Here is a 130,000-nt window from a genome sequence, read left to right on the forward strand (position 1 = left end):
GGCCTGTGGGACTATGTTTTGGAGTATTTTCATTTTGGAGGTTGTTATTTGCTGGCACTTTGCTTTTTTTCTCATTTTTTTTTCCTTTTTGATCTCATTTTTCTTGTGCAGCACAATAATTGTGGAAATATGTACAGAAGAATTGCACGTGTGTAACATCTATCAGATTTATTGATAGATAATCAATAATTATCTATCAATAGGTGGGGGAAACAGAAAAAAAATTGAAATGCAAGACTTTGCGAGGATGAATGTCGAAAACTATCTAAATTTATGTTTTGAAAAGAAAAAGCTTTAATAAAAGAAAAGAAAAGAAATAGTAAGGAAGCCAGCAATATCAGATCTTTGCATTCCCTGGAATTTTAGTGACTACTACAATAGAATTCCTTGAAATGAGAGTGTTCTCTCTCCTGGTTTCACCTAAATCTCATCTCATTCCCAATTATTTAATTAAATTAAATTAATATTTATTAAGTACTTACTGTATATAAGGCACAGTACTAAGTGTTGGGGATACTAAATTAAATTAATATTTATTAAGTACTTATTGTATGTCAGGCACAGTGCTAAGTGCAGGGGATGCAAATAAGAAAAAATTCCTGCCCTCGGCTTACAATTTAAAGAGGGAATACAACAAGTAACTAGAAACTGAATGAAGGAAGGTAGGACAGGAAGTAAATCTTTCCCACTCTATTCCTTTTATCCCAGAAATTTTTATCTGACCCTGGGTATATGTAAAATAGGCACACAAATCAAAGATTTACTGATAATAAATTATAATTTTGCAACGCCCGCCATTCAGTTATGTTGACCTCCCATGGGGTAATGATCCACAGTTTAGGAAGCTTTGCATTACTGGAGTCCAAACTAAGCAGGGATACTGATTTAAAAATGGAGGGAGAGCCTTCTATAAAGAAAACCTTTGGGGGAATTTGATACTCCATCTTCAGAGGGGAGAGGCAACTGAGGGAGTTGAAAGGTGTTGAATATCAAAAACTGATACTGAAAGTGATTTCAGATGATCAGTCAGCTTATTCCAGGAGTGACTAAATTTATTTATTTTTTGGGATGGTCTAATCTGAAAAATATCTGTATGATTTTGCTTAGATAAATGGGCTTATAGTTGTTATGGAGGATGTCTAACTCTCTATGACCCCATTTGGGATTTTCTTTTTTTCTTTCTTCTTCATAGATTTTTTAAAATATAATTTATTAATTTTATAAATATTATTTTTACCTTCGGAATACAATTCTTCCTTTGCAACAACAACAACAATAAAATTCGGTTCTGCACATATATATTGTACCTAGGATATACTATAAGATATTTAATATGTATGGGAATGCCTGCCATCTAGGGGAGGGGGTGGAGGGAAGGAGGGGAAAAATTCGGAACAGAAGAGATAATGTTGTAAAAAAAAAAAATTACCTATGCATATGTACTGTCAAAAAAATGTTATAATTATAAAAATTAATTTAAAAAAATTAAAAATTTATAATTATAATTTTTTTTGACAGTACATATGCATGGGTAATTTTTTTCTTACAACACTATCCCTTGTATTCACTTTTCCAAATTTTCCCCTCTCTCCCTCTACTCCCTCCCCTAGATGACAGGCAATCCCATATATATTAAATGTGTCACAGTATATCCTAGATACAATATATGTGTGTAAAACCGAATTTCTTGTTGCACAGGGAGAATTGGATTCAGAAGGTATAAGTAACCTGGGTAGAAAGACAATAGTGCAACATTTTACACTCCTTTCATTTGGGATTTTCTTGACAAAGATATTGCAGTGGTTTGCTGTTTTCTTTTCCAGCTCATTTTACAGATCAGGAGACTGAGGCAAACAAGGTGAAGTGACTTGCCTAGGGTCACACAACTAGTGAGTGTCTGAGTCTGGATTTAAACTGTCACATAAATCCTGAATTCAGGCTTGGTGCTCTATCTACTTTTCCTGTAAATAGGTTTATTTATTCTTTATCATTTGTGATGAGGCTTTTGCATAAGTAGATAGTCTGGATAGTGTAAACTATCCTCCCCTTTAAGAATAACCAGAACATCAAATTTGTTTGTTTGTTTCATTTGTTCTGATTTTTCTTTCACAACATATATGGAAATATAGTTAAAACGGTATATATCTAACCTATATCAGACTGATTGCTATTTGGGGGAGATAGGAGGTAAGGAAAAAAAAAAGAAAAAATTTGAAACTTGAAATCTTACAAAAATGAGTGTTGAAAATTATCTGTACAAGTAATTGAAAAAATAAAATACTATTAAGAAAAAAAGAAGAACCAGAGAAGGAGCCTTCCTTCTGAACTCAAAGTTGTACCCTTAGATCAAAGATATTGAAGAAGCAGATAGACAGAAGAGCATGAATAAGAGAATATTCCATAAGACGTATTTCCCCCATGGATTCAGTGACCTATACTGATGAGTTCATGAATCCATGGAAGCATTAACACATTTAGAATTTTGGGAAGGATAAACTTCAAGTTCAGCAGCTCTCCAATCACGTTTCTCATTTTACAGATGGAGAAACTGAGGATCAAAAAAATTAACTGAGTTTCTTTTTTTTTTTTTTCCCCTGAGGCTAGGGTTAAGTGACTTGCCCAGGGTCACACAGGTAGGAAGTGATTTGAACTCGGGTCTTCCTGAATTCAAGGCTGGTGCTCTATCCACTGAGCCACCTAGCTGCCCCCCAGTGAGTTTCTCAAAGTCAGAGAAAGAATAAAGGAGCAGAGTTGGGTCCTAATCCTCAGATGCCAAATCTAAGAGAAAGACAGACAAGACAAAAATGAAGTATCTAGATATTTTTCCTATTTGAAATTATTCATATTTCTGTTCCCCAAAAGGTGGTGGCCAATCATGTTCTTTCTCCAGCAGGGGCTAGAATTTGACATTTTATAAGGCAATTCACAGAGGATCACTGAAGAACAAAAGCTATGGGAGTATCCATTGGCCATGGGACATAGAGCACCTTAGCCACCCCGTGACTTGCACATGCTCCTGAATGGAATCCTAGTGACCAATGGAAGTAAAGATGTTATCTAAGCTATTTCATCAACTGAACAAGGAAAAAGAAAAAGGAAGATGGGGAAATTGGGCGGGCAGATTGACTGATGGAAGAAGAGAAAAGGAAACTCTGGATCCTCCCCAAACAGTCCAGATCTACACAGACCTAAAAATGGAATTTGGGACCCAGATTAAGACCTCCCCTTGCACAGGAGAATACTGCCTATATTCCATTTCCAAGCTTTCTTTCCATCTCAGCCTAGAAATGATTTTTTCCCTATCACCTTAATATATTTCCCTGCCATTTGCAGTGCTATTTGCCAAATATATTACAACACTGAGTTACTCATCTCCGATTCCCTGAGAGCCTCTCTGAGAAATGGCTGCTCAGGAAAAGTTTGTACTCAACATGGAACAGAAGTGAAATGAACCCATTACTGACATGCAGGGAGGGGATGGGGAAGGGAGGGGATCTGGACTCTGTCATAATGGGGTTGAGATATGGAAGTTCAAAGAGGAGAGAGAGAGAGAGAGAGAGAGAGAGAGAGAGAGAGAGAGAGAGAGAGAGAGAGAGAGAGAGAGAAAGTGATTGAGAGAAGAGAGAGAGAGAAAGAAAGAGAGAGAGTTCCCTGTATCATGTCTTTGAAGCTTATTTTTTATCTAAAAGGCACTGATTGCTTCAATCAGGAACTATTTTATTGAGCAGCTAGCTAGCATAGGCAAGCAGGTACATAAAAATTCCCTACCCCCTAAATGGTCATAATCTAGGCTGGGGTTCCCAATCTTGTATGTATTCTGGGCCCCTTTGACAGTCTGGTGGTCTACCTTTATCTTCTAAGAATATGGTTTTGAGTGCATAAAGTAAGACACCTAAGAATCCAAAGGAAAACAATGATTTTGAAACCATTTCACAATAAAAAAGGTAAAGAAGCACTAATCTAGAAGAAGAGGGAAAAAAAGGCATACATAGCTGTAAGGAGATATAATATGACCTGTGCTCTGAAAGAGGCACACAGCAGGAGTGTGCTTTGGATACCTCAAAGGAAACAAAGGTCATCTCCAGCTATGGAGCCCAGGGAGAGATCTGCCAGGGAGATGAGGTGGCGAGAGGGACACCTTGAAGAACAAGCAGGATTTTCAAGCAGGCAAGGCCAGGAGCCATTTTTGTGCCCATCCCTTTGTGTACGCTACTTCTGGTGCCCAAAATGCCCTCCCTTATCATCTCTGGCTTATGTTACTCTTGGTTCCCTTCAAAGATACAATTCTAAAATAAAATAAAAATTAAAAAAGACTCAATTCTAGCATCACTTCTTCTCAAGTCTTTCCCAATATGCCCCTATTTACCCAATCTCTTCCCCATCAATCTGAAATTAATTTGCATTTATTTTATGTATATTTTTGATCTGTTTATTTTGTTCATATTGTCACCTCCTATTCAGTAGTATGTAAGCTCCATAAAGAACTTTTTTTTTCATTTATATCCCAACACCTAGCATAATACCTGAAATTAATTGACTGAGTTGAGCTAAATTGAGTTAAATAAACATAAGACTACAAACAAAACCACAGAGGAATCCGTATAGAATATGTCCAGGGAACAGTGGACATTGGGGGGCAGAGTGAAAAGGAGTTGGGATAGGGTAGAGGAGAGAACAGGAAAGGGAAGGTGGGGCCAGATCAGATAAAGCGAGAAGTAGGTACCATCCCCAAGTTCCTGCTCCATGCAAAGCCCAGCTTAGTCCTGTGGGTCTCTCCCCCAAGGAGCTCATGACTACGCTGGGAAGAAAAGACTAGCACAGAGGAAATCTTCAGAGAAGACAACAGGACATGTCAAGGTCATGACTGTCCTATGTTCTAAATCAAAAGAAAGGGGGAGATGTTAGGATTACTAGGTGAGAATTCAGGTTGTCTGGACAATGACAAGGTGAGAACTCAAGTTGACTTGATAGTTCTCTGGAGGAGCAAGCTCATTGGTTGAAGTGGTTCTTCCCAGAAGCCCTTGCATTATCCCACGCCCATTCTCTGGGAGGATAAAAGAGGCAACATTGGGCCTGGACAAGCAGTCTGGACTGGGGAAGGACAAGAGCTGGAGGAGATTCAGAGCCAGGATTCAGAAAGAAGAAGAGGCTGGCTGGAAGCTCCAGAAGCCTCCCAAGAAACCTGCTCATAGAGGAAAAGATTATACAGAAAAGAAACCTCCTCCCAAAGAAGGATCACAACTGAGAGACAATCAGAACTTTAAATCAACTGAGAGACGATCAGAACATTACATTGTATGACCAAAACGAAGGATGCTTAATATAGGGGCTTGCAGAAGTCAGGATAAATGAGCCCATTGGATACCAGAGGAATCAAGAAAGGCATCATAGTGAGCAGGCTGGTTTCAGAAAAGCTTGGAAAGATTTAGAAGAACTAAAACTAAGTGAAATGAACAGAACCAAGAGAACACTGTACATAGTAACAAGATTGTGTGATGATCAATCATGAGGGAGTTAGCTCTTTTCAACAATGAGGTGATTCAGGCCACCATCTGGAGAGAGAACTATGGAGACTATGAGATCAAAGCATAGTACATTCACATTTGTACTCATTTTTTCCCCTTTTGAGCTAATTTTTCTTGTGCAGCATGATGAATATGGAAATAGGTTTAGAAGAATTGCACATGTTTAACCTATATTGGATTGCCTGCTATCTTGGGGAGGGGAGAAAGGGGAAAGGGAGAAGGATTTGGAATACAAGTTTTTGCAAAGCTGAATGAAATCTATCTTTATATGTATTATTTGGAAAAATAAAATAATATTAAGAAAAAAAAGAAAGAAAGGCATCTTTGAAAGAGCTTTAACCAGGATTCTGGAAATACAAGCAAGATTTGAATTAGTAGAGAAGTCCAGTTCCAGCAATATATATTCCTGAGGGCAATGAGATCTGGAGGATCTTTTTTAAAACTAGTAAGCATTTAAGTGGGCATATGGATAGTAAGAATATAGGGTCTGAAGTCAGGAAAACTTGTATTCACATTACTAGATGTATGATCCTGTTTGCCTCAGTTTCCCCATCTGTAAAATGAAATGGAAAGGAAAATGACAAACTACTCCAGTATCTTTGCCAGGAAAATCCCACATGGGCTCATGAAGAGTCAAATACAACTGAATGTCATCAGGAAGCGTTTAAGTGCCTATTAAAATGCAAGGCACGGTCAGTCAATGAATGAGCATTTATTAAGTGCCTATTATGTGTCGGGAATTCTGCTGGGAACAAAGAATGAAACCATTCTAGTTCTAAAGATGCTTTCATTTAAATAGTAGAAATAATAAGCATGAACCTACATATGTATGGAAAAAATAGCAAAAGAATAAATACAAATAAATGCATGCTACTCCTCCTGGTAATAGTGTTGCTAATAAGTTCCAACCCATTGTCGCCTACCATGTGTATTTCCATTGCCCTTTGTACCATCTGCTGTTTAGATGCTCCCATGATCCACAGTATTCCCTGACTCACCATCATAAGATGCCACTGGGAAAATCCTAGAGTACAAAGAAATGGACCTTTGTAACAGGAACCTGCTTGTAGAAATCCAAAATGTAATGTAACTTTTCCAATAGGATCCAACTCCCTCCACAGGATTCCAAGATTCCAGGCTTAAGTCATTGGCCACCCAGAGTATCAGTCTCAAATTTGTGAACTAATTAACTATAATTTAATGGACTTTCCACCCCCATGCTTGTCATAAACTGGACAATACACATTCTTCATCAACTTGGTCTCTTTTTAAATGAAATGCTTCATACAGCCCTTTTTTTCTTTTAATTTGACTTATATGTAATGTTTCTTCCCATCGCCTTCATCTCCACACTGTTCAGTCATTTTTCAGTTCTTTCTAATGCATTGTGACCCCATTTAGGGGTTTCTTGGCAAAGATACTGGAGTGATTTGCCATTTCCTTCACCATTTCATTTTACAGATGAGGAAACCGAGGCAAATAGGGTGAAATGACTTGACCAGGATCCTCATGTGTACTTACATATGTTTGTATGTTTAGCTCCTCCCCAATCACTGTAGGCTACTTTTTTTAGAGTGACCACAAAGCTCACAGCATCTGGCATACAGTAGGCACTTAATACAGGCTTATTCTGGTCTCTCCCCAAAAAGGGAGAAGGGAGGGACCACAAAGATAAAAATAAACAACAATTTATATGTATATGGCTTTAGATTCTTTGGATGCTATCAACCCCATTATCATTTACATAGCTGCAATCAAGATAGGCATTGTGGTTCTGATTCCACTTTCCTTACCTGGCTAGATTTTTCACATTTTTTTTGCATTTTATTTACTTGTCCTTTTTAATTTTGTAATATTTCATATTCCCATGCCAGCAGCTAATGTAGTCCTTCCCCATTTGTTGGATACCTAGCTTGTTTCCAATTTTGCTTCCTTTTTTAGGTTTGTTTGCATTACAAATAATGCTATTAATAGACTATGGCTAAGCAAATTGCGGCCCATCAATGCAATGAACTGCCACTGAGCCACAAGAAACAATGAATATGAAAAATAAGACTTGTATGAACTGATGCAGAGTGAAGCAAGCAGGACCAGGAGAACAATACCCATGATAATTACTACGAAGTCAATGAAAGCTAAGTAATGATAGTGAGCAAGTGTGAGAAAAACAAGAGAAACTGCCCTAAATTCCTTTCTTTTCAGAAGTGAAACACTCAAGCTCGATTCCTCCATTGATTAATTTTATCGAACTTGTTTTTTCTCCTCTGTCTTTTTTATTCTTTGCTTTAGAAATGGCTCTCTGGTTAGAGAGGGGAGAGGGACATAATTGAAAATGAAGGTGATACTAAACTGGGCATATTCTTTGACCCAGTGAATTCTCTTTGAGGTCTATGCACCAAAGTGATCAAAGGAAGAGGAAAAGGATATATATTTATAAAAATATTTATAGCCGGTCATTTTCTAGGGGCAAAGGACTTGGAAACCTAATTGAGTGTCCATGAGCATTGTTGTTGTGCCATTTCAGTCACATCTGACTCTTTGTGATCCCATTGGGGTTTTCTTGGCAAAGATACTGCAGTAATTTGCCATGTCCCTCTCTAGCTCATGTTACAGATGAGGAAACTGAGGCAAAAGTGTCACATTAGAACTAAAATCTTCTTGACTCCATACCTATGCTAATTAGCTTCCCCTTGAACAAGTTATGGTATATGAATATAATGGAATATTTGTATTCCATTATGGAATACATAATGGAATATTTGTATTCCATTATGGAATACATAATGGAATATTTGTATTCCATTATGGAATACATAATGGAATATTTGTATTCCATTATATAGAATAATTGTGCTGTAAGCTAGGTAGCACAGTGGATAGAGTTCTTTTTTTTTTTTTTTTTTTTTTTTTGGAGGCTGGGGTTAAGTGACTTGCCCAGGGTCACACAGCTAGGAAGTGTTAAGTGTCTGAGACCAGATTTGAACTCGGGTCCTCCTGACTTCAAGGCTGGTGCTCTATCCACTGCGCCACCTAGCTGCCCCTTAGAGTTCTTTATGAGTAGGAATTCAGCCTATAGATACTTACTAGCTGTGTGACCTTGGGTAAGGTTCCCTCAGTTTTTTTCCTCTGGAAAAGGAGCTAGAAAAGGAAATGGTAAACCATTCCAGTGTCTCTGGCAAGAAAACCCTAAATGTGATCATCAAGAGGTCAGATACAATGAAAAATATCTGAACAACAAAATGATGAAAATCAAAGCTTTGGAGAAACCAAGAAAGACATGTATATGAACAGATGGAATGAAGTGAACAGAATCAGGAGAACAATTTCTTCAATATTCATAACAATACTGAAAGGAAAAACAATTTTGAAAAACTTAAACAATCTGACCAATTTAATGACCAACCATGATCCTGGAAGGGCTGGTGATCAAAAACATTACCCACCTCCAGACAAAGGGGATGGATTCTTGATCAAGAATGAAACATACATTTTTGGAAAAGGTCAATATGTTTTACTTGATTATGCACATTGTTATGAAAGTTTTGTTTTGTTTTGTTTTAATTGGAGATGGGTAGAAGGGAAAGAAAACTAATAAAAACAAAAGATTCAAACTTATTTAGTTAGTTTTCATTTCTTTTATTAACAATAATTCTCAGCCCCAAACTGTTTTCTTCATGCATATATATGTACTTATATATTCATACTTTTTTTATTTTTAAAGCTTTTTATTTTCAAAACATATGCATGGATAATTTTTCAACATTGACCTTTGCATAGCCTTGTGTTTCATTTTTACCCTTCTTTCTCTCCATCCTTTCCCATAGATGGCAAGCAATCCAATGTGTGTTATACATGTTAAATCCAAAATGTGTAAACATATTTATACAATTTTCTTGCTGCACAAGAAAAATCAGATCAAAAAGGAAAATAAATGAGTAAGAAAACAAAATGCAAGTAAACAACAACAACAAGAGTAAGAATGTTATGTTGTGATCCACATTCAGTTCCCACAGTCCTCTCTCTGGCTGAAGATGGCTGTCTTCATTACAAGACCATTAGAACTGGCCTCAACCATCTCATTGTTAAAAAGAGGCATGTTCATTAGAATTGATCATCACATAATCTTGTTGTTACCATGTATAATGATCTCCTGGTTCTGCTCATTTCACTCAGCATCATTTCATGTAAGTCTCTTCAGGATTCTCTAAAATCATCCTCCTGATCATTTCTTATAGAATAATATTATATACCATAACTTATTCAGCCATTTTCCAACTGATGGGTATTTACTTAGTGTCCACAAACTTAATTAAAAAATAATAGTGTTGCTAGGAACATATGTATGTTTATGTGTTTTATATATATATATATATATATATATATATATATATATATATATATATATATATATATATATATATTCCCTCCCCCCAGGCAATTGAGGTTAAGTGACTTGCCCAGGGTCATCCAGCCAGGAAGTGTTAAGTGTCTGAGGCTGGATTTGAACTCAGGTGTTCTTGACTTCAGGGCCCTGCTCTATTCACCAGGTCACCTAGCTGCCCCTGTGAATATTATATTTAAATGTATTGCATATATCTATATTCACACATATATAGAGGGGGTCTTTTTCTCTGCCTTTGGGTATATGTCTCATAGGAGAATACTTGGTAATCAAGGAGGTCCTTGGTAATAATAGTTTTGTTTTATGACACTCATTGTATGTCTCTATGCTGCTTTTCAAAGAAATTGTACTGTTTCATATAATAGCTAGCCTGTTTCTCCACAGCTCTGCCATCATTGCTTTTATCATTTATTATTGTTGTTATTAGATTTTATTTATATATTAAAAGTTATTATCATAACATTTATCAAATTGCCATTCCCACTTGTATAGATATTCCATATGGTATTGAGGTTGTGGAATGGAAATGTAGTTTTTCCTTAATTGATCATTTAATCAATAAGCATGTATTAAGTATCTACTGTGAGCCAGGTACTGTGCTAGGTGTTAGGCACACAAAAACAAAAATGAAATAATCTTTAGCCTAAAGAAACATATTTTATTGGAAAAGATAACATATACACATGGAAATTTAGAAAATGAATAAAATGTACTTTGGAGTAAAGGCACTGGCACTGGAGGGGACTAGGAAATAATTAATGATGAGCCTCAGTCACCATAAGAACGCTAGATAATATGTTCCATTTTACCTCTTCTTATTCTATTCCTTTCAATTTCATCTCCCCCCCCCCCCCAGGCTGGGGTTAAGTGACTTGCCCAGGGTCACACAGCTAGGAAGTTTAAGTATCTGAGGCTAGATTTGAACTCAGGTCCTCCTGATTTCAGGGCTGGTGCTTTATCTGATGCACCACCTAGCTGCCCTCAATTTCATCTTTAAATGCTCTTAAGATGACCTTGCTTTACTGGGTCTCTCAACAAGGTCTCTTCAGGCTGGTTTTTCCTACTATACTTTAACCTATTTTACAAGATGGCACTGCTCACAATCCTCAGTAATTATAACCCATAATATTAGAATGGGGAAGATATATACTGAAAATTTTATACTATAAAGGGGAGTTACAGAAGAACAAAAGATTGCCAGGAAAGATATTATGGGAAGTTGGAGAAAGGAAAGATAATTTCTTTTTGGCCAGGAAACTAAGAGGTGCTTAATAAATCCTGATTTATTATAAATATAGTTTATTTATTTTATATATATAATAAATATATAAAAATTTAGCTGGAAGAATTATGGAAAGCTGAGATGGATTCATCCATAAGGGAATAACTTCAAGGAATAGAAAGTGAAGGCAATTCATTTAAAAAGGGGCAATGGCATGATCCAAGGTATGGAAACAGGAGTGATAAAGTAGAGAATGGAAGAATCATAGAATACTGGGGCAGTTAGGTGATGCAGTGGACAGGGATCTAGGCCTGGGAACAAGAAGACCATTCTTCCAGATTTCAAATCGGCTTCAGTCACTTATTATTTGTGTGACTCTGGGTAAGTCATTTCATCCTGTTTACCTGTTTCTGCAACAGTAAAATGAGCTGGAGGAGGAAATGGCAAACCACTCCAGTATTTGTGCCAAGAAAACCCCAAATGGGATCATGGAGAGTCAGACATGACTCAACAACTGAATAATAATAATAAAAAAAAAAATAGTGCTAAAAAGTACTTTAGAAGCAATCTAGTCCAATCCCCTATTTCACAGGTGAAGAAATTGAAACTCAGAAATTCACTGGCTTGCCCAGTCACACAGCTAGCAAACTGTCTCCACAGATGGGCTAACCTGGATGGAATCAAACCCAAGGGTGAGTTAGATGTCTCCCCAAGCACGTGAAGACTTCTCTGGTCATAACGGGTAGATGGCAACAATTTGTTCCAGTGGCCATGAAAGTGGCTGAGGCCTCTGTCGGTAGACTCAGATGCCAAAGTGGCCATCACCAATTGACCTGACTTTCTGACTTTGAACTAGAAAGCTAATGACTGTGCAATTCTGCCCCACTGAAATCCAATTCATCTATTAGTCAAGACATCACCTTGATCATGGTCCTGTTCCAAAAAATGAAGGATAAAGAGCAATGTCTCACAAGTGTCTGAGGCTGGATTTGAACCCAGGGCTCCAGCTGCCATGGTGATTTTCTTCATACATAGAACTATGTTACTCCCATGCTCAATGAGCTCCAGTGGCTCCCTATTATCCTGAGGATCAAGAACAAATTCCTTTGTTTGACCTTTAAAGCTCTTCATAACTTTTCTTATATTTTACTCCCCTCCACACATTTGAGGGCCCATCAACACTGGCTTATTCCTAATTCCTCTTATTGAACCTACACTGGCTCTCCCCTGGGACAGGAAAGCCTTCTCTCATCGCCACTTCCGCCTCTAGGTTTGTCTGACTTTTTTTCAGGCCTCGTCTCTACTTCAACATTCCCCTGTCTCTCATCAGAGCCTGTCTTCCTCTCTGAGATCACTCCCCATCTGCACATACCTTTATCTGCTCCCCTTTAATGCAAAGTCCTAGTCAAGAAGGCTGTTTTCACCTTTTCCTTTTTCTTTTTAAATTCCCATCCTTTAGTCCAGTGTTTGGCACAAGGCAAGGGTCTTGGCAGTTTTCAGGAATTTAAAGGTCAGCTCATACACTTGACACTTACTAGTTGTGTGATCCTGGGCAAATTGATTGCCTGGAAAAAAAGAAAAAAAGATTCAGAGGAGTCGAGTTCAAATCCTGCTTTTCTCTTTCTTCCTCAGTTTCCACTCTTTTTTTTTTCCCCTGAGGCTGGGGTTAAGTGACTTGCCCAGGGTCACACAGCTAGGAAGTGCTGAGTTTCCACTCTTATAAAGCTGTGAGGATGAAATGAAAGCATATCTAAAGAATGATTCCTTATCCGTATGTTCAACCCTTAAATTTTACAGATGAAGAGACTGAGGTCCAGGGAGAGCTGGAAATAAGGACAATTTCTTAACCTTCAGTCTAAGTCTTTGCACTTAATCCACATCCTTAGGGAGGACTTCATCCTCCACAAACAAGAAAGAGTTTCGAGGCAAAAGCTACAAACCCAAATATGGTCAAAGGCAAAGCAAGAAAATGATTATTATTTTCATTACTTTAGTATGGATGTTAAGCACACCCTGTGGTGCTATGTAGTACTTGGCAAGCACTGAGCTTCTCCCGGCTTTCTCCTCTCCGATCGGCTGACATTTGTAGTGACTGGAGGTCACGGATGAGACAGGAGGACCTAGATTCAAATCCAGCCTGAGACCATCAGTTTGGGCCCTAGTGGGCAAGTCACGGAAAAGCTCTCTCATTCTCTTCTGCTGGAAAATGGAGATAAGGGCAGCCCCTCCGTCCCAGGGCTATGGGACCATCTGATGAGCTGGTAATGGTCAAGTGCTCTGAAAAACCTAAATGCTACATAACTGCACGCTGTCATTCCTATTGTAGCTAGTATTATAATCCAGCTCCAGATTACAACAGTCGGGAAGAAAGTGAGAAAGAGGAGGGTTTTGTAAGGGGGAGAGGAGCCAGTAATGGGGAGGGGGTGAAGAGGAGGAGGGGGAAATGAGGAGAAGAGGAGGAGGGGGAGATGAAGAGGGAGGAGGAGGGGGAGATGAAGAGAAGAGGAGAAGGGGGGGATGAGGAGGAGAAGAGGAGGAGGGGGAGATGAAGAGAAGAGGAGGAGGGAGAGATGATGAGGAGAAGAGGAGGAGGGGGAGATGAAGAGGGAGGAGGAGGGCGAGATGAAGAGAAGAGGAGGAGGGGGAGATGAGGAGGAGAAGAGGAGGAGGGGAGCTGAAGAGGGAGGAGGGGGAGATGAGGAGGAGGGGGGGAGAGGAGGAGGGGGGAGAGGAGGAGGAGGGAGAGATGAAGAGGAGGAAGAAGAAAAGGTGAGGAGGAAGGAGAGAGGAGGTGGGAAGTGGAGAAGGAGGTGAGGAGGAGGAGGAGGAGGAGGAGGAGGAATAGGTAAGGAGGAGGTGGAGAGAGAGTGTTAGGTGAGGAGGGGGTGGAAAGGAGGCAGAAGAGGAGGAGGAGGAGGAGGGAGGCGGCGGCGGTCAGGAGCGGCGCAGCGGCGGCGGCGGCACCGGTAGCTGCTGACATCACCTCTGTCTCCTTGTTTTCGAGGACACTAGGCAGGCATGAGTCAATTGCGCTCCTTCCCCCTCCCCTCGCGCCCGCTCCCGCCCCCGCCCCCGGCGCGCGGCCAGACTACAAGTCCCAGCAGGCGCGAGCCGGCCGGCGCAGGCGCAGCGCGGCCCGAGTTTGAGTGGCAAGTTGTTTGTTAGACTGTAACACCAGCTGCTTTCTGCACTCGGGAGCTGCGCTGCTCCTCTGCCCCTGCGCTCCTCCCGCGGCGGCTCCGAGCCTCGCTCGCTCTTTCTCTCCGCCGCCCGCGGCCGGGGCAGCCCGCGAACTCCGGGGCGCTGTCTGCCCCTCTCCCCCCAGCCCTCGGGCCTCTCCCCCCGCGCCCCCGGCCCGGAGCCGCGCCGAACCCCTCCCCTCCAGTCAGCCCGGCCGCCGGTGCCCCGCGGGGGGGAGGGGGAGGGGCCGGGGGGGCCGCCGGGAGTGAGCCCCCCGTCATCCCTCCGGATGCGCTGACTCCCAATGAGAAGAGGAGAGGATGGAGCTGCACATCCTAGAGCACCGGCTGCGAGTGGCCAGCATAGCCAAGGAGAGCGTGCCTCTGTTTACCTACGGGCTCATCAAACTTGCCTTCCTGTCCTCCAAGACGAGGTGAGTGCGGGGCCGGCCCCGGCCCGGCCCCGATCGCGGGGAGACAAAGAGGCTGCCTCCGAGCCGGCTTCCCTGGGCTAATTCCCTTGCAGGAGCGGGGAGGGGGAGGAGGGAGGAGGGGAGGGGTGGGGGGAGCGGAGAGGGCTGGGAAAACAACTTGGTGCCTGTGGATCCCCCTCCTCCCCCCTCCCGGCCGGGCTCTGCCCCCCGCCTTTCTCCGAGCCTCCCGGGGGAGAGCCGGGGGTGTTTTCGACCAACCCCGCGGGCTGCCCCTCGGCCGGGTCTTTCCACTCTCTGTCTGTCTCACCACCCCCTCCCCTCCTCTCCCCCTCCCCACCTCCCTCTCCCCCCCTGGAAATCTGGAGGACCGGGGAGGAGGGAGGGGGAGGAGGAGGAGGAGGAGGAGGAGGAGGCTGCAGTCGCGAATGAATGAATGAATGAATGAAAAACAGGTGTGGGGAATGTGGAGGAAAAACAGTGAAAGTAAAAAAAGAGAAAGGCGGAGGGAGAAGGGAAGATTCGGTTCGTTCCGGGGACAACAAAGAGCTGGGGGCCCGGGGGGGGGGGCGGCGGAGGGAGGACCCTGCCCAGGGCAGTTATGGGGGGGGGGAGGAACCATAAAATCCCGACTGTGCTTACGTCAAGGTGCCCGGTAGAAATTCTGGAGCCTGGGGGGCGGGGGGGAATCTCCCTGCAGCCCTCTGCTTTTTTGGGGGGGGTCTTTAAAAGCTCATTTTTAATCCTGGTGACTGTGCTTGGGGGAACAGTTTCCGAATCCGTGCAGAGGGGGGCAGTTCCATCTACGGTGTTTCGGGCGGAATGTTGTTTTTCGGGGGGGGGGGGCGATGCTGCAAAGACCTCCGCCCCTCCCCCCCAGAAGGAGCCCTCTCCGCGGCCTTTCGAACTTGAGTGGCCGCGGTGCCCCGCGGCCGGGTGGGAGCTGGGCCCGGGTGTCAGGCCGGCCGAGCGAGTGTGTCAGTGCGCGAGCCCGTGGGAGCGAGTGTGAGGTTCCGGCTGCAACTTAAGTGTTTTGTTTTTCCCGATGCCGGTGACTTCACTTTCCCTGGGCTACCCTCTCCCACCCTGCCTTAATAGGGGGGGGCAAGTGGGAGTTACTGCGGCCGGTGTTTCAAAAAAGAAAATAAGCGGCGGGTCAAGGTTAAAATAAAAATCACCATTTCTGCTGGGGGGGGGGGTCGGGAGGGTCATCGGACGGGACTGTCTAGCTGCTCCACTTCCGTGGAAACCTCGCTGAATTTGTGCCCCCAGAACCACCCCCCACGGTGTTTGCCTAGGTCCTGTCTATTGAGTATCTCGTGGACTTTCTTAGCCCGGGCTTGTAAGGTGGAAATCTCCACGTGAATTTGGCCTCCACTTTCACAGTAACGAGGCCGGAGGAGCCCGCCTCTATTTTTCGTTATTTAAAAAAACGTAAATTATTAAACAAGTCTTCCATTAAACAGCCCACATTCCCTCCCCCCCAACTGAAGATGGGGGTTTGTCGTGGGGTGGGGAGGGTCTCAGGGAGGCAGGACTGAGGTGACTCCTCCCCCCAGTAAAGGCTCTTCACACCTTTCTGCGGTGGGAATACCCAGCATCCCTTTGCGCCTCGGGATTCCCTAGGAAAGGTATGGGGGGGCCAGTAATACTCGGTCCCCTGGTAATGGAGTCCTGTAAAGGTCATCTCTGGCCTCTTTACAGAGGAAAACGACTTCTCCAAAGTCCCAGGGGGGATAGAAGGCAGGTTTGAACCCACATCCTCCATTTCCCCCATTTGTTTCCTTGGGCAAACCATTTAATCTTGTCAGGCCTCAGTCTCCTCCTCGCTAAGGTCAGGGGGTGAGCGATGGCCCGCCAGGTCCTTTCCTGCCCTAGCGCTGTGGTCTTCAGAGACACCTTTTAGATTAAAAAAAATTTGGTCTTGGCGATGGAAGGGCTCTAGGCTCTGCAGAAAAGTCAGCCATTCCCAAGACTTGTGGAAGGGAGAGAATGGATTCCCTGAGGAAGCTTTCTTCCGGGATGCTTAAGAGAGGCTTGGTGCGGTCAGACCCGGCTGCCCCGGGGGTGGTTCCCCCGGCCCAGATCAAGATGGAGCACCAAGCCGGCCGCCATGTTGGCTCTGCCATGCTCATAATCCAGGGATGACTGGTGCCTTGAGGTTTGCCAAGCTCCGGGAGCTGTTCTGTCCATTTTATGGGTGAGAAAATGGGGCCTCTTGAGGTTTAATGACCTGTGGGTACAGGCCACTCTTCTTGTGGCTGAATTGGAATCTAAGTCCTCAGGCTATGTATATGGCTTCTCACTTTAAACTTTAATGATACTGAATTCTCCTGAAATGTAGCTCCTCGCTCTGGTGAAAAGGAGGAAGGGACAGAGAGGGGTAGTTTAGAATTTGTCCTTTGATTCTCTCCAGGTCTGGCCACGTTTACTCTAGGGTTAAGGCAGGATTCTCACCCAGGACCAAAGGCAGCCTTTTTTCCCTTCTGAGTGAATGGTCGCCTCATGGAGCGCGCTTGCTCCTGGCCTTGCCCCTTGTAACCCCTGTGACCCCTTGGACTGACCTCTGGGAGGACTCCTTGGGTTGGATGAATGGATTGCTAGATGGATGGAGGAGTGGAGGGAAATTAAGCCCTTACTGAACTCCATGCTTAACAAAAACCCCACTAGTGTCTGCCCTCAAGGAGTTTACATTTGAATGGGAGATACCTCAGGATAATGGAGGGAGTGGTGTTTGCTTTGGGAGGGACTTTTTGTTTGGAAAGTTCATTCTTCTTGGAGCCTGGGGCTTGGGTCGGCCCATCTTCCCAGTATAGATTTGGCTTTGCCTCTGGACCTGGGGGAGGGGGAGGGGGGGACTTGGTTACCTTAAGGGCTGTTGGGGGGGAAGGGTGGTGCTGTGTCCCTGCCTGCCCCTCTCCTTAAGCTTGGAACTGGGGACTGCACGGGTTAGTCCAGATTCCTTAGCCCAGCGTTCAAGGCCTTGGACCATCTGGATCCAGGTCCCCTCACCAGATTTACCACATGTGCCTTCTGTAGGGACCAGGTTCCCTCCTCATCCTTTAGGTGCCGTTCAGATTGTAGAACATGGCTTCCGGTCTGGGTCCCACCGTGGACTCCTTGAGTGACCTTCACATTCTTGGCTTCCTCATTCTGTGGGATTCCTGACTCCTGACATCCCTCCAGCCCTTTCAGCCCCCCAGAAATCTACGAATAACATTGGATTATTTTGCTTTTGCCCTCCCCCCACAAAAGTTTTATTATTTCTCTTTTTACACGAGGAGCTTCCCCTCATCCCTTCAAAAACTGCCCAAAATAACACACCCGGAGGCCTCCATTGTCGCTTTAAGAGAGTTAGATGGCTTTTATCCTTTTTCTCCTGGGTCATGGCCTCCATGATGGTCCCCTGGCCCAGGGAGACAATCGCAGCCCACCCCCTGAAGATTTCCCACCTCCTTTCTTTGCTAGAGTTTGTCAGCCTGAAGCACCAACTGCCTTTCTTGTCATCCTGGGGATCCTGCCCTTTGTGGGGCAGTTGATTTCCCAGAATGCCTCACTTCATCTGCTTGGTGAATTCTGTTCAAGATCCACCTTCCCTGGTACCTAAGAACCTTTGCTGGGCTTCAGAGAACCTGGATTCCAATCCTAGTTCTGCTGCTTGATCTCTGTGTGATCTTGGGCAAATGCCTCCGTTTCCTTATTCGCAACTTGGAGGAATTGGACTAGATGGTCTCTGGAGGTCCTTTAATATACATAATACCAGATCTGTGCTCCTTCAGTCAAGGGAAATCACCTCACCCTTCTGTGCCTCAGTTTCCCCATCTGTAAAATGAAAAGATTGGTCCTTCCAGATCAGAGAAGCTCACTGCAGTTTCTCCATCTGTAAAATTGGACTCGAGCTGGGGTAACCTTCCTGGAAGCTGTGGCCAACCCCTTCCCCATGGCCTGGATCCCTGGTCAGCAGCAGCCACCCCTGCTCTCATTTTTGTGGCCTGCCCCTCAAGGCAAGGCCGCCCAAGCCTCTCTGTGCTGCTTTCCTAAATGGATCCCTCAGGTGCCTCTGGGAGAGCAGGTGGGGAGGGGTCAAGAGGGCCCACAGGTTCCCCCTCATTAGACCACCAGAAGCAGCCTGGGTGGGGTGGAGAGATTTCTTAGCCACAAGAGCCTGAGACATTGAGATTCCTCAGGGTTGGAGGCTGAGTAAACACCACACTTTCCTGTACCCAGCTCCTGCACCCTGGGAACACCCCAAACTCCTTGTCTGGAACTCTCCTGAGCTCTGGGTTCAAATCACCCCTATTTCTTTTTTTGCATTCTCTGGGCCTAAGCCCGGTGTCTGACACAGTTGGTGCTTCATAAATGCTTGCTGATGGACCGTCCCCCCAGCCACACTAACTGCCCAGCAGGCTCCTCACCCCACCTCCTAGTTCCTAGGCTAATGGGTCACTATCTCTGTGTGAGAGCCGATTCTTAAAGGAGTGTAAATATGTATGGAGATGTAGATAGGGAAGTGTGTTTGGATCTAATCGGTTTCCTGGGTAATCCCAGGTATTGAGCAAGGCCCAGATCTCCCTTGGGGCCGCACTCAGAAAAGGTTAGAGGCCCTCTGCCTACCTGGGCTCCTCCCTCTCCCCACCTGCCCAGGCCAATCAAGAGCGGGCTCCTCCCCACTGTCGCCATCTTGTTTCATGACTTGGGGGATGACTCCCCACCTGGGGCATCCTTAGGATCAGGGATGGTCCTCAGTGCTCCCCTTTTCCAGCCACAGAGAGGACCCTCCATATGCTAATTGGGGGAACCAAGCACCTTGAAGGGGGTGGAGGCAGAGAACCCCATTGAGGAGGGGGTGGTGCTGGTAGTTCAGGGGCCCCTCTTTGGGGAAGGCCCCAGTCAGTCAGGATCTCCCCCCTGAGTCCCCTGAATGCCCTCCTCAGGCCCACCTTGGGGCTCTTCGCTCCAGATTACCCACCGCTGCCCATTGAAGAATTCCTGGCTCTCTAATTAGGGGTCGGTCCAGGCTCCAGGGGGAGCATGGGGAGCTGAGCCTCAGTTTCCCTCTCTGTATAGAGAGAGGCTGAGATCGGGCAGATCTCTGAGGGCCCTTCTGGCTTTGGGGGGCCGCATTTTTCAGACCCTACCTTCCCTCAGTGACAGCTGATTGTCCTGGGAATGGCAGGAAGGAGAGGCTGGGGCTGTGAACTTCAGGGTTCCTGGGACTCAAGGGGAAGAGTGTGTGGGGGGGGGAATTCCCAGGAAATTTCCCAGGATCCTCCAACCTTTATCTGTTTGTTTATGCAAGCCTGGGTCTATAAAATGGGGAGGGGATTTATTAAGTTTCTACTGGCTGCCAGACACCATTAACTGGTTTTTACAAATAATATCTTATTTGATTCTCGCTTAAACCAGCAAGGTAAGTTGGGGTTGCTATTTTTATTTTTTTTAATGGAGTTGTTCTCATTTGACAGAAGGGGAAACTGAGGCACACGGGGTTAAGTGGCTTACTCAGGGTCACACAGCTGGGATTTGAACTCAGATCTTCCTAATTTTGATCCCTTGTTGTGTGTACCGTGGCACTGACTCTGGGAGTTGAGGGTGTGTGTGTGTGTGTGTGTGTGTGTGTGTGTGTGTGTGTGTGTGTGTGTGTACACGTATAAAACCTCATTGGAGTCTCACCCCATAAGGGAATTATCCTTGCCGATCTGTGTTGGGGAGGGGGTAATTTAAACCAGCTTGGGGCTGCATTTATTTTTTTTTGTTGCTGCCTCTGAGAGGAGAAAGGGAGTTCCTTTCCTTCTCTGACCTCCCATCCCTAGCATTTATCAAATGGGGAAACTGAGGCTGGGGAGGTCTCCCAGCCAGAAAGTATCCAAGATGGGTTTCTCTTGAGCCCCTTTTCTTTACCACACTGGGCTACCTCTGTAAAGAGGGAGAGGGCTCTGGAGCTTGCAGGAAGCCCCCAGGATGGATTATCCCTGGAGACTCAAGACCCAGGAGTTGTATGATTGCACCAGAATGGCTCTGAAGGCCCCGGGCCCAGCAACCAGGCCCTGGAGTCATGTGATTACACCAGAATGGCTCTGAAGGCCCTGGGTCCAGCGACTTGGGGATGCTGCGTCCCAGCTACGGACATCCTTCTTCTGTCTTCTGGTGTATAAGACTGACCCCCTCGTCCAGATGTGATTAAGATACCTCAAGGTAGTGAGGTCCCCAGCGCTGGAAGAATAAAAAGATGGAAATGGGAAAAAATGAAATAGATTCTCTATGTGAGATTTCTGATTGAAAGGGGATTTTAGAGATCTTCCACCTGGAGAATATTCAGCCCATGAGACGATAGCTGAAAATCTGTTCCTTTTCCCCGGAGAGAGCCCTCAAGACCTGGAAGCACACAGAGACCTCAGAATAAGTCGCTGTCCAGATTAGACACATATGAGGTCATACATTCTGACCCGGAAGGAGCCTTTTCAGGAGGGCAGCCCTCCCTTCTTATTGGGGAGACCAAGACCCATTACCAGGGGTAGCCTTTTGCTCTGATTGGGTTTTCTAAGGTTCTCTGACTCAGATCCTTGACATCCATTTGAAAATGACAATGGGGGGGTCATCTGTATTCCTCGGGCAATCAAGCCTCATTTTAAAACCTAAATTTTTACCCCTGTATCCATCCCCCAAAAGCTAGCACCCACCCCTGTAACAACTTGTCCAGAGCTTTATATTATACGCTCCCACAGTTTCATCCTTTGTTGTTGGAAACAATATTTCTTGGATACCTTTTGGTTCTGGTGGCTTTTCCTTTCCGAATACGATGCTCTTCCCTCCTGTCTACCACACTTCCATTGTTCCAGAGATTTGTAAAAAGCAATTCTAGACCAAGGAACCCAAGTCTGACACCCATAACCCCTCGCCTCTGCAAGGAAGGGAGGAGGAAAGCCTTCCTATCCCCTCTTAAGGAGCCAAACTATGGCGTGTCTCTTTGGTCTCGATCTGAAGCATTTCTAAAATGGTCTCTCTAATGACTGAGGCTTCTTTGCCAGGATGATCTCGCTCCTCCTTTGTTCTGAACAGTCTCCCTGCCCCAGCTTGGACGGAGGACCCTGGATAAGGCTGCAGTATGCTGAATGCCTCTGTTTATGATATGAGTATTCATATTCCCATTAATGCCTTGATTTCTCAGTGCCTGTAGGGAATCCCAAATCACTGAGTCTCCAGAGAAGTGGGTTCTGATGAGCTGAGTCCCTGCTATAGAAGGTCGATAATTGGGCTGCTCCCCGATCCAGAAGCTTTCTTTGGAGCCCCCGGAGAAATAGGTTCTGATGAGCTCAGAGTTCCCACTGTAGATCCTCAATAATCAGGTTGCTCCCCAATCCAGAAGCTTTCCTTGAATATTTTAAAGAATTGTGCCTTTACAGACAAAAGAAAAATTCCCTTAAATTGTATCTGTCTATAATTTAATCTCAAAATAGATTTCTCTTTTCTCTGCTTTGCCATAATAAAAACCCTGGTTTTGGAGCTGGAATGAGCCTTGGGCCATTTTAATTCCAAATCTCCCCTATGGTTTTTGTCCATTAAACACAATTTATCCTTTCTTTCTTCCTTCCTTCATTCCTTCCTTTCTTTCTTTCTTTCTTTCTTTCTTTCTTTCTTTCTTTCTCTCTCTCTCTTTCTTTCTTTTTCTTTTTCTTTCTTTCTCTTTCCCTCCCTCCCTCCCTCCCTCCCTTCCTTCCTTCCTTCCTGTTTATATTGAGCATACAATCATAAGACCCTTAGAGCTTAAAAGGTCTTCAGAAACTAATTGGTTCTAATAGCCCATTTTATAAATAGGCAGACTAAGCCCAAGAGGTAATGATTTGTTCAAGGTGACTCATGTCGGATTGCACCCTATTTTTCTGAATCTTTCATATGTCCATCAATGGGTGGGCTGCCTTCAGGACCAGACTGCGGCCTCGACAGTGACTGCCCTGAAATCCAGCTTCCAAGCCCCGACGTCAGCAGAGTTCCAGGCTTTTGTCATATGGACTGTTTGCTTTTCCTTGTTGTAAAAGGAGGGAGGGAAGGGCACGTTTGGAACTAAAAGTGATGGAAAAACAAGATACCAATAAAAGCGTTTTCTAAGAAGGAATTGTGTGTGAGGTAAAAGTCAGTCCATCCAAAGCACTGGACTTTGGGACGGCTGTTTTTCCTTTTACTTCCTGCTGCTCACTTTGGACACAGAGTTCCAGCTGGGTGACTTGTTGGTTCTTCTGCAGGGGCTTGGCCCGGGGCATTCCGCAGGATGCCAGCCCTGGGGGAATGGGGAAGTCCCCGCCCCAAGCTGGAAGGTGCTGGGACCCGCCCCAGGGTGCTCACCTGTTTGGCCAGAAAGGTTCACAAAGCACTTCTCAGGATCCCCCTGGAAGATCTGAAAGGTGGGGATTGTTGTCCCCATTTTGCAGATGGGAAAACAGAGGCTTAGGAAGGGGAGGATGGCTTTGGGCCTCTCGGCCCCTGGGTCCAGCATCCTTGACCCTGCTCGCCAGGACAAGCTGGGCCACAGTGGGAGGTAGCTTAACCTCCAGCCTGGGCAGGCAGGACATCCAGACTCTCCCCTTCCTTAGGGTCTCCGCCACTGACCTGGATCCCCCTTCTCTGGGTGCTTCCATCCTTTCCCTTCCCAGTAGTGAGGAGTCATTTTCCAGGGGCTGAGTACCCCCCAAGTTCAGAAGTCACTTGATGTCATCGCTGATAGTAAAATGGGGGGCTAACTGGTACCTTGTCTGTGCTAGCAGGTCAGGGGATGGGGGAAGGGGAACAGTGGGCTCCAAAGGTGACACTTGATTATCCAGGGAGGACTTCCTGGAGGAAATGAGGGGCCTTCGAGGGAAGGGCAGGAGCTGGGAGAAGGAAGAAGGGAAGGAGCTCCCAGGACCTTGGACCTTGGGGCCCCAGGCTTTCTCCTCCGCCTGCCGGCGCCTGTCCACCCCACCTGGACCTTGGAGGGGAAGCCCCTTGGGGCAAGGTCTGGCACGCACCCCCGGGGGAAGGCAAAGAGGCAGGTTCTCCTGGGTCAGAAGCCTTCAGGGTCTCCCCAGGTTAGATTTTTGTATTTTATAACTGGGCAAGAGCTTCTCTCCTCGTCTCTTACCCAACCTTAATCAACGACTAGGCGTTGCCTCTGTCAGACTGAGAGCTATTAAAGACCTGAGCTTAAAAAGACCAAGGTCCCCACGGCCACCTTTACTCTCCTGATCTTCGCCCGGCCTCGGTGGACAGAGTGAGGTCGCTGACCTTGCCCAGCCCTTGCTCCCTTGCCTGTCGGGCCATCAGCTCCCGATATCACAGCTCTCTTAGAACAAAGGACAAACAGCCATGTAATTAGCACCTGCTACTGGTGTTCAGTCATTTTTCAGGCCTGTCGGACTTGTTTGAGGCTTTCTCCTTTCTCCAGATCATTTTACAGATGAGGATACCGAGGCAGACAGGATAAGTGACCTGCTCAGGGTCCCTCTTAGCAAGAATTCTGGAAGATGAGCCGGGCTCAGCACCCAATCCTCAGGCCCCCAGTTCCTAGTAGAGTACCCAATGGGCATTTAATGACGGCTGGAGCCGTCTCTGTCTCCATGTCTGGTCTAAGGAGCTTCACTGGGGAGAAAGGCAGAGCATCGAGAAGCTTAATGGGGTCCAGAAGGCGGTTCCACTGTCCCAGTCCCCAGTATTCTAGGACGAACATGTTGTGCTTCCCTCCCGAGTCTGGAAAAAAGCATTCTGCTGCCCCTGCCCTCCAAGGTCCGATACGTGATCCGCCTGTGGAGGGGTCAGCCAGGAACATGGACATGTCCGAGGGAGGCTCATTGCTGTGGAGAAGGCCCGGAAGGACTTGGAGCGGAGAAGGCCTGGCTGAGACACAAGGATTTGAAGGGTGAACCTGTGAAACTAGGATTGGATTTGCTCTTCTCGGCCTTCAAGGATGGAACTCGGTACGGAGAGGCAGATTTTGAATCCAAATAGAGGGAAAAATTCATCCAGGAGAGCTGCCCCAAGGGGAAAGGGGGCTTTTTTCCCTGGGGAATCTTCAAGGGGAGACCAGGCAACCATTTTTTGTAGAAGGGATCTTTACTCATGGTAGAGGGTTTGACCATAATAGTCTCCTAGTTCTGTTGACTAGGTGGTTATTACTAAGCTCTGAATTAGTTAAATTGAACAAGCACTTATTAAGTTCCATATTTGTTAAGTTGAAAAAGCAATTAGTAAGCTCCAAATTAAATTGAACAAGCAATTATTAAGCTCCAGATTAGTCAACAAGCATTTAGTAAGCTCCAGATTTGTTAAGTTGAATAAGCAATTAGTAAACTCTAAATTACTTAAATTGAACAAGCAAATTATTCAGTTAAATTCCAGTGACCTCAGTAAGTCTACATAAGAGATTCTCTACTTTCAGGGGTTGGAGGCTGTTGCTTTGACTCTTAAAACTCATTAATGTGCTTCTTTTCCAAGTATATTCCATCCTTTGGCATCCAGGGAGCCCTTCTCAGCTCTTTGGAAGTTTTCTGTGTATCCCCAGCACTTAACACAGTGCCTGTCACCTACTAGATGCTTAATAAGTACTAATTGACTGTAACAACTAATTTTTAAAATTTCATCAGTGAGAGGCTGCCAGTGGGTGCACTATGGCCCGAAGTCTCTGCAAAAGGAGAAGGGAGCTGGACCTTCTTCAGGGGCTAGATTAAAGCAGAGTCATTGTCTCAGAAAACTTCCTGGAAAAGTCTGGGAACGTTGGTTGTCTTGTCTAAGATCATCTTGCCATTGCTGGGAATCTTATTGGTGAAAGGGTTCTTAGCCTGGAGATGGGATACTTAGGGCATCTCCTTTGGTAAACTTTAGGAGACTAAAGTTGTTCCCCAGGTGACACTCTGAGAGGAACAGAGGGAATCTGGAAAGCTGAGGAGTGTGCAGAACACAGTGAGGGCTGCCTGCCCCGGGGGTTCTTGACCTTGGAATTCTGCTCCCTTTTTTCTCTTGAGTCTGATTGAACTTTTTTATTTCTGCCCATGTCAAGGTCAAGTCCTGGTTGAATAGACCCTCTTTTTATTATTTGGGGGGAATTTCACATCACCCCCACATTAGGAGGAAAAAACCCAATGTAGTCTGGCCTGTCCCCCAGATCATGGTGTTCCCAGGAAAGATGGGCAGGATTTATACTCTCCAGGGAACGTCCGCCCAGCAGGGACGGAGATCTCAAAAATGAAATTCTGAAGAAATAAATGGAAACGTTTCCAACAAGTACAGAAGATGTCGGAGATGAGCTATGCGGACTCACGGGGCGCTCACCGAGCCACACTTGGGTTATAAAGAGAAAGTCGACAGAAGATAAGAGCCCGACGGGATGAGAAATAGCATGAACTTGGCCTTCCAAGAATAGTCAGATGTGCTGGAGGTAAACCGAGGCGACCAAGGGCGCTTAGAGGGACACAATCCACAAACAGCTTTCTTAAGGAAAAGAAGCTTCTGCTTGGGGTGAGTAAACAGAAAGAAAAGAAAAATGCTCAATTTCTCATTTTTGTCTGCCAAGGAGAGTCTTGGGAACGAGCAAACAAGACAGGACAGAAATGATGAACAGGAAATTGGTGATGAATTCAAGTCTAGATGAAAACTAAGGGCTGAGACTGCTCAAGCAAAGGGATATTTGGGAGAATGTAAAGATCAAGGGGCACCGCAGGGCTAGGGAAAGGAATAGGCGGGAGAGCCCCTTCAGAAATGGGATCAGAGGAAACTCGAGGCGAGGAAGTTTGAATCCTGGAAGAACTGTAGAAGGATGGTCGGTGAACCTCCAGAAAGGGAAGGCGGCCCTCATCAGGGAGCCAACACGCTGGACTGACCACTTCCCTTTGGTTCACAGGGTTACTGAGTTCGTAGATCTGGGGGGTGTTAAATAGAGATCTCAGTTCAAGTGTTTTATGTTATTATAGAAAAGACCAAGAGATCTGAGCTGGTTGGTAGGTTTGGAATGGTTTGGAGAAGTTAAAATTGTCGATTATTAATATTAGTGACATTCTGACCCATTTTACAGGTGAGGAAACTGAGAGACATTGCTCAATATAAACAGGAAGGAAGGAAGGGAGGGAGGGAGGAAGGGAAAGAGAAAGAGAGAAAGAAAGAGAGAGAGAGAAAGGATAAGTTGTGTTTAATGGACAAAAACCACAGGGGAGATTTGGAATTAAAATGGCCCAAGGCTCATTCCAGCTCCAAAACCAGGGTTTTTATTATGGCAAAGCAGAGAAAAGAGAAAATGTCACAAGCAAAGGGCCCTGAATCTAGGCCCTGGCTGTTTTATTAACGGCTCGAATACAAGCATAAGTGACACGCTTAGTGAACCTACACGTGACCCACAGCTGGAAAGGATAATTAACACATGGAATGATAAGAGTGAGAATTTGGGAGTCTTGACAAGTTAGTATTTAAAAAGATGGAATTTACTAAGTAAAAAGCCTTGCATTGGGGTTTAGAGAATTGGCTTTATAAGTATAGTATTCCTGGGTAGAGAGGGAATGAGCTAATGGAGTATAATGGTTAGGAAGCAGTTCATTTAGAAAAAGATCTGGGGGTTTCAGTGGACATCAAGCTCTTTTACTATATATGAATCAGCATCTCTGAGATAACACCCAAAAAAGGAAAGCTAACGTGATTTGGGGTTACATTAAGAGAAACTGAGCCACCAAGAATAAGGAGGTGATTATCTCTGCCCTGGTCAGACTATACACAGTTCTGGAAAGCAGTTTGCAAAATATATCGATCAATAAGCTGGACAGCGACTTGAGGACGTCCAGGTTGGCACAGGAGTTTGAGTCCGGGACGAATAAAGGTCAATTGAAGGAGCTGGGAGTATTTAGGCTGGACCAGGGAAGATTCTGGAGGAACACGATGCAGGAAGAAGAGGGCTTGAGAGATGATCTTTGACTTCAGATGGGAACAGAGGTGAGTTTAGATCTGACCCAAGGAAAAACCTGCTAATAATTGGAACTGTCCAGCAGTGACGGACTGCCTCTGGAGCTCGAGGCTCCTGGTGGGAGTCTTCCAGCTGTGTGTGATGGCGAGGACTCTTGTGGGGGCTGGCTGGAGTGGCGGGCCACGGAGCAGGAGAGAAAAGGCTCCATATTCATCCACTTGGAGATCCACCGTCTCTCAGGTGTTTTATCCACCAAGGGGCTGCTGGGAGCAATCAGGGCTGCAGCACTTCCTAGAAGCCCTCTAGTCTAGACTTTGTTTTGCTAATTCATATTTCTTCTGATTCTCTGTCATCCATGCTGCCCAAGGATACCATCCCTTTCCTCCTGCCACCATTATAGCTTAAAATGAGTTTTTTTCCTTCTTCCGAAGACAATTTGGTAATTCATCAGGCTTGGAGTTGGGAAGAACTGAAAATCTGGACCCAGATTCTTGCCAGCAGAGTGGCCCAGGGCAAGATAATTAACTTTTCAGCCTCAGTCTCCTCATCTGTAAAATGGAGATAATGGAATCAGTCTCTGGAGTAGTTGTGAAGATCAAATGAGATATTTACAAAACACTTTGCATACCCTTAAGTGCTTTGTAATTGTTAGCTATCATTATTGTTATTCTATTAAATGTTTTATATTATTTATATTTTAAAATAATGTTTATTTTATAATGCTATATATTATATATAAATGATGTATTGTGTTATATAATATTTTATGTCATATTAAGTGGACTGGATGCTAGAGCTGGAATCAGTAAAGGTCTGATACTAGCTGTATGACCACAGGCAGACTGGCTTAACCCCTCTCAGACTCAGTTTTCTCATCTTTAAAATGGGGGGATTAGGGCAGCTAGATGGCACAGTGAATAGAGGGTCAGCCCTGAAGTCAGGAGTACCCGAATTCAAATCCAGCCTCAGACACTTAAACACTTCCTGGCTGTGTGATCCTGGGCAAGTCACTTAACCCCAATTGCCTCAGCAAAAAATAAATAAAATGGGAGGATTACTCTCCAGAGTGCCTGCTGCACAGGGCTGTTGTGAGGTTCTACAGAGAAGACGTCTTAAAGGACTTTGGCCATTACTCTTTTAAAATCCTGGTTAAGAGTCACAGGATTCTTAGAAGAAGCCTTTCCAGGAACCCCAAGTCCTAGTGTTTTCTCCCAACGAATGACCTTGTTTTTGTTCATAATTTGTAGAAAATTATGTGTGTATTGATGCCTTAGAGTATAAGCTTGAGAATAGTATCTGTTGTTTTTTGTTTTTTTTTCTTTGTATCCCCAGCAATTAGCTTAGTGTTTGACGCACAGTAGGTTCTTAATTTGTGCTCATTAATTGATGCTGTTATTATTGCGCTTTCACCTTCTGGACATCTTTTTTTTCCTATATGTGTTTTTAAAAAAATTTTAGTTGGTGAGTCTAATAGCTTTCCCTTTTCTCTTTCATTTGAATTATTGTGTTTTTGTTCTCAGAAATGCATTATTGAGGACATGGCTTCTCTCTTGAACCGAATTGCCTGGAAGAACTAAAGACTACAGGATTTTTGTTGTTTTTTCCCCCCTTAATTCTTAAAATCCACTCTTGTAAAACCCAAGGTCTATGTCAAGCTTGAGCCAACATTTCTAATTTCCCATGAACTCCTCATGAGATTGTTCCTCATTTCATAGCTCCTAACATTTCTATTTTGGCAACCGGTTCTTCCTCGTTGGTTGAAATTAGTCGTAAAATAGCCTTTCTGTCATCTTCTACCTAAGGGAAATCAAGGATTTCACTATTTTTTTCAGGTGGGGAGAGAGAGCTAGAAGGGGAAGAGGAGGAAGATAGAAGAATGGGGAAGTGAAGAGGGAAGGAAGAGAGATAGAGAGGAGGAAAGAGAAGAAAAAAAGAAGGAAGGAGGAAAGGGAGAGAAAGAAGAGGAGAGGTGAAAGAAAAGAGTGAAAGAAGAGTCAGAAAAGAAGAAAAGAGACAGGAAGGATGAAGGAAAAGAGAAGGAAGAGTCATAGAGAAAAGGTAAAAGGAAAGGAAGAGAGACACGATGAGAGGAGAGCTCCCATGGATGTTCACTGAAGTCTTCTCTCATGACTGTTTCAGTTCTTCTTAAATTTACCTTGAATCTGCTTCTAGAACTTTGTCATTCATTTACTCCTTCTGATTTGGTGTCCATGATATCCCCCCTTTTTTTCTACTGGCCTTTCTGCTCTGGTTCATGTATATCCAATTGTATTTCTGGCATTAAGATCCTAGTTAATGATTTCGGTTTCCCACTTTTACCTCTCTGAAGCCAAGCGTGTTATTTGGGCCCTTCTTCCCTCAGTGCCGATTCCTGAGCATTCCCAGGTTTTTCTCTTTACCTTTCCTTTCCTGTTTTCATCTCCCCAGCTTTTCTTCCCCCACGTGCTCTTCCACAGCAGGCAAACTTCCCCTTCCCCCTAGTTCTTTCTTCTGTGTCACACCATGGCTTTTTCTTAGCCCAGGGACACCTAAAGCCGGGCTCTGACTCTTAATCAGCTCTTCCCTTCCCAAATTTACCTAATTGTAGTCAGGATTTTCCTCATCTAGGGCCCTCCCAGTGTGGGGGCTTGTTTTCCAGGAAGAGAAACCAGGAACTTGAGGGCAGAACGGGGAAGTGAGCCGAGGGAACGGCGTGGGCCGTGGGGCCTTGTGTGTGCCCTCAGCTTTACCAGGGGGGTCTTCGGCCGCTTTACCAGGGGGCACCCAGGTGGTCCTGGGGGATTCTGAGGAGGCTGGGTGGGGTACAGCTGGTTTCTTGTCTCTTTGGATGAATTCCTTTTTCTTTAGTTTTCTTTAGGCCTCTGCTTTATTTAAGAACGAGGTCTTAATTTAGGATCACAAAATTAGAAATCTAGAGTTGGGAGAGACCTCAGGAGTGTGATCTAGTGTGATTCTGACCCATTTTATAGGTGAGGAAACTGAGAGACATTCAAGTTACTTGCCCAGGGTGGCTGCCGTGGTCCCTTCCAGCACTAGATCCACCATCCTGCAAGTTGTGAGTCTGCAGCGGGTTCTTGTTCCCACTTGTGGCCACTGGGCCAGCCTGCCTCCATTTACCCTGCACCCAGTAGGAGCTTAATTACGGATTGACATAAGGGCCCTGGGCCACTTCCCGGGATGGGGCTGGGAATAAGTCAGGGCCTTCCTGTCCGCGAGGTCCCAGGCCTGGGGCTGCGCTCTGCGATTTCAGAAAGGCAGAAGAATTGGTGGCTGGGTTTCAGGCCTGCCCCTGCTTCTGTAGGACCTTGCACTTCGCCCCCCAGCCCATGGCAGGGATCCCCCCTCCCCCAACATAAAGCACGTGGGCCCAGCCCCAGGTGATGACCTCCCCCCAAGGGTCCTCTCTCCCCTCAGAGGCCGTGGGACTGAACTTGTTCCTCTGCCGGCGGTTCTGGCCGACCCATGGCATCCTCGTGGAGGGGAGCTTCTCCAAGTCCTGCTCCTGAGACCCGGCACCTGCTTTGTCCCCTACATAGGAGGCTGCATGGGGCAGTGATTCAGATCTGGGCCTCAGTGTTCTGATCTGCTCAATGGGACTAATCCATAGGAATGGTTGAAGCTCAGAGACCCCGTATCTGGTTTCCCGGACGTTGGCACCCCGGGCACCCGTGTGGGTTCTCTGGACGTAACTGATGACTGCAGGTTATTCTCAAGCAGGCTGTGGGCGGCTGTAACCTTCCAGCCCAGGCGGTGTGGTTGGGGAGCCCCCAGGCAGCTTCTAGACCAGCCCCCTATTTATCTCCCAGCCGTGGGTGTTCACATTTATCTTTTAAAACCCTGGCGACCCTGACATTTAACTAGTTCTGCTTTGCTTTTTTGCCTGTTTAAATGAGATCCTCGTCTCCCTTCTCGCCCGGTGCCCAGTATTGGAGTCAGCTCCCCGGCCTCCTTTTTGTCATTTGGGACTCTAATGAGTGAGGGGCTGGAAAAAACGATGTTGTTAGAACTCTGTGTAAAGTAAGAATAGTTGGGCTCTGAGTTAAGGCCTGGGGGTGGGGGAGTCCTGAGTGACTGCGGGAGGCGCTGCTGCTTGGGGGCCCCTTGGCTCTGGCCTCTGAGCCGTTGGCAGCCCAAGTCACCGCAGACAAAGCCCGCTGTAGTAGGTGTGGCGGCCTCTCCTCCCCTCCCCCCATGCCCAAGAGGAGGGTTCAGATGACTGAGTCGGAGCCTTCCTCCAGGCGGCCCGCCGGCTCCTGCCATTCCCGGGGCCTCGCGCTCCCAGCATCCCGTGCCTCCCGCCGTTGCCAGGTAACCACAGTCCTGCCGGCGGCCGAGAAGCTCACTTTTGTCTCCCGCTGACATGGGTCCTGCCTGGCTGGGGGAGGGCGGCGGCAGGAAGCTCTTAAAGGCGCAGGCCTCGGGCCTGGATCGGCCCTCCCCCGTGGGAAAGGCTGGCGCTTGGGGTCTAGCGCCTCAGACCGCATAACGGTGGCGAACATTTTAAGGTTGGCCGAATGCTTTTAATTTGACATCACACCAGCAGAGGAACCTGCGACTTGGGGCACCGGGCTGGTGTCTGAGGCTGCATTTGGACCCGGATCTCAGGGGTCCTTGACCCCATTTCCTCCTTTTACAGCCGCAGGAGCAGACCCTGAGAAGGGAGATTTGGCGGCACTCCGGGGCTGGGCCGCCTGGGGCAGAACCTGAGCTCTGGACACCTGCATGTAGAGGGCAGTGACGCTGTCTAGAGTCAGACACACAGTAGGCACTTAATAAATGCTCATCGGTGGATTCCCAATCTGGTCTCCGCCCTTTGCCTCCTGTCTCTCATCCCCGATTTCCATTCCCGCCTCTCGCTTACTGTCAGCGCCATAGAGTGGAAAGGAGAGTTCTGGGCTCTAGTCCCCACCCCCAGCCTCAGTGGGCTCATCTGTAAAAGGGGAGGTTGGACTGAATGGCCTCCCGGGCCGCTCTCCCGCCTTAGGGCACCCCTTCCACGCCCCCTCCGGCACTGATCAATGCGCCCGCTTCTCTTGTCTCCTCCACCTGTTCTAAGGGGCCGGAAGCTCCTTGAGGAGAGGATCCCGGCGGAACTGCCCTCCCCTTCCCCCAACTTGAGGTGGGGGGGGGCTCCTGCCAGCTCAGGAAGCGGCGCGCCTTCTCTGTCCCGGGTCCTGCTCCCCCCGCACTCCCTGACCTTCATTTACTAATCCAGACTCCAGGGGATCTCTCCCTTTTTTGTGGGGGGGCCTCCAAGCCCCTGGATGTGAGCGGGAGTCTTTCCCCAGCGGAGGAGACCGGGGGCAGGCTCGGCGGCTCTCCCCGGGATGCGGGGCTCGCCTGGCAACACTTTTCTGATTGGCCGCATGTTAAAGACAGCAGGCCGGCTCTGCTTTGCTGCTGACCAATCGGAGAGCACCAGAGCGGGCACCCCGCAGGGATTGGCCGGGGAGGCAGCCAGTTAGGAATGACACTGACCGGGCTCCGGGGCTCCTGGGCTCCGGCTCCTCCAGGCTCAGTTCCCGGCTCTGTGGACAGGGGGCCTCGGAGCCAAGGGCGGGCGCTGCGAGCACCGGCCCTTGGAAGCAGAGGGAGCTTCCATCCGGCCCCTTTAACTTAACTTTCGTCCATTGATTGCGGAGGAAGCCCCCGGCCTTTGACCCGATTTCCTGCAGTCTCCCGCCCTCCATCCCAGCATCTCCCGGCGGGAGTCTTGCCCGGGGAGCACCTCGCTCCGTCCTCCCTGATGAAAGACGCGTGTGCCCGGGTTCCCTGCCGAGACTAGTCCCGATAACGGGAAAAGGGAGGATGGTTCATTAACGGTGTATTTTATTAATGATGCTGTGGCCAATAATAATAGCTCACGATTATATAGCTGTAAAGTTCACCAAGTGCGAGCCCCCTAGGGGGTCAGTGCTGGAGGCATCTCCATCTTAAAAGCCCTGAGGGAGGCGGCAGTGGACGGAACACCAGCCCGGAGCCCAATCTGGCCCAGACCCTTCCTCCGGTGTGACCCCGGCAAGTCACTTACCCCCCCCTCAAAAAAAAGGGGGGGGAAACTGAGGCACGCACGTGTAATGGCTCATCCAGAATCATGTAGCGGCCAGCTGTGTGAGGCAGGGTTGGAATTCAGGTCTTAGTGCTATCTCTGCTGCAGCGTGGGGCTCCTGCTTCTGTTTGCTGGGAGACCCGTCTTCTAGGCCCTTCTTGCAGCCTTCTCTGGCCCTCTCCAGCTGTGGTGATTCCCCACAGAACCCCAAATTGTTTTGCAGCTATTTTAGTATACACAGATAATTAACATTAACCTTATCCTTTGTTCTCTTCCTGATAGAACGTAAACTCCCGGGGGCTGGCTCTCCTTCCTTTGGGGCACCCACGCCTGACACGGCCCACTGCACGTGTCCCTCAGGACTTGGAGGCTTAGGTTAGCATCCCCCTCTGCGGCACACCCGGGGGTCTGGAGCTCAGCCCTCACGGAGCCAATCGGGAGCTTGCTTTTGGTGACTTCCCAGAACCCCCCTCCTGTCCCTCAGCTCTGAGAATTTCTGGCACGTAGTAGGCGCTTTAACAAATTCACATCACTTCTTGGGTATGAGAAGGAGCAGGGCGGGTAGCCGCACACTCAAGCGGCCAGGATTCCTGTACACGAGTAACCAAGCAGATCCGCAGCCAGCCGGGTGATGGCCCGGGCCCAAGGAGCCATCCAGGCTTGGGCCAGTGGGAGCCCTTGGCTATGCATCTTTGTTTAAAAGTGGTCTGGGTATCTCGGTCTGCCTTTTACATTTCCAACAAAAGTCTAACTTGGAAATTGGGGGGAAATATTTAAATTTGAAGGACTCCTACTTCCCAGTTATTCCATACTTCCCTGAGGAAAGGAGAGAGAAGCCAAGCAAAGTGGCCAGACGTTCACACTGGTCTCCTTGAGCCTCCTAGGTCACCAGCCCTTTACTGGGAGGAGGAGGAGGAGGAGGAGGAGGAGGAGCTTCAGCAGCAGAACCAAGTGGCTCTGAATCTTCGCTTTCACTGCTGTAGTCGCCGTATACATTTATCAAACTCTCTGAGCATCCCACTTACTTTTAGGGCACTTTAAGGTTCCATTATGTCACGTGCCAGTTTGCTCAGCTGCCCCCAGTTATTCGGCGCCCATTTATGTTTTGTTTTCCTTGTGATTAAAAAGTGCTGACCCGAATCCTCTGGGATGTGTGTTTATGGTTACATATATACACTTAAACACACATTTTTTTTAAGGCAATTGGGGTTAAGTGACTTGCCCAGGGTCACACAGCCAGGAAGTGTAAAGTGTCTGAGGCTGGTTTTGAACTCGGTCCTCCCGAGTCCACGCCCCTTTATGGATACATCCTATTTCTACCTTTGGCCCCCTTGGACCTTTCCTAATGTTTTTGCTGTTCAGTTCTAGTGGTGCAGCCTGTGGACTGCAGCACGGCGCTGGGTTTTCCTGACAAAGAGAATCCATCTGACTTCCCAATTTTCCCTACTTTCCCTTGAGACGAGGAAGGAGAGAGAAGCAAACCAAAGTGGCCATGGTGAAAACTGAGAATGAGGCAGTGTCCCAGTGGAGGAAGGCAGACGGGGCGAGGGGCTTGGCCGGCGTCACGGCGTCTGGGGCGGGCCCTGCGCTCCCCCGCTGGACTGCCCAGCCGCCCCTTGTCTCCGTGCCATCGTCCAGTTGTGCCCTGGTAGAGCGTAGAGCACCAGGGTTGTGCACATGGTATTCTTGGCGCCTCTGCAGGCCCCGAGACTTGAGCGGCTGGGCTTTTTCTTATGCAAGTTGCTGGGAGCCTTGTGAATTTGGAGCAGCCCCTGTTTGGAAGTTGTAGGCTGGCCATGGGGGCCATCTGCTCAGAACAGTGCTGACCCTCCCAGGGGTTGCTGAGCAACGGTCAGTCAGGAGTTGCCTCCTGTGTGCCAGCCTGGGGGTGACAGACAACCGGGAAGGACAGAAAGAGAGCGAGGGCTGGGGGCCAGCGGGCAAAAGAAGCCAGAGTGGCTGATTGGAGAAACTGAGGCCTGAGATGGCCTGTGATCTCTGCCCCAGACTGGGCTACTTGGGACAACTGAGGTTGACAAGACCTGGCTGGCATTGCCCCCTACCCCCATGCCAGCTTTCCCACTGGCCTTCACTCAGCACTTAGGGTGGATGAGGAAGGCCATGGGAGGTCAGAGGTTGGACAGAATGACCTTGGGGTGGTCAGCAGTATAGAATTAGGAGCGCAGAGGCCTTGTTCTCATTTAGCTTTGCCCCTAACTCTAGTTGAATTTGGGGTTAGGGTACCCTGGAGCATGGATTTCTAGCTGGAAGTGTCTGAGAGGGGAGGGACCCCAACCACGCCCCTTTGGGTAAGTGGGAGGGCAGCTCAGTGCTGAAGCTCCTCAGGGAAGCCTGGGTGTCCAGGTGAGGGATTGAGGGCAGCGGGGCAAAGGCTGGAGCTGGCAGGTGGAGAGCCTCCATGGAGGCCGCCTGTCTGGCTGGACCACAGCAATCAGGAGGAGAGCCCAGAGGAGGCAGGAAGGCCCGAAGGGCCTGGGCCAAGGAGAAGGAGATTTCCAAGCCCAGCAAACCAGGAGGGTGTATGTGGGTGGAGTCTGGGGAGTTCAGCCAGCAGGGATTGGAGTGGGGGGGGCCTTGGCGAAGGCAGGCCCTCCTTCGAAGGACAGAGGCCTAGCGGGCCAAGCCTTTTTTCAGCACGTGAAATAAGATACCCAGGAGTCTGATTATACTGAAGTAGTTAACTCGGCACTTTAAAAACAGGATCCTGAAGGAACAATTCAGAAAGCCACGGTGACCTGGAGAGGCGGGACCTTGGTGGGCAGGGGGCATTCTGGCTGGGGGTCTGTGCTGTCTCTGGCTGTGGCCAAGGGCGGGCCTGGGAGGGCTGGAGTCAAGGTCACGCTCTTGGCTACTTGCCAATGAGATTTATATATATATATATATATAGGGAGAGAATGAGTGAGGGCTATGTAAATGATTATTACTTTTTTTTCTTGAACTCCATTTGTCACTGAATAGTTCAAGATCTGATCTCTCCTCCTGGCGAGATCTCCGGAGCCTGGGTCTTATTCCTGAGAACCCCTGTGTCTGGGATCCCCCACAGGACTCCTGCTCTTGGGGATTACTTCTACATACTGGGGCAAGGGAGCTGCCTCCTTTCCCTACTTGCTCCCCCCCCCCCAATTTCTTTGCTCCTCTGGAATTAGGCTGGCCTTTGGAATGGCTCACAGGTTAGCTTAAGGAGCAGTGCGGGCCCAGAGCCTTCCATGGGGTTTCTGTAGCCCAGCCTGCCCAGGTCTCCGGCCAGTGGGGAGTGGGCTCCGTCACTGGCAGCCCATTCCCGCTTTCCTTGCCTGCTCTCGGGGCTTTCCAGATGGCGAGGTCGGCGCCAGCCGGGGCGGGCTGTTTGTGCTGGGACGCAGACACCCTGAGGTCCGAGCGGGACTCGCTGTGAGCGGTTGCCAAGCACCGGCACCTTTGGGGTGGCTGGGGGCTCAGCCTGGGAAGCACAGGCAGCGGGGTAAATATTAACTGCTAGGGAGCCGTGAGCGGCGATCGATAGATGGGTCCGGCAGCCTCTGTGCAAACGCTTCTCCATGGGGCCTCCCAGGAGCCCCCACCCCCGCCAGGTGGTCAGCTCTAGGTCCTGAAACCAGTCTCTGTGGTCTGTATTACGTGTGGATCCTTCCCCCTCACTGGGGCTGCCTCTAGCAGCTACTGCCTCCATCAGGGCGTGAAAGGCACCAGAGGCTGGGATGAAATGCCCCTGAATCTGTGCTTTGTCGATGTGTTTGGGGATTGATAATCAAGATTTGGAAGTTCTGAATTCAAATTCTGCCTAACCCACTTAACTGCCCAAAATTCCCTTCCCTGAACGTTGGTTCCCTCCCACAAAATAAAGAGCTGGACAAGATGGCCCCGGGGTCCCTTCCAGCCCTGATTCTGTGATCTCAGATGAGTGAACGCTGCGGCTCAGACTCTTCTTGGGCTCAGGAGGCCGCACACCTGGGAAGGGACTCCCTCCCCTCTGATTAAAAGTCCAGTTCAGCCCCTTCCTCTTGCGGAGTGGGAACCTGAGGCCTGGAGAGAGAAGCAGGTCCCCTCCTTGGGCCCACGCCAAGCTTGGCTTCAAGGCGGGCTGGGGAGAGCGCTGCCCCCGTGGGTGCTGGCTGCCAGTGCAGTGAGACGTCCTGCCTCCCTCTGCGTCTGGTAGCCTGTGAACCCCAAACCCAAATGTGTGGGCTCACCAGGCCTCTGGCCTTCAACAAAATCACATGACCCATCCCCCGACAAATTATTCTACTCAGCCAGACCAAACTCCTCCTCCCCAGAATCTGGGGTTTTCTCCTATTCTTTGGCTCGTGCTGTTTCCCCTCCCTAGAAGGTCTCAACTTCTGAAATTGTTGCCATCCTTCAAGACCCTTCCTCATGGCCCCCCTTTCAAGGGGTCCTTCCTGGTAACTTCAGCACTGGACTAGCTCCCTCCCCCTCGGTTTGTGCCTCCCTGAGTAGCACGTTAATTCCTCTTTGTGCTGTAGCCATTTATGTAGAGATATGTGTGTGTGTGTATTTATATATAGCTCATGTCTTCAGCTAGAAGGTAAACTCCTGGAGGGCAGGAAAGTCTTTTTTTTTGGGGGGGGGGCGCTGAGGCAATTGGGATTAAGTGACTTGCCCCCAGTCACACAGCCAGGAAGTGTTACCTGTCCTCCTGACTTCAGGGCTGGGGCTCTATCCACTGCGCCACCTGGCTGCTCTAGCAGGAAAGTCTTACTTATTCCTTCCACACTCAGTGCTGCAGTAGCTGGGTTACCCTGTTCCCTTTGTTGGGTGAGTGAACCTAATGAGTGAGCTGGGTGTTGAACATCCCATCCCACTGTAATCTCTAATCTGGGGGTGACTAGGGGGGACTTAAAAGTGAGCTAAGAAGCTGGGGAAGGGAAGGATGACCTAATTGGAGTCATTTTTTCCAACCTTCCTTGGGCTTCATTATATCTGTAAACCAGGGGCTGGGACCGGACCTCAGGCCAAATGGAGACCATCCAATTTTTCCATTTGTGGACTACTTAATGAGAATTCCAAATTCGAAATGATCAGGACTACATGAATATCTTGTCAATAAGAAGTGATACACTGTCATTTGGCAACCCCAAAATAGGAGTGTTTGGCGATAAAAAACAAAAGTTGCCCCAAAACAGCTTAAACAACTTATTCCTACAAAAGTGTCCAGTTAAAATCCAGAGTGGCCCATTATTGCCTATTGATCAGTGACTGAGGGATACGGGGGTGTAGCCAGTGCTGTCATTCTTGAGCCATGAGCTTACTGAGGCTCAGGACACAGTCTTGTTATTGGATGGATGGGTGGGTGGGTGGATGGTAAATAGATGAGTGGTTAGATAAATGGGTGGATGAATGGAAAGAAAAATGAATGAACAGATGGATGAATGGATGGGTGAATAGATGAATGGCTAGATACATAGCTAGGTGGATGGATGGACGGATGACTAAATAGTTAGAAAAATGAATGAATGGTTAGATACATAGTTGGATGGATGGATGGACGGATGGTTAGATACATAGATAAGTGGATGAATGAATGGTTAGAAAGGTGGATGGATGGATGGATGGATGGTTAGATAAATGGATAGATGAATGAATGGATGGATGGATGGATGGTTAGATAAATGGATAAATGAATGAATGGTTAGATACATAGGTAGATGAATGAATGAATGGTTAGATACATAGGTAGATGAATGAATGAATGGTTAGATAAATGGATAGATGAATGAATGGATGGATGGATGGATGATTAGATGAATGAATGGCTAGAAAGATAGATGGATGGATGAATGAATGAATGGTTAGATACATAGGTAGATGAATGAATGAATGGTTAGATACATAGGTAGATGAATGAATGAATGGTTAGATAAATGGATAGATGAATGGATGGATGGATGGATGGATGATTAGATGAATGAATGGCTAGAAAGATAGATGGATGGATGAATGAATGAATGGTTAGATAAATGGATAGATGGGTGATTAGATAAATGAGTGGATGGATGATTAGATAAATGGATGAATGGTTAGATACATAGATAAGTGGATGAATAAATAGAAAGGTGGATGGATAGATGGTTACATAGATAGGTGGATGAATGAATGGTTAGAAAGTTGGATGGATGGATGGATGAATGGTTAGATAAATGGATGGATGGATGGTTAGATAAATGGATAAATGAATGAATGGTTAGATACATAAGTGGATGAATGAATGAATGGTTAGATATATAGATAAGTGAATGAATGGTTAGAAAGGTGGCTGGCTGGATGAATGAATGGTTAGGTAAATAGATGAATGGTTGGATGAATGATTAGATACATAGATGGATGGATGGATGGATGGATGGATGGATGGATGGATGGACAAATAAATGAATGGCAGGCTCATTTTAATTGGGCGTTATCCTAGGGTAGCCGCATGTATTTATGTCACATAATCCAGCTCCTTTGCCAGTGGAGCCAAGTCCCCCTCTTGTCTCAGGGGCAAGGTGAGAGTGAGAATTAGACGTTTCCTGATGAGGGCCCTGGCTGAGTCCCGCCAGTCTCTGGCTGTTAGCACTGCCCGGCCTGGGCACTGTTGGGACATGGCAGCAGGGTTTCTGCCACACGCCACCTTGGGTCCCAGACTCCTGTGCCCCACCTGTCCCAAACCTTTGAAGGCCTTGGCCCTTTAGACTTAGCATTGGTGTGAGCTTGGGCAGCTGTTGAGCCTCTGGGTAGGAGGAGGGACCTGTGATTGAACCCTTCCATCCCCTGCCTCCCTGGCCCCATTCTCCCCCTCAGTTCTACCACTTCCTCAAGACCCATATGTTGCCCCATGGCCACCTTCCTCCCTTTGAATCCTGCCTGCACTAGGGGCTTCATTTCTGACTCTGGCTCAGAGCAGGACTCCAACCCACCCCCCTTTGACATTTCCCACCCATGGGCTCTCCCTGACCCTTAGACTCTTCCTTCCGCCACTTGATTTGGTGCCTGAGGTCCCTTTTAGGGGGCCTGGCCCCCGACAGTTTGCCCTGAATCTCTCTGGAATCAGAGGTCGTGTCATTCTCATTTCTCTCTCCCTCCAGTGCGTAGCTTGGTGCTCACACAAATCAGGTGTTTAATCATCACCTTCAAGGTGGCACAGGGGATGGAGTGCTGGGCCTGAGTCAGGATGCAGCTTCCCCTCCTTCCTAGTGGGTACCTTTCTGCCTCAGTTTCTTCATCTGTAAAACAGGGATCACGCTAGCTCTTCTCACCAAGATGTGAAGCTAGTGTCAGCTATAATTGTAAACAATTTCAAGCTCTATGTCGATGGTAGCTGTTATTACCACTAATAAACGTTTTAACAAATTGGGGAGACAATAAAAAGGTCTCCTGATCTCTGCGGTCTAGAACAAGGTTCTTGACAGTGTTTTGTGACACTGGGGGGGGGGTCCCCAAGTAGCAGCAGCGTGGAGCCCAATGAAGCGCATAGACTTGCCCAGGAATCAGTTGAATGGGTCTGGGTGCTGGCCTCCGATAAGTATTTATTTATTAAGGGCAGTGTTGGAAGCCCTGGGGGTGCATTTTATGTGAGTACATTGTCTGCAACCCCATCTCTGGAGAGCATTTGGGCTTTTCTTGGCTGAGGTCCTGGAGGCTTGACCATTTCCTTCTCCAGCTCATTTGACAGATAAGGAAGCTGAGGCACGCGGGGTGAAATGACTCACCCAGTGTCCCACAGCTGGGGTGGGTTTGAACATAGGAACACGAAGCTTCTTACTCCTGACCCGGCACTGTCCCCCCTGCCCCCAGCTAGCTGACGGTCTGAAGGAGAGACCACACGAAAGGGGGGACAGCGCCAGGGCGGCGTCTTGTCCTGGGAGTGCACAGCGGAGCCCACTTGTGGCCTTGATATAGGAGGAGTTCTAGCCCTGCCCCCACCCCCACCGCCAGTTGGGCGAGGTCCATGGAGCTTAAGCTCGCCCTGGGAGGGGCCCCTGGGTCCTGGGCCTCAGACTCAGCGAGGAGTCATTACACAAACGCCGGATTATCCCCGGCCCGGCAGTGGTCCCGCTGGCCTCTTCTTGACCCAGGATGGGGTTTTCCTTGGCACAGACTTGACATTTCCTTCTCCCAGATGAAAAAACAGGTAAAGTGACTTGCGCAGAGTCACCCAACAGGTGAGTGTCTGGGGCTGGACCTGAACTTGGGTCTTCCTGGCTCCGCCCCGCAGCTAGCGGCCCCTGGAAGGGGTCAGAGGCCCGAGTTCCAATCCAGCCGTCTGGGACACCAGCGGGGTGGCCCCGGGGAAGATCATTTAACCTGCTAATGCAGAAGGGAATGGCGGGTTACCGTCTCTGCCAGCCTGTGCTTGGGAAGGCCGGTGGGAGCTTGGGCTAGATGCTCGTCCTAAAAAAGGCCAGGGCTAAGTCCGGGAGAGCGGCGTCTCCCAGGGGAGGGCGTGCATGAACACACGGCCCCGGCAGGGGGGGCTGTCTGCCTGCCTGAGGAGGCCTTTCCCAGCGGCCCGAGGGCGTGGTTCTAAGGGATGACTCCCCAGGCGGCCCCAACCTGCCTCATCTCCTCCAGGGCGACCATTCACTGTCCTCCCAGCAAGACCCAGTCCCTGCCTGGGCGACTTTCTCCGCCTCCAATGCCTCTCCCTTCTGCTACTACCACCCAATTCACAGGATTCAGAGCTGGAGAGAGGGGGGCTTGGTCTGGGTCATAGGTCATAGGTCAAGAGCTAGAAAGGCTCTCAGGTCATTTGGCCCCGCCCTGATCTTTCAGATGAGGAGACCGAGACCCAGGAAGGCCGGCTCCCTTGGAAGACGTCTCAGAGCCTCCCGGTCTGACATTTTACAGAAGGGAGGGGAAAGCCCATTTCACACCCAGGCACGTGGGCAAAGTAGGGCGAGCCTCACTTTGACACTAGTTACTGATGGGTCCTTTCAGCCTCCCCGACCTCAGTTCTCCATAAATGGCCACAGTGGTTTCTGGCCCTTCCTGCGGGAGCCGGGAGAAGGAGGTGCGGGGGCTGTTGGGTTCTGAGAGCCGGAGGTCGTCCTTCCCCTCGTGCTGCGGACGGAAGGACCCCGCGGCCCAGCACTGCCCTGGACTCTGCTCCTGAAGTGCTTTTTCCCTCTTCTGCTTCTCCGGGCTCCGCCCTTCAGAGCCGCGGGTCCGGGCCCAGCCGGAAGGTTCACGCAGATTATTGTGAGGAAACTGAGCCGAGAACGTGTAAATACCACACGATATAAATCACAGGCTCTGGACCCTTTTTGCTGATTTACACGAATAAAAGGGGTCACGGTGCATTTATTAAGCACCTTCTGTGTCTGGGCCCTGTACTGAGTTCTGGCAGAAACCAGGCCTTGCTCTCACAAGGAGCTTCCGCCTCCTATCGGAGGAAAGGGGTCATGGGCGATGCTCCCTCTGGCAAACCTCAGGAGGAGTGACCCGTCTAGGGTCCTACAGAGAGCGGGGAGGAGAGGCCGGACTCGGAGCTCCCACCCCGTGCCCTCGGGGTCGTTAGCCTCAGGTGAGGGGCTGGGAGGCGAGGCGGTGAGGGGCTGGGAGGCGAGGCGCTCGGGAGCCTCGGTTCTCTCACGTTCCGAGGGGAGCTCCTGCTGGTGGCCCCTGCTCCGAGCACGCGGCCAGCGTCCCCGGCTCTGATTGGCGCGAGCCTGCGCCTCCTTGTAAGTTACACCAGGCTCCAGACGGCTTTCGTCTATTGCTCTTTCCCTTCCCTGGCGCGGACGGGGAGGGGGAGGAGCCGGCGCTGCTCATTGGAGAGAAGCTTGCGAGGGCTGCACTCTGATTGGCTCTTTCGAGTCATGCTTTCTCCGGGTCTGCTGTCATCTAGTGGCCAAGACTAGTTGGTGCTGTTTCTTTGAAAAACAGGCTGCTTTGCTAGCTGTACTTCAATGGGCAGTTGGTGTTTAATGAATGTTTAAGTGTAACTATTGAGTGCCTGCTGTGTGCCATGGGGAAACAGAATTGGGATTAAGTGGACGTGGGGGAATCCTGGTTCTACTCCTTCCCGCAATCATGACCTTTAACAAGCCGGTTCCGTCCCCGGGACTTCCCAGGAGCACCCGCTGGTGTCTGAGGCAGGACCTGAGCTGACCTCCCGGCTCCTGATTCTATGACCTCGGCCCCATCTAGCGATCCCGTGAGAGTCTCATCAGCGCGGGGCGCCTTGCCTAGGATGAAGCAGGCCCTTGGGGCAGGGGTGAAGCAGGCCCTTGGGGCAGGGGTGATTCGAACCCGGCTCCTCTGGCCAGATCGGTCTTTTTGCTCGAGTGATTTTGGGGATTTGAGTGGAGCCCTGGTCAGGTAGATAAGCTGAGAAAGCCTGGGGAGTGGGGGCATCCTGCTGGGGACCCCCTCCTCCAAGTCTGGCTGAGCCAGGCAGCCCCCCCCCCAGGCTCCCAACCCAGAGCTCAGGCCCACTTGTCTCACACTGAAAGGGCCTTCACTAAAAGGCAGGGACCTGCCTGGAGGAAGGAATTAAAGGGAAGGGGGGGGGCGTCAGAGGGGCTGGTCCTTGTGGAGGCCAATTCGCATCACAGTGGAGCCTGCCCAGACCTGGCTCTGGTCTGCGGCCTCCTTGTGCCCCCCCCCTCCTTCCAGCAGACCCAGTGGGGGGGGGGAGACGGGGGAGGGAGGGAAAGAATGAGAGAGAGAAGGTAGAGATGAGAGAACGAATGAGAGAGAGCGCTCCACTTGTTCCCAGTGCTCAGGACGATGCCCGGCACACAGTAGGCACTGTGTAAATCTTAGCTAACGTCTTTAGCCAGTGTTTTTGTGTCTCCAGTGCTGTGACTGACACATAGTAGGTGCTGTGACTGAACATAGTAGGTGCTGTGTAGATATCAGCCCTTCGTTTGTTTTTTATTCTCAGTGCTTAGCACAGCACACCTGCACACGGCATGCAGTAGGTGCTTAATAAACATTGATTGGTTGGTTCTCTGGACTAACGGACTGTCCTCTTTTCTTCTGGCTCCAGATGACTCACCTAGGACCAGAAAGTAGGTGCTAGAGGAAGGTCATTTTGTCTTGATAATTAACCAATCAGCCGATCAACATTGGGGGGGGGGGTGAGAACCAGGGACTTGCTGTCTGCCCAGCCCTGGGCCGGGGGACGAGGACAGCCTTCCCGCCCTCCGGGACTCCTGGACCCCATGACCCCGCCCTCCATCGAAGGTGGGCAGCTGTGTCCGGCTCCCTCCCCGCTCAGTCACCTCTAGGGTCTGGCATTAGGCCCCTCCTCTTGCAGGCCCGGACCCCCTTTTCCAGATTCATTATGTTTGGACTCCTTCCCACACCCCGAAGTAAAGGCCGCCTTCCAGACCTGGGTCCATCCCCGCCTCTGACCGAGTGGAGCCCGTCCTGGGGGAGCTTCTCCGGGTTTCCTCCTGAGCGTTTGCACTTGGCTCCCTCTCCCTTCTGGGGTGACCTGTGCGCCCCCCCCCCCCGCTTACACAGGGGTTTGTACGCTGCCCTCTCAGTCAGGCTCCTTGAGGGCTCTCCAGAAGGAGGTTAGACTGAGCTTCTCCAGGGCCCTTCCTTTGTGCCCTTAGCGCGGAGAGTGCCCGACAAGCGCTCAGGGGCTGATGCGTCAGAGGGCCACAGAGGCTGGTCACCTACGTCCATAGAATTTAAGTCTTTGGGGGCGGGAGTTTTGTTTTTATAACAGTCATCCTTATACTTTTAAATATCATTTGTAACTCATTTACTTACTTATTTGCTTATTTTGGGTTGAAATTTCTTATTTTCAAAACATCTGCAAGGATCATTTTTTCACCATTGACCTTCCAAGACCTTGTGTTCCAATTTTCCTCCCCTAGATGGCAAGTCATCCGATATATGTTAAACATGGCAAAAACGTGTTGTAACTCTGATTTTGCCTTGTCCCCACGTTCATACCAGATGATCTATCTATTCTCTGACTTCATCTATTAACCTGCACTGAATTAGAATTTTTAAAAGTATTTATCCATTTTAAAATACTGATAAACAAGAAATAATGTGACATTTTTATGAAAAATCTCCATATTTTTTAAAATCTAAAAATTAAAATTTTTTTAAATTAGAAGAGCGTCCTCATTTTATGTAATTTTGCAAATCTAATGTCTGCCTTAAGCAAAGACAGCTGGATTCTCATGTCTGCCTCTGCCTTCAGCATGTTGGGATACGTTTTCACTGGAGTAGATGAAGAAAATCCAACTTCACACGGACATAGCTGGAAAAGAGAATTTCAATAGGCAAATAGCATCTCAGGGTTATGAAAATAGAAAGGGCCCGGGATTCCCAGGCATCTAACAATTGACCATGCTTTGAAAATTGCTGGTTTTGAGTTGTTCAAATGCCTGATTTTTTTCTCCCACTCTGCCCTAAAATTTTCTAGGACACTTGACCAGGAGTTCTTTAGCTGCTCTGTACCACGGACTGACCCACTTTGACTGTCCAAATGCCCCAGTGAAAAATGTTTTAAAGTTATAAGACTAGAGCAGATCCTTTTGGGTCCATCTTAGAATAATGTTTTTAAATGTTACAAATAAAATACATAAGTTTACAAAGGATTGAAATGTAATTTCCAGAATAGTTTTTTAAAAGAAGTTCACAGATCCCAGGTTGAAAGCTCTCTGGCCAGGGGTTGAAATGGGCCGTCAGTCAGGTCAAGTTTTGTTCGATATTAGTTTGTGCCTTCCAAGGAGAGAGCGGCCACATCCGTGGATATTTCAGGGAGCCATTTCTGAATGGGTGCCATTTTTCTTCCAAGTTTAGATCAGGGAGAAGATGGGTCACAATGGGTGTTCTCTGGGAAGGCAGGTCCCCCCTCAGAGCTAAAGATGGGCTTGGAAAGGAAATTCCAAGGGTCAGTTGACTTCCTGTTTACCTCTGCCCTGGCTGGCTCCTTCAAGCCAGCCTTAAGGTAGATTTCAGGGGAAGGGGCTCTTGAAGATTTGATTCCCAGTCACCCAATCCCCAATCTGGAAAGAACCTTGGGAGGCCATTAGTTCAATACATAGATCAGAAGTTATTAAATTGTAGGTTGTGAGCCCTCTAGGCAGAGGTCACAAAATCATTTATTACCAGTAAACTTTGACTTGTGTACCTATTTTAGACATCTCTATACCTAGTTATAAATTTTTGCACAAAAAAATTTTTGGCAAAAAGATGTGATGAGTGGAAAAAGTTTAAGAAGGCCTAATGTGAGTAGGAGTTACATCCCCAGCAAATGGTGGTCCTATGTGTAACTTGAAAATCTCCAATGAAAGAGAATTTCCCATCTTGCAAGGCAGCCCCTCCCACCTATTGTTTTTAGGCTGTTGCTCAAGTTTAAAGCAACTTCTTCACAGCTTCCACCCATTGGTTCCAGTCCTGCCCAATAGGGCCAAGCAGAACGCTGCTGACCCCTCGTCTGTATGACTGCCTTTCAACTACCTGAAGATAGTTACTAAATTTTCTCCCCCCAAGCGCCCCAAAGTCTTCTGGGAAATCACTTCCAGCTAAATATTCCCAGCACCTTCAGCTGATTCCCATCTGGTACCGTCTAGATTGCTCTCCCAGACTCTTTCCCGTGTATCGCAACTAACATAGGGTGTCTAGAAGATGAGGTATTCCGGGCATCCAAGAGTCCAGGATCCTTCTAAGACACTGGTGCTTACACAATGCTGCTTCCAATCCCATTAGTAGCTTTAACTCTCTAGTCACTCAATGAATGCATGAATGAATAAATGAATGCATTTACTTATGGATCAAGTAGTCCCAATCAATCAATAAACATTGCTGAGGCAATCCCTGCCCTCAAGGAGTTGACAATCTGATGGGAAGACCGCTTTCAAACAAGCTACGTGCTGGACTAGGAGGAAATAATTTAATAGAGGGAAGTACTGGAATTAGGAGGGCTTGGGGAAGACTTTTGGTAAAAGGTGGGATCTAGTTAAGACTTAGGGAGGTCTGTACTTAGAGCAGGAACGTCCCAAGCATGGGGGCAACTCAAGAAAATATCTTGCCAAGAGATAACATTCTGATCCGCTCTTTAATAAGTATAAGTGATAGGACTTGATATAAGCAAAAGCTGATATCCTCATTCTAAGTAGTTAGGTTCTCCCCAAGGGTATGCTGGTAAACATTTAACAATCAGCTTTGGGGGAGGAGGTACCTTATACTTTATATATATATATATATATATAAAATAATAGTTTTTATTTACCGGATATTTGCATGGGTAATTTTACTACGTTGACAATTGCCAAAACTTTTTGTTCCAACTTTTCCCCTCCTTCCCCCCCCCAGATGGCAGGTTGACTAATACATGTTAAATATGTTAGAGTATAAATTAAATACAATATATGTATACATGTCCAAACAGTTGTTTTGCTGAACAAAAAGAAGGTACCTTACACTTTTACATGTAATGTACCATTTTAAGTCTAGTCAGTACAGAAAAGACTTCAAGCCCTGATTTTTAGTGTTTGCCAGTTCCTAGGGTGAAAATGCTCACATTAAATATTTAATAATCGGCTCTCTCAAGTTGGCAAGCCTATCTCTAGCATACCTGAATCCCCTAGGTAGATGCTTTCAAGCAGAGCCGGACCACCACTTGTCTAGGGGGCAGCCGTCGCCGTGACCCCTTTCGGCTCAGAGGCCGTTACCACGTGTTGGCTGGGTTGAACCTTATACTTTCCTGGAGAGATGAAAATATTCTGGATGAGAAATGGGGGATTTGTCCAAGGTCATAGGTGAGGTCTGTCTGGCACTGCCATGTGAAGGCTTTGCCCCGTTGGAGGCGTTGCAGGAGCCAAGAATTAGGGTTGGGAGAAGAAGGCAGAGGGAAGGGTTCCAAGGCCGAGAACTTTTATTCGTTATTAAGGCCTGGCAGCTGGGCACAAGCAGTGGGCAGAGCCCAGTTTGTTTTTGCCAGAGACCCGAGTTAATCTGATTCCCAGAAATGTTTTTTAGAAAACAGTTTCCTATTTTAAAAGGCTATCTGATCAATTGTAGCTAAGCGTCAGCCAATCAGCAACGGGAATTCATTGGGGATGGACCTTAGGCTCCCAGGAGCACAGAAATTTCCCTCCCCCAGTCCTTTTCCTCATGTTTGAGACTGAGGGTGTAAACTTCAGTCTTGTTGGAGTTTAGGGGTGCAGGGATCCCCAAATATGTTGGATTTCTCATAAAACAAATAGCCTGAGCCTTAGCCTCTTTGTCTTTACAAGTAGAGGGGATCATAGCGGCCCTTTTTGTAATGGCAGGAACTGGAAACTGAGGGGAAGCCCATGAGTTGGAGAATGGCCGAGTAAGTTATGTTATATAAATGTTATGGAATATTATTGTTCTGTAAGAAATGACCAGCAGGATGATTTCAGAGAGGCCCAGAGAGACATGAACTGATGCTGAGGGAAGTGAGCAGAAGCAGGAAAATACCGTACACAGCAACAACCAGATTATGTGATGACCGATTGTGATGGACGTGGCTCTTCCCAACAGTGAGGTGATTCAAGGCAATTCTAATAGATTTGGGATGGAAAATACCAATCACATCCAGAGAGAGAACTATGGAGACTGAATGTGGAATGAAACTGAATATTTTCACCTTTGTTTGCTTTTTTTTTTTTTTTCCCCTTATATATTTTTTTCTTTTGGTCTGATTTTTCTTGCACAACATGAGAAATACAGAAATATGTTTAAAAGGCTAGCACAGATTTAACCTGTAATAGATTGATTTCTGTCTTGGGGAGGGGGGGGGGGTAAGAGGGAGAAAGAAAAATTTAGAACACAAAGTTTTACAGAAATGAATGTTGAAAACTATCTTCATGTATTTGGGAAAACAACACACTATTTAAAAAACAAATGGACATTTAAAAATGTGCTGTGGAATCTTCCTTTTTGCATCTGAGGGTTTTAACTATTCCTGAATTGTTTTTTCCCCAATTAGTTAATTTATTTTTAAGTTATTTGGGGAGATGAGGTCCATAGACAAATGAAGATTATCAGAACTAATAGGCCAACTTAAAGATTTTGAAATAATAGTTTTATTATTTTTAGCAGTTATTATTTTGTATATAGTTATTTAAAGTTGGTTCACAAAAATGCCTGGAAGAGCTTTTTTGAGGAAGTTGTTTTAAATATTAACTAAATCCGTTGCATCTCCAGACCCTGCATGTTACCAGTTATGGGGGGAGTGCTTCTGGAGGATTTGGTTTGATGTCAAGTAGGTTAAACATTACCTCAGTGATCATACTTGTACGCCTCATTGGAGGGGGAAAAAGCCGTATCGCAGGTCAGAAAGGCCAGGCCTGGGCAAAAATCGGGCTGATGCGTTGTTTGGAAAGTGCTGGCCTCGACATTCCGGGTCCCAGCTCAGTGCGTCCTCCTCAGCATTACCTCACAGAATCCCAGAATCCCCTGCTGTGCTACAAGTCAGGATTCTTTGAGCCTGTAGTTTATTGTTGTTCTTTCTAACAGAATTTTGATAGGAAGTATCTAACCATTTCTGTTGGAAGGGACTTCTGAAGTCTTACCCATACTCCAAAACCCAGAATACCAGCTGTCAGGATGATCTGACAACTGATCGTCCATCTTCTGCTTTATGACCTTCAGAGACGGGGAGCTCACTACTTTACTCCACTTTAGATTGCTCCCCTTGTTCCCTAGAACTAATCTTCTCTCTCCCCGTCTTGTTTCTTGACCTATTAACGTCAGGTCTGGGGGCAAACAACACAGTGCTAGCTGAAGACAGCTGTTCTTTTTTCCAGTTCAAAAATTCCAATTCCTTCTTGGAGGGGATGTAGGAAAACAGGGACACTGATGCATTGTTGGTGGAATTGTGAATACATCCAGCCATTCTGGAGAACAATCTGGAATTATGCTCAAAAAGTTATCAAACTGTGCATGCCCTTTGACCCAGCAGGGTTACTATTGGGCTTATATCCCAAAGAGATACTGAAGAATGGAAAGGGACCCACATGTGCAAGAATGTTTGTGGTGGCCAGAAACTGGAAACTGGGTGGATGCCCATCAATGGGAGAATGGCTGAATGAATTGTGGTATATGAATGTTATGGAATATTATTGTTCTGTAAGAAATGACCAACAGGATGAATAGAGACGCTTGGAGAAACTTATATGAATGGAGCATGCTCATGAAATGAGCAGAACAGGAGATCATTATACACTTCAACAACACTATATGATGATTAATTCTGATGGACGAGCCATTTTCAACAATGAGACGAACCAAATCAGCTCCAATAAAGCAGTGATGAACTGAAGCAGCTACACCCAGTTGGGAGACGACTCTGAACCACTACATAGAATTCCCAGTCCCTCTATTTTTGTCTGCCTGTATCTGATAGCGGCCCTTCTCTCTGTGTCCTGGTCTGATAGCGGCCCTTCTCTTCGTGAATGTGTTGTTTCCCTCCTAGATCATGAGCTCTTGAGCTCGGTGGCTTTAGAATAAGGAAGCCTTGCCATGCAGCCCAACCTGTGTGTGACCTCCAGGCTCCTTCATCAGTCAGCAAGCACGTCTTCCTGTCTGCTCTTCCTGGGCCTTTCACATGATTATACCTTTGCCTTCTCATTAATTCTGGAGGGATTATTCCCAGCCTCTCTTAGGGCAGCCTGAGGACAAATTACCTTGTGGCTCAGGTACCTTCAAAATGTGAGGAAGCAACAAGGAAAACTTCTCTTCTTCTTGGAAGTTTAAAGTTATTTTTGTTGAACCAGGAGAATCCAAGAAAAGATAAGCCCTTTGCTCGGGATGGAGGGGACAGTGAACTGACAATAGAGAAGAAATAACCACTTGGTTTTCATTTTGTTGTTTCTACAAATGAGAATGATCTTTAAACTGGGGGAGAGGGGGAGATAGACCAAAAAGTGACCAACAGGGAGTTGTTACCCAAGACCAGTGGTCCTCAAACTTTTTAAAAAGGGGCCAGTTCCCTGTCCCTCAGACTGTGGGAGGGCCCGACTATAGTAAAAACAAAAGCTCACACTCTGTCTCTGCCCCTCAGCCCACTTGCCATAACCCGGTGGGCTGCATAAACGTCCTCAGCGGCCGCCTATGGCCCGCAGGCCGTAGTTTGAGAACCCCTGCCCAAGATCAATCAATCAAAATGTGGCTCGATCTGTATGAGTGCCCGTGCTGTACTGTGCTACATGTTCAACATTCAGGGTGAATAATGGCCAAGGGAAAGGCCCAGCTTCCATTCAGCTTTCTTTGACCTCCAGCTGGAACCTTGGGATGGGGGGGACGGACATGCGGGGCGGCGCTTTGTCCCTAAACAGATTATTGGAGTTTCCCAGAGCAGCTCCCGGGACTGAGATTGGCCAGGGTCCTTGAAAGGAGCACTTTGGAAGCTGTGACATTTCGGCACTTTAGCTACAAGCCATGAGATCTAGCTCAGCTTCTTAGACCCCACAAAGGCGCTTTCTGGACTCGCTGCCAAATCAACAGCTGGTCGCACAAAAGGGGGAAGGAGAGAAGTTGATTCATTTGACTGCAGAACATCTTAACAGCTAAACTGAGCTCATTATTTGATTCCAGCCTCTAAATCCAGTCAAAACTAGTTGGATTTAAAGTTTGGTGGTTTTTGTTGTTTTTTTTAATTTTCTTTTTTTGGACAATCCTAAGGGAGCTTTCCTACCCAGAATCCTTTGGGATTGGCTGTTGCTGGGTCAGGTCCAAACCTGCCTTGGCCTTTACTCAGCACTACACAATATGGCATCTGCTTTTTGGATCATGCTATAAAAAGTAATTTTTAATAGATCTAGAGATGCAAGACCTATTTGGAATCCTGGCTTTACCACTTATTAACTGTGACCATAAATAGAAGGGACCCCTCACGGTCCATCTGGTACAGTCACTTAATTTTACAGGAAACTGAGGACCGAGAGGCTAAATTGTCATACAATTTAGCAGCAGTAAAGGCAAGTCAGCAAGCATTCATTAAGCACCTCTTATTGTTGTTGTTCAATCATGTCCCCATTTGGGGTTTTCTCAGCAAAGATCCCGCAGTTGGCCTTTTCCTTTTCCAGTTCATTTTACAGATGAGCAAACCCTGAGACAGGGTACTGAATAAAAACACATTTTAACATTGATACACATCTTTTAAATTTTGAGTTTTACTTCCCTCTTACTGAGAAAATAAACAATTTGATAAAGGTCATACTTGTGTAAGCAGCGAGGTGGTAGAGTGGATAGATCTCCAGGCTTGGAGTCAAGCTCCAACACTTCCCAGCTGTGACCTAACTCTGTTTACCTCGAGCTGGGGTAGGAAATGGCAAACCACTCTAGGATCTTTGCTGAGAAAACCCCAAATGAGTTAATAAAAATTTGGGCATGACTAAAATTACTGAACAAGGACACACGTGCAATCATTCATGCAAAACATTTCTCCATGTTAGTCATGTTGTGAAGGAAAACACAAGATTCTCCCTCTCTAAAAAAAAGAAAAAGAAATATAAAGCAAAAAAGAAAGTATGCTTCAATCTACATTCAAGCTCCATCAGTTATTTCTCTGGAGGTGGTTAGCATTTTTCATCCTAAGTCCTCTGAAACTGAATTGGATCATTGTATTGCTGAGAATAGCTAAATTTTTCACAGCTGTTTATTTCGGTATTTCTGTTATTTTGTACAAGGTTCTCCTGGTTCTGCTTACTTCACTTTGCATTTGCCTTCCAAAATTTTTCTGAAAGCATCCTACTTGTCATTTCTCATAGGACAATAGTATAACAGGATTCCCTCAATTATATACCGCAATTTGTTCAAACATTTCTCAACTGTTGGGCTCCCCTTAATTTTCAATTTTTTGCTACTACAAAAAGTGCTGCTATAAATCTTTTTGTACAATCAATTCCAATTGGTTTAAAAAAAAAAGGCTAAACAAGGGAGAATTCAAAAGAATTCAGCACATCCATGTTTGATAAACCTCCAGTCAATTTCTAGAAACATCAGGGAACAATTTGGCAGAAATTGGACTTAGACTAGCATCTTGCACCATAGTCCACAGTGAACTCAAAATGCCTATGTGACCTGAATATCAAAGCTCATACTGTTCAAAAAAAAAAAAAAATTAGAGAGAAAGTAGATTATAGGTAGTTCATAAATGTTTAATTAAACAACAGAGATGATTGCAAAAATAAAATAGATCATTTTTTTTTTTAAATTTCATGAAATTAAAAAACTTTAGCATGAACAAAGTGTATCATATATGCATACTAATAAAAATCATAAGTATCCAAGTGATATAAGCTATTTTTTTTTTTTTTTTTTTTTTTTTTTTTTTTTTTTTTTTTTTTTGCTGAGGCAATTGGGGTTAAGTGACTTGCCCAGGATCACATAGCCAGGACAATTAAGGGTCTGAGGCTGGATTTGAACTCAGGTCCTCCTGAATTCAGGGCTGGTGCTCTATCCACTGCACTACCTAGCTGCCCCAAGCTAATTATTTCTTAAAGAAGAATTGCAGACTATTAACTTTATGAAAGAATTCTTCAAATCACTAATAAGAGAAATCCAAACCAAATCAACCCTAAGGTTTTACCTCTCATCCAACAATGGGAACAGTTGACAAAAGACAGGGAATTTTCTCTATCTGAAGAGCTTTGGAAATATAATATATAATAATACATTGTTGTTAGAGCTAGGAATTGCACGACTATTCTGGAAAGCAATTTGGAATCTTGGAAATAAAATGATTAAAATGTTCATGGTTTATTGACAAAAAGTAATGTTCCATATAGACCAGAATATTTCTGGCAGCACTTCTTCTAATAGCAAAGAATTGGGAATGAAGTAAATGTCCTTAATTGGGGGAGGTGGCCAAACTAGCACGTAAATGCAATAGAATGATTCAGTGCTATTAGAAATTAAGTGTAATGATGATTGTCAACATATATGGAAGAATTGTACATGTTTGATATATGTTGGATTACTTGCCATCTAGGGGACAGGGTGGGAGGAACAAAGGGAAAAATTTTTTGGAACACAAGGTTTTATAAGGATGAATATTGAGAATTATCTATATATAGGTTTTGAAAATAAAAGGCTTTAATAAAGAAATACAGGGGAAAAAGAAAGTATAAATGTGATGAATTCAAAGAAGGTTGGAAAGATTTATGAACTGATACAAAGTGAAGTAAACAGAACTAAGAAAATGATTTATGTCAATGGAAAAAGGAAAAAGCAATTAAAATTGTAAAATTATAAGAAGTACTAATCTGCCCCCAAAGAAGTAGTAAGGAAAGATTCATCTCCACCTCTTTCCACAGTCAGGCCCCACAGATGTTAAGTATTATATAGAATATTTCAAAAGTCCATTGGTTTTGCTAGATTTTTTTTTCCCTCAATTTTGTTTTTAATTTTTTTTTTTTTAAACAAGGATGTCAGCCTGGGCCAATAAGAGAAAGGACAAAATCTCTCTATAAAAAAATCTACTTTAATTTTTTTTGGAAAGAAGAAAACAAAGCATAAAACCTTGATGGGGGAGAGGAGGACATTTGGAGAAAGGAGTAATCTTTTTCTTAAAAAAAAAAAAAAAAAAAAATACTTCGGTGTTGACGAAAATCCCCAGTTCCTTTTGGGGAGAGAATTGGAATGAAAAAACCCTGACGTTTCTTAAAGCAGGATGGTTGATTGCTGTGGTACCGGGGTTGCCGACAGCATTTATTGTTGATGTGTGTTTATAATCATTCCCTCGACCAGCAGTGGTTCAGATTTCATTGGGGGCATTCACTAGACTGACTGAGCTCTCAGATGAAAAGTAAGAACGAAGCTTTAATTCACAGGCTGCCAACAACAAACGACATCTTTCTTTCCAACCCTGAAGAGACACTGAAGGGAAACAAGGCTCCTTCCCTGGGTAGTTTCCAAATCATGATGGATGACCTGTATGTTCTCCATCTGGAGTTTGGGAGGTGCCAGTGGGCCACTACCAGGGAGAATGGGACTTCTGTGATTTCAGGGAGCAGTTGTCATTTATTCAGAGCTTGCAATGAAGGATCAGAATGGGGGCTGACCCAGGTGGCAATGGAAGGATGCATGAACACAAGTCATCAGTACAGGTTGATGTTCTTGATGCAGCCCTTCAGGACACTTAGCCAGGCCTTGGGACACAGAGACTCCGCTACACACATTCTATCCCTACACATGCATACGTCCTGGGTCTCGCTCCCTCTCTCCTCTTCTCCTTTCCCTCCTTTTACAATAATCCAATCAATCTTTTCTACTGGAAAGAGTTTACAACTAAAATACTACTGGCCACCATTTCCCGACTAATATTTTCATTCCTATCAGACTGTAAGCTCCTCGAGACAGGAACTATCCTTTCAGTGATTGTATCATAGTCTCATTGTGGAAACTGAAATGCTTTTTCATTCATTTTAATATTAAGAGGAAAGTTACAACTTGCATGTTTCCATGAAATATCCAATACCCAGAGGAAGCCTAGTGAGAGGCTAATGGCACGGGAAGACGGGGCGTTGGATGAGGAAAACTCAGGTACGGATCTTGTCAAGATTTTGAGTCAAGTCACTTAATTTCTCTAACTCAGTTTTCTCACCTGAAAATGAAGGGATTGGAATATCTGGTCTCTGGAGACACCTTTCTGCTCTGGATCCTATATTCTCTATAGATTTAGGAGTATTGACAGTGGGTGAGGAGTCCATTTATTATGAGGTCATAGAATCGTTGAAACCTACACAGGTGGCCTACCATGTTGTTGATGTCAGAGAAATGATGGGAGGGAGGGAGGCTGCGTGAAGTCACCAGCCTCATGTTCTCCTCCGGAGCCATCGGGTCCAGTGGCCAGGTGCAGGTCAGGACGTCTGGAGATGGACTGCATGCAGGGGGGACCTTGGTCTTTTTAAGTGAAGATTTAGGCGATGCCCTTGTCAACTATGTGCAAAGCTCATTGGGAAACTGTTGTGGGATAAATTAGGAAGTTTGGTCTTTTTGTATGATTTCCCCAGAAAGATGAAATCTTAGGGTCTGGACCAGAAAGGGAATTGTAGAGGCCCTGAGGGGGCATCAACTGCTATGACATGTCCCGGTGTGTGTGTGTGTGTGTGTGTGTGTTCTTGTCGTTCCTAGCTCTGATAACATTTGGGAGCTGGTTCTCTTTTCAAGAACAGGTCATACATGTTCCTGAATAACCACAGCCTCAGGCCTTGCATTTTCCAGGAGGACTGGCCATCTTGTCTCCCTGAGGTGGCTGTGCTGGAGTTAGAGGGATGGGGTCTGAATCCATGATGTTTGTTTACTTCAGAGCTTTCAGGTTTTCCTCTGAACTCTTGGTCGTCCTGCTCTTCTTCTGAATCATGTAGACAGCTCCCAAATTAGCACTTAATAAGGTGATAATTTGCTATTGGCCCCAAAGCAATTATAAATTTCATTTGTCCGCGTAATGGTTGCAAATTGGTTATGGAATAAACACGGAGGGTGAGATAATGAGAAGACAAAATGTCTGATGGGAAGCTGACGTGTTGGGGCTGGTAGTTAGGATACAGTGTCTACGTGGAGGATCTGGGCCATTCTGAAGCTTCACCATCTTCTGGCAGGCAGAAGTGTGGGCGTAACTTACTGGCTATTGGAACGAAGAGCCAGGCTTATTGTGGGCCTGGGCTGGGGCCTGTGGGTTTGCAGGGCCGGATTGTGGATGGTTGACCTACGTCCCTCTGAGCTTCCTCCCAGGGGCCAATGACGTGGCCCACTTCTGCCTCTGTTTCCTAAGCTGTAAAACAAGGGGCGAGGAGACAGTCTCAGAGGTCTCGTCCTATGGAATCAGAGGCCTGAGTCTTCCCTATGTGATGTCGTTCATTCGTTTCTTGGTCATGTCCAATATTTTATCATCCCATTTAGAATTTTCTCTGCTGGAGCAGTTGGCCATTGGAAATTCTCCAGTAAATTTGACAAGTGAGCAAACTGAGGCAAGCAGGGTGAAGTGACTTGCTCAGGGTCTGAGGTCAGATTTGAACTTGGGTCCTCCCGCCTCCAAGCCTGGTGCTCCCTCCACTGCACTTGTAGCTGCGGCTGTCCCTTGTATATTAAGGGTTCCGATTCCTCCTCCCAAACGAAGGATATGATTTACATGTCACTGGAAGTCCTTTCCTTGCACTCCCTGGACTGTCTGCTCATCTGTAAAATGGTGGTACTGGACTCGGGCCTCGGAGGTCCCTTCCAGGTGTAGCTCTCGAGTCTGGGAGGTCTGAGGGTGGTGACTTTTGTGCCCAGGGAGCTGACCGCTCACCAGCTAGCACACGCTCAGCCAGAAGGTTCATTCATTTTTCATCTTTTGAGAAGGAAAGCTCGTCCTTTACTTTCTCTTGTTCACCGGGATTTCTCCCTCAAGGGCTTCCAGTGATGGATGCATCTTCGCTCAGAGTCGGGGTTGGGAGAAGGGCAAACTCTGATAAATGGCCTCGTTCCCGTTGTCCCCCCACAGCCATCGCTGAAGCTCTCCGCCCACCCACCCCCATCCACAAGCAGGCTCACCCGGGCCTGCCCTCCCCAGCTAGGCTGCCCAGACGTAGGGGCAGGGGGGAGAGAGCCTCCCGGGGGCTGCTCCAGCCAGGCTGTGCTGGCTCCCAGAGCCTGGACCAAAGGAAGGAAAAGACCAAGGCCCCTGCTGAGAGATATGCAGCTGGTCCTAAGGGAGCCAGGCCACTTCAGCCAATGCCGGCTCAAGCATCTCCATCTCCCAGCTGGATTTCCTCGCATCTCCAACCTGGCACTTTTCACTTTCTGTTCCCTGTAGACGTGAGTTTGTGTGGGGGTTTTGAGTGGAATTCTTTTTCTTTGTTTTTGATCCATGCAGGGAGTTTCCAGAGGGGAACTTGCCAGTCGGTCAGCAGTTGGCAAGTATTTCAGTGCCTACCAGGTGGTGCAGTGGTCAGAGCTCTGGGTCTGGCGGCGGGTCTGTGGGAAAGGGTTGTTTAATAGAGTCTTGGGTTCAAATCTTGCTTCATCTGTAAAACACTGGTGTTCACCTCATGTCATTGAGCATTAATTTTTTCCCTCTGAAAAATGGGACCAATAATACCCATATGTAACAAGACCGTCATCTTATTCAATTGAAATAATGGTTGGAAAATGTTGGGTGCAAAAGCTATTATTATTATTGTTATTATTACTTAGTTTGGTCTTGCTGACAATAATAAGACCTCATTTTTTTTTTCTATTTGACCCTCAAAGAACTAAAAAAGGGTTCTCCTGGATGGCAGGTGGGGGAGGACCTTCCCTTCCTGGCTTTATAGGGGGTAATCAAGCACAAAGTTGGTCTGGGTCTCCTATACTAAGAATATGTATAACGATCCCTATACTCAATTCAAATTTTACGATTTTTCCCCATAATTAATAACATCAAACATTTAATCATTTTCTGTGAAAATTGAACTGCATTTAAATTTTGCAATTATGCTAAGAAATTACCATACTCTTTGATCTTGCTGATAGCTGCTGATGCAGTAGAGAGAGTGCTAGATTTTATCAGAAAAACCTGAATTGAAATTCAGCCTCTCATTATGAGTTCAGATACTCGTTATGAGTTCAGACACTCGTTATGAGTTCGCCTTCATCTGCCTCAATTTCCTGAGAATCTGGGAGCAGGATTCAGGAGAGCAGGCCTTGATGGGCTCAGGTAGCACTACCTCTGACCATTTAGAGCAAGGACAGCATCTGGTGGGAGCCTGAAATCCCCATTCATCTCCCCCAAACTGAAGGAACTGGGGATTTCTAAGCTGGAAAGCGCAGCACAGGCCTAAGGGTTAGAATGGAGAAGAGAGCAATTTAACCGTGTCAGGCACACTGGAAGCTGGCCAAGCATCAATCCAAGGAAATTAGATCCAATGCCCTTCAAGGCCCAGCTCCCATCCTTCAAGCTGTCTTACCTGATTCCCCACTTGCTATTACTCTTCCCCCTCTGTTCTCTCTCTTTTTTTTTGGGGGGGGGGAGTGTAGAGGGGAATACATCCTGTATTTATGGCTAATATAGAAACATATTTTGCAAAATTTCACCGGCACAATTGATACCACTTTTTTTGCCCTCTCACTGGGTAGGAGAGAGAAAATTCAGAACTTGAGACATTTAGAGTCTTGTAGAATCATTTCATATATATTATTTGTATATATACTTATTTATCTGCATTTTTCTGAGAACATGTTAAAATCCTGGTAGGCCCAAATTTGATCTTGGATGGGAACTTTGGGCCGGGTTCATCCACAAAGCCAATATGAGGGCATTCTTTTTTTTCTTTTTTTGCTGAGGCAAAAGTGATGTAAGTGACACAGCCAGGAAGTGTTAAGTGTCTGAGGTCAGATTTGAACTCGGGTCCTCCTGACTTCAGAGCTTCTGCTCTATCCACTGCGCCACCTAGCTGTCCCTAATATGGGGCATTCTTGTATATGTACAGCCCAAGCTATGAAATCTATGTGATTCAGTAAGAATCAGGGACGATAAGAAATAAATCAATTTATAAACGCGAAAAAACAATAGAAAAGTGGGTGTTTGTAATTTCCATGTAACCATTTAGCCTTCTCACTCTTGTATTCGTGCGTCTGTCGTCCTGTATGTCCGAGTGGAAGGGTGGCCGCCAGCAGCGAGCTACAATTGTGCCCGTAACTAAGAGCATCTTCTCTTCTCTTCCAGGTGCAAGTTCTTCAGCCTGACTGAAACCCCGGAGGATTACACCATCATTGTCGACGAAGAGGGCTTCCTGGGTAAGTGAGTCCGTTGCACCAGCAATGTCCGTACTCCCTGAAACAAGGGACGTGTGTCCGAGTCACTCAGCAGTCCCAGAATAGGGCCTGAGGATCTCCATAACGTTGCCTGGTATTAATGGCCTTCGCTGCTAAAAGCATTGTGAGGGTGTGTAAGTAGCCGGTCTAGTGGGAGTTCAGTCTTCAATGGGGGTTCTTCGGAAAGGATTAATCCACAAAACCTCTGAGGAAGACTTTTTCTTTTCTTTTCTTTTCTTTTTTTTTTTTTTTTCTGAGGCTGGGGTTAAGTGACTTGCCCAGGGTCACCCAGCTAGAAGTATTAAGTGTCTGTGACCAGATTTGAACTCGGGTCCTCCTGAATTCAGGGCTGATGCTCTATCCACTGCACCACCCAGCTGCCCCCTGAATCATAGACTTTCAGGCCTGGAAGTCATTTGTTACAAGGAAGGGCTCAATGGCCCCGGTGCTGAGGGAATTACACATCACTCTGGTCGGAAAACGAACAACTTTTTGAATTCTGTGAGCCAAAGGGCCTCCAGTTGTTTCTATGTGTCCCTAGCCCTGGGTTTGCCTCGGGGGACACTGAAGGGAACTCATATGTTTTCCTCATCCCTCACAAACACCCACTCTGACCTTCCAGCAAAGCCTCGTTACTGTGCCGGTGTGCTGGGCAAGCTCAGCAGGCCCGGATTTCAGCCCATTAACTCCGTGGCCAAACAGCCTCTACTCTGTTACTTATTTATTTGCACATTTAGGTGACTATATATTCAATATGGGTACTCTAAATAGTTCTATAATTATATGCAGAATAAATGTTTAAATATGTAATCAATATAAAATATTAATATTTAAGTTATAATATATTGTACATGTTACATTTATTATTTCTAATATATTATGTGTAATATAATTATATACGCCTTATGTATATATTTATATTTATGTATATATTTGTACAATTATGCATATTATATACATATATAAATATGTACAGATATATGTATGTACATTATTATTATATGTCATGATTAATAAATTAGATGTGATATGATTAGAAAATTATATTTTAGATATTTACATACCTAGAATATAAGTTCCTTGAGAGCAGGGACTGATTTATCTTTATGTTGCTTGGCCCAGTACCTGGCACGTAGTAGGTACTTGAGCAAAGCATTTGTTCCCTCCTGATACCATCAATAACCAGAACTCTGACCCACTTGAAATAACAAAGGACCAGGGGGATGGTACTCACTTTCCTGCTCATGGGAAGTTTCCACCTTTATGAGAACTAACCCCTTCCCTTCTCTCCCCAACTCTTATCCGTGAGATGCTCCAAGCCCACATGCCATCATGGTGTATCCAAGCAAGTGGGGACTGTGGAAGTCTGCTTTCTAAAGCATCTCCTTTATATTTGGTATTGAAAAGAAGGAGAAAAAAGGAAGGAAAAATAGAAAAGGGGGAGGAAAAGGGGAGGGAGGATTAGTGAATGAGGGTTCTGACACTCTTGCTATCCCTGCCACTCTGCTAAGAAATTTCAAAGGGAAGACTTGTCCCTACATTCTTTTTCCCTTGTATAGGAGTAGGGGAATGGTGTTCAGGGAGCGATGGCTTGGTTTGGGATGGAGGCTTGGAGGTGAAGGGATAGATGCTCGCGTTCCAGTAGACGGGGACCTTGGTTTTGTTCTTTTATGTTAAAGAGGGCGTGCTTGGGCGGTGAGGTGAGCCTGTGTTACCCCCAGTTTTCTGTGCCCCAGTGACTCCCAGACTCCTCGGTAGCGGCTCCCGTGGACGGAGGAGGGAGGGGAGTTTCGGGGGACCGCTGCCAGATGCTGTTTTGCTGGTGGAGGCACAAGTGTTCCACTAGAAATCAGGGACAGCAAACAGCCACATCACAGATTCTTCTGGGTCATTTGTCCTCGCTGGGAAAATCCATTAGAAGGGGAAGTTGACTCCCTTCAGGCTGTGTACCTGTCGCACCTGAGTGCCCAGGACACAGGGAAGCTGTCTCTAGCAAGATGAAAACAGGTCTGCAGGGGAGTGTGGGAGGGCGTGGGAGAGCCGCTGGTCCAGCTAGAAAACCTGGATTTTCTGCTGTTTTGCCCATGACGGGCCCCGTACACGTTGTACCTCAGTTCATCCAATTGTAAAATAAATGAGTTGGACAAACTTAATGCCAGCCAGTTACTGGTTATGGGAAATCTTTGTTCCTCAAACATTAAAAGATGATGGCTCCCTTCTCTCCCTTTCATCCCACCCACCTCAGAACTAGGGTTTCCCTTTACCTTTCCGACAGAAATTGGAGGGTGCACAGGAGAAAACAAAGCCCAAGAGGCTGTCATGGTGACCGCCTCAGCCCCAGGTCAGCAAGTTCAAATTCAGTCTCAGACACATACCAGATCACATTCTGCCTCAGTTTCCTTATCAGATGGGAATGATAAGTACTTCCTAGAATTGTGAAAATCAGATACATGTAAAGCACTTAGCCCTAGAACAAGCTTGGCTAACTAGCTAGCTTAGCTAACTCACTGAACTTAGAACTCCTGCTCTTAAACCATCCACCAGCCTCACCTGGACCTCCCCATCCCAGGGATTACAGGTGTGAATCCCATGCTTGGTCTTAGTCCTCTTAAACTCCCCTCTGCTTCTTTGATATATCAGACACCCAGTTATAACCTCAAAGTACTACTTTCATTGTCAGTATTATATATAATTATATTACATTATTTATTATTATAATATTATGTTATATTATAAAATATAATATAGAATAATATATGACTATATAATAAGCTGTAGAAATGCTAACGAAGAAGGAAAAGCATCTGTGTCCAACATTGTGGGAAGCTCTGAGGACACAAAGAAACAGAAACAGGGAGTGCACAGTCTAACAGGAAAACAGCTTACAAATATACACAAACAAGCTATCTAAATGGGAAATAATTAATGGAGGGACTGCTCTGGAACTTACACTGTCTCAATAACAACAACAGTAGTGGGAGTAATAATAGCTGACTAGCTTTGTGCTTGTTTTCTCATTTTATCTTCCTGGCAACCCTGGAAGGTACGTGCACACATCCCAGCATTCTTGATGCCTTACAGGCGATTGTATGGAAATAAAGAGGTGGTCTGCTCTAGAAAATCATTGGCGAAAGCTTGTTTTTCCCACCTCATTTTCCCCAGTGAGCTCTAGAGCTTTCTCATAAGGGTTTTATGAAGATGAGAAAGTAGGTATGTGGATTGGTAATTATTCTCTTTTGGTTTTTTTTGGGGGGGAGGAGTAGTAAAATCATCCAATAATTATTGATATAGCTGATATATGATACCAATATCATCCTTTTTCCCAAATATATGGGAATAAATAAAACTGATGTCTCATTGCTGTAGAATTTTTACCTCTGTGTGTACCTCATCTGACTCCATGCCTTTTCCACTTCCTCATATTACACTTCAGGTTCTAGGATTTTGAGCCTAGATGTTAATGGTCCCATTGCCATCAATAATGAAAATAGTTTGTCCTGGAAATGGTGATGTTTCCATTTTCATCTGCTTTTTCTCCTCCTTCCAATTTCTTCTCTTCATGGGTCACAGGTCGAGCCATCTTATTCCACTGCATAATCCACAATTTTGTGATGCGCATTCTACCAGTAACATTAGTTTCTATTCTACAACTCTTTTGTTCTTGACTGCCATCTTTTGTCGATTGAGATAGAGCATTTACTAACTGAGAAGGTTTTGTGTCTTTCCATTGATGTCTCCTTTCTATCAGATTTCTGTAGGGATTAGTAAGAGCCCACACCAGGTCCTTTTCTTGATCCATTATCCATTTTTTTTTTAATTTTTATTTTTTTTGTCAGCAGGATATGAACAGGTCAAGTTGGGGCTAATATAATTATATATGCAGTTTTCTTTCCTCCATTTTTATATTTTGACATTAATTAATATTAATTTTTATATTTTTATAATATATTAATATTTACCTTTACCTTTAGTATTTGATTGCATATTTTCATCTGTTTCTGAAATCACTCCCATATGGGAACCATTAATCTCCTACGTATCAAGATATCATCAGTCTTACTATTTTTGGTTATGTGTCTGCCATTTTTGCCAAGTTCATTGCCTTCCTATTCCTAAAGAAAATGGTCTTTCAAGAGATGTCACATATATTTAAGTGTATTGATTTTTTTTTTTTTTTTTAATATTTCAGAATTTTTTTTGGCTTTGTGCAACAATATCCCTTTTGTTGAGGGAGGGGTATTCCAATCTCCCATTCTCTCCTCCAAGTGCCCAACATACATACCATTTAATATACACGCTCACTTATTTCGAACCTTTTGTTCTTTAGTGGGAGCCAAGAAGATCTGGGTTCAAGCACCACCTCGGGCACCTCTTGGCTCGGTGACCCAATCATGGTGCCCTGAATAGCTTTGCCAAATACTTGGGATCTACATTGGTGGGTGTTTCCCCATCATGACGTAAGTCATGAAATCTTGTCTCTCACAGCCCCTCATTCCACTCTCAGTCAATTTGGAAAAGAAGAATAGGTATGGTGACTTCAGATTAGAAAATATCGGATTAATTTTTTTTTGTTTAAATAATAGTTTTTTATTTACTTTATAAAATTCATGCAAAGATAGTTTTCAGCATTCACCCTTGCAAAACTTTGTTTTCCAAATTTCTCCCTCCCTTCTCCCACCTCCTTCCCTAGACCTCAAGTAATCCAATATATGGTAAACATGTGCAGTTCTTCTATAGATATTTCCACAATTAAGATCAGATTAACTTAATCAAGATTTAAAACATTCTTGTCCCTTGCTTTTACATAATTACTAGTGCTGTTCCATAGACTCAGCCTGTTTTAATGAATAAATAAGATTTGTTTTAAGGATGAGAGTTTAATGGTATTTCTAAAAGAGCTTGCAAATCCTGTTGGGGCCCTTCCCTCCCTTCCCCCCATAAAAGTAAAATAATCCCTTTCACTGGACCCTTGTTTAAACAGATTAATTTCTTGAGCCAAAATTACATAAGCTTTTCTTCAGGTTAATGAGATTTGACTCCACTGCACAAGGGTTTTCTCTTCCATGAATATTTGGACCTTCCCCTAAGAAGTCCCAGGGAGTTTTCTATTTGGGGGAGGCTCACCAGAAATCATTGCTTAGAATCGCAGTATATTCAGGTGGAAGACCCTGCATTTTACCCTAACCCAACTAAAATCAGTGGTCAAGCATTTATTAATCCTTCACTCACACTGACGTCATGCTGAGCCGAGAACATCCTACTGGGCGGCCCTAGTGCCAGAATTCGTGCTCTTTGGGCACTGAGAAGGGCGGGCTTGGCCCGAAAGGATTGAGTCCAGTCCTTACTGATGCAGCTATCTCTCTCCCGTTCCCACCTTGGGACATTTGGAGAAGTGAGCAAAGCTGGAGGGGAAGGGGAGCTCTGGAAGGGGGTGTATTGAGGGACGGCTCAGGAGAAATGTCTCCCTGCTGTGCTCTCCCCCAAAGACCACCTGTAACTGGAACTCCATCCCCTGCCCACTCGAGGAGTTCAGAAACTCTTGACCCGGAGAAAATGGTGGCTGGCTCCCTGGCGACTGGCCCCCGCACTCATAAATGCCAGAGAGAAATCGTGTGGAACATTCAGTGACCTGAAAAATAGCCAGCTCAGGTGATCCTCTCTAAGCAGTTTTAATTGCATCTTCAGCATCCATCGTCCCCACAAGCAGATTGCTGGGATCGCCTGGAGCCGCTTTTTGTTGAGGGTCAAGCTTCTAAAGGCACGAAACCTGACCCCCGGTCCAGTCATTTTCAGAGGGAAGTGAGTTGCTTAGTAAGAAGTAGAGTTGGGTTCAAATTCGGGTGCACCCTCCGGGTCATGATGCGGTCTGGATTCCACATAGATTGATCAGAATTTAAAGGTCTCTTGAGGCCATTTTGCCTTTAATAAGGACAATAACTAGCATTTTAGTAAATTAACTCATTTTATCCTCAAGCAACCTTGTGAGGAGATGCTATTATTATCTCCATTTTATAGCTGAGGAAACTGAGGCAAACAGCACTTCAATGACTTGGGTCACACATCGAGTAAATCCTGCCCACAGCAGGATTTGAATTTTGGTTCCAAGCCCAGCGCTGTAGCCATTGCACCCCAGTGGCTTCCACATTTTCAGTGATGCTAAATATCCTCCTGGTTCTGCGTCTGTTCAAACAAAACTTCCCAAGTTTTTCTGGAGTGTTCATAATCATCATTTTTATGGCACCGTCATTTTACCATGTATTTGTACATCAATAATTCTCTCAATAGAACAGGCTGCCTTTACAATCTATATATTTCATTTTGTGGCCTTGGGGGTCACCAGGCTGCCAAGGAGATGGGGATCCGTGACCCCCAAAACATTACGAACTCTCGCCTCAGACAGCTAGTAGCCACAGAAATTTAGTGGTTAGCCTGGACAAGCCACTTAGCGTCTGTCTGCCTCAGTTTCCCCATTTGTAAATGGAACAAGTCAGATTAAGTGATCTCATTAAAGTCCAGAGTATTTCAGCTTGAAGGGGTTGCGGCTTCTGTGAGCAAAGGCGTCCCACAGGAAAAGATGGGGTAGCTCCAGAATTTCATTTTCCTCCCATTAGCACGGCTGGTCCCTGTCGTTCGAGCATTTGCCTTTTGACAGATAGTCTGCAGATTGCATAAAATCTTAAATCTCTTCATGGGGATCCTGGTGTCTGCTCTTGTCCAGAATCAGGCAGGACCGGGAGAGCAGGTTCTGTCTCCCCCTTCCCCCGGCCCACCTTGGTTGTGGCCCTGGCAAAGGCCGGGGGGGTCTCTTGAACTTCCCTGGCATTGTTTTTACATTTCTGCTGAGCTTTCCATGGTCTGATATCCCTGGTTGTAATAGGAAGGGGGTGGCTGGCCTTGGAAAAAAGAAGTCTAAACAGAAAAGCTGCTGTGGGGGCAGGGGGGAGACAGACAGACTGACAGAAAAGGCATTAAATAAGTGAGAGGAACGGAGAAAAGACTTAAGGAGTGAGGGAGGTGGAAAAGCAGGGCAGGCTTCCTGGAGGAGAGGTTCCCTCAGAGCTGCGCCCGAGCACCCTAATGAATGAGGAGTAGCTGGGACCCTGGCATCCCACTCACAGGCCGGCCCCAGCGGCCGGGTTCAGGGCTGGGGACGGGCTGTGACAAAAATAAGCCTTTTTAGCCTTGGAATGGGCTAGATTTTCCCCTCCAAGAAGCACATGCTCGGCCCCTGCTCCCTCTGACTGTCCTTGGCAGGGAATGGGTAGGAAGCACCTGACTCAGAGGGAGAGAGCCTCGGCAGCCCATCTAAGGAACCCAAAATAGCTGAGAGTCAGAAGATTCCCCTCTCCCGCTCCTGGACCCCGAGGCAGAGCGGGCCCGGGGCACTGCCAGCAGGCTGAATGGGACCAAGCCCAGCTGTGGTCCTTTCTCTAGGCCTCAGTTTCCTTGTCTGTAAAATGAGGAGGGGAGGGTCCAGCTCTGTTGCCCCCACCTCTGCGCTTGGTCCCAAAGACTGGCCTGCGCACTGGTGGGGCAGGGATCCTGCAGAATCACTGGGACTCAGTTTTCTCATTTGTAAAATGAGATCATTGCCCTTCCATTTTTGTGACCCTATGAAATGGTGTGTGTGTGTTTTAAATCTATAATCTATAATAATCTTTAATTTATAAAACAGACACATCCCTTCCGGCTCTGGCAGGCTTTAATTCTTACTGGACCTCCTTTCCGACGCCTGTCCGGACCCCAGAACTGCCCTGGCCCTTCCAGTGACCTTGTATTGATTTTGTGAGGGGGCAGTTTCTAGCACTGAAAGTTGGAGAAAAGGGGCCGAGACCCCCAGATCTTTGTGGTGTTGTTTACCCCGGCAGAACATAAGCTCACCGAGGACAAGAAAGGCTCCAGTGTTTGTTCTCGGCTGCCTTCCCTAGCTTTGGATCGGGGGCCTAGGAGATGCTGAATAATACAGCTGGACTTCCCTGGCAGTGGGGCTCCTGCACACTGGGGGAATCCTACACAATGGGGGTCCTGCGCACTGAGGTGTCCTACACATGGGGGGGTTTCTTCTCTACCATCTTAGCACCCCTTTAATGTTGCAATAAATACATTGGGTTTCTATTTGGGGTCCCACAAATTCTCCCCAAGGCCAGAGTTCAGCTCCACTTGACTTGTCTGTCTCACAGGCTCATCTTATTGGTTTGATTCCCTGCACAGAGTAAAATCGGGCCTGGGCTTGCCCTCAGAGCCTCCCCCCCCCCCCCCCCCATGCACCTGCCCGGCGTAGGCAGGCTGGCAATTCCTTTGCTCAGCTGAATCTGAGGGGAGGAAAGCCTGGCCCCATCACCCACTTATATAAGGGCAGCCTAAAAATACCCACACTGGATGTCTCCTCCTGGCTTCCTGACCTCCCTGTTCTGGAGGAGGCCGGGAAGGGAGGTTGCTCCAGGGGCAGAAAGAGAAGGGTGGAAGTCAGGGCCTGTCCACAAGGAGCTTACAGTCTCACCCAGAGCAGGAGAAGGCACAGGGTGGTCCAGTGGGCAGAGCGCCAGGCCTAGAAGTGGGCAGGCCCCGATCCAGCCTCAGATCCTTAGACATAAGTGATCCCGGCAAGTCACTTCAACTGCCTCAGCTTCCTCGTATGTGAGAATGAGAACAATAAAGGCACCCACCTGTAAGGTGGTTGGGAAGGTCAAATGGGGTTTGGTAAAGTGCTTTGTGGCGCTGCGAGGGGTTAGTAATCATGGGTGTTGGGGTGCAGAGAGTGAGAGGGAACCAACACTTAGGGAACATGGGGCAGGGTTCCTGAAAGACTGTATCAGGAGGGGAGCTACTTTCTGGAAAGCCTTAAACCTTTTCATCGTTTAAAATTTGGGAAACCTAGATTTCGTTTTTATTTTGGGCTTTTTATTTACAAAGCATACACATGGGTAATTTTTCCAACATGGATAGGAAGTATATTTCAATGTGATTACTTTCTTTAAATGTATTTTATACACTTGGGAAACTATTCTAGTTGGCGCTAAGCAATAAGGCACTAGGCCTGAGTTCGAATCAAGCCTCAGACACAAACTGTTCCACCCTGCGCGAGTCACTTAATCCCAGTTGGCCTCGGAGTCGAGAAGGAGCTGAGTTCAAATCCAACCTCCAACACGGACTAGCTGTGTGACTCTGAACAAGTCACTTACCACCTGATTGCCCCCGAAACCAAAAATTTTCTTCTGAGAAGCCTCCGAAGGCTCCCTGGTAGAGGGGGGGAAAGAGCCCCCATTCTTGGCACTCATTTCCAAGTGTCTCCTCCCCCATGACTTCAAGCAGAAGCTGACTAAGCCCTCATTGCAGCAGAGGGGAGGTTGTCCCCCAGCTCTGAGTCAAGAGCGACCCCCTTAAACACCCACGAGAGGCTTGGGCGTGCCACCTCGTTCGATTCCCCCTCCCCCTGGAATATTTGTGGCCATCACTGGGCCTGGCACATAGTAGGAGCTTAACAAATATTGGTTGGATTGAATGAATTAATAGAATGCAAACTCCTTGAGATCAGGGATTGATTTTGTTTGTCAAAGGGCCTGGCACACAGTAGGAACTTACAGTTATTGGTTGATGGAAAGCGTCTGAGTGGTCAGACATGAGGAAGAGGAGGAAGAAGGCTCCCAGTCAAAAGCTTGTTTTTTTTTTTCTATGAAGTATAAGGGACCTGAGGGGATACCACGGAAGGCTTGAGGAGAAAGGTCTGGAATAGCCGTAGTGGAGAGTGGGGCAATAACCCAGTCGGGGCTGGATCTCTTGGTAACGGACTTTCTCCAGTCCACAACGTGGGGTAGAGCACAGGGTGCTCATGGTGGCAGTCCGTCCCCGGCAGGGTTTTGTGATGGGCGTGGGACGAGGGAGTCCAAGATGGCAGAGAGCCGAGCATCCACTAGAACTAATGCACTAAAAAGTCAAGGAGTTGGGTAAGGGAGATGGCCTGGGGGGGGGGGGAGAAATGGTGGTCAAGGTGAGGAGGAGGGCACCTGGACTGACAACAAACTGACCAGTTGGAGAAACGCCCCGTGGCGAATGTGGAAGGCTCAGAACCCGTGGGTGAGAGCACGGTGAAGGGAGGGAGAGACCATCGTTGTGACTACGGTAGAATGGAGGAGTAGGTCATGGGAAGAACGAGGTTGTAGGGGACGGGCCTGGGGACAGGATCATGTTTTCCAGGACCAGCCGCCGGACCCTTAGCCCAGGCCTCTCTTCCTTACAGAGCTGCCCTCCTCGGAGCAACTCAGCGTGGCCGACGCGACATGGCTGGCCTTGAACGTGGTGTCCGGCGGGGGGAGCTTCTCCAGCTCCCAGCCCATCGGCGTGACCAAGATCGCCAAGTCCGTCATCGCCCCGCTGGCCGACCAGAACATCTCGGTCTTCATGCTTTCTACCTATCAGACTGACTTCATCTTGGTGAGCGCCGGCTAGGATTTGCTGATTTTTTTTTTTAACTGATTCCATCCCCTTTGAGATCATTTCCCAACAAGCCCTTCTTTTTCTGCCCCCTAAAAATAATACAACTCTCATTTTCTGCCTCCCCCCCCCACCCCTTAAAAACAAAGCTAGAGCCTGGGTTGCCATTTTATTTGCAGGCGTGTCTGCTGAACAGAATTTGGGTAGAAACTACAAAGTTTTTGGAAGGCCCATGTAAGCGGGTTTCCTGCCTTCCCTCTGCCCACAGCCTGGCACTGGGGAGTCCTCCAGCTTCTTTGCCCCGGACTCTCCTTGCTGGACACAAGGGGCTTGGGGAGAAGTCCGGGGAGGGGGGCCGAGCTTTTCCCACTCTACTGACTGAAGTCACAAGATTGTCGGGAGCGGCCGAGAAGCTGAGGGGCTCCGTGTTACACGGGGAGGGGACTCAGCACCCTCCTTGCGCCCGTCCCCGAACTGTGCCCCAACCCCCCGCCTGTCCCCCGCAGGTGCGCGAGCGGGACCTGCCCTTTGTCACACACACCTTGGCGGCCGAGTTCACCATACTTCGGGTGGTCAACGGGGAGACGGTGGCGGCCGACAACCTGGGCGTCACCAATGGCTTCGTAAAACCCAAGATGGGTAAGAGCGGGCAGTGGGGGAGGAGGGCCAGCCTAGCCCAGCGCTCGCCTGCGGTCCACAGTCTCGCACTTAGTGGGGGTCTCCCCGCCAGCCTCCAGGGTCCCTCTTCGTGGGGGGCGGGGCGGGGCTTTAATGTCCGGCCAGTTTATCAACCTTCGGATCTTTTCTGTCTCTCGCAGTTCAGAGGCCCGTCATTCACCCTCTCTCCAGCCCCAGTAACATGTTCTGTGTCACCAGCCTGGACCCCGACACGCTCCCCACCGTGGCCACCCTCCTGATGGACGTCATGTTTTACTCCAATGGGTACGTTCTGGCCCCAGAGGGGGAAGGCCGCGAGAGCCCCGCCCTGATGGGGGAGACCCCACTTCTGATGGGGAGGTGGCCCAAGTGGTGCAGCTAGGGGGCGCCAAAGCGCACCCCGCTCTGGGCCGGGAGGAGTCATGTTCATGAGTTCAAACCGCCTCAGACACTTAGCAGCCGGTGACCCCGGGCAGACCCTCCCCCAAAGTCAGCTGGAGGGGAAATGGCAAGCCATGCAGGGGCTCTGCCAAGAGACCCCAAAGGGCTCCTGGAGAAGCAATTCAGCACTGACAAGAGTGCTTAACAAGTTTAAATGGCATGAATCGTTCCGCCGGAGGAAGTGCTAGCACATAGTAGGTGCACCTTGAGCAAAATGTAAATTTTTTTTCTGAGGCTGGGGTTAAGTGACTTGCCCAGGGTCACACAGCCAGGAAGGGTTAAGTGTCTGGGACCGGATTTGAACTCAGGTCCTCTTGAATTCAGGGCTGGGGCTCTATCCACTGCGCCCCCTAGCTGCCCCCTCATCTGATTTTTCTTGCACAACATGGCAACTATGGAAATATGCTTAAAAGGATGGTACTTATTTAACCTATATCATTGCTTGCTACTTGGAGAGTGGGGAGAGAAGAAAGGTCGGGAAAAACATTTGGAACCCAAAGTTTTGCCCAAATGAATGTTGAAAACTAGCTTTACATGTATTTGGAAAAATAAAATACTGTGTAGAAAAAAATAATACTTGGTCGACCTGCCAGGGGCAGCTAGGGGGCGCCTGGATTTCAGCCCTGAAATCAGGAGGACCCGAGTTCAAATCTGTTCTCGGACACTTCCTAGCTGTGTGACCCTGGACAAGTCACTTAACCCCAGCCTCAAAAAGAAAAAAAACTTGGTCGACCTGCCATCTCGGGGAGGGGGAAGGAGAGGAAAAATTGGAACAAAAGGTTTGGCAATTGTCAATGCTGTAAAATTCCCCTTGCATATATCTGGTAAATAAAAAGCTTAAAAAAAAAAAAAAAAGAAAAAAGACAATTCTTTGGGGACGTGTTTGGTTCTGTGGATTGGATTTTTGGTCCAAACTGGTTTCAGGATCTCCGGGATAGCTCAGCATCTGACGTAATACTCACCGTCTTAGACAGGGATGTTGGATCTCCATCGCTCTCCAATGAGTGATTCCCAAGTGGCCCCAAATCTGGGAAATGTAACTGGGAAATATTTAACAAAAAAAAACAAGAGCAAGACCTCATGCTCATATGTGGGTTTCCTGAGCCAAGATGCCGTCCTCAAGCAAAATAAAAGTATCTAGCAGGAGGGAAAAAATCCAAACCAGGTGGGACCAGTTTGGCGGTCATCCCATTCATCCTTTCATAGTGGAGTTGGTCCAGAAATTATTTCCCAGAGCCTAGAGCGGAGGGCTTCATAGCAACGCAATTACAAAAATCCCTGACAAATTGATCATTAAATATACGTCATATTATTACGTAATACATAATTAACATATGCACAATTGTATCAGATATTCATGTCCGTGTTCTTATTATATGGCTGTATAGCATGATGTCTTATGTGTTGCACAACATTTTCAGGTTTGGTAGTAGGCCACAGAATATTAAATGTAAGAGGGTAAAAAGCTAGTTTCTTGGGAGGCAGCTGCTGAGTGAGTAGTGAGCTGGTGTCAGGGCCCCAAGGGCCTGGAAGAGCCGGATTCAGGTCTTACCACTGGCTCTGTGCACCTCACACCCCATACTCTGAACACCAAGATGCTGTGATGGAGAGCAAGAGGCGGCCTTCAGAATTCCGTCAAAATGAACCATACGAACCAAAAGGCAGAGCCTCACAGTTGAGGCGTGTAGATGGTGTCCCCATTTTATAGATAAGCAAACCGAGTCTCCGAGATGGGAGTGCAGATCAGGACCGGGGATCCAGATGCCCAGCTGGGTCCCCGTCACCTTTACGCCTTTGCCTTTTTGTCTGGGGGGGGGGGCCTTCAGTCTCTGCCCCCGCTGCTCAGCCTCTCCCCTGTGTCCGCAGAGTGAAGGAGGCTGTGGTCAGCAGCGAGGACTGCGGCCACATCCGCTTCTTCTCCTTCTCCTTGATCGAGGGCTACATCTCCTTGGTGATGGACGTGCAGACCCAGCAGAGGTGAGGGCTCGGGCGCCACTACCGAGCGTCTTTATCCCTTGGTCCTTTTATCCCGGGAGCCTCCTGGCTGGGAGAGGGCCGGGAAACCCAGGCTGAGCCCCAGGGCTTGGTCGGACTGAGGGGCCTGGTAGAGCCTTGCCCCGGGTCCCGAAGGGAAGCAGGCCGGCCCGGGGACTCCGGCTGCACCCGGGTCCTGGCCTCCCGCTCCAGGTTATGGGCTCAGAGCTCCAGCCTCCAGTCTCCGGACTGTACAGAGAAGGAGCCCGAGTCCGAGAGGCCGGTTACTGTTCGTCTTGACTCTCCTTTCACTGTGGTGCTTGGGGTGAGGGGGGAGGCGAGACCCCTTGGCCACAAGCCCCTCCATCCCACCTTTCCCATCTGGAGTTTGAATGGCGTCAAAGGCAGATTTGAAACACTGAGGTCGTTGAGGGAAGCAGAGATGGACGCCGGCTGTATACGATCACTGACCACTCTGCCTTGGGCCAAAGCAGGCAGTCTAGGGGTCAGGGAAAAGGGGGCTGGGGGAGAAGTCCCGGCCACAGGGGAGGCCATCTTGGCTAACGGAGGCCTCGCATGTCCCTTTCTAAGGTTCCCGAATAATCTGTTGTTCACGAGCGCGTCTGGAGAACTCTGGAAGATGGTGAGAATTGGAGGACAGCCCCTCGGCTTTGGTGAGCAGCAACAAGCACCTGTCGGGCTTCCCGAGGGCCGGGCCACCCCTAGTGTTCTCATCTGTAAAATGGGTGTCATAAACAAAGGACAAGTAATCAGAGCTGGACCTTGAGGAGAGAGGATTCTGGAAGGCAGGAGTGCCTTCCCAGGACACAGGGGCGGCTTAGCGGCTCTGGGACTTCTTAGCCCTCAGCGTTCGTCCTCATCTCTGGAGGCAGAGGAGGAGAAGGAGGAGGAGGATGGTGGTGGTGCTGGTGCTGGTGCTGGTGCTGGTGCTTTCAAGCCCCTGGGCCTGAGTCCTGGCCCCCGTGGGCAGCACACAAGGGGTATCTGGCGCAGGGGCCTGTGGGGGGGGCATGGAAGGCTCAGACGGGCTTTTGTGTTCTTAGATGAATGTGGGATCGTCGCTCAGATCTCGGAGCCTTTGGCGGCCGCCGACATCCCCGCCTACTACATCAGTACTTTTAAGTTTGACCACGCATTGGTGAGTCTCCGACCAGCCCGGTGGGTGAGGGAGTGGGGGGCGGGGCGGGGGGCCCACGGTCTCACTGTTTCCCCTGCCCCCCCACAGGTACCTGAAGAAAACATCAAGGGCGTCATCAATGCCTTGAAAGTCAGTCAAGCCGAGAAGCATTAGAAGCTCCCCTTCTTTCCCCTTTTCCCTCCCAGCCTCCCTGTGCATCCCTCCCCGCCTTCCTCCCCTGCCCTCAACCCCCAGCACTCTTCTGACAGTATTTCTTAAACCAGAAAAGGGTCCGTCACGACCAGCAGGGACGGAGCCAGCAAGGAAGGGCCCCAAAGGGGCCTGGGGCCGTAGGGCCGAGGCCGGCCGAAGAGAAGGCTTCTGGGTGTGTGCTGGGTGGACGCCTGCGGCCTCTCTGGAACTCACGGGGCAGCCTGCCCGGCGCCTGGCTGTCCCCCCTCTCCTCAGTGGAGCCGGACGTCGCCATCTTGTGAGAGGCCGCGCTTGGCCAGGGACGGTGGACGGAGGAGGGAGGGTTCATTTGTTCCTAAGGCTGGCGTCAGACCGGCCCTGCGGGCCTCGGATTTGTTCTCCCCCGGCCCAGCTCTTGGCTTTGGGGGGTCTCGGGGGAGGAGGCCCCGGGCTCGGATCTTCTGGTTTCCTCCTTTCACTCCCCATCCCCCCTTCCTTGGACCCCGTCCAATCACTCCCAAGGCGGTTCAGCTGGGGCTGGGGGGGCGCCCCATCGGTCTCCCCGGTCTTTGGAAGGAGCTGGAGCCCAGGGATCCCCTGCCAGCCTGAAGGGGGGGCAGGAAACATAGTTCTGTCCTTGCTCACAGCTTTGCCGGAATTCTAACCCCCAGATCTTCCTTCTGAGCTCTCCGGGGCCGGGGGGGGGGTCTAACCAAGGACCTTCCGTCGGGGGATTTTAATTTTCCCCTCCCGGTCCCTTTGGCCTGCTGCTGCTGCTGCTGGGTCCCCTAGGCTGAGGGTCTTCCGTGAGACCCTCCGAGGATCGCCTCCCCCCTCCCTGCGTCCTGCCCCACAGCCAAAGGTACTTGGGAATGCCGGCCCAGCAGCCTTGTCCTCCCAGAGCATCTGTAGCCTCTCACCAGACCGGCCTTTCTTCACGTTAAGTAGCATGGAGGCTGACCCGGACCATGGCCCCGAGGATGGTCCACCCCTTCTCTTCCCCTCCCCCCCCGACCACGGCTGGCCCCTGACCACAGAGGCTTCGCCTGCTTGGGAGGGCAGAGCTTGTTGGTCCTGCGGCCTGCTCCCAGAACTCCCCATATTGGACCCCGTGGCCCACCCCACCCCTTCCCTGTGGCCCCTCCTCCCTTCTCCAGAGCACCCAAAGGATCTTTGCTTCCCGCCTCCTGGGGTACCCCCTTGAGCGGCTTCCACCTGTAAGACAATGGCACCCCCAAGAAAAGCGGTGCTGGAGGCCCGGTGGCTCTCAGGCTCTGCCCCCTCCCCCCAAAAAAGCGTTTGTCCATCCTTGGAGGGTGCAAGGTAACAGCCAGCAAGTCCCTGCCCCCCGGTGGTCCCTCGAGGCCGGCCCTGCCCCTCCCCTCCCCCAGCCCTAGCTCGGCTCTTAGGGGAAGGCGAGAAGCCTCCGGAGGCCAGCAGCCTCCCCCTCGGTCCCCGGGCCTCCCACCTTCTGCCCGCCTCCCCGGCCCAGACTATGTGGCATCCGTCAAGCAATTACTTGAACTCAGAGGCCACTTTAATGAGCCTTAATAGAAAGAGAAAAGGAGAACTTTGTTTTAGTTTCTTATTTAAAGTGTTTTTGCACTCAGGCTGTTTTAGAGAAGTTAATTTGCTGGCGTGGGGGGGGGGAGCCCTTTTGAGGCTGGGGTTAGGAGGACCCCCCATCTCTCCCGTCGGCCTTCTGTCCCCCTCAGACTAATGCGCCCCAATGTCCCGAGCCAGATTCCGGGGTCGGCGTGCTCGGCTTGGCTCTGTGCTCCCGGGACACCAAAGAGAAGGCTGAGGAAGGTGGGGGGAGGTGGGTTTCGGCTGACTCGGGCCCCCGAACCCCCTCTGCTCTCGGGCGTATCATCGTGTGGCAGACGCATCCTCGGGGACGCGGACTTTCTGCTCTGGTTTCCATCCAGAAGTGGGAGGAGACAGCCCACACCAACCCCAGAGGGACCCCAAGCAGGCCCCCGCCTCCCGGCCCTTCCCCATGCCCTTCTTGCCAAGGTCGGCCGAGCTGCCCTGTTGCTCAGAAACATGGCGAAGACCCTTCTTCCCTGCTAGTTTCTCCCCGGGGGGTGAGGAGAGAGAGGGGCCAGTGGCCGTCTCCCCCCGTCTCTTCCTGAACCTGCTGCTGTTTGCAAGGGGTGGAGAGGAGCATGGCGGAGGGCGCGGGATACACGGCGGGATCCATTTCGATTTGTCTTCTCCCAGAAGCCTCCCCGCCCCCTTCGAAAATTAGCATCTTTGATTTTGCACAAAACTGAAATAACCAAAAGTTGTCAAGTCCTTGCTGGTCCCCAGAGGGGCAGGGAAGTGAGAACTCTGGCCCCTCAGATGCCCGCTCAACCCCACGCTCTCCCTTTGCTCTTCCTTTGACTCCCCCGTGTTCCTCCCCTCGCTCCCCCCGCGTGTCCCTCGGTCCAGACCCTCAGAACGCGCCGTGTTCCCCCGGTGGACACACATATAAATACCTGTGTTTTATGTTGATAGAGATATATAAATATATATATATATGCTGTAAATAGCGTATATACCTGAGCAATATATATATATGTTAATATATACCGTGAGTGTGTGGGTGCGGACGCGCGCTTCGGACACATCCGGTCGCAGAGGCTCCTGGGGGTCCGGGCCCCGCCGCGGGGCCCCCTCCCGGTCCGCGTGCCGCCACGTGCCCACACAGTCACCTTCTATTTTTAATTCAAATCTATGGGCAATACAACTATTTAGATAAGCCGTACGGATTTTTCAAACCTGATGTCAAACAACCAGCAGCCACAGTTCGCCTGGGGTCAGAGTGGGCCCGTGACGCGGAGCTCGAGCCGCTCTCTGACCTTGTCTCTTTGTCTCGTAGCCACTGGGCTCGCCGTCCCGCCCTCTCCCGCCGTCGCGTCCGGTCAGTCAGACGGGGCCCCTGAGCCTGGGGGGCTTGTTGGGGGGGTGGGGGGCACTCCCGGGGGTGTGTAGTGATGTGGCCGCCCCCCTCCCCTGCTGCGTTGGGGGCCCCGCGGCACCCCAGCTCTGGTGTGGAATAGGATTTTCCCTTACGTCTGGGAGGAGGGTGGGCTTTCCTTCCTCTTCCCCCCAAGAATGGCTCTTGGTAACCGACCTAGGGACAGGTTTTCCTCCGTTTTCCCTTTTAATATTCTTCTTGTTGTCAGACTGGTCCTTTTCAGGAAAGGACGCCCTTGATGGGCTGAGTCGGGAGGACATCCCGGCGGCCATCGCCTCCCGGGCTCTGCGGGCGCCGAACCGAGGCTCACGCCGCCCTCGGAGGTCCCAGGAGACGGCGGGCGCTTCGTTTTGCCTGCTTGAAAAAGGGTGCTGTGGTTTGGGGTTGTTTTGGGGGGAGGGGGGTCGTGAGTGTGTATGAACCCGTAGCTTCTGAGTAGTTTAATCTTCGTTGTTCTTTCAGACAAGATGGGATTAGTAGCCCTTGTCTGCTGCCTCCTCTCCGGGGCCCCGAGCCCAGATCCCGCCCGCTCATGGGGAGGGGGCTCCTCCTGCTTTGTGGGGGTGACCGGAGGGCCCGTTTCTGCTCGGCCGTCTCCCTCCTCCTCCGCCTCCTCTTGGCCGGCCCCTCCGAGGGCAGTCTCTGAATGGGACTCACTCTCGCCGATGACCCTGGCCGAGTCACAACTGGCCCAGGGAGAGGAGGGCGGTGGGCCGTGCGGCCCAGACCGCGTGGGAAAGCCCCACCTGCCCCGGCCCCAGCCTGGACGAGGGTGGGGGACACGGACGAGGGTCTTCTTCCTCTTGCACTCCCTACATCAGAGGCAGGGTGTGCCCAGCTGCCCCCATCGGCTCTGGGTGTTCAGAGCAGGAAGGCGAGGAGGCCAGGCCGGGGATGGACTGGCGGCGGGCAGCGTCTCTCGTGACGGCGGGTGGAGTCTTGCCCCCTCCTTCTGCCCCTTCCCACCCCCCTGCCCCCAAAGCATCCCACCCTCAAAATAACCGCCCCTTTCAGGGCCGCACACATTTCTACCTCCTTAGCTTCTCCCGCCACTCTGCCCCGCGGCACCTGCTGCCGCTCGGGCCGTTGTCTCGTCACCCGAGTCCTGTAGGGAGCTGAGTTCTGGACTCCCGCGGGCGTCCCTCCCGGGGTGGGCCCTGGCGCCCGTCCTGCCCTGAGGTCACCCATTCATTCCCCTCATCTCACCTCAGACGGGCCAGAGGAAGCGGCCCACGCCCAGCCCCAGAGGCCCAGGCTGGCGCTGTGGGAAAGGCCGAGATGGGCTGGGCTGCGTGCTCCTGATTTACGCCTCGCAGCTGAGGGACTGGCAGTTTCCTGAGGAGCCTCAGGTGTCCTGGCAGGAAGAAGTGGACAGAGCAGTCTTTATGGGGCACGAGGTCGGGAGGGGGCGTGCAGGCTCCCCCAGGGGACTTGGCAGAAGGGGAAGGTCCCAGGTTAGAGACCCAGAGAAGGCCTCGGCCTTGTTCCAGCCCTGCAGGCTCGGTCACAGCAGGCCGGGTCTGGGCGGGCTAGCGCTTAGCTAGAAGACGCTCTTGGGCCCCCAGTGGCACACTGACCTGGCGCCTTTATTTGGTTCCACCATCAGAAGCCTTGTGTAGGAGGCCAGAAAGGGCCGAAAAAGAAGAGACCGCCCGGGTGTGAAACCTTCAGTTAAGCTGTCTTAACGCCCCTCTCTCAGCCTCACCGAGTCCTTCGCTCCCTCAGTAAGTGTCAGGCCTCCTGTCACTGCTCTCCTCTGCAGTTCTCTAGGGCCGGAGGGAAGCCCCCATCCGTGCTCAGTCCCGTCCGGGGGGCCTGGTGACCCTTCTCTCCCTCCCATTCTCCACCTACTTTCTTTGAGGAAGACAGGAGGATTAAAGGCTGCTTTGGGAGCGGGGCCTGTCTCCTTCCCCTCGCCATCTACTTCTGTGCCCCCAGGGCTGCCCAGGAGAGGGGGAGGGGCGCACCTCTCACCCCACCCCAGGGGGGCTGGGCTCAGCAGGTGGCCTTATTGACCCCTTTTGTGGCCTGTTTAAGACTATTAGTGCCTGGGAAAGGGCCGGCTTTACCTTGAGGTTGGAACCACTCACGGGCCCCTAACAGTGTTTCCGAGTGGCCGCTGTGACCCAAAGGGGACGGGTTGGCCGGCAGCGGGTGGTGCTTCCTGGGAGGGGATCTTCCCTATCTCCATGGAATTGTTGCAAGATTCTTAGGCTACAAGTATTACCATTTTCAGAAAGTGTTTGGGGCGCTGGCTTGGGAGCGGAGGGGATCAGGGTTGGAGAAGGTCCAGGATCGCCGCCTGATTGGTTTGCTTTCTGAGACGGCCGCCATTTTGAATCGGAAGCCATCTTGCTCCATCCCGGGATCTAGCTTGAAAGCCATTTGAAATGTAGTCCCCCTCCCCTCCCCCTCTTTCCCCAGACACTGGACAGAACGGCTTCTGCGACGGGCGTTGTTTTCCGAGGGAAAGAGTGATGTCTCGTGCTGTGGTTTGTGTGTGGACGTGAGCGTTTGTCTGTCTTGGCGGGCTGGGCCCGCCTCTTTCCCTGCTCGACCTCAGGTCCTTCTCCCGCAGAAGCTCGAGTCCGGATCATCCTGTCTCCTCCTAGCGATCCTTAAGTTAATAACAACAAAAAGACAAATTGAATGTCTCTCTCCTTCCATCTTCCCAGGGAACGTGACTGAGGGCAGCCTTGCCACGGCCTCCAACCATTTTCCTATTTATAGACATATATATGAATATATATATTTGATGCAAGGCCGCAGCGTGTTCTGTTGTTGCCCTCCGGAGCGATGAGGGGAAGGCAGGAGCAGGGGGCTAGAAGCGCTTGTGTGTGCTTTGGGGTGCGCTTCTCGGACGTGGGGGATGGGGCAGGCGGGCTCCGGGACGAGGGGTCTCTCTCGAGCCAAGTGTCCGTAGTCAGAGCCTGATGTGTGATGGATGGGGGGGGGGAGGAGGGCGCAGTGAATGGCACCTTAACCCCGGCTAGGCCCCTGCCTCTCCCCCTTCCAGGAGCCGCTTTCTTCTAGGATGTTCGCCATCAGCCTAGAAGCAGTGGGAGGGGTAAGAGCTCACATTCAGAGCCCGTCGCTGGGTTCTAGGCCGGAGCTGGGGGGTGCGCCGTGGTTCCACAGCAGTGGGGTCACCTGGAAGGGTCCGGTGCTTCGTTCTCGTGGGCTACCAGAAAATGCCTTGGTTGGCGCATGGACTGAGAACTCCCTGGTCAGAGGGAGGAAAGCCGGTCCTCTCGGAAAAGGATGAGCCAAAATCAGACCTCTTGGAGGCGTTCTCCGAGCAGTGGGCAGGTGGACAAGGGCCTGTTGTATACTTTTGCCTTGTGGGAGTGGCCAAAATGTTGATTTACTCTCTGGGGGTGGGGGTGGGGGTGGGGGAAGGTACGGCCTCCTGGCTGGCTGCTCGGAAGCGGAGTCCACAGAGTTCACAGAGTTAGTGGCCAGTGATGTCCCGGGATCCCTCTGTGCTTGGGCTCCCCCAGAGTCCCCGAGCCCCTCGCCCACCCACTGCCCCGGGATGCTTTGCACACTGGGTGGGTGTGTGCACCCCTTCTACCTCTGGGAAGGATGCACTTGGTTTTGTTCGTTTTTTCCAAATAAGTACTGTAGCGGGGCCAGAAAGTTCATGTCCGAGATGGGAGAAAGGGCTGGCTAAATGTCCTTCATCAGCCCGGGTTGCTCGTGTTACCTCATCCCTCTTTCAGAGCCCCCCCCCCCCTTTTAAAGACTTGGGGCTGTAGTTGCTTTGAGTCCTTGGAGAAGGGGCGCCCTCTGTCCCCTCCTCCAGCTATGGTGCCTGTCCATCCATTCAGCCCATCCCTCCCACCACCAGGTGGGGAACGTGGACCTCTCCCATCTTCCATCCCCAAACCTCCGCTCCTTCTGAGAGCTCAGTCCAACGAGCTATTTTCCTTTTCCAACCTGTCCCCTCTCCTCCCACCATCTGGGTAAGAGGGAGGAGGGCAAGGGGAGGACATTGTGGAGCTTCTGGTCTGGGGAAGAGGGTTCGCCCTTTGTGATGTCAGTTGGATGAAGGCCAGATCGAGGGACCCGGTTGGCTTCCTTACCTCACCTCGGACCTCCTCCCTGTGACCGGCCAATTGCTCTCCATCCCTCCCTATGGAAAGCTCCGGAGCCACGCTCTGGATATAGACTGGCACAGGGACACAGTTATGTCCCCAAAACAAGCCCAGGCTAGGAATTGGTGTCTGAGGGGTTCCCACGCTCGCTACCCCCATAACGCTTCATGGCCCTGAAATGACGGGACGCAGCTCCCCGTTCTCCGGCTGCTGTCCCGTCCGTCCCCCGTTCTCTTGTGTTCTGTCCCCTCCCTCCTGAAGACCTGCCAGCCCAGAGCCCCTGGCTAGGACCATCCCCGAGTAGCCCAATGGCTCTACCACCAGCATCAGCCACTCTGGAGCATCTTGGCCTTGTGGTTGGGATGGACGGGAAGGTTGGCGGGTGGACGAGTGGGGGTAGTCAGGGCTCCCCCTCCTCCTGCGTCCTCCCGTTTCTTTGGGGGTCTTGGGTAGAGAGAAACAAAAATCCTGGAGATTCACGTACTGTACAACGGAGAGAGAAAGAGGAAAAAAATACCTAATGTCCCCAAACAAATGACAGTATATTTTGTACTTTGTAAAGTGTTAATTAAAATGGAGAAAAACAAATTAACCAAACACTGTCTGCTTTTGTACTGATCAAACCGATGAAAATAAAGCAAGGCGTGGCAGTGTCTTTCCAAGATGCCCCTTTTCTTCCCCCCCCCCTTCCCGCCCACTCTTGGAACACCCCAGAAGAGGAAATGAATCCATCAGTTCCCTGGAGGTGCATCTAGGAGAAGGGACTTCAGAGCCCTCTGGAAGCAGAAACTATTAGTAGCCACCGGGACCCGTATCACCCCTGATCCAGGGCCCCTTCTGCCCCCATCTTGGAAGTCCCTGAGCTCTCCCTGCCCCGGGTCTCACCCCACTATTCCCTTTGGGATTCTAGCTCTAGAAAAACTTCAGAAGCCAACTGATCCAACCTTCTACAAATGGGGAAACTGAGGTCCTGAATGACTGCTGAGGTTATTCAAGAATGTGGCAAAATCAGAATTTGAATTCAGGTCCTCTCAACTCTAAATAATGGCTAACGGTCTTTAACCTATGTCATTTCTGGGAGGAAGTTCAAGTTTACTTCCTATTATAGGAATGGTGACGTGGTACCAGGACAGAATTAACACAGAGTCTGCAATGTGGGGCTAAATTGTCCAAGGTCTCCCAGGCCAATGCGGGCATTTATATCCTTCCAGGATGCAGGACAACCAGCCATAGACCTCACGGCAAACCTGAAGAGTCAGCATCCCAAATAGTATTCATCAATAAACATATTTAAGTATAATAAAACTTTAAGCTTAACAGTAAGCACTTCGTTACTAGTTATATAGTTATATAGATGAGAAGCCGGGCTCAGGAAGCTTGTGACCAGCCCCAGAGCATCCCCCACATGGGGGCTGAATTCTCACGTCCACAAGCGTTGAAGTAGGTACAGGGACCAGATTTTTAAAGGCAGCACCAAGGAGTCCAGTTTCAGGGAGCGGAGCAACAACCTCCAAATGCAGGATGGAGTGGGGCGGGAGGCAGGGATGGTGGCCCCTGATGACTGGGCATTGGATCTGAGTAAGTGCCGATGGGAAGATGGAAGAATCTCAGTGAGGGCCTTTTGTTGGGTCTTGGCCAGTCAAGAAATCCAAGAGGGATGGACCTGGAAAGGAGGCAGCTCTCCTCTTGTAATGATCTCCAAAGCTGGGTGCCTTCTTCATCCTTTCTCCATTGTGTCTGCAGTGGCTAACCCTGAGTCAAACAGGAGACTCTGGGGAGCGAGGCAGGATGAGATTAAAATGTCATTTTAATTGGAGTCAACGGGAAATATTTAACAAAAGACACAACAGGATGTAGATAATGTTAGTATGTGCTTTTCTAAGCCGACATTCAGTCCACCAGGTTCCTTATTAAAGTGAAGGAGAAGGAGGAGGAAGGAGATTAGAATAGGTTAGAATAACTATTTAGCAGGAGGAAGGCAGAACTGGGAGGATATGTCTTTCCCACCCCTAAGACCACTGGGAAGTTGGGCCCTGGCTATTACTATTTGCAGGGTTTTAAGGGGAGTGAACTCCAGGCTCATTAGCCCAATGGGCACACCTTCCTGTCACAATCAGCCATAGAACGAGATTTACCCAACAGTCACTGCAGTAATTACCCATCATTCTCACGTCCACTGGTGGGAGTACACTCCATGAGCACTCCCAGAGCCAGGTGGGAGGGAAGTGGATTGAGGCATACATATAGGCAACATGAATTGGGACACATTTTCCTGTCCTTCAGGATTCCTCTTCCTACCATAGTATGTACAATCACAAAATAGTCGCACTCTGGTTTCTACGCTTTGTAGAGTTCTACGGCATAAATGTTAACACTCGAATTTAGCAACAGGCCGGAGCCATGCCCACGTGTGCAGAACACGGCCCTGCCTTTGTGGGATTTTCTTAAGCTAGTTACCTTCACCGCTGATGAAGAGGGAGGGAGGGATTTCATACACGCACAGACGAGATCGAAATAAGACCCGGCCCCTTAAGAGCCTTTGTGAAGTTTCCAAGGACCAGATGAAATGTGTCTTGGATGTTGCCAACATATTAATACCCCTGTGACCAAATCAAACAAATGGGAGGATTTAACAGTCAACCACAGCAGACTCGCACTTAGTAGTCTGGCACACCGTAAGTGCTTAATAAATGCTCTCTCAAATAGCTGTCTAGCCACAGTTCTACTATAGAATACTAAAGGTGATGACCATAGGACATGCTACCAGAAACCAATGAGTCTAATCATTTTTTAAAATTTTTCTTACTTTATTATGTTTGTTAATTTTGGTACTCAGTAATTGTGAGAATTCAATGTAACATTAATCAGCCATTATTTTTAAAGGGGCACAGTATGGACCCTAGTTCCTCAAACTGTGGGTCGTGACCTCGTATGGGGTCTCATAACTGAATGTGGAGGTCACAAAATCATGATTTGTAACATGCCCTCCTGGCAGTTACAATTACCAGTCTGTCCTAGGCCCAACAGAGTACTTTTGACCACTGACCTTTGCAGTGTCAACTCTACCCGGCTCGCCTCCTCTGAGGCCTTCAAAGGTCTCTGGCCACGATTTCTTGAATCTATAGCTTAATAACCGGTAGCGCGCTCAAGAACAGCCACGTGTAATCTTAAAAGCCTTTATTATACCTACTCACATAATGCCCTGACTTGTTAACTCCCTAGTGAATGTTTGATTTGTATACCTATTTTATAGGTATAGATCTAAAAATCATGTCCTGGCATAAAGTAGGGTGTCAGATTGGGGTATTCTATACCAATTTAAGATTAGGGGTTCCCAACCTTTGGGGAGGGATCATAGACCCCTTTAGCTGTCTAGTGAAACCAAAATGCCTCAAAATGGTTATATGTGCACAAAATAAAAATTATATATAATATATATATAAATAAATTATTATATATATTTATTATTATATATTATTAATAATTATATATTATATATTATTATATATTATTAATAATTAATTATTAATAAATTATATATAATATATTATATATATAATATATATATAAATATATATATAATATATATTTATAATAATTATTTTTTTTAGTTGTTATTTTTATTAATTAAAAAAAAAAAGACCAAATACACATTCTTAATATATAGTTAGATGCACTCCATCACTGGTCAGAAACTGTCGTTCCTATATAGTAAGCTGTGATCCAAAAAAGCTCATACTCGGTGTCTTCTTGTCATCTTTAGAATCAAATGCGACATGTTCTATTTGACATATAATTTTTATATTTAGAAAAACTATAGTGAAATGTGGTTTCATCTAGCTCACAGGCTTTCAGAAGTCCCGAGTCCTGTCCTCCCCTAACCAGGTTCTGGGGCGTTCTCCGGGGCCGGGGCTGAGGTTGCGCCGGGTGTTTCAGTCTTTTGGTGGGCTGTTAATTGGCCCTGCCATGTGAATGCACGGTAAGTCATCCTAGGAGCCAGAGGGCGCTGATCAGGGCTGCATATTATAACTGACACGGGTGGAAAAGTCCATATGATCTATGAGTATTCAGCATATTTCATCAAGACCCTGATCATTTCAACAGTGGGATCATCTTGTCCCTTAAGGGGGCCCGGCTGGCTGTGGTTTCATCACAAAAATTACCATGGGTCAAGGTCGGCTTGCTCAGAAGCAATAATGCAAAAAACCATCTAAGACATGTGGAAGTTGCACTTTCCAAATCGGTGAAAAGGTGTTTTCTATAATGTGATGCACCTGAGAGCCAAAGATCATACAGTCCGAGCCATCAGTAAGCATTTATTAAACACCTACTATGTGCCAGGCATTGTGCTACATGCTGAGGACAGACACAGAGAAACAGAAGCTTACAGTCTAATGAAAGCCCACACAAAAGGAAGCTGACAGGGGGAGAGGTCCCAGGAAGCCCTGAGTCAAGGTGGTAAATGGGGAGACTGTGGAGAGCCTGAAAGAGGAGCCTGGAAGCCCCTGGCCCTGCCCTGCAGTCAGAAGTGGAGAAACGTCCTGGGCACAGCTGGGCACAAGGCCTGGCTTCCTTCTCTGTCAGACCAGGCAGCCTCAAGGTCCCTTCTCCACATCCTGGGATCCTGGCCCAAAGGAGGCAACTCCCGAATGCCCGAGCTGCTTGGAGGGTTTTAGACTCCTCTCATAAAGAAACTGGTTTAAGTTCACAGGTGTTTGGAAGAGATCAGATTTCTTTGCGTCTCTGGTGCCTCGCACAAAATAGATGCTCTTAATAAATGCTTATGTCCTTGAGGTCAAAGGCGGGTTCCCTTTTTGCCTTGCACTACCCATTGCTCAGCATGCCTGGTACACAGTCGACACTGAATGTATGCTTGTTGATTGACAGAACCAGTCCCTGAGGGTAGGGACAGTAGGGCCTGGCACCCAATTCCTAAAGGTGGTTGGTTAGAGCCCCATCCCACTGGCAGCAGCTGGAACCTCCTGGAATCTCCCGCTTCTGCCCCTCATGGAACAAGGGGGTGGGAGGCAGTTCTTGGTGTCTCTGAGCCAGGCCCAGCTCTGCAGTGGGAGGGGGTGATGGTGTGGGGTGCACAGGAGGCGCCCGGGACAAACCAAGACAAGCAGAGCCCGGGGCCCGACGGGCGCCCCCTCCTCGACACTATTCGCTCCCTTTCCCAAGGCGGCATTGCAGGTGGGCATTGCAGCCAGTGTCTCGGCAGGCATTTCTTCATTTTCTGCAAGCCTCTGACAAAAGACACAAGTTTGTTTTTTAAAGAAAGAGCCTCTCTCTAGGCGCATTCATTGAAATTCTTTGTAGAAAGTTATGTCGATTTTTCTTCTCTAGAGCGGGGCTGACCACACTTGAAGCCCCTGGCCCACGGGGGCTTGGTGTAGGCTCCGGCCCCTGCTGCCCAGCTTGGCACCATTGTCCTGCCACGGGCAGGAGCCCCCGGACAACGGCTAAGCACAGATGAAGGCCCTGCTTCCCCTGCAAGGCCCAGAGAGCCAGATCCAGGCCTGTCCCCAGGTAGGTCAGGCTGGTGCCAGGGATGCCAGGTCAGATACAAATTAAGTCATAGCCAAAGATGGCGCAGCTCCAGCCCCCTCAACGCTCACCGGGGACCATGGAAACCCCAAGTCAACCATGAATCCTGTTGGGTCATCACTGACTGATCAAACACACTCAGAAAGCTCAAAGGCGTCTCTCCCCTCTTGCTGCTCAGGTGGCCGGCGTGATGCAAAGTGCCCAGAGTAAGCTGTCACTTTATTTGATAAGAGTTGAAAATAGGGAAGGGGAGACCGGATGCCAGCGGGTCCGTCTCCCCCTGAATCCCTGCAGGGCTGGGGCCCATCCCAGGGAAGGCACCTAGAACTGGGCCTCTGGACCATCTGGCGCTCAGCAAAGGGGCTTGTGTGAATGCTCCCCTGAGAGAAAGGAAGTGGGGGCTGGGTCCTCACCCCAACATACATACATACACACACACACACACACACACACACACACACACACACACACACATCCCCAGATCCGAGCAGCAGGGACTCCTCAGGAGGCTGGGACGACCTTCTGCCTCCTGGTGAGGCTTCCACTCACTCATTGGCTGCCAGCACAAATGTTGCAGGGCCCAAACCCACCGCCGAGAGCGTGGAACCAGGCTGGAGAGGGCAGAACCTGGAGCAGAATGGGGCGGGCTGGTCTTCCACAGGGCCGAGGGTTTAGATGAATGACTTTGCCAGTGAAACCATGTGGTCCACACCACAGGCCACCTGCACGGGCTCTCCCGGCATCGTCACCTAGACAACAAGACCCAAATGAGGGCGAGGCAGGCTGGGAAAGCAGAGAACCCACTTGCAGGGCCCCCAGGGCCCTTTGTCCATCCACCCCGTCCATTTTACCCAAGAAGCAATCTGTCCATGAGCTCTGCCAGGTGTCTGAGCCAAGATTTGAACCCAGTTCTTCCGAGCCCACATCCAGGAGCACGGCTGCTACCTACCTCGTATCCTGGGACCAGGACTGGGCCGGACAGGACCAGGCCCTCCCGGCACCCAGGGTCAGTGGGGTTCCCTCTCAGCCACCTCCCCAACACCACTAGAAGCCTCTAGTTTCCTTCTCACAGGGAAGCCTATTTCTGCCTTTGCTAAATGGGCCCATGGGGCCCATTGCACTGACACTCGGACTGCTTCAGCCCCAAATCTAGAGCCCTGGTCCCCAGGCGGGGCCTTCACCCCTTGACCTGTGGCCACATGGGGCTCCCTACTCCCCCGCCCCCAGCCCCAGAAAGAAGGCGCGAACTGGGGGCTCAGGGCCATCAGTAAGATCCCAAGATCTGGGTTTCCCCAGAAAAGGAAGGGGGAGGGTTTGGAAAACCAGAGAATCTCTGCATTTATTCCTCTAAAACTCAAGTGCCAAAATTTTAAATCAGTGGAGAGGTGCGCCCCAAAACCTCAGAGCCATTAGAAACACCGAAGTTTAAAAAAACAGGCCTCGAATATTTTTAGGCCATATCTTCAAAGGTTTTCACTTTTCTCTCCAGAGTTCTGCTCCAAGAGCGCGAGCTCAACATGGGTTTTGGATCAGATTTCAGTTTTTGAGATTATAATCCCTTCTCACAGTCTTAGGGAGAACCCGTTCCCTGATTTAATTAGGTGGCAGTACTGCTGGACTTCAAAGCCTATCAGTTTACTCCTAAGAAAATGAGTGAGGGGGACTCCAAATGTCACTGTGTCGATGTGGGGGAGCCCCAAGCCTTCCAACGCCAATCCCAATTCCTTTCCCATGAGGCCCCACGATTAGCGAGATTTCTCTACCCATCAAATGGGGGCCGTCCTGGCCCACCTGCCATTTCATTTCCAGCAGCATGAAGACTCAGGAAATTAAGCTACCAAGCAGACACCAAGCCCTTGGAAAAGGTAAAAGGGGTGTGTGTGTGTGTGTGGAAGTGTGTGGAAGTGAGAGTGTCCACCTGTCTGTCCTTGTGTCTATCCCTTTGTCTATCTCCCCACCTATCTGTCTGCCTGTTTGTATGCCTGTCTGTCCATCTATCTTTCTGTCCATCCATCTCCCTTTCCGCCTGTCTGCCTGTCTGCCTGTCTGTCTTTAAAAGAAAAGAAGCAAACCTCCAGCTTTCTTTGCTCTTCCACACCGGGAACTCCCAGAGCTTCTGATAAACAGGTTGGGCCCTGCTGGTTCCCCAGGAGGAGGAGACTGAGCTCCGTCCCCTTGGTCCTCTCTGGGCCTCCGGGGCTCCCTTCCTCCTCCACTTTGCAAGTTCATTTTTGCACCCTACAATTTCTCTTTTTCCCAAGCAGTCCGGCCTCCTGAGGCAGAGGAGCCCTTCTCCCGAGCCGAAGGGAGGCCAGCCCCCACTCCCACCCAACAAGGCGGTCTCCTTGAATAACCTCACAGAGCACCCCTCCCGCCAGGCTTTGGGGCCGCCCCCATTCTCCCCCTTGAAGCTAAAGCCTTCTTTTGTTCCCTTCTGAGCTTCCTCCAGTCAGAATCTGCTGGGCTTTGTTTGTCCTGCTCCTGGAGGAGAGACTGGAAGAATGGGACGCCTGGGTTAGGGCCATTCCTTCCCCCGAGCGCCAAGAGACCGGCCAATACGCTGCAGGAACGAAGGACAATGGGATGGGCTGCGGTCCCAAGGCAGAAGTGGACAGCGGCAGGATCGGGCCTTGTGACCCTTCTCTCCAGCCCTGTCCTGGCTTGCCCGGGGGCTCACCTAGGACTAGACGGCCTGAAGTGACTGGCCCGGGGCTCTTGCCGTCCTCCCCCCAGCCCACCCCCACCCCCAGGGCCAGCCGGACTTACCCTCCATGGGAAGTACTGATCTTCCAGGCGGCCAATTCCCAGGCACCCTCGGATGTTCTTGCCCCACACAAACAGCTCTCCTTTGTCTGCAGGAGGAGGAAAGCATTTGGCTCCGGCGGGCCCAGGGCTGGGGACAGGAGGCTTTCCAGAAGCCCAGTCCAGTCCGGCTCGAGGCTCCTTGGGACAGAAGGCCTCTGAAACGCTGGCTCTGACAGGGTGCCCATTGTTTCCTCCCACAAGGGCCTCCTTTAATGGAAAAGCCTCAGAACGCTCCTTCACACCGAGAGACCACAAAAACAAAAGCCTCTTCACGACCCGGGTTTCCATCGAGGGCCAGCAGGCGTGGGCCAGCCAAGGAGCGAGTTACTTGTGTGGCCTGGAGCTGCTCGGGCCAGAGCCAGGCTGGCCACCAGAAATCCCCAGTGACCCCCATCCCCCAAACACTCAGGGCTCCTCGAACCCGGGAGAACCGGGCTCCATGATGGCCGGAGGGAAGTTCACTGTTTTTTCTGGAGCTCTGAGGCCCCTCTGATGAGGATGGGTGGGCTGCCATAGCCGCAGGCAGCAGAAACCCCAAATTTTGGTCCTTTCTCATCCGGACCAGCCTCTGTAAGAGCTGCTGAAGAAGACGGGGCCTAGACCTGACCAAGAGGTCCTCCAGCCATATTCTAAGGGTCAGGGTGAGGCCAGAGGTGGGAGGCAGAGGCTGCTCATGGGACCCTGATGCCGCTAGCTCTGCCTGGCCAAAACCTCACCCCTCGGCCTAGCCCAGCTAGAGACAGGGGCTCAGAGAGGCCGCCAGCCCCCACAGGAGGAGAAACCCAGAAGTTTGACCTTGGGCCCAGCAGCCCCTGCACTGCGCCCAGCCTGGGAGGACCCTCAGGGGCCAGCCTATCTACACTGGGCAGAGCGGGACACTGAGGCTGAGTCAGAACTCAAACCCCAACTTCCTCACTCCAGTGGCAGCGCTTTCCACCTCCTCCCCCAAGGAGAAGCTGGGACCCCCAAGGACAGACACTGTTGGCCACTCCAAGAGAAGGCTTTTGGCCACGGTGTCCTGGGCCACAGGATTTCTCCACCCACCTCCAGCACTCCCTGACCAGCCACAGACCAAGGTGTGGTGGGCCTCTGTTTACTCATCTATAAAGGAGGGGCTAATAGTCCTGGCTGATCTCTGAGGCTCCAGAAGCTCCAAGATCCGAGGGATCTTTTTAAGTCTCATACACAAATGAGGATAAAGCGCGAATTTCCAGCCTTTGCTTTTGGCCCAACACTTCCACAGAATGGTGACAGCCCGCCTCGCTGGGCCCAGAGGGCACGAGGGAACGGAAACTTCTTTGATGGAACGGTCGGCCTGAGTCACTTCCCTATTACCCCCGTGGGGTCACTCTTCAGGGAACTGGGAGGCACCTAAGATACGCAAAGCCATTTCTGCTTGAGCCTAACTAACCAAAGACTTTTGTAGAGAATAGCACATTACGACCCAAAGCTCAGGGGCCATGACTCCCAGAGATGCCCCTTGATTAGTCAGACACAGCTTCCCACCTACTGAGGGGTCACAAGTGGCTCTCTGGTTACGTGGGCCTCCTTCCACTTTGCTCCGTCACTTACTGGTAAGGGCGGCAAACTGGCTGAGTCCGCAGCGAATGTGGGAGACCCTGACGTCCGGGCTGAAGTCCGACAGGCCAAAGAGGGTGGGCGGGATCATTTCTGGGAGGGCCGTTTCCATGAGGTTTGGCCCTTTCCCGAGAATGCCGTATCCCCAGACAAAAACATTTCCTTCTTCTAAATCACAATAAAAACAAGAGAGGTTAAGTCCGCTCGACCCTCCCTTAAGAAAATGTAGACCATTTCACAGAAGTAACACGCCCACTTGGTGGGGGCACAAGGGGCTTGCCCACTGACACTGTCCTGCTCTCCAGCCAAGTACCAAGCTCAGGAACATCACCCAGCTCAAGCCAGTCTACCAAACAGCCACTGGGCCTCAGGGCTCTGGACAGAAGGAGGGTTCTGGACAGAAGAAAGCTCTGGGCAGGAGGAGGCTCTGGACAGAAGGAGGCTCTGGGCAAGAGGAGGCTCTGGACAGGAGGCTCTGGGCAGGAGGAGGCTCTGGACAGGAGGCTCTGGGCAGGAGGAGGCTCTGGGCAGGAGGAGGCTCTGGACAGAAGGAGGCTCTGGGCAGGAGGAGGCTCTGGACAGAAGGAGGCTCTGGGCAGGAGGAGGCTCTGGACAGAAGGAGGCTCTGGGCAGGAGGAGGCTCTGGACAGAAGGAGGCTCTGGGCAGGAGGAGGCTCTGGACAGAAGGAGGCTCTGGGCAGGAGGAGGCTCTGGGCAGGAGGAGGCTCTGGACAGCTGGAGGGCTCTGGGCAGGAGGAGACTGTGGACAGAAGGAGGCTCTGGACAGGAGGAGGCTCTGGACAGGAGGAGGCTCTGGACAGCTGGAGGGCTCTGGGCAGGAGGAGGGCTTTGGACAGAAGTCCGGACAACTGTCACTGTGCACCACTACGCGCTGCTTGGACAAGGCCAAGGATATAAACGCTTACAAATGCCAGCCCTGCTCTTAAAAAGATTGTTTGCTTTTAACGAAGCTGGTTCTAGAGCCCAGCACCGGCACTCCTGATTGGGGGCCGAATCTCAGCGGGCCAGCATCCCTGCCCATCAGACTTCCTGGCACTTTGTCCCTGAGGGAATCAGAGTCAGAAGGGAGGGAGGGGCTCATCCTTCCCTGAGGGAGCGTCAGAGAATCAGTTCTTCCTGCCATCATCCGGCAATCACTGACAAGGATCCTTCGGCCTGAGGGATCTGACAGTCCCGACTGGATTTAGCCAGACCGGCCCTCTGAGAAAGGCCGAGGGGCAGGACCTTGCCTTGAATGGACAGTGCCCTAGGTTCCCCCTGACTCTTACCGTTTAACACTGCGCCGCTAGTGCCGCCACAGGCCGCCTGCTTGACCTTGCCAATCCCGGAGAAGGGCAGGTGGGTGGGGACATTCACCTGTGGACGAGACAATGGAGGAAACGAGCTAAAGAAGCCCGGGGAGTCTTTTGGCTCGGGTTCTGGGTAACTCTGGGATTTTCAGGAGAAACGGTCCATCGGTCTTCGGGCCAGAACTACTTAAGTGGCCGAGGGCTGCTTGGGTCGGGGGCAGCGGCCTTTTCCCCGATTACATAAAGCGCAGGGGACTGAGCCTGCTGGAGTTTTCTCTCAAGTGAGATCCGTCTCCCCGACCGCCAAGCCAGGGCTGCTCTGGCCCAGAATGGGAACTGCTGGGGTCTGCTTCCACTTTTGCTCCCGATCCGCTGGAGCAGCTGCCTCACAGCAGGCCGGGTTTTGGCGGTCACTGGGAAGCATCTCGGGGGACCCCCTGCCCCTCCGGCTCCTCCCCCAGTACCTGGGTGGCCTCGGTGACGGACGCCAGCTGCAGGTACTCCGAGTTGCCCCAGCCAAAGAGGTCTCCGTCAGCAGACACTGCCAGGCAGAAGTCTCCATAGGTGGCCACCTGCACTATCTTCACCCCGCCGATGGCTCCCCCCACCTTGGTGGGCGTGCTGGTGATGTTGTAGTGGCCCAGACCTGCCTCGGGGCAAAATGGGGCATCAGGAAATCTCCCCCCCTCCCCCCCCGGCCCCCGGGACACTCCTGGGAGGAGTCACCGCAACAGGAACCTTCGGGGGCCCTTCCTCTGTCTGGGTGAGCCGGCCGGTGAAGCCACAGGGTTCTGGTCCAACACTCTTTCTTCATTAAATTCACCATGAAAAACTTTAAACAAAGAAGTGGGGACCAGCACAGGCTGGACTCGAAGGCCCTTTGGACACGGAACCAAAGAGGGGGCCTGGCAAGAGAGCCGCTCACTGCCTCTCCTGTTTGTCCCGTGTCTTCCATATAGAAAGAATAATCGTCATCTCCCTTGAGGTCTTATGGGCTTCTTGGGGGAAAAAATCCAACTCTGGCTCGACCTGCTGGGCCCCCCACTTGTGGGGGGGGGCCCTCTATCCCAGGGTGGGGCCGGGGAGTGGGCTAGCTCAAGCTCCAATGAATGGCCGGTCTGGGGGCGGAAGGGGACATGGGGCCTAAAGGACGGGCTCCAGGCCTCTTCACCACAGACCGCTCACATCCGCGGCGCAGGGCCCAGGCCCAGCAGAAATGGCCGAGGCAGACTACCTGTCTGTCCGTCCGCGCCCCATCCACACGAGTAGACCTCGCCTTTGTCCGTCAGGAACAGGCTGTGGTCTTGGCCACAGACAATCTGCAGGTAGAGTAGAAACAAGGGCTCAAAATGCTGGTTGGCCACCTCCGGTTCTCCCCTCCCCCAAAGTCTGGACAAACACTCCTTCCACCCAATCAAAAAGCCTGTCTCCGCTGTCCTTGTCGTCTCCTTCCTCTTCCATGCTCCACAAGCCCGTCCAGCTCGTATCTAACTCCTGCATCGGACCGGGGGTGTCTGTACCTCCTCTCCCTCACTCCCAGGTCCTAACCAAGCCATGGTTCAAACCCCATCTCCAAGTACCACAAGCCTGGCCTCGCTCGGCTGGGTCCGCCAGGTTCACACGGGCAGCGGTGCTGGGTGGGCGGTCCCGGCCCTCAGCCTCCCCTCTGCTCTGGGCCCGCGCCAGGGAGGGCCGTCCGGACAAAGGACCCCATACGAACGTGCTGGGGCCCCCTCCCCACGTCCCGGCTTCTCCTTCCCCAAAGGCCAGCGTGGCCACGCACAGAGGGCCTCTGGCTCGGGGCGCCCGGTCCTACCTGCACCACGCGGCCATCGAAGTCCTGCATTCGGTGCACTTGGTGACTCTCGCTACGGGCCAGAGCAAAGGGGAGAGATCCCTGGGGGGCGGCCCTGCCACAGGCGCCCTCCTGCCTCCCCCAGATATGTCATCCCCACCCCCAAGCTGTGATAGATCCGTGTCCACAGAAACGGCCTGGCCCAGCCCCCCGGGGAGCAAGAGGGCTGCCAGGCTGGGGAGGTCCGGCCCGGGGCCACAGAGGAGGAGGGACCTGGCTCTGGGACCACCCTCCCATGCCGCCGGGCTCAGCGCTTATGGCTCGGTGACGCCGTCCCCGCGGAGGCAGGGCCCGTGCGCTTGTCTCTGCCCCCGCGGTCCCAGGCGCCCTGACGCAGGCCACGCCCCCGCTCACCTGTAAATCTCGTTGGCCACCACGGCTCTCCCGCACTGCCCGTACGAGTTGTTCCCCATGCTGAGGACTAGAAAATGCACATGGCGCCCGTCAGGGAAAGCTCTTACAGCGCACACAGTAAGGGCTACATAAAGGCTTTTCTGGGGTTCGGCACCCTGAAGCCCGGGGGAGGGACTGCGGCTCGCGCCCCCAATGAGAGCCCGACCTCACTGAGAGGAAACCCTCGTTCCGAAGGAGGCGCCCTCCTGGGGCGGGGGCGGAGGATTTACGTGCCCCTTCCAGGTGCCAGGGCCCCTGAGGGCCTCTTTTCAAACAGGGGAGGTGGCCGCTATTATTCTCCCATTTTACGGTTGAGGAAATTGAGGCAGGCGCACAGCTCGTAACCACGGCCACGTCTGAACTCGGGCCTTCCTGCCTCCAGGCCTAGGGCACCCGGATGTCCCTACAGACTGGCTCACAGAAGGGCCCAGTGCCCACGGCCATGCCGAGCGGCATCCGCCCCTGAGCCGTCCCTCCCCCTGCCCCATGTGACACTCGGCCCCGCCCACAGACAGGGCCCCGCCCACAGCCAGGGCTCCGCAGCAGGCTCACCTCCCTCCCTGTCCGTCAGGATGAGAGAATGGGCCCTTCCACAGGCCACCTGCAGGACCCGGGTCTCCTGCGGTCTGTCCAGGGGCAGCGGCACCGGCGACGGCTCCAAGACGTACTCGTATCCCCGGCCTGAAACACCCGCCGGCAAAGGCTAGGGCCTGCCCTGAGCCAGCGACAGCCCCCCCCCCCCCCACGAAACCCCCCCCTCCCTCAGATCAACGTTCACAGATGCGCAGCAGCCTCAGAAAAGTCCCTACTGGGTTCCCACCCGGGTTTCTCCAGAGAAACAGCTGTTAAGCACCTACTGTGTGCCAGGCTTGAGCTAAGTGCCGAGGACACAAAGAGAGGCAAAAACCAGCCCTTGTTCCCAAGGAGCTTCCAGCCTGATGGGAGAGAGACAGGGGAGCCAGAGGGGAGAGGCAGGGGGGGGGTGGGGGGGGGAGAGGCCCCCCAGGGCGTCCACATTGCAGGAAGGTCAAACAGCACAGCCACAGGCGAGCATCCACCCAGGGCCTCCTCAGCCATGCAGGCGTCCATAACGAGGGTGGATCCCCGGAGGTGGGGCTGCCCCCCCATTCCTCCCTCCTCCACACTAACCACCTGGGAGTACTCTGGCGGGAGCACTCTGGCGGGAGCACACAGCCACTTACTCTTGTTCTTCCGGCTCCTGTGGAAGCCCAGCTGAGAGTCCTTGTTGAGCCCCATGCCCCAGACTTTGGTGATGTCCTGGGTCTGGGACGCCAACAGGGTGAAGCCGTAGCCACAGGCGACCGAGGAGACCTGAAAGGCAGGAGCCGGTGGTGAGAGGCTGCGCTCTGCCCCTCGCTGGGAGTCACAGGTCACTTCAGTGAAATGAATGAGGGCAGAGGCTGGCGTCTGAGCCGCGCTGGAGGATGGGCAGAAACACTGGGGAACACTGTGGGAACAGGTGCGCGGCTGGACGGGGGAGCCAGGATGTACGTGGCTTGGCCAGACCATAAAGAGGGTTCGGGAATATGAGCCGGAAAGGCAGCCGCACCAAGGCCTTGGATGGCAACTAAGTAGCATGGACTCCATTAAAAATAATATCAACGTGCACCGTCTCAAAGTCCAATTCTTCTTGTGCAGCAAACAACTGTTTGGACTTGTATAGATATGACATGTATACACACATTGTATTTAATTTATACTTTAATGTATGAACAGGGATTGGACAACCTGCCAAGCCTTGCCTAACAGAGCCCCCATTCATTGGCTCTGCCCCTCACTGGCCCCGCCCTCTCCCATTCCCGCTCCCCCACTGGACTCGACCATCAATTTCACCCTTCCCTGGTCCCGCCCCTCATGGTCATGCCCATCAGTGCCCCCTCTCATTGGTCCTAGCCTGTTCTTCTCCCGCTCATTGGCCCTTCCCGCCTTCTCTACCCTCATTGGTCCCGCCCCCCGCCCGGCCCGCCCCCTCTTCTCACCCGGGCATCCAGCTCCAGGCGGTAGGGTACCGGTTGGATGGCGCGGGGCTTGCGGCCGGCCGCGGGACCGTCGGCGCTGGGCTGCACGAAGCTGGGCACGCCCAGCGCGCCCGTGTACGAGAAGCCCCACGTGAAGATGCGGTCCGCGCGCAGCGCTCGCTCGCCCACGTACTGGTACACGGGAACTTCGGCCTCGGCCTCAGCGGCCTCCCGTCGGCTCCGAGACTTCCCTGCAGCCGTCCAGTGCGTCCTTAGCAACGGGACAGCGCTCCCTGGCAACAGAGGGCCAGCGCGCCCTGGCAACAGCGGCCCCGCGCGCCGCGCACTCGCATACACGCCTCTCCATGTCGTCCCCGCCATCGCCGTTTTCGGAGGCCTACCTGCTAGGACGCCGCCATCTTGGGAACCCTTTGACCTTCTTTCCGTGGAGCCCGCCCCTTCCGCTTCCGGGGCGGAAAGTCCTTTCGGCCATGCTGGATGTGGCTGCAAGATGGGGTGACGTCATTGTAGCACTTTCACGCGATAACCCTGTCTTCTGCTCCAACCAATCAGAGCAGACCAGCGTTGTCCTTCGCCTGCCCTGCGCATGGCAAATAACAGAACGACTTTGAGAAATTGCGGCTACGCCCCTCCGGGGCGCATGCGCAGAGTGGACCACGTTAAAGGCCGGCTGAGGGAGGTTCCGGGACGGGAGTTTGAAACCCGCCTCCTTCTCTTTGTGATGACAAATAAATCATCCTCCCACTTGGGCCCCTTATTCGGGATTAGAATGCAAAATCCTTGAAGGCAGGGACTCTTACACTTCAATCTAATCCTAGCATTTAGCACACAGTAGGCGCTTAATAAATGTTTCTTGACTCAATGAGGGCAATAGAAAAGTTGTCGGCGGGATGAATTTGAGATCCCAATGGGACCTTGAAGATCTAGTGAGCAACAATGGGGGGCCAGAGTTCCGGGGAGGGGGCTCCTCTGGGGAGGGAGAGCTTTAGACCCGGATGATGTCCCAGGGCCTTTTCAACTCCCCTCCTCTGACGCTACAACCAGTGGCTCCGTACCTCGGGCCTCAGTTTCTCCTTCTGTAAAATGAGACCGCTTGAGGTCCCTCCCTGCCTGGGATCCATAATCCTGAGCCTTATGATAAAATGGCCTGGGCATGAGCGCCTCCTCTCAGCTCGGCAAAGCGAGGGGACGCAGGGAGTGGAATTGGCCGGGGTCTGCAACTCCACGTACAGGGTACACCACTGGGGGGGGCAGAATTCCACCGTCTGTCCAGCCATTCTGACCGATGGCATCCTCCGCCAACGCAAAAAATGGCCGCTGTGGGTGCTTATACACACGCGGGACCCTTTGCTCCCCCAGAGCCGTCTGGGTCCGTGCCCAGATACACATCCAGAGGACGGGGCATGGGCCTGGATGAAACGGGAGACCTGGGCCCTTGCACGCTCAGGCAACGCCCTTTCAGGGTCAGGGAGCGTGTGGGGTGAAGAGTCAGGTGGAAGAGGAGGTTCTCTGCCCTGGGAGATCGCAGGGGGAGGCGGGGAGGCAGCAGCTACCTTTACAGGTGGAAAACGAGGCTCAGAGAAGGAGTTCCAGCGTACCCAGAGTCCCTCTGTGGCGGCAAAACCTGGACTCTTAAAGCACTGACTTCCTTTTGGGGAAAGGCTGAGGAAACGGTGGCCCTGGTTACCAGGCAACGTTAGAGAAATAGTGAAATGGGGCCGTCGTTCCCTCCTCTGGGAGCCGTTCGGATTTCCTATTTGGATCTTGGCCATGAGGTGTCAGCAGTGAGACAGCAGGAGGGAGGGCCCGAGCCCTTCTTTATAGGGCCGGAGTCACTGAGCTCGGTTATCATGGAGGTTTAGGGTTAGAAGCAGCAAAAGGAAGCGCCGTCTCCCCCCTCCCCCCTCCTCCGTCCTGGGAAGTCGTCCGTCAGCCCCGCCCCACCCTGGCCAGAGAGCCTCCCTGCCACCCCAGCTGGAGCGGAGCGCCCAGCACTGGTCGTCTGGGACGCGGCCCAAACCCAAGCTCCCTGGCCGCAGGGACTGTCTCTCCCGCTTCTAACTCCAGGACTTGACGCAATACCTGACCCATAGTCAGTGCTTAATGAATGCCCTGTCTCTCCAGCTTTCTATCCTTCCCTCTGCCCGGCTTTCCACCAGTCTTTCCACTGTTCCAGCACTTCATGGTTACCCATATTTAGATACGTGTGCATCTTTTGCCCATCTATATTTCCATGTCCCTCAGTCGCTCTTTCTAAGCCTCTGTGTTTTCATTTGTATCAGTCTCTTATCTTCTTATAGAGGGCAGTCTGAAAGAGAAGTATGGACTGCTATTCATCAAACTACTTCTCTTTTAAATTAGCCTTCTATTAATGTCTTTTTGCATCTGTCTTTTTATCCTTCTGGGGAGCAATCTGTCTGCCAACCTATCGGTCCCCTGCGGTGGCTTACTTAATAGTAAAAAAGGCCTTTGACACAAAATTTGGGGGACGCGGTGGGAAATCCCAGCAGTCTGAGCAACACCCTTCTGTCTCGCTGCTGGCAGGGGGAAAGAGCTGCGTGGTCCAGGCTAAAGTAGGAGGAGTTTTCTGGAGGTGGTGTAACCCGTGGCCCCGGTGAGCTGAGGCGGCTCCGGGTGGTGGCACTTGGAAGTCCGTCCTTCCCTCCTGGGGAATCCGGGAAGTCAGAGCACCAACTCTGAGCGTGTGGGTTTTAGTATCGGCCAGTGGGCCAGGAAGACTGAAAAAATGGTTGAGCGAGTGGGAATAGAAAAAAAAAGGAATAAGCATTTATTTAGCACCTACTGTGTACCAGGCTCTGTAACAAGCACTTTCATAAATTTCCTCATTTGATCCTCACATCAACCCCGGCGTTGGAGATCTCCAATTCCAATGGATCTCCCATAGCCAATAATAATCTCCATGGGACAGTGGGGGAAACTGGAGCAGCCAAACATGAAGCAAGTTACCCACAGTCACATGCTTTATCCATGCCTGAGGCTGGATTTGAACTCTCTAACTCCCGGCCCAGCACCAGCACTCCTGGATCAGTCCCGCTAGCTCTAATGCTAATGAATCATTGAGCCGTCAGGACTCAGCTCAGTCCCTGGTAAATGAGGGAAACGGACTATGTGACCCATCTCCTAACACTGAGCCCAGAGGCAAAACCCGGGCAGATTGCGTGCCCTTTGTCCAGAAATGCCCCGTTCCTTAGGAGGCAGCGGAGCTCGGGGCCTCCTCTACCCGTCAGTGTGCATGCTCGTCCGGGACCCCACAGCGGTTCCAGCCAGACCCGGGGGCTCTTTCATGCTGCAGACTCTCCGACCTCCTGGCTCTTCCTGCGATAAGTGACCTCTCATTAAGTGGGTCTGCTCTCCAAAGGATGCTCTCTCCCTCTGAAGTGTCCCTGAGAAGGGGATCCTGGGAGAGCCTCTCACTCGTGTGTCTGCCTGCCCCATAAAAAGTCCTGCCTGCTGTTTGCAGATTCGAGGGGGGGAAATGGGGGAGACATACAATGGGGGTAAGAAGGTCCCCCAAAAACTCCACAGCTGCCAGGGGCTTGTCACATCAAGGAGTCCAACAAGCCCCGAGCACAGATGCCACGTGTGTGCTCTGTGAGCTCCCGGGCCGAAAGTGTCCCGGTGCTCATCCCAGCTCCGCCTAAGTCCTGGCGTGACCCGGCGTGCAGGTCCGCGCTCCGCCTCCCACCCCTGACCCCGGGATTCACTTTCTCAGCCTGCAAAAGGAGGGGATTGGATTAGTCCAGACTAATGGATGGGTGCAATCTTATTTCCACAAGCTCTGAGGGCCCATTCCCAGGAAACCTGTCTGTTCCCTCCCTTCTGAACAGCTTCTCCCCCTCCTATTCCTAGAGCCAGAGCTGGTAGGGACCTTGGGGCCCATGCAATCCAACTCCCTCATTTTAGGGAAACGGAGGCTCAGAGGGATTGCATGACTTGCCTAGGATCACGCCTAATTTTAATAGTAATAGTGATGATAAATACTGTTTTATATAGCACTTGCAGTGTGCCAGGCACTGTGGTAAGTGCTTTACAATAATCTCATTTGGTCTTCACGACCCTGGAAAATGAATGCTGTTATTATCCCCCATTTTACAGTTGAGGAAACTGAGCCAGGCAAAGATTAATGATAATAAAAACGACATTTATAAGCACTTACAATGGGCTAGACACTGTGCTAAGCGCTTTATAATTGTCTTAGTTATGTTCACTACAATCCTGGGAGCGTTGGTGCTGTAATTATCACGCCCATCTGACAGATGTGGAAACTGAGGCAGACAGAGGTCAAATGCTTTGTCCAGAGTCCATAGCTGGGCTGAGTTCAGGTCATCCTGGAGCCAGATGGGTGCTCTAACTACTGCACCACCCCGCTGCCCCATGTAATAAGATGGCAAAGGAAGAAATCAGTTCTGTCACAGGACCTTGGGAACTGGAAGAGATCTGAGGCAAGGGGGCACAAGCGACTCGGTTTGTAGATGAGACAGGAAATAATTTGGCCAAAGTCGCCCCGAGTAGCCGGAGCCCCCAATAATCGTGTCAGGGTCGGGGGGTTCGGTGGTGGAGGAGGAAGCTAAGTGCGGGTGGGCTCATCTTGGAGGAAGGAAAGGTCCTTGTGGGGATTACTCAGACAGGCCGGCTTCCTTCCTGGAAACAGATCAGCCAGTCCCACTGAATGACCCGGACACACTCTTTCCCAGAGCAAGCAAGGGACTGGGCTGAGGGACTGGGGGTGCGGGGCCCCCAAGGGACCTTCAGTGAGTTGTGGAAGGGGGAGGCTGAGCAGATTTGGGAAACATCATTGGGACACGCGCCCCTCCCACTGCCGTCAGCTGCAGGACCCAGAGACCATCCCGGCCCGCTCTCCCCGTGAGACCGAGGCGACCGGCCCAAGTGAGAAAGCAACAGAGTTGGGATTTAAACTCAGGTCCGCAGCTCTCCGAATGGGCACTTGCCACGGTTGGGGATGGACATGTCCCTCTTCCCATGGTCCAAGCCAGTTGTGTATGGCCCATCGGTCAAACACTCAACATCTGTACACACGGCAAGTCTCACACAAGCAGCCAAATGTGCCCTGGGAGCATCATCGGGAGAGCCGGAGCTGGACCGAGAGCGTCCAGGGCCAGAAGGGGCCCCGGTGGCTGTCTGGCCTGGTCCCGGGCTTTGTGGATCAGGGGCAGTATGTGGTTGGAGACCCCAAAGAAGGCTCTTGAGGTCAGAGTCCCAAGCCTCTTGGAGGCCAGCCTCTCTGCCTCCATCCTGGGACTTTGGAGGGAGGATGAAGATCTGCAGAAGCTGAGGGGGAGGGAAGTGGGGGAAGGGGGAGGCTGCTCGGGCACTGGTGTTCTCTGGCTAGCCCAGCTCAAGGAGGAAGTGCCCTCTGCAGCCCAGCCTTTCGCAAGCCAAGGCTTGACCAAGGCTGGGTGCAAGGGCCCCTCTCCGACCCTGGACGGGCAGCAGAGGCAGGGCGCTGGGAGTGGCCGAGCAGCCCGGAGAGCCTCCTCAGCCTGGGTTTATTGAGGGTGGCTGCCCAGAGATGGACTGTACAGAGAAGGGCAGGTGGGCGTGGCTGCCCTCCGAGCAATTCCCCCAAATCTCACACATGTGCAGCAGCGCGGGGGGGATGGTAGAGGCCAGTGAGCTGCGGGGCCCGCCCAAGTCCAGGAGGGGGAGGAAGCCCAAGGTGGGACCAGGACAGAGGAGGGCACGTGCAGGGCAGGGGGAGGGCAGAACGGGGCTCTCGGGCACCTCCTGGACCATGCCGCCCACAGAGTCCTCTCTGTCCTGGGCGCCGAGCATCACGCCGAGGTCAGGAGCTTCCTCTTGGTGCTTTCACTGCAGCGGTTCAGAATGAGGTCCTGGCTGGGCCGCGGGGGCACGGCAGGCTGCGGCTTCATGGGAGACTTCAGGGACTCCTCCGGGACTGAGGGTTCTGAGCCACGGACACACACGGACAGAGACAGGGAGACAGACAGAGGCAAGAGAGATACAGAAAGACACAGAGAAACGCAGAAAGACACAGATTGACAGAGAGGAGAGACAGAAACAAACACAGAGATAGACAAGAAGACCGAGATAAAGAGACCCAGAGACAAAGAGAGACAGAGACAGGGAGACAGAAATGCATCAAATGTCCTGTTGGCCTTTGGGAGCCTTTGCACAATCTTTTCTGGGACCCCCTCCTTTTCTCCCTCGCCCCCCCCATCAGGAGGCCCAGTGAGCCCAGCAGCCATTAACAAAGACATAGCATCTCTGCCAGGGGGATCCTCAGGCCACTTGAGCGTACTTGTTGCCAGCAGAGTCCGCCCCTGCCTATTGCCCACCCAGCCCTCCCACGCCCAAATCTCTTTCCACCTCCTAGTCTCTTGTCCTGGAGAACGGACATTTTTTTTGGCCAGGAAGAACTGATTTACTCTTTGTACTTCACCGTCCACTAGCCTGGTACCCAACACATGCAGTAGGTGCCTAATAAATGCTAGTTGATTGGCTGATCACTGTTGAGGACTGGATGTGGAACGGCTTAAAATGAGTCCCAGAAGTGATGCCATGGCGGTGGAAGGGCATTGGGAAGGTCTTGGAGAACCTTTCCCTATTCAGGCCAATGTCATCAACCAGGAAGCCCCACAGGGTGAGCCTGTGCCTGGCAGCGAACGTTGCCCATGCCCAGAGGGAAGTAGAAAGAGGGATGGGGGTAGGGTTCACAGAAGGGGAAGGACGGAGGAAGGGGCTGGAAATGGGGAGAAGGGAGTGGGAAGGGACCAGAGCACGGGAAAGGCCTCCTTGCTCAAACCCATCCTCTGGGGGCTCCCAGGCCTGGGAGAGGATTGGGCCCTCTGGGACACACTGCCTCTGACCTCCGAGCCATTTCCTGGCAGCAAGGGCCCCACTCTGTGGCAGCAGAGCCTCCAGGACCCCCGGGGGGCAGCGGGGACACTCACCGGGCTGGCTGTCCCCCTTCTGAGCATTGAGCTGCCTCATCTTTCTCCGCTGCTGGATGAATTTCACGCTGTTTCTCCGGTAGGAATCTTGGCTGATGCGCTTTCGGGACATCTTGTGCATGCTCTGAGCATTGCGGATCGAGGACCTGGGGAGGGGGGAGAGCACTGGGGTCAAGCCCAGGAAGCCCTCTCGGATTCATCCCCAGCCCGAGGCCTGGATTCCCTCCCTCCCTAAGAGCAGGCCCCTCTTTGCCTTGCCCCAGTGGCAGGTTTATAGCACAGGGGCACAGTGGGAGATTGTCCAGCCCCTTCACTTTACAAAAGGGGAGACCATGCTCCAGAGCCCCTCCGTCCCTCGCTTGGCCCTTGGGGCAGACCACCTCCTGGGGCCCAAAGGAGTCTGAATGCGGAGACGGGAGCACCTCAGAGGCCATTTACTCCTTGTTTAACAGATAAAGAAACTCGAGACCCATAGAAATGATGAGCGCTTTGCCCAAGGTCACACAGGGACGAAGTGACAAGTGTTTGAACCCAGGATTTCGGTCTCAATGGGCCAGTGACAGCTGAAAAGTTAAATCTGTGCTCGCTGGGGCCCTGAGGTATAAGGCACTTTTGTAGGCAGTCACAGTGAGTCAGACTGAGCTCTTGTCTGCCCCCCAGGCAGGCACAGTGCCCAGGGCAGATGCCCGATTTCCTGAAAGCTCCTCAGCCTCCCATCCCATCTCCCACACAAAGGGTCCCCGGAGGAGTCTCACCTGCGGGGTGGAGCTCCCCGCTTCTTGATGAGGTTCTTGGCTTGTGTGTTGTCCTGCCCGGCCTTCTGCAGGTACATGGATGGGTAGTAGCCGGTGACGTCACCTTTCCTACAGAAATACGGGCTCAATGAGATGTTGCCCAGGCAGGATCCCCTGGGACGGGCAGCATCTCTGGGAGGAGGAGCAGGAGGTCGTCCCTTTAAATGGAGGCAGGGTCTGATTCTGACCCTGGGAGGACACCTAGGCCAAGCCCCTCATTCCATAAGGAAATGAATGGACTCTCCCAGGGACATTCAGAGGAGAGATTCGAACTCAGGTCTTCTGAATCCAGAGCAACTACTCAATTACTCCCTTATAGAAAGAAAGTGACTTGCCTAAGATCTCACAGTGAATTATTGGTGGAAATCAGAACCGAGGTCTCCTGGCACCAAATCGGGTCCAGGTCTCTTTAAATCCCCAGTGACTCGTACTGTGCCCGACACATAGTAGGCACTTAATAAATGCTACTTGGTTGATTGACTCAAAGGATCCTAGATTTAGAGCTAGAAGGGACTGAGTCCAGCTCCCTCATGTTAGAGACAGGAGACCAAGTACAATGGTTTGCCCAGGGTCAAACAGCCAATGAGTAAACAGGATTCGAACTAAGCCCCGTCTCCAAGCCAGCACTCGACCAGCTTCCTAGCCCACAGACTTATGAATTAGTTGGTTGAGTCCATGTCATGCTGTTTCCCCAGTTGGTGACTCCATCCTAGTCTTTCTCAGGCAAATAACAGCAGTCCGAGTCCCTACCAGTCTTCCCTAAAACGTGGCCCGTTCCCAGCTCCCTCCCCAGTGCTCCCCAGACCGAACCTCTTCTCTTACCTGATGACCCACCAGCCATCCAGAAGTTTGTGGATAACCTCAATGGCTTCCCCTTCGTCCAGTGTCATCTCATCCTCCTCCACGGCGGTGTAAGCTTTGATGGTGACATAAGGTTCTCCTGGGAGAGTCACATGGGAAAAAGATTCTGAGACCCATCCCTCCCTTCTGTTCCAAGAACTTCCCACCTGCCTTGCCCTGTCCCCAGGCTGGCCTGGGTCTAGGTGATCTGGGTGGTGTTTACCTTCTTGGGAGTCCTCACTGGGTCTCCAATGACATGCTTTCCTCCTTGTCACCTCCTACATCTCCCACCATTCTCCTTTCCCCTTTGGGAAGACTTTGTTCTAAGCCCTCTTTTCTTTCCTCCCTCCCTCTCTTAGTGAACTTAGTCAATCCCATGGCCTTATGAGAGAGACATTGCTGCTCAGGAATAGGTCACTCAACATGGAGTTGAGAAGATGGCTTCCAACCTCTGTCCAAAATGACCACTCGGGTTCTGAACAAGATGATTGCCCAATATTTGGTCCAAGATGGCTATCATATACCTAATCTAGCAAACCTCTACAATTCAAACCTTTAAATGGAGGCAGGGTCTGATTCTGACCCTGGGAGCACACCTGGGCCAAGCCTCTCACTCCATAAGGAAATGAATGACATACAGAGGAGAGAGTTCAAAATGATCAATAAATCCAATGAGTGATTATCACCAGAATTGCCCCAAAGATCAAGCGGAAGCAATAATAATGAGGGTCACCAGTAAAGTTGGGGCTCATACAGGATAGACTCCCAGTGAGGATGGAGATAACCTGGATGGTCTAAAGGCATCAAGAGCTGCAGAGCCCTTGAGAAAGCTCTAGGATGGGAACACTGGAAAGTCCAAAGAACTATAGCAGTTCTCTAATGTTAAGCTCAGATGAACATAGCCAGAGCACAGGGTCTCCAAGGTCTCTGATGCTTTTAAGGTGCTAGAGAGCCCTCAACATTCAGTGACTGAACTTCAGAAATCCAGGAGGGTGTACCAAGCCCCAAAATATGGGAGAAAATAAAAGACCTAAGGGAAAGGTCAGCAGGAATAGGCACAAATTCCCAACTTAATTCCTAAAATTGGAGATGAATAAATCAAAGAAAACACCATGCAAGGGAAAAATTACTGCAAATGTATAGATTTTCCTCAGAGTGAATAGCCCTATAATAACTGTGAGTTCAGACTCAAAAGAAAAAATAGATTTCCCACAAGGATTACATAGATACCTAGAAGAAGTGAAGGAATAGATTTTTTTTAAAATGAAATGAAAGCTCTTGAAGAAAGAATTGGAAAGTGAATAAATAGGTTAGAAGAGAAAGTAATAAACTTTATCCAGGAAATGCAATCTCTAAAAACTAGAAGAGACAAAACAGAAATCAATGATTCCATGAGAAAGCAAGAAATATTAGAACAATATCATAAAATTAAAAAATAAAATAATGATATCTGATGTCAAAATTGACCTGGAAAATAGGTCTAGAAGGGAAATATTGAGAATCATTATAATCTCTGAAAACTATGATTAAAAAAAAAAAGCCTGAACACTATATTTTAATACATTATTTTATTAGAATCACAGGGCAAAGTAAGGAAATAAAGAATCTACCTCGTTTCCTAAAAAGAACCCAAAAAAGTAAAATCCCAGGAATATCATAACTAAAATCCAGAGTTCCCATGTAAGCAAAACAAAACAAAGCCTTAAAAAAAAATTCCGTCCAAGTGCCAAGGAACCAGAGTCAGGATCACACAAGCCTTGACAGCTTCTACCATGAAAGAGAAGAGATCTTGTAATACAATGTTTCAAAAGATGAAAGAAATAAGTTTATAATCACAAATGATTTACCATGCTAAGATAAGTATCATCCCATAGAGGAAGGGGGAAAATGAATCTTAATGAAATAGAGGACTTTCAAGTATTTCTGATTGAAAAGACTAGAGCTGAAAAACTTTGAAATACAAACACAAGAATCTGGACTCAGCTAGAAAAGTAAGTTTGTTTGAGGAATTAAAAAATATATGATGATAGGGTGCTAACCCTGCTGAAGACACTAAAGCTAAGGTCCAAACTGAGATTAAAGACCCCACTACGCCTAGCCATAAACTGAGGTAATTAAACAACGAAATTACTCACCAGAGAACTACGAGCCAGTGCTTAAAACTCAAAGGACTTAGAGGTGCTCTAGACCCTCCTAGAGGAGCCTGTTCTATAGGATAATTCTATATTCTAATAGGAGAAAAAACAAGTGTCCTTCAGAACTTTCTTCAAGAATATTAAAGAAGTTTAATTAAGAAAAAACGAAATCATCATGGGGGAGAGGGAGATTAATTTTGTTCCAAGAGTTTTAAAAGGTAAAAGATAAGGAAAAAAAGGAGAAATACTTTGATGTAGAAAGGTGGGGAGGAAAGAGCAGAACTTAGTTATCTTTCATAATTAGGGCACAAGAGAAGAAGATTATACCTAGAGGGAGGAGTTGGAAGAGATGATATCAGATAAACCCACTCTTATCTGAAGGAGACAAAAGTAGTTTGAATGCATATAACAGTTTGGTATAGACATACACCAAATTCAACAGGGGAACTATGGAAATAGGGAGGGAGGGAATGGTTAGGAGAGAAAATAATACCAGGGAGGGAATAGTGACAGATGAAATGAATGTGTTGATCCCCCCAAAAAAAAGATTAAAATGGGGGGAAAGGACTAAAAATATAAGAGTGTCTTAGACAATTGGAGAATACCTGAACAAATTGTCATGTATGAATATAGCGGAATATTATATCACATTGGAAGAACTAACAAAAGAAGTATTTTCAGAAAAACCAGTTACTTTGAAGTGATAAGAGTGAAGTGAGAACATAGAGAACAGCTCATTTAAAAATAGAAACACTGCAAAAATAACACCATCTTTGAAAGACTTAAGAATTCTGATCAATTCAATAACCGACCACATCTTCAAGAGAACAGTGACATAGAATGGTACCTATTTCCTGACAAAGTGATAGATACAAGATGCATAAAAAGATATTTTTGAACTTTGCCACTGGATGGATTTGTTTTACTGGACTAGGTTTATTCGTCACAAGAGTTTTTTTTTTCCCTTTCTCTCTCTTGGTTCTTAATTGGAAGAGCTAGGATAAGGGGGAAAGGCAAATTAGTAATAATGATGCCTTAAAAGAGACATTGCAACATTTTTTAAAACATAGAGAAGAGAATAAAAAGGAATTCAGAAGGAATTTTTTAAAAAGTAAGATATAGAATGTATTAAACACTTTTGTTAAAAAGCAAGAAATATGAAATGGAGATTCATGGTTTCATATAGATCTTTGTTCTGCTATGTATAGGGAAATATTCTAAATTTTGTTGGTGTTTAAGTTCAGATTTTTTTTTTTAATTCACAGAGGGAAGGCAAAGGGAAATGGACAAGTAGGATAGCTTTGAAAGTTATATGTTATATTCTTGGGGAGAAAAACCAGCTGAATGTGATGGGAATCTTTGTTTTTATGGATAATCTCTTTCTGGTCTGTTCTATACATGGAAATTCTCCCTTTTTCATGTTTATTGACTTCAGAATTTTTTTTAAACTCAGATTCAATTTTTTATCTCCTCTTACATAAGCAACTTTGAGGGCAAGAACCATCTTTGTCTCTTGCCCCACAGATCTCAAGACTGAAGAGCTAGAAGGAACCTAAGTAATCATCTATAGATGAGGCAAGTGAGTGAGACTCATAGAAGGAAGTCACTTGCTTAAGATCACCCAGCTAACAAGTAGCAGAACCAGAGTAGACCATGGCTCCTCCAAGTCCAGATCTAGTGTTCTTGTCACTGTGGCACATTGCCTCATTTCATTTGGAACAGAATTCTGGCTAAGGGCTCAGTGATATTATTGAATGATTGGATAAATTCATGAATAGATGAATGGATGGATGGATGGATGAGTAAATGTGTGGATGGATCGATGAGTAAATGAGTGGATGGATGAATGGATGAGTAAATGAGTGGGTAGATGGATGGATGGATGAATGGATGAGTAAATGAGTGGATAGATGGATGGATGGATGGATGGATGGATGGATGGATGAGTAAATGAGTGGATGGATGGATGGATGGATGGATGGATGGATGGATGGATGAGTAAATGAGTGGATGGATGGATGGATGAATGGATGAGTAAATGAGTGGATGGATGGATGGATGGATGGATGGATGGATGAGTAAATGAGTGGATGGATGGATGGATGAATGGATGAGTAAATGAGTGGATGGATGGATGGATGGATGGATGGATGGATGAGTAAATGAGTGGATGGATGGATGGATGAATGGATGAGTAAATGAGTGGATAGATGGATGGATGGATGGATGGATGGATGGATGGATGGATGAGTAAATGAGTGGATGGATGGATGGATGAATGGATGAGTAAATGAGTGGATGGATGGATGGATGGATGGATGAGTAAATGAGTGGATGGATGGATGGATGGATGGATGGATGAGTAAATGAGTGGATGGATGGATGGATGAATGGATGAGTAAATGAGTGGATGGATGGATGGATGGATGGATGAGTAAATGAGTGGATGGATGGATGGATGGATGAGTAAATGAGTGGATAGATGGATGGATGGATGAGTAAATGAGTGGATGAATGGATGAATGGATGGATGGATGGATGGATAAATGATTCTGCATGCATGATCCAGTCCCTCTGGAGAAAAATCACTGACCAGGAAGGAATTATTCTCCTCTTTTGAGCCTGCTGTAACCTGTCTTATTTGGACTGAGGTGGACCTTAACCAGAAGATTCTCCTTCAAAAGCAAAGGCAGGGATGAGTTTGTGAAGGGGAAGAGGAGGTACCTTCATAATTGGGCTCCTGTTCTTCAGACTCATCTGGACTGTCTATAGGCTCCAGGAAAGAAGCTGGTACCCAGCCACGTTTTTCCTTGGTTTGACAAAACCACCAACCTGTGCCACAAATGCAACATGAGGGCCATGAGCCTCTCTGGCACCCACAGGGACACCCAAACAGACAACATGCCCATGGAGACAGACATTCAATTATCCAGCACATATTAATTAAGGGTTTCCAACAAGGGCCCATGCTAGACACTAAGCCTCAGGTCCACCATTCATTCACAAATGTATGCAGAAAAACACGAGCACAGAGATTCATACATAAACACATAAACATGCCATGCCCTTGGTTATTTGTGATAATAGAGACATGGAAAATAAATAAATAGAATAACTAGCATTTATATAGCAATTTCCAGTTTGTAAAAAGCTTTACAAATTATTTTATCCTCACCACACTCCTGGTTTGGCCTGGGAGGCAGATGCTATTATTATTCCCATTTTTCAGATGAGGAAAACTGAGGCACAGAAAAGGTAAGTGACTTGCACAGTATCACACAGCTTGTAAGCATCTAACCACTGTCCCATGTGGCTGCCAAACATATCATCCATCTTCATTATCAAATAACTTACGTCTCTATAGAGCTTTACAATAATCCTGTGAGACAAGTTGAGCAAATACTGATATTCCCATTTCACAGATATGGAAAGTGAAACTAAGAATCAAATGCCTTAATCACACAGCTAATAAGTGTCAACATGATTTGAACCCAGAACCCAACTCCAGTCCAGAATTTTCTTGGGTTTTTTACTGCCACATTTCTCTGTGTTCCTCTAAAATGGGGATCATAACAGCCACCTACCTCAAAGGGTTGTTGTGAAAATCTAATGAGATCGTACTTGTAAAGCTCTTACCACAGGGCCTGGAACATAGTAGGCGCTTAATAAATGCTTGTTTCTTTCTTCTCTCTTCCCTCACAGAGACACATGGATAGACATACATGCACGTGTATCATAGACACATATAGACATACACTAACATTAAGATCATCCAAGCTCTTGTTCTTCCCTCCTCCTCCTTCACCCTGAACCCCCAAAGCCTCCCAGACCAGGCCCCCATACTTCCTTAGTTTTGGGGGAAACAAATTAGAGCTTATCCCCGCCCCAATCCCCACCAGCCTTGGACCCACAACTCTAAACAAGAAATGAAAGCATTTAGTGATGGATCAGATCCTTTGATGAGTCACCAAAGGACCTTGGAGAAACCAAGAAAAGGGAGGGCTCAGGTTGGCCATCCCGGCCAAGCTGCAGATGGCACTTGTCCAGCTTGGGGGATGGGGAGGAGAGAAGGGGAAGGAAAGAGGAAGGAAGAAGAAAGCAGAAGGAAGGAGGGGGGAGAGGGGACTGACCACTTTGCCCTTTCTCCACCACATCCACCAGCTCCCCCGACTTCAGGGTCATCTCCGTATTGGAGTTCTTCTCATAGTCCGCCAGGGCCCTGTAGGTCTGCAAGATGATGGGGCCGGTGATGTCTGCAGACAGCAGAGGGGAGATCTGAGTAGGGGGAGCGAGAGGGGGCTCTCCTGTGCACCCCTGCCTCCTTACAGCTCTCCCTGCACTCACAGAATCAGAAAGAGGAACAGAGCAGACAGATCTCCATGGTCCCCCTTTGCTCCCCCAACACATCCTCCTGCTTCCACCACCTGGCCTCCCTTCCTCTTTCTGTTTGGGGGGATCTCTCTCATGCCTTTTGCATGATAGGGTTGGAGGCCTTTGGAGATCATCTGATCAGGCTGAGGGGCTGAGACAGGTGAGAAGGCCCCAAAGCTCACTTGCCAGGCTTTCTTAACTTGGGGCCCCTGAGCTAGTTGGGGTTTTTGTCTTTAATATTTTGGTGACTCTTTTACTATATTCGGTTTCCTTGGGAATCCTGGGTTCTGCAAACATTATTCTGAGACGGGGCCTGTCCACACCAAAAAGGTGAGGAGCTCCGGAATTCCGGTCCAGCTCCCTAGTTGTACTGAGCAAGAAACCAGTTCTGAGAGCTTTCAGAGAAGCCAATGGCAGAGGCCGGATTTGAATCCGTAGTCTCTCTCCGTGGTCCTTCCAGAAATACTCCCAAGCCTTCCAGAAACTCAGACTCAACGTCAGACAAGACCTTCCGGTGGCTCAATTCCTTTCCATTCCATCCTCCATAAAGCAGCAGAGGACGGAAGTGAAGGAGGGGAGGGGGGTTGAACTAAATACTTTCTATGTCCCCTTCTAGTCTGACATAACCACAACTCTATAATCCTCCTGAAACCTCAATTTCCTCTTGGGCAACACAAGGACAGAGGCAGCCTTCTGGATGCCCTCTCCCTCAGATTGGATGTTCCTAAGAAGCTCTGGAGTTTATTTAGTGCATCCTTTGGGAGCTAGAGCTACCGCAACCTCAGGCCCAGTGCCCATTCCCAACAGGAGGCTCTCCCCAACTGGAGTCCTGATGACTTCTACAGGGATGAGGCTTCTGAGATCCCCCCCTGACATTCCCAGATCCCCCCAGAGCCGCCGGCATCTCTCACCAGAAGCATTGCTCCTGGGATCTTTGGGCATCAGGAAGGTCTCCGGCTTCTTCACCCTGCAAGGGAGAGAAACAGTGTGCTGTCTCATGCCCTCCTTCACACGCCTACCTCCCCCATCCACTATGGCCAGAGGGAGAGCTTCCAGCTGCTCAGAGGCTGGAACAAGAATAGCAGGGCTCTTGTGTCAGGGCCCATGGGGCCCTTCTCCAAATCAAGTTTTTAAATGCATTCCAGAAAATGCATCAAAACAGCTACGTGGCACAGTGGATAGAGCTCTAGAGTCATGAGGCCCTGAATTCAAATCCAGATTCAGACACTTACTAGCTGTGGGATGGTGGACAAGTCACTTAACTGATTGAAAGAAAGAAAGAACAAAAGAAAGAAAGAAAGAAAAGAAAATAAAGAAAAGAAAAGAAAGAAAGAGAGAAAGAGAGAAAAAAGAGAGAAAGAAAGAAAGAAAGAAAGAAAGAAAGAAAGAAAGAAAGAAAGAAAGAAAGAGAGAAAGAGAGAAAAAAGAGAGAAAGAAAGAAAGAAAGAAAGAAAAAAGAAAGAAAGAAAAAGAGAGAGAGAGAGAAAGAGAGAGAGAGAAAGGAAAGAAGGAAGGAAGAAAGAAAGAAAGAGAGAGAGAGAGAAAAGAGAAAGATAAAGAAAGAAAAAGAGAAAGAGAAAGAAAGAGAGAAAAAAGAGAGAAAGAAAGAAAAGAAGGAAGGAAGAAAGAAAGAAAGAAAGAAAGAAAGAAAGAAAGAAAGAAAGAAAGAAAGAAAGAAAGAAAGAAAGAAAGAAAGAAAGAAAGAAAGAAAGAAAGAAAGAAAGAAAGAAAGAGAGAAAGAAAGAAAGAAAGAAAGAGAGAGAGAGAGAAAGAAAGAAAGAAGGAAAAGAAAAGAAAGAAAGAAAGAGATAGAGAAAGGAAAGAAAGAGAGAAAGGAAAGAAAGAAAGAAAGAAAGAAGGAAAGAAAGAAAGAAAGAAAGAAAGAAAGAAAGAAAGAAAGAAAGAAAGAAAGAAAGAAAGAAAGAAAGAAAGAAAGAAAGGAAAGAAAGAGAGAGAGAGAAAGAGAGAGAGAGAAAGAAAGAAAGAAAGAAAAGAAAGAAAGAGATAGAGAAAGGAAAGAGAGAAAGGAAAGAAAGAAAGAAAGAAAGAAAGAAAGAAAGAAGGAAAGAAAGAAAGAAAGAAAGAAAGAAAGAGAGAAAGAGAGAAAGAAAGAAAGAAAGAGAAGAAAGAAAGAAAGAAAGAAAGAGAGAAAGAGAGAAAGAAAGAGAGAAAGAAAGAAAGAAAGAAAGAAGAAGAAAGAAAGAAAGAAAGAAAGAAAGAAAGAAAGAAAGAAAGAAAGGAAGGAAGGAAGAAAAGAAGGAAGGAAGGACATGTAATTGTCATTATTCATAATTGACATTATGAAGACATATAAAAAACAAATTCACAGATCTCAAATTAAGAACCCCATCTCTAGATTTGCTTATTGTTCTTTATGAGATATTTTTTTTGGTTTTATATCACCTATGTTTTCATGACCCCATTTGGATTTTTCCTGGCAAAGATAATGGAGTAGTTTGACATTTCCTTTTCCAGCTCATTTTATAGATGAGAAAACTGAGGCAAACAGGATTAAATATCGGGTCCAGGTCACAGCAGGTAAGTGTCTGAAGTTAGATTTGAATTCAGGTCCTCCAGACTCCAGGCCCATTGTGCCACTTAGCTGCCCAAAATTTCTACAGTGTTTACTATTTGCCAGACACTGTTTATTTTATTGAAAAATGAGATCTATTTCGAGAGAGAGAACTGATCAGCTCTTAAGTTCAGACTGAAATATAATTTGTTCATTTTCTTGATTTTATCTTACTTTTTTGCAGCATGGCTTATATAAAAACATTTCTGCTTGATTTCACATGTATAATCCTCAATGGGGGCGGAATCACTCAGAGGGAGGGGAAGAATTTGAAGTTCAATTTTAAAATATGCTAACAAGTATAACTTATCAGATTGTTTGCCATCTTGAGGAGCAAGTTGGGCAGGGAGGGTGACAAATTTGGAACTCAAAACCACAAAAAAGGAACCTTGAAAATTGTCGTTATATGTAATTGGAAAAAACAAAATACTAATAAAAGTTTTAAAAGAATGCTAAAAATAAATAAGTAAAAATCTTGTTTCTAAAAAAAGTATTATCTCATTTGATCCTCACAATGACCCTGGGAGGCAGGTGTTATTATAATCCCCATTTTACAGATGAGGAAACAGACAAATAGAGATTATGTGACTTGCAGTTTTGTCAGTTCCTTGTCCAGAATCACATAGCTTGTATGTAGAAGAGGCAGATGTTTTATCTGTTCCCAGACCAGCTCCTTAGCCACTAAAATATACTACTTTCCAATATAACAACGAATTTTTTTGGTTTTATTTGGGGGGAAGCAATTGAGTTTAAGTGACTTATCCAGGGTCACACAACTAGTAACCATTTGAGACAGGATTTGAACTTGGGTCCTCTGACTCCAGGATCAGTGCTCCATCCTTTGCACCATCTAGTTGCCCTTAGCACTGTTTTTTTCGTGTTTGTTTGTTTTTTACTTAATAATATCTTATTTTTTTCCAATTATAGGCAAATATAGTTTTCAACATTTTTGTGAGATTTTGCGTTCCAAATTTTTCTCTCTCCTTTACTCCTCCCTCCCAAAACAGTGAGCAATCTGATATAGGTTATACCTATATAATCATATTAAACATATTTCCACATTAGTTGTATTTTTTTTCCCCTGAGGCTGGGGTTAAGTGACTTGCCCAGGGTCACACAGCCAGGAAGTGGTAAGGGTCTGAGACCAGATTTGAACTCAGGGCCTCCTGACTTCAGGGCTGGTGCTCTACCCACTGCCCCACCTAGCTGCCCCCATTAGTCGTATTTTGACAGAAGAATCAGAACAAAAGAGAAAAATCACGAGAGAAAAAAACAACAACAAAAATGTGAAAACACTCTGCTTCAATCCACACTCAGTGCCCACAGTTCTCTCTCTGGGTGCACATGGCTCTCTCCATCCCTTGGGATTGCCTTGGATCACTGTATTGCTGAGAAGAGCCATGTCCATCATATCGTATAATCTCATTCTCTTGGTCCACTCACTTCCCTTAGCCTCAGTTCATATAAGTCTCTTGGCTCAGCCTGCTTATCCTTTCTTACAGAACAATAATATTCCATTATCTTCAGCCATCCCCGATGGATGGACAGTTTCCAATATTTTCCCACCACAAAAAGAGCGTCTACAAACTTTTGTGCCCATTTGGTCCTTCCTCCTTGTTTCTGATCTCTCCGGGACCTAGCGCCGACTTTTTCATCACCAGCGGGCATGTTGTCTTGGCTGGTGCCCCAGCACCCCACCCCGGGCTTTCATCCCTCCCCCAGTGGGGTGAAGAAGGGATGGCAGGTGGCGGTCACTCACTGATTGTCCGAGGGGAGCTTCAGGTCGTCGGGCCTTACTTTGAAGAACTCGAGGACGTGGGAGCAGCGGGAGATCTTGGTGGGCAGGTTCATCAGGGTGTTACAGTATTCGGTCAGCGTGCCCTGGCGGTTCTCTGTGGTTCGCTGCCCGTCAAACCATCGAGGCGCTGGGTGGCCGCCAAGAACAACAAACAGAGAGGTCAGTGATGGAAGATTTGAACATGAAAAAAGCCTGGGGATGGAGGACCCAGGTGCAAATCCAACCTCAGCCAATCACTGCCAAGGTGACCTTGGCTAAGGATTGTATTTTTCTGGGGTCCGTTTGCTCATTCATAAAATGAGAGGGTTAAACTAGATGGATTCCGGGGTGCCCTCCAATCCTGGATTTATAAAGGGAAGGGAAGGAGCATTTATATAGCACCTACTGTGTGCCAGACACTCTGCTAAGCAATTTACAAGTATTACCTCATTTAATCCTCACAAAAACTCTTATTTTTTCTCCATTTTACAGATGAGGAAACTAGATAAAGAGAGATTAATGGCTTGCCTAAGACCATACAGCAGCATGTGAACTCAGGACTTGCTCTATCTAACTGCTGTGAGCCTGGGCTGCTGGTGCTCCTGGGAAAAGTCAGGACGGGCGGCATGAGGGAGCCCCGGGGGGCCCTTGCCCTGACTTTGCTGCAAACTTGGCTAAAGTCCTTCCTGCCTCAGTCTCAGGCCACAGGCGGAGAAAGTGCTCGCCGAGTTTCCTGCCCCATGAACGCCCAAATCCCCATGGGTTTTGAGTGGCGGCTTTTGATGCTCTTTCCTCTTTCTCTATTTGATCCTCACTCAGACAAGCTGCCAGCTCCAGCCTGAGTGCCACAGACAGGTGGGACCCAAAGAGATGGAGAGACAGAGCTGTAATAGGCAATGTTGGGGGCTCCTGGAGGATGCTACAGGAGGCCGACCAAGGAGGACCATAGAGTGCCAGATCCTCAAAGGCAAGAGTTTGTTTCTTTTTTTTTTCTTTTCTTTTTCTTTCTTTCTTTCTTTCTTTCTTTCTTTCTTTCTTTCTTTCTTTCTTTCTTTCTTTCTTTCTTTCTTTCTTTCTTTCTTTCTTTCTTTCTTTCTTTCTTTTTTTCTCTTTTTTTTTCTGAGGCAATTGGGGTTAAGTATGTGACCCTTGCCCAAGGTCACACAGCTAGGAAGAATTTGTTTCATTTTTATCATTGTTATCTCAGGGCCCAGTCAGGTACCTGGTTCTCCATGCCTCTGAATTTGGGGGTCCCTGAGCTCTGGCGGGAATTGAGACCTTAGGCAGCAAAGAACTGCTGGGGACTCCCTTTTCTTCCAGCCTCCCAAGGCAGCTAGCTTGTTCCAAGAAACCCTTACAAATGTCCAAGAACTTGGCTCGGCCCCACCAGGATAAAGGCCCCCAAATAGAGCAGGACACCAAAGATCAGTGCTAGGAGTTCCCCAGCCTCCCTACCTACTCTACCTCCCTGTCCAAGGGCAGCTTGCAGTTGTCTCTTCCTTTTCAGGTGACTGCATGTATATCCCCATGTCCTTAATCATAGATTTAGAACCGAGACAGGCTCCGGAGGGCAAGTCAAATGCCTTCACACTCATTTTGGTTGTGCCCAAGACCACACAATGAGTAAGAGCCTGACTCCAGATCCAGCGCCCCAGCCTGCACCTGGCCAGCCCCTGCTGAGTGCTGCACACTCTATACAACCATATCCACACACAGCATCCCATTTCATGCTCACTACAATTCAACCACACAGACAGGGCAGATAGTATTCACTCATTTAACAGAAAAAGAAAGTCAGAGTTAAAGAAATGATGCTCAGGAGGCAGATACTCTCCCTCCAATCAAGAACCTCCCAAGTTCAGCAAGGGAGGGGTGAGAGAAATGCAAAGATTTTCCTTCTTTCTATCCCTTGCCCCCATTGAGCCTACCTGGGAGATGGGGGATGATTCGATTCTCTGAGCTGATCTGTCCAGATTCAATGGGGAACATTTCTTTTAGCAGTTTCTAAAATGAAAGAAAATAGGAAAAGTCAAGTCATTTCTCCTCTGTTCCCCACATGATGGAGAGAAGTCCAGCAGCTGTTTGCAGCAGCCCTCACCCTTCTCCCATCCATTCTCACCCCCCACATCATCCTCACTCACGCTCCGTGGCCCCACACATCCTTCAGGTGCCAAATTTGGACATTTCTCCTTTTTCAGTGTCCCTTACACCCCAGTCTTCTCTCTACTCCAGAGCTCCCATGGTATTTGTAAGTGCTTGATGTGTAGTAAAGATGTTAGAATTATTTGGCACTTGACTGTTAGGTACTTAATGAGTGGTTGTCAATGGGTTGATAAGCTCCTCAAGGGCAAGAGTTTGTTTCTTTTTTTCTTTTCTTTTCTTTTCCTTCCTTCCTTCCTTCCTTCCTTCCTTCCTTCCTTCCTTCCTTCCTTCCTTCCTTCCTTCCTTCCTTCCTTCCTTCCTTCCTTCCTTTCCTTCCTTCCTTCCTTCCTTCCTTCCTTCCTTCCTTCCTTCCTTCCTTCCTTCCTTCCTTCCTTCCTTCCTTCCTTCCTTCCTTCTTTCTTTCTTTCTTTCTTTCTTTCTTTCTTTCTTTCTTTCTTTCTTTCTTTCTTTCTTTCTTTCTTTCTTTCTTTCTTTCTTTTTTGCTGAGGTAATTGGGGTTAAGTATGTGACCCTTGCCCAGGGTCACACAGCTAGGAAGAGTTTGTTTCCTTTTTATCATTGATATCTCAGGGCCCAGTCAGGTACCTGGGAACCTAGTGGGTGCTTAATAAATGTTTGTTGATTGATTGATCATATTCCTTCAATTCCAAAAACATTTATTAAGCACCTATTGTCTACTGAATATTGTTCTAGAATCTGGCAGATAAAGATTTATAAGATTCAGAGAATCTCTACCTCAAGAAGTTTATAGAGATAAGATGCTTGAACAAATTAGTATAATAGAAAAAAAAAAGGATAAAGGAGATACAGGAGCAAAATAGATGAGAAAGATGCTCAGAGATTATACAGGAGGAAAAAATCACTTTTGCTTCAGGGAGAAGTCTCCACAGAGGAGTTATGGATCCATCAATTGCATTTCAAAGGAGAGAGAGGATGAGGAGGGCATTCTGGACTTATGGGGATAAGGAAATGTACAGATGGGAAGATGGGCACATGGATGATGCAACTAGATGGTGCACCCAAAGTCAGAAGGATCTGAATTCAAATCCAGACTCAAATATTTATTAGCTAGGCAAGTCACTTAATCCTGTTTGCCTCATGATCTGGAGAAGGAAATGACCAACCACATCTGTAACTTTGCCAAGAATATACCCCAAATCAGTTTATGGAAAGTTGGACACAACTCAACATATGTATATAATTATTGTTATTATTATTATTAAAACTTTTTATTTACAAAGCTTATACATGGGTAGTTTTTTCAACATTGACCCCTGCAAAGCCTTCTGTTCCAAATTTTCCCCTCCTTCCCCCCCATGGGGGAAGATGGCAGGTAGTCCCATATATGCTAAATATGTTAAAATATATCAACATATATATTGAATCATCTTTTTTCATGTCCTCAGCTCTGCTTTGAAAAAATCTTGACTTTGTCCACTTGAAAAGCAAAGAGTAAATAAGTCAAATAAACACTGATGTGTAAATAAGCCCTCATGAAGATAGCATCCATCCATTTAATGGCATTTATATGATGCCCTGTGCCATAGCTACTAAATGAAGCTGGGCAAATAGACCCTCCTCATTTCTCTGAAGAGAGGGGAGGTACCACGGCCCTGTGTCTGGTCTGCAACGGCCATTACTGGACTAGTTTCCTCCATTCCCCAGAATGCTTCTTAGATGTCTCTCCTCTGCAGTCAGTCTGCACATGAAAAACTTGCCTTTTTTTTTTTTCCAGTTTCAAGACAAAGACACTAATAATAGCTGACATTTACATAGGGCCTTGAGATTTGCAAGGCACTTTATGGGTATTATGTGATTTTTACCATCACAACTGTTCTGGGAGGCAGGGGCGGTTACTGTCTCCATTTTACTGATGTGGAAACAAAGTTTACGTGACTTACTCAGAAAGAGCCTGAGAATGGATTGGAATTTGGGTTTCTGGAAAAAGCTCCAGGACACTGTCTATTGGACTACCCAGGAAGGTCAGTCTGCTGACCCTCCAAAATCCACTTTGGGACTTGTTTGAAAATTGCCATTATCCTGTGTTCAAGAATAATCTCCTGCTATGTGTTATCTGCACCAAGTTAGCACAGCGTATTTTAAGCTTTTAACCAATGTTTAACATTTGCTCATTTTTTACTCATTTATTCATGTAGAGAGGTGGGAATGGCCCTTGGCTAACTGGGAGCTGGCTCTGTAATGAATCCTTTCAGGCCTGTTCTTTCAGGCAGGGAGGAAGCCCTTTAGGGTCTTTCCTCCTACTTCTCCCTCTTTGCCCTCACTCCCTACTGACACCCTGGGTTCACACTCACATGGAACTCGTAGATTTCGGTGAACCGGCGGTAGATCACCTTCTCTGAGAGGTCCTGCCATTTCACCAAGAACATGTAGACCTGGAGAAGGGAGAAAGGCGCATCTCATCTTAGTGTCCATGGGAGCCGGCCAGTTGTCAATGGAACAAAGGGTCCGCAGACAAGTTCACGGCAGAAAGTGGGGGCGGGGGGTGGAGGGTGCCATCCAGCCCTTCCCTATAGCTTTCTAGCTCCTTTCTTACAGGGGGACCCCAACCATAAATAGGAGGATCTGAATGAACGGGGAGGGAGAAGGGGAAAGGAGCCAAAATCATTTTATGGGGCCTCTGAGTGCAGGGTGCTCCAGTGGACAGAAAGGGGTGGGGGGAAGAACACTTTATGCTCTCTGGGAGCATAGGTGGGGAAACAAGACTGACAGGAAGGAAAAAAAATAAGGAAGAAGTGGGGACCCCATTCAAGGAGGTGGAAGTGGGGATGCTGTCCTGGGGGGCAGAAGTGGGGGTACCATCCAGGGGGTCAGAAGTGGGGACGCCATTCAGGCGGGCAGAGGGAGGGATGTCATACAGACGGGCAGAGAGGGGATGCTGTCCAGGGGGGCAGAAGTGGGGTTTCCAGGTTTCTTTTCTCTGTGGCACCCCCTCTCCCCTTTCTCTGTCCTCCAGACATATAACCCTCCCAAGAGTCAGTGAGCTCTTGTCATTGAAGCTCCTTCTCACACAAAGGTTGTAGATTCAGAGGATTCAAAGCTGAAGGAAACTTAAAGTCTGGTGGAGTTTTAACCCATCTTAGAAAAGGAAACTGAGACTCAGGGATGTGAAATGTCTTCTCTCTGGTCACACAATTAGGGATGGAGGTGGATGACTGGTAATGATTAAGCTATTGGCTCTCTCGGGGATTCAGTATCTCAGTGATTTTGCCCAATTCACTTAAATTCAAGAAATATTCATTTTAAAAAATATTTTTAAATAAAAATAATTAAGTACATGCTAAGTCCTAGCACTAAAGAGAAATCTAAAGAAACAGAGTTGGACACTGGAGAGTGTGGGCTCTGGGTCAGGGGCACGGGGTTCAAATTCAGCCTCTGGTAATGATTCCTGCTGTGGGATTGTAGGAAAGTCACCTCAAATCTTGGGAAAGTGGTTAGGTCAGTGGTCCTGGGGATCCTCCCGGCGTTGGAGGGTCTAACAACCCCAGAAAAGGCTTCAGAGGTGAAATTTCAGCTTTGGGTGGGATGGATGTTTGAGGGTCCCCCCTGCATCAGATCCCGGGGCCCCCAGGCAGCCCTGGATTATACTCACGTAATGCTGGCTTGGGGAAAACCGCTTCTCAAAGCCCAAGAGGACAATGTGCCTGATGAAGGGGTCTCCCATGACAGCGGTCCCCCTCCTCAAGCCGGTCAGGGTTCCCTAAGCGGTGGAGGGCTGGTGACTGAGCAGTGACTGGCCAGGCTCGGGGCACCCCCACAGCCTTTTATATGCTAGAAAAAGAGGAAGCCACAGGCAGAAGTGTCAACGCTGAACCAGGGCGAAGGGGCCTGGCCCTCAGGGAGGGGCAGGTGCTGGGACGGCCTGGGTTCTTGTTTCACTTGAGAGAGACAGAGAGAGACAGAGAGAGAGAGAGAGAGACAGACAGAGACAGAGACAGAGAGAGAGAGAGAGAGACAGAGACAGAGAGACAGAGACAGAGAGAGAGAGACAGAGAGAGACAGAGAGTGAGAGAGAGACAGAGACAGAGAGAGAGAGAGAGACAGAGAGAGAGAGAGAGAGAGAGAGAGAGAGAGAGAGAGAGAGACAGAGACAGAGAGAGAGACAGAGACAGAGACAGAGAAAGAGAGAAAGAGAGACAGAGACAGAGAGAGAGAGAGACAGAGAGAGAGAGAGAAAGAGAGAGACAGAGAGAGAGACAGAGGGGAGAGAGAGAGAGAGAGAGAGAGACAGAGAGACAGAGAGACAGAGAGAGACAGAGACAGAGAGAGAGACAGAGAGACAGAGAGACAGAAAGAGATAGAGAGAGACAGACAGAGACAGAGACAGACAGAGACAGAGAGACAGAGACAGACAGACAGAGAGAGAGAGAGAGAGAGAGAGAGAGAGAGAGAGAGAGAGAGAGAGAGAGAGACAGAAAGAGACAGAGAGAGAAGACAGAGAGAGAGAGATCAAGAAAGAAGGGGGAAATAGAAAGAAAAATAGAGACAAAGAAAAAGAGGAAGGGAGAAATGGAGAAAAAGAGAGAGGCAGAGAAAGAAAGGAAGGGAGAGGTGGAGAGAAAAAGAGAGACAGACATATAGGGAGAAACAAAGATATAAAGAAAAAAGAGACAATCTAATACAGAGATAGAAAGACAAAGAAAGTGAGAGAAAGGAGAAATGGAGAAAAGAGATAGGGAAGGAGAAATGGAAAGGGGAAAGAAAGAGACAGAGACAGAGAGAGGAGCAGAGAGAAAGAGGGACAGAGAGAGATCTTCCATGTCTGTGGATGTCCCTGTGCGGCACATGGGGTGGAGGCAGCCCCTTCCCCGTCTCTATTTTCCTACTCCCAGGTCCTCATTCCTCCCCCTCTCCCAGGGCTGTGAGAACATTGGTGGGCCCAAGCAAGGCTGGAGGGACCCCAGAGTGGTCTCCTGGGTGAGGACTCAAGTCCTGGGCATGATGGGCCCAAAACCACACTGTGAGAGATTCAGACCTTGCGTGGGGCCCTCGCCAAGGGTCCTTCATAACTAGCAGGTGCTGTGCGAGGGGCACTTGGATGCTGTCTTTGGCTCCAGAGGAGTGGGAGTTTGGGATGGAGCCAAAGCCATTCAGGGCCCCCACTCCAGACTCCCAGAGGCTCTTGACTCCCAGGTGGGAATGGGGAGCTCTCGGCCTGGGCTCAGCCCATGGTGACAGGGAAGCAGGGGGCTGGAGGAGGGGCTTGGGACACCAGGCCGAGGGCCCAGCTCCAGGGCCCAGGCTCCCGCCAGCCCCAGGCCCCACAGAGGCCTTGACTGGCCACCTGGCTCAGCTCGTGAGACCTTCTTCGCCCTCAGCCCAGGCTGGGCTCCTTCTGGGACCCAAAGCCAGACGTCCGCAGCCCCCAGGAAAGCAGCCAGGCTTGTGGTGAAGACACAGGGCAATGGGGAAGCTCGCCTGGCTCTGGCCTTGCTCCATTAGCCAACCCCAAGGGATTTCCTCATCTTGCATAAGCCTCCTCCTCCCTTCCTTCCTGCTCTGCTCCATCTCTAGGCCTTTGTTAGTGTATGAGTCGGATGAGAAGGAGACCCGGCCCGCCACTTCATGGCCCCCTCTCTTTTTAAGCCCAAGGGGTCCTGCTGGGGTCCCCAGAGCCCCCTCAAGACTGGGCTCTTTCCAAAAGCTTTTCTATCCTCCAAGCATGGAGCTTTGTAGCCCCTGAGCCATCTGTAAGCCAGCTTGGAGAAGAGGCTCAGGCTGTCCCAGAGGAGGCGAGTGAGTGCCCCAAGAGAGGGGCTTCTGAGGGCCTTCCTGTTAGCAGAGTGGCCCAGCCCTGGAGTAAGAGCACAGGTCCTTGACGGGACGGTCACAAGATCCAGGCTCGCTTCTTATGTTGGGGTGTACGTGAAAGCTCCGGGAACTAGGTTCTCTCATGTCCCGGGCGTATGTGTGAGTCCTAGGGAGCAGCGGGGCTTGGGCCCCACAGTCCCCGCTGGCCCCAGGGTCACCGCGGACACATGGCAGGGCACCGCGTCCCTTCCAACGGCCCGCGTGCACGCCGCTCTCCGTCAGGCCCTTGCCGTGCTGTTACCCACACGGGGATGAGCAAGATGCAGATTCACTGAAGGGCATCAGAGGGTTAGGGCATCAATCAGTGGGTACCAGTAGGACCGCCGCCCCTGTGTTGTAGAGAAAAAAGGGTTTTGCTCAATCTTTTCTATCTCAAAAATGATTGGGGCGTGGGGGTTAGAAGGACAGACCGGTGTCTAATTGTTAGAAAGTTTCTATAACTGCTTAATTTAGCATTTGTCACAAGGTAGGATTTGGTCTGAGAAATGAATTGAAGAAAAAAAAAGGCAGCAATAAAGTCAGTTTTAAAAGATGAAAGGATCCTCACTGTCTTCTCCCACCATGATGGAAAACATGGCTCCAAAGCATTCTAGGGTATTCTTGAATTTTTCTGGAACATCCTAGGATGAAAGGAGGTTGGGAAGGGGGTCAGGACGATGCTGAATGGGCTACAGAGGCACCTTTCCTGGGGGAAGCTCCTGGAGCCCCCTCTCTCTTGCCCCACAGCCTCTCTAGCCAGGACTCCTTGGTTCGGGCCAGGACCAAATTGTTCTCTTTCCCAGAGCTAGAAGCCTGGAAGGGATGAGGACCAACTGATGCTTTAGAGTCTCCGAGAATCCTCCGCCCAGGTTTAGCTAAGGGAGGGATGAAGATGAGGACTTCCTTCTGCCGATGCAGTTTTATAATCGTGGGAAACTGAGTCTGTAAGTGATGAGGCAGAGTCCTGCAGCCAGTATGCGTCAGAGGCAGGACTTGAATCCAGATCTGGCTGGCCTTTCCTAAACATCCTGATAACCAAGTGTAAAGAGGGGGCAGAGGAGCCCCCTTCCCTCCCAGCCACACTTTTGGACAAGTCTCATTGCTTGTCACTTAAATGAAAGCCAACGACTGGAACTTGGATTCTGAGATTCAGATCTATGAAGAACGGTGGCCTTCCTCGGCACTGTGGAACGCGGAGAAGGGCCTTCAGAATAGAAATAGAATAGTCCTCTGGCTTCTAGATGATCCTATCAGATCTAGAACTGAAGGATCCTGCTCTAGAACTGGAATGAAGCATCTAGTCCAACACAGCATTTACTGATAAGGAAACTGAGCTCAAGTTATTTGTCCTTGGTCACACACAGGTGATAAGTGGAGAGAGGGGGATTCCACCTGAGATTCTGGAATCTTGGGGTCAGACATAACTTCCCTTTAAATATCTGACCTCTCTCCTAAACCCTTCTTGCTCCCCACAGCGTGTCTGCACTGGTCTGGCGTAGCCTGCCTTATGGGAAATTGGGTTTCAAATTCTGACTTACAAGCCACCAGGAAATTCCCCAAGCTCAGGCAGGTGATGGTGAGGGGAGGGTGTGGCCACCTCTGAGAGCCTGGGGTCCACAGGCTTGTGAACAGGACGGGAGAGCGGTGGGGACCCGGGGAACAGCCAGCTCAGCCTTGCTCACTCTGGAAGAGAGGTTGGCCTCAGAGTCCTATAGTCCCAGACATGAGGGGCTCTCTATGGAATCAGTAATGCCGCCTTCTTCTCCGAAGCCTCCAAGCCTTTTCTGAATGACCCATTTGGCTAGACATGCATCTCCCTTACCCAGCTCCCACCACTTCTTTCTTTTTTTCTTCCTTCTTTCTTCCTTCTTTCTTTCTTTCTTTCTTTCTTTCTTTCTTTCTTTCTTTCTTTCTTTCTTTCTTTCTTTCTTTCTTTCTTTCTTTCTTTCTTTCTTTCTTTCTTTCTTTCTTTCTTTCTTTCTTTCTTTCTTTCTTTCTTTCTTCCTTCCTTCCTTCCTTCCTTCCTTCCTTCCTTCCTTCCTTCCTTCCTTCCTTCCTTTCTTCCTTCCTTTCTTTCTTTCTTTCTTTCTTCCTTTCTTTCTTTCTTTCTCTCTCTCTCTCTCTCTTTCTTTCTTTCTTTCTTTCTTTCTTTCTTTCTTTCTTTCTTTCTTTCTTTCTTTCTTTCTTTCTTTCTTTCTTTCTTCCTTCTTTTCTTTCTTTCTTTCTTTCCTTTCTCTCTTTCCTTTCTCTATCTCTTTCTTTCTTTTCTTTCTTTCTTTCTTTCTCTCTCTCTCTTTCTTTCTTTTCTTTCTTTCTTTCTTTCTTTCTTTCTTTCTTTCTTTCTTTCCTTCTTTCTTTCTTTCTTTCTTTCCTTTCTCTCTTTCTTTCTTTCTCTATCTCTTTCTTTCTTTCTTTTCTTTTCCTTCTTTTCTTTCTTTCTCTCTCTCTCTTTCTTTCTTTCTTTCTCTCTTTCTTTCTTTCTTTCTTTCTTTCTTTCTTTCTTTCTTTCTTTCTTTCTTCCTTCCTTCCTTTCTTTCTTTCTCTCTTTTTTCTCTCTTTCTTTCTCTTTCTCTTTTTCTTTCTTTATCTTTCTCTTTTCTCTCTCTCTCTTTCTTTCTTTCTTTCTTCCTTCCTTCTTTCCTTTCTCTCTCTCTCTTTCTTTCTCTCTCTCTCTTTTTCTTTCTTTCTTTCTTTCTTTCTTTCTTTCTTTCTTTCTTTTTTTCTTTCTTTCTTCTTTCCTTCTTTTCTTTCTTTCTCTCTTTTTCTTTCTTTCTTTTCTTTCTTTCTTTCTTTCTTTCTCTTTCTCTTTTTCTTTCTTTCTTTATCTTTCTCTTTTTCTTTCTTTCTTTCTTTCTTTCTTTCTTTCTTTCTTTCTTTCTTTCTTTCTTTCTTTCTTTCTCTCTTTCTCTCTTTTTCTTTCTTTCCTTATTTTTTAATTTTTAAAATTGTCCTTAACTTTTTATTTCCAAAATTCACGCAAAGGTAGTTTTCAACATTCACTCTTGCAAAACATGTGTTTTAAATTTTCTTCCTCCTTCCCTTCCCCTCCACTAGATAGCGAGTAATCCAATATAGGTTAAACATGTGCAATTCTTCTAAACGTATTTCCACATTTCTCATTCTGCACAGCTACTTCCTTCTTTTATCTGCCTTCATTTATATGATGCTTCAGTAGCTGCAGGGGAGATGGATAAAGAGCATGGTTCAAGGCTGCAGAGCAAGAGGAAAATGCAGAAGGGCATAGAGTTGGGTGAATCGATCTGCCCAATCAACAAGCATTTATGAAGCTCCTAACATACCACCAGCACCAGATTTTAGAAGATTCAGAGACAAAAATGAAAAACCTTCAGGGAGTTACATTCTGCCGTGAATAGAGATGGGCATCTGGGTGAAACAGTGGATAGAATGCTGGTCTCAGCTTTGTGAGTTCAGATCTGGCCTCTGACAGAAGCAGGGGAAGTCATTTTATTCTGTCTGCCTCAGTTTCCCCTCTGTAAAATGTGCTGGAGAAGGAAATGGCAAAATGCTCCATATGGGTACCAAGAAAACTCCAAATAGGGTCAGAAAGAGTCGAACATGACTGAAAAGGAATATGGATGTGAATATGGGGAGACGAGAAGATGGGGGACAAAGACAAATGGGAGCAAGAAGGCCTTTGGGCCTAGGGCTTAAGCATAAAGGAGATAAGAAATGGGGAATTAACCAGAAGGCCACAGAGGAAGGGCTGAGCAGATAGAGACGGTCAAATGCTGGTTCTTCAGAACGCTGTAAAGGCTATTTCTTGGGTGGCTGGGAAAGGGAGCAGGATCCGAGAGCATGGACTGCTGGATATATGGCCAACCACTCGAAGCCGCCATAAGGAAAGTGCCGCCATCTTATAAGTGTCTTATCTGCAGCAGCCCAGGGGATGTGTATGCATTGGGGAGGTGGAGGGAGAGAAGGGGAGTTGAATAATCACTCCCACAACCCATCTCCCCCTTCCCCTAGTAAAATCCTTTTGGCTAGCTTCCCCAAGGGGCAAACACTCAAGCTCCAAACCTCTCTCTGGCCGAGAGAAACTCTGCATTTATCCGTTAGTCACCTGAAGGCCCTCAACAATCTTCCAAAGAGCAGCACTGGCCGGCCTTCTGCTCTTACATCACTATCATTGCTCAATCCGTCTCTCCCAAGTCACCGAATCATTCCTTGTAACAAAGGACAAAACCCAGCAAATCAAGCAAGACAAAGTTAACATGTCTGTTGAATCTGACACTACATGCACTATCCCACACCCATAGTCCCCCACCTCTGCAGAGAGCGCAGGGAAGTAGGGTATTTCTTTATTCTTCAGGAATTTGCATAAGAACCCTGAGGATCCTGAGTTTAGAGCCAGAAGGGAGCTCAGAGGTCATTTAATCTAACTCCTTCATTTTTCTTTTGAGGAAACTGTCTACGGGAAGTGCAGTGACTCGTCCCAGCTCTCATAGGGAGCAAACATCAGAGGTGAGATTTGAAGCCAGGTCCCCCAACTTCAGAGTCAGGGATTTCTTGTGTGTCCCCAACTGCCTTTTCAGACTCAAGGAAAGAGAAGCAAAAGGGGAAAACCAGTTCCTCTAAATCCCTTTGCTAATTCCCTCCGGGAGCCTATCTGGTTAGATGATGAACCCTGTTTGTCATAAAGGAGGGAGATGGGGCTTTGTTCAGAGGGAACGAATCCTGCTGGTCCGCCTGGACCCCAGACTCTTTGTCCTTCCCCCTGTCATCCAGA

General features: G+C 48.8%; 3 protein-coding genes and 1 long non-coding RNA gene across 5 annotated transcripts; 1 reads left to right on the top strand and 3 right to left on the bottom strand.

The window, feature by feature from the left end:
• The first annotated feature begins 14,313 nt into the window (after positions 1-14,313).
• On the top strand, positions 14,314-82,949 carry CASTOR2 (cytosolic arginine sensor for mTORC1 subunit 2). The gene is made up of 9 exons (XM_074264001.1): positions 14,314-14,762; positions 60,369-60,439; positions 70,695-70,888; positions 71,395-71,527; positions 71,707-71,830; positions 73,853-73,963; positions 74,552-74,634; positions 75,025-75,119; positions 75,207-82,949. Exons 1-9 carry the CDS (start codon positions 14,650-14,652, stop codon positions 75,270-75,272), a joined length of 990 nt encoding a protein of 329 aa, XP_074120102.1. The 5' UTR covers positions 14,314-14,649; the 3' UTR covers positions 75,273-82,949.
• On the bottom strand, positions 82,216-85,795 carry LOC141540239 (uncharacterized). Its single transcript, XR_012481495.1, has 2 exons — positions 84,810-85,795; positions 82,216-84,123 (listed from the first exon to the last, which is right to left on the bottom strand). It is a non-coding gene; the product is annotated as an uncharacterized LOC141540239 (long non-coding RNA).
• Positions 85,796-86,653: 858 nt separating this feature from the next.
• Positions 86,654-98,324, bottom strand: RCC1L (RCC1 like). Its single transcript, XM_074264002.1, has 11 exons — positions 97,841-98,324; positions 97,043-97,172; positions 96,393-96,521; positions 95,802-95,868; positions 95,409-95,460; positions 94,827-94,911; positions 94,057-94,238; positions 93,572-93,659; positions 92,277-92,450; positions 90,666-90,751; positions 86,654-88,648 (listed from the first exon to the last, which is right to left on the bottom strand). Exons 1-11 carry the CDS (start codon positions 98,198-98,200, stop codon positions 88,571-88,573), a joined length of 1,431 nt encoding a protein of 476 aa, XP_074120103.1. The 5' UTR covers positions 98,201-98,324; the 3' UTR covers positions 86,654-88,570.
• A 3,664-nt stretch (positions 98,325-101,988) lies between these two features.
• On the bottom strand, positions 101,989-123,212 carry NCF1 (neutrophil cytosolic factor 1). Of its 2 annotated transcripts, none has more exons than XM_074264005.1 (11): positions 123,056-123,212; positions 121,758-121,838; positions 119,211-119,286; positions 117,265-117,430; positions 113,845-113,900; positions 112,693-112,815; positions 111,287-111,394; positions 106,410-106,527; positions 105,549-105,656; positions 104,794-104,939; positions 101,989-103,778 (listed from the first exon to the last, which is right to left on the bottom strand). In XM_074264005.1, exons 1-11 carry the CDS (start codon positions 123,125-123,127, stop codon positions 103,654-103,656), a joined length of 1,179 nt encoding a protein of 392 aa, XP_074120106.1. In that variant the 5' UTR covers positions 123,128-123,212; the 3' UTR covers positions 101,989-103,653. The 2 variants fall into 2 exon arrangements, with proteins under 2 accessions (XP_074120106.1, XP_074120104.1); XM_074264003.1 differs by having other exon boundaries at positions 101,989-103,787.
• Between the last annotated feature and the right edge of the window lie 6,788 nt (positions 123,213-130,000).

This window comes from Sminthopsis crassicaudata, chromosome 4, assembly GCF_048593235.1.
Source record: "Sminthopsis crassicaudata isolate SCR6 chromosome 4, ASM4859323v1, whole genome shotgun sequence".
NCBI lineage: Eukaryota > Metazoa > Chordata > Mammalia > Dasyuromorphia > Dasyuridae > Sminthopsis > Sminthopsis crassicaudata.

Coding starts and splice junctions, on each gene's coding strand:
- CASTOR2 (XM_074264001.1), top strand. CDS start 14,650: ATGGAGCTGCACATCCTAGAGCACCGGCTGCGAGTGGCCAGCATAGCC. Junction 14,763..60,368: donor TTCCTGTCCTCCAAGACGAG/GTGAGTGCGGGG, acceptor CTTCTCTTCCAG/GTGCAAGTTCTTCAGCCTGA. Junction 60,440..70,694: donor CGACGAAGAGGGCTTCCTGG/GTAAGTGAGTCC, acceptor TCTTCCTTACAG/AGCTGCCCTCCTCGGAGCAA.
- RCC1L (XM_074264002.1), bottom strand. CDS start 98,200: ATGGCGGGGACGACATGGAGAGGCGTGTATGCGAGTGCGCGGCGCGCG. Junction 94,912..95,408: donor TCGATGGCCGCGTGGTGCAG/GTAGGACCGGGC, acceptor CTCTACCTGCAG/ATTGTCTGTGGCCAAGACCA. Junction 93,660..94,056: donor CCGTCACCGAGGCCACCCAG/GTACTGGGGGAG, acceptor TCTCGTCCACAG/GTGAATGTCCCCACCCACCT.
- NCF1 (XM_074264003.1), bottom strand. CDS start 123,127: ATGGGAGACCCCTTCATCAGGCACATTGTCCTCTTGGGCTTTGAGAAG. Junction 119,287..121,757: donor CCGAAATCTACGAGTTCCAT/GTGAGTGTGAAC, acceptor CTTTCATTTTAG/AAACTGCTAAAAGAAATGTT. Junction 105,657..106,409: donor GATGGCTGGTGGGTCATCAG/GTAAGAGAAGAG, acceptor GTATTTCTGTAG/GAAAGGTGACGTCACCGGCT.